This window comes from Salvia hispanica, chromosome 4, assembly GCF_029641045.1.
Source record: "Salvia hispanica isolate PSC_SH4W2 chromosome 4, Shi_PSC_v1, whole genome shotgun sequence".
NCBI classification, from domain to species: Eukaryota; Viridiplantae; Streptophyta; class Magnoliopsida; order Lamiales; family Lamiaceae; genus Salvia; species Salvia hispanica.
In genome coordinates this window covers 35,186,678-35,330,856 of record NC_142695.1, presented here as the reverse complement: position 1 = coordinate 35,330,856, position 144,179 = coordinate 35,186,678, and the positions used below count along the sequence as shown (strand labels likewise).

The 144,179-nt window shown below is 36.6% G+C and overlaps 11 protein-coding genes and 2 pseudogenes across 17 annotated transcripts; 5 read left to right on the top strand and 8 right to left on the bottom strand.

Annotated features, from left to right (window-relative positions):
• Positions 1-25,536: 25,536 nt before the first annotated feature.
• LOC125191620 (uncharacterized) lies at positions 25,537-26,029 on the top strand. Its single transcript, XM_048089012.2, has one exon. It carries the CDS (start codon positions 25,592-25,594, stop codon positions 25,961-25,963), a length of 372 nt encoding a protein of 123 aa, XP_047944969.1. The 5' UTR covers positions 25,537-25,591; the 3' UTR covers positions 25,964-26,029.
• A 9,467-nt stretch (positions 26,030-35,496) lies between these two features.
• EMB3141 (Pentatricopeptide repeat (PPR-like) superfamily protein) lies at positions 35,497-37,967 on the bottom strand. Its single transcript, XM_048090181.2, has one exon. The coding sequence runs from the start codon at positions 37,796-37,798 to the stop codon at positions 35,693-35,695; it is 2,106 nt and encodes a 701-aa protein (XP_047946138.1). The 5' UTR covers positions 37,799-37,967; the 3' UTR covers positions 35,497-35,692.
• Positions 37,968-38,700: 733 nt separating this feature from the next.
• On the bottom strand, positions 38,701-42,868 carry LOC125192916 (UPF0235 protein At5g63440). Its single transcript, XM_089070019.1, has 7 exons — positions 42,703-42,868; positions 41,151-41,265; positions 40,560-40,713; positions 40,190-40,286; positions 39,367-39,455; positions 39,219-39,287; positions 38,701-39,056 (listed from the first exon to the last, which is right to left on the bottom strand). The coding sequence occupies exons 1-7, from the start codon at positions 42,815-42,817 to the stop codon at positions 38,997-38,999; spliced, it is 699 nt and encodes a 232-aa protein (XP_088926145.1). The 5' UTR covers positions 42,818-42,868; the 3' UTR covers positions 38,701-38,996.
• Positions 42,869-46,964: 4,096 nt separating this feature from the next.
• Positions 46,965-49,516, bottom strand: LOC125192115 (elongation factor 1-delta-like). The gene is made up of 8 exons (XM_048089570.2): positions 49,378-49,516; positions 49,185-49,293; positions 48,654-48,770; positions 48,482-48,572; positions 48,167-48,293; positions 47,909-48,022; positions 47,576-47,737; positions 46,965-47,153 (listed from the first exon to the last, which is right to left on the bottom strand). Coding segments are annotated over exons 2-8 (699 nt in total). The 5' UTR covers positions 49,271-49,293; positions 49,378-49,516; the 3' UTR covers positions 46,965-47,151.
• A 21,250-nt stretch (positions 49,517-70,766) lies between these two features.
• On the top strand, positions 70,767-72,994 carry LOC125195690 (acetolactate synthase 2, chloroplastic-like). Its single transcript, XM_048093850.2, has one exon. It carries the CDS (start codon positions 70,801-70,803, stop codon positions 72,760-72,762), a length of 1,962 nt encoding a protein of 653 aa, XP_047949807.1. The 5' UTR covers positions 70,767-70,800; the 3' UTR covers positions 72,763-72,994.
• A 9,733-nt stretch (positions 72,995-82,727) lies between these two features.
• LOC125193655 (4-coumarate--CoA ligase-like 9) lies at positions 82,728-87,546 on the top strand. Of its 2 annotated transcripts, none has more exons than XR_016137524.1 (7): positions 82,728-83,685; positions 84,063-84,240; positions 86,430-86,619; positions 86,706-86,851; positions 86,930-86,992; positions 87,072-87,174; positions 87,258-87,546. XR_016137524.1 is itself a non-coding variant. In XM_048091492.2 (7 exons), exons 1-7 carry the CDS (start codon positions 82,841-82,843, stop codon positions 87,369-87,371), a joined length of 1,644 nt encoding a protein of 547 aa, XP_047947449.2. In that variant the 5' UTR covers positions 82,732-82,840; the 3' UTR covers positions 87,372-87,546. The 2 variants fall into 2 exon arrangements, 1 of the variants encoding a protein (XP_047947449.2); XM_048091492.2 differs by having other exon boundaries at positions 82,732-83,685; positions 86,930-86,997.
• Positions 87,547-87,664: 118 nt separating this feature from the next.
• On the top strand, positions 87,665-101,593 carry LOC148928537 (transcription factor GTE10-like; annotated as a pseudogene).
• LOC125195045 (uncharacterized) lies at positions 90,156-92,519 on the top strand (annotated as a pseudogene).
• Positions 101,594-101,786: 193 nt separating the features above from the next.
• Positions 101,787-106,467, bottom strand: LOC125197541 (uncharacterized). Of its 3 annotated transcripts, XM_048096304.2 has the most exons (7): positions 105,728-106,467; positions 105,401-105,550; positions 105,024-105,119; positions 103,949-104,074; positions 102,974-103,111; positions 102,540-102,884; positions 101,787-102,110 (listed from the first exon to the last, which is right to left on the bottom strand). In XM_048096304.2, exons 1-7 carry the CDS (start codon positions 106,463-106,465, stop codon positions 101,853-101,855), a joined length of 1,851 nt encoding a protein of 616 aa, XP_047952261.1. In that variant the 5' UTR covers positions 106,466-106,467; the 3' UTR covers positions 101,787-101,852. The 3 variants fall into 3 exon arrangements, with proteins under 3 accessions (XP_047952261.1, XP_047952262.1, XP_047952263.1); XM_048096305.2 differs by lacking the exon at positions 105,024-105,119 and having other exon boundaries at positions 105,728-106,465; XM_048096306.2 differs by lacking the exons at positions 103,949-104,074; positions 105,024-105,119 and having other exon boundaries at positions 105,728-106,465.
• A 153-nt stretch (positions 106,468-106,620) lies between these two features.
• Positions 106,621-109,872, bottom strand: LOC125197542 (uncharacterized). Of its 3 annotated transcripts, none has more exons than XM_048096307.2 (5): positions 109,459-109,869; positions 107,991-108,891; positions 107,773-107,886; positions 107,357-107,514; positions 106,621-106,992 (listed from the first exon to the last, which is right to left on the bottom strand). In XM_048096307.2, exons 1-5 carry the CDS (start codon positions 109,588-109,590, stop codon positions 106,714-106,716), a joined length of 1,584 nt encoding a protein of 527 aa, XP_047952264.1. In that variant the 5' UTR covers positions 109,591-109,869; the 3' UTR covers positions 106,621-106,713. The 3 variants fall into 3 exon arrangements, with proteins under 3 accessions (XP_047952264.1, XP_047952266.1, XP_047952265.1); XM_048096309.2 differs by having other exon boundaries at positions 106,644-106,992; positions 108,096-108,891; positions 109,459-109,872; XM_048096308.2 differs by having other exon boundaries at positions 106,644-106,992; positions 107,773-107,883; positions 109,459-109,871.
• Positions 109,873-110,596: 724 nt separating this feature from the next.
• Positions 110,597-112,244, bottom strand: LOC125192475 (GDSL esterase/lipase At3g48460-like). The gene is made up of 2 exons (XM_048090061.2): positions 111,594-112,244; positions 110,597-111,197 (listed from the first exon to the last, which is right to left on the bottom strand). The coding sequence occupies exons 1-2, from the start codon at positions 112,242-112,244 to the stop codon at positions 110,688-110,690; spliced, it is 1,161 nt and encodes a 386-aa protein (XP_047946018.1). The 3' UTR covers positions 110,597-110,687.
• Positions 112,245-120,372: 8,128 nt separating this feature from the next.
• On the bottom strand, positions 120,373-124,181 carry LOC125192481 (Polyketide synthase, enoylreductase family protein). 2 transcript variants are annotated; one of them, XM_048090069.2, is made up of 10 exons: positions 123,865-124,181; positions 123,504-123,635; positions 122,908-123,051; positions 122,574-122,676; positions 122,133-122,232; positions 121,791-121,867; positions 121,632-121,710; positions 121,317-121,435; positions 121,030-121,152; positions 120,373-120,779 (listed from the first exon to the last, which is right to left on the bottom strand). In XM_048090069.2, exons 1-9 carry the CDS (start codon positions 124,166-124,168, stop codon positions 121,059-121,061), a joined length of 1,152 nt encoding a protein of 383 aa, XP_047946026.2. In that variant the 5' UTR covers positions 124,169-124,181; the 3' UTR covers positions 120,373-120,779; positions 121,030-121,058. The 2 variants fall into 2 exon arrangements, with proteins under 2 accessions (XP_047946026.2, XP_047946025.2); XM_048090068.2 differs by lacking the exon at positions 120,373-120,779 and having other exon boundaries at positions 120,869-121,152.
• A 13,189-nt stretch (positions 124,182-137,370) lies between these two features.
• Positions 137,371-142,350, bottom strand: LOC125196090 (zinc finger CCCH domain-containing protein 43-like). The gene is made up of 6 exons (XM_048094457.2): positions 141,627-142,350; positions 141,480-141,545; positions 140,954-141,073; positions 140,290-140,562; positions 137,904-138,179; positions 137,371-137,763 (listed from the first exon to the last, which is right to left on the bottom strand). Exons 1-6 carry the CDS (start codon positions 142,146-142,148, stop codon positions 137,617-137,619), a joined length of 1,404 nt encoding a protein of 467 aa, XP_047950414.1. The 5' UTR covers positions 142,149-142,350; the 3' UTR covers positions 137,371-137,616.
• Positions 142,351-144,179: the final 1,829 nt, after the last annotated feature.

The window sequence follows — 144,179 nt, the reverse complement described above, 5'->3', positions numbered from 1 at the left end:
ATCAATGGATCGTAAGTTTGAGGTTATGAATCTGAGTTTAGTTATGGTGTTTGAGTTCATCTGATTTTTGTTAATGATTGGTGAAGAAGAAAACGTCAAAATCAACTTTAGTTTGAACCACTTTACTTTTAAGTTACTTTTGCTTTTGTTCCCTACTTTTCAGTTGTACTGTCCAGACCTGTCAGAGAGCCACCCAGCCACCAGATATACCTTGTTGTCTAGATTTCCTCTTTTAGTAACTGTCTACTTTTCATATGCCTCTGAGACACCTTGTCCCCTATTTTCACGAACACCATCACATGCCTGTTTTTTTCACGCCTACTAGTCAGTAGAGTACCACCTTTATTTCTTGCCTAGGTAAAATCTCAACCCAAGCGTGGTAGTTAACCAAAAACACCCAGGAAAGTCACCGCAGTTATCTAAACGTGTCCATCCTTGTGGGATTCGACCCTTACCTCCACTATACTAATCAGTAGAAGTGGGTTGAGGAAACTTGTTTGAAGCCAGATCCCGGTTTTCGTACCAACGACTCAGCTGGGTCGGGAATCTCTTCCTGATCAGTTAGATACACTCCAAATTACATACGAAAACCGAATATAAAGAATAGACCAGGAGGCACTTTCAAAAATGGCGCCGTTGCCGGGGATGGATGGCGTTCATACCTGTTATTGTGTGTGATCTTTTTGGTGTACATACTGTTTATAATTTTCCTTTTCTTTTTGTTTTCAGTTTATGAGAAGTGGCTCGGCTCCTGGCCAGTGGAGACCAAGGATACTTCCCCGAGGAACAATACTCGTTACCACTCGTTCTGGCCTGTCGACAGCACTGTCTGACCTAGGCACGAGCAGCGACGAGGAGAAAGACGATCTAGAGTACCAACTCCAAGAGCTCCCACCCCAACCAGTAAGAACACTAGTGAGGATGGCTGACCAAGGTGAGGACGATCCCGAGCTCGCAACACTTACCGCACACGCCGACGGAGATCCCCCACAAGCCATAGTGGTCACCCAGGCCAGACCGCCTGTGATGTGAAACCCCACGTGATTGCAATCCTACCGACGTACTGTGGGAAGAGTTACGAAGAACCATACGAATTCTTAAATGAGTTCTGCAAAATCTGTAAGGCGCAGAGGCGGCCAGCGGGAGCAAGCGAGGACGATTATAGACTGAAGGCCCTACCTTTCGTCCTAAAGGGAGAGGCCAACACTTGGTTCATGCGCCTGCCAGCCGACTCTATCAATACATGGGCCGATTTCAAGTCAGTTTTCCTAGCCGAGTTTTTCCCGTCTTCAAAGACAAGTGCATTGAAGAGGAAAATATCGTGCATAAGGCAAGAATATGATGAAACCCTGAGCGAGTACTGGGAAGTACATGAGTCTTCTGGAGTCATACCCCAACCATCGCATGAAAGAGATAGAGGTGCACCACACTTTCTATGAGGGGATGAACAAGGAAACCAAGGATCTGGCGAACTCATCATCTGGAGACGATTTTACCCAGTTGAGAGTCAGTGAAGCCAAAAAGGTGTTACGCAAGCTGTTGAATGCGAAGAAGACGTACGACAACGCGAGGGATGGATACAGCAGAGAAAGGGTAGCAAGTGCTTCGGCTACTAACCAGGAGGAGCGGATGGATTTGAAGATGGAGGAAATAAAGAAGGAATTTCTGACTGCAATCAATCAGAACACTCCACCACCTTCTCCGACTAGAGGCAAAGAGGCCCCAGAACTACCATATGATCAGTCGGACAACTCATTGGATTCCGGGAAGGTAGAGGGATGCACCGTGGAGGGACCACCAAAATTTTCGATGGGGAGATGGAAATCAGAATCAGAACCAAAATCAGGCTCCAAATCAACCCAACCCCCACCCGAACCAAAATCCCAACCGTGGCCCAACAAACCCTGACTACCAGTTTAACTGGGTAGGAAGAAATCAGCATCCTCAGAACCAAAACCCTCAAAACCAGAACCCGAACCCTGCCTATGTGCCACCCCATCAGCGAAACAACCAGAACCAAAACCAGAACCAATTTAACCAGGGTCTCAACACAACACCCACAACCAAAACCAAAATCAGTACCAGCACAACCACGACCAGTACAACCCTCCTGCCCAGTATAACCAGTACCCACACAACCAAAACCAACAGAACTTCTCGGGCTACCAGTCAAACATACCACCCCAGTATAACCAGCACCAGGGCTCGAACCAATTCCATCACCCAAACAGGTCGAGGAGGTCCATGGAGGACATGATGGGAGAGATGCTTGCCTCGCAGCAAAGCATTAAAAACAACTTGCAGTCCAGTAATGAAACAATGCAGGGAATGCAAAGTGCTCAGAAGGAGCATAGGGCAAATATGGATATGATGAACATGCAGTTGGCCCAGCTCGCTAACTCGGTGGGCGAAATGAAAGGGAACTCAGGGAAACTCCCATCTACAGTCCATGTACCTGAAAAGGCAAATGTGAGTAAGATTACACTGCGGTCCGAAACAGCCTATAATGGACCTCAACTCAAGAACCCTATTGGGGAATCTAGTAAGGAAAGGATGCTGAGTGACACCATCTTAGCGGAAGAACTCAAGAGGCCTCTGCCTCAGATGGAGGATCCGTTCTCTCTAAACGAGAAGCCTACTGCGGAAGGAAAGGAGGGAGAAACACAACCTGGAAATGAGCAACCGGAAGGAGCAATGCCCACATCGGAACCTCAAACCCAGGAGGCACCAAGGGAAAGTCCACAAGGACTAACTGGAGAGGCTAAAGGAGAAGAACCGTTTCCATATCGGTTTGTGACGAAGAGGAAGAAGGAAAACCCTGTGGATATCATGTCGATCTTTGGAAAGCTGGATGTCACCATACCATTCCTCCAAGCCGTGAGACTGCCCCCTCTGGGGAAGTTTATAAAGGAGTTTATAGCCGGAAAGGCCCAGGAGGATGCAAAAATCATGGTGGAAGGAATAGCGTCAGCCATTGTACAGGAGAAACTACCACCCAAGAGAGCCGACCCAGGTATGTTTACTTTACCAATAACAATTGGAGATGTGAAAATCGAGCATGCAATGTGTGATTTAGGAGCATCTATCAATGTTATGCCGTTATCCATTTATAATCGGTTAAAAGGGTAAAATTGTCAAATACTAGGGTGTTGATCCAACTGGCTGATAGGTCATGTATAAATCCTGAGGGTGTGTTAGAAAATATGTTGGTCAGGATACAAAACTTTACTTATCCCGCTGATTTTTATGTCATAAAAATGAGTGAACCAGAAGCTAGGGAGTCTAGCGGGATATTGTTAGGAAGACCATTTTTAAGAACGGCTAAGACCATTGTGGATATGGCTGAGGGGACAATCTGCATTGACTTTAATGGTGAAAAATTTGTCTTTGACATCAATGAAGCCATGAAAAAATCAATAGATTCAGAAAATCTATGTTATGTTGATGTAATTGACCCCTTAGTCCAAGAATTTCTTGAGACCGAATTATTGCAGGAAAAACTCCAAGCCTTGGATGTGTATGCCCAGGCTGATGTGGAAGCAGCTGCATGGTGTGATCTGATCAGTTGCCGAGGGTTGACTGACGAGGAGATCGAAGAAGCAATTACGGAATTTTGTCAGAAGTCAGAACTGGCATGATCCGTAGGGGCCGTGCTACCGGCCAGTATGGAGGAAAAATCAGATGCTGAACAAGAGCAAGAGGAGGATTCAAAGAAGAACCCTCTACCCACAGACACACTACCCCCGCAAGTGGAGTTGAAAAAGTTGCCAGCGAACCTTAAGTATGCCTACCTTGGGGAGGAAGACTCGTTCCCTGTAATCATCAATAGCGGGCTGACTGAAGAGCAAGAGGCAAGACTACTAACTGTGCTGAGAAAAAACAAGAAGGCTATTGGATGGACCACATTAGGTATAAGCCCGGACATCTGCATGCACCACATTAGGCTGGAGGATGGAGCCAAGGCACATAGAGATTCTCAAAGAAAGGTGAACCCAAACATGCGGGAAGAGATACTGAAGGAAATCTTGAAGTTACTCTCACTGGGCATTATATACTCGGTACCAGATAGTGAATGGGTTAGCCCAATCCATATGGTCCCCAAGAAGTCAGGGATCCAGGTAATTAAGAATGAGAGGAATGAGCTAGTGCCCACCAGACTAGTTACTGGTTGGCGAATGTGCATAGATTACCGAAAGCTGAATGCTGCAACCAGGAAGGACCACTTCCCCCTGCCATTCATCGATCAAATGCTGGAGCGACTGGCTGGGAGGAAGTACTTCTGCTTTTTGGATGGCTACAGTGGATACTTTCAAATTTATGTGAACCCGGAGGACTAGGATAAGACCACGTTCACGTGCCCATTTGGAACCTATGCGTATAGGCGTATGCCATTTGGCCTATGCAACGCCCCCGGTACTTTCCAACGGTGCATGATGAGCATATTCTCGGACTTGATTGAAGATTGTATAGAGATCTTTATGGATGATTTCACTGTCTATGGAGACTCTTTCGACTCGTGCTTGCAACATTTGGATGTGGTACTAGAAAGGTGCCAAACAAAGAGTCTGGTTTTAAATTTTGAGAAATGTCACTTTATGGTTACAGAAGGAATTGTCTTAGGACACGTGGTGTCAGAAAAGGGGATCCAGGTGGATCAAGCTAAAGTGGATGTCATATCCAAACTACCCTTCCCTACTGATCAGAAAGGAATAAGAGGTTTTCTTGGCCATGCTGGATTCTATCGGAGATTTATCAAGGATTTCGCCAAGATTTCCCAACCCCTTACCAGACTTCTCCAGAACGAGGTGGAGTTTGTTTTCGACGAACATTGCAAGGCTGCTTTCAACCTCCTTAAGGAAAAATTGATTTCTGCACCGATTATTCAGGCTCCTAACTGGGATCACCCCTTCGAGGTGATGTGCGATGCTAGCGACTACGCAGTGGGGGCGGTACTGAGTCAAAAGATCGATGGGAAAAGGTACGTGATATTCTATGCATCTAAGACCTTGAATCAAGCCCAACGGAATTATGACACCACCGAGAAGGAGATGTTGGCGGTTGTCTATTCATTCGAAAAGTTCAGGAAGTACCTACTGGGATCCAGAGTCATCGTCTATACTGATCATGCGGCGATTAAGTATCTCATTGCGAAGAAGGAGTCAAAACCCCGACTGATCAGATGGGTGCTGCTTTTACAAGAATTCGATTGGGAGGTAGAAGACAAAAAGGGGGTTGAAAACAAAGTGGCGGACCACTTGAGCAGAATAATACAAGAAGGGAACAGTGAGGATGTGAGAGATCGATTCCCGGAAGAACATTTGTGTGAAGTGATTTTCTCCGCAAGGAAGATCGATTGGGAAGAAGTGATGAGACTTACTGGGCAGGACGTAACAACCAAGGGCAAGGAGAAAGTAGGACAGGAACCCTAGTATGCAGTCTTGGCCAACTACCTAGTAACGGGAGAGCTACCAAATGTGCCAAACGTGACAAAGACTCAGAGGATGAAGATCAAGAGCGAAGCAAAGTATTATTTCTGGGACGACCCATACTTGTGGAAGGCAGGAACCGACCAGGTCACTAGGAGATGTGTTCCTGACTGGGAGCAACGGGATGTACCAACACACTGCCACTCCTTGGCATGTGGAGGACATTTCGGGCCAAGGAAGACTGCCAGAAAGGTGCTAGATAGCGGATTCTACTGGCCAACCCTGAATAGAGATGCATACGAGTTCTGCAAGGGCGGTGCCTGTTGCCAACTGACCGGTGGGATCTCCGCTAGGGACGAAATGCCGCAAGTTCCAGTAATTGTTTGTGAGGTGTTCGACATCTGGGGTATGGACTTCATGGGTCCTTTTCCCTCATCTTATGGGAACTCCTACATCCTGGTGGCAGTTGACTACGTATCAAAGTGGATAGAAGCCAAAGCCACAAGCACTTGTGAATCTAAAGAAGTCACCAAGTTTCTCAAGAGTCATATATTCAGCCGATTTAGGGTACCAAGGGCAATCATCTCCGATCAAGGGACTCACTTCTGCAACCGAACGGTCGAAGCATTGATGAAGAAGTACGGAGTTCATCACCGCCTATCCAGTCCTTACCACCCTCAAGCCAACGGCCAAGCAGAGATCTCAAACAGGGAAATAAAGAGCATTTTAGAGAAGACAGTCAACCCCTCCAGAAAAGATTGGAGCACAAGGTTGGAGGATGCTCTGTGGGCATATCGCACAGCCTACAAAACTCATATTGGGATGTCCCCCTATCGCATCGTCTTTGGGAAGATGTGTCACTTGCCAGTAGGAATTGAACACCGAGCATACTGGGCAGTTCAGCAGGTTAACGTGGATGCTAAGGCCTGTGAAGAGGAAAGGAAGCTACAATTACAAGAGCTGGAAGAACTCAGATTGGAGTCGTTCGACTCAGCCATGTGGTACAAGGAGAAAACAAAGATGTGGCACGACAAAAATCTGAGAACCAAGAATCTCCAAGTTAGTCAGAAAGTACTACTCTTCCAGTCAAGATTAAAGCTAATGTCTGGGAAACTCAAGTCCAAATGGGCAGGACCTTACATTATCACTGCACTACGTGCTAATGGAGCAGTCAAGATTTCAGGGAGTATCCCTAACTCTGAACCTTTTGTCGTTAATGGACATAGATTAAAAATATATAGGGAAAATGAAGAGATGTGTGTAGTGGAAGAAATTCCACTACACTTTAATAGCGTCTAAATGACCAGTAGAAAAGGGGTTTAGAGTTCCACCTGGTCAATGCAATATGATTTGCGCTTATTGACCATGTAAAACTTTAAATACCCTTAGTAATGATGTAAATATTGTGAATAACTAGTAATTTAACTTAAGTTAAGAAAGAAAAACCCCAAAAAGATTTTTCGGATCTTAAATATTAATTTGGAATTCGTACTGACCACGAGGATATCACTTGGGTGAAACTCTGAATTATATTAAAGAGTCATTTATTTGCTTTATTTCTATTTCTAGCTAATTGAAAAGGGGGAGATGAGTAAAATTTGAATTTTGGTGCGTGTTGCAGCTCTACAGGCGAGTGCAGAGACTGGGAAGGTGCGTGGACCAGGGACGTGACAGGAGACGTCCAATCAGATGCGAGAACTCCCAACCGCCTTCCACACGAAGCGTCACAACCTGGCAACCGCCTACCACCGGTCAAGACCCTCAACTACCCACCCCTCTATAAAACACCCAACCGCCTACTCCCCTTCACTTTACAAACCCTTACCTGCATTCTCTCACCCACAACCGCCATCCCACTCCGAAAACTACCACCCACTACGAAAACCACCGTGAACCACTACCGGAAAAAGAGAACCACCACCGGTACAGCCATGGCAAAGAGAAAGGCAACCAACAACCCAGCATCTACCACCGGCGAAGTCCCGTCAGAAGTCCGAACGGCAGACGAATCGCAGCCGTCAAGTCCACAACGATCACAACCAACGCCGACGACACAAATCCCGGCAATGGTTCCCTTAGACGCACTAGCAGCGTATCTAAGGCAGCATGACCCCAACAAGGATTGGACAGCGACCCTGGCGGATTTAGCCTGACCGGAGGAATGCCGGCGATACCAAACCCTACCCCAACAGCAACCACAGTAACCCCACCCACCACCACCCCAAAAACCTCACATCCGACATCCGAAAAGACCTCCCCAACAGTAACTGCACAAGCAGAACCGCTCGACGTTAGCCCTCTTTCCGCCTATCAAGATCCCAACTGGGGAGAAACAGAGGAAAAGGAGAGTGGAGGGAGAGCAAGCGAGAGCGAGAAGGGTGAAGCAGAAGAGATAACGGCCACTGAAGCCACAACCGATGAAGCAGAGCGGGAGGAGATAGACCTGAACGAAATGGCCAGAAAGCAAGGGTTGATGACGGATGATGAATTCCAAGCGGTTTTGGGCAAGGGAGATAGGATCGTGGTAAACCCTGAAGGGGTGACTGAGGTACTGGACCTCGCATCCCAGGCAGTAGGGAGGGGGGAAACAACCACGGAAGCAGAAGAGTCGGAAGGCGTAGTCCACCAATCAGTGGAGGAGAGGACAGACGAACAACCGGAAAAGGCTGAACAACCTGAGGAGGAGAGGCAAGAACCAGACACACATCAAGAGGAAGCCTCAGTGGTAACTAAACCCAAGCCAGTAAAGAGGAGGCTAGTGTTAAAAAACGACCCCAAGGCAGAGAGGCAGAAACCCCAAAGAGTGTCACAGAGATGCTTAGGAAAGTGGAAGTCCAACAAGGCAGGAGCAAACACAGCAGCAGATGCAATGGAGGTTTCGAGCGAAGACGAGAAGACTACTCCTACAAAACCTGGGGAGGAGCCCACGAAAGCTAGCCAGAAGGACACCCAAATGGCAAAAGGGGCAGTATCATCAACGCCAACTGACCAGAAGGAGAATACTGACAAGGTGGCTGAGGGTCTGGACCTCGCATCAGAGTCAGTAGGTCGGGAGGAGGCGACAAAAAGTGATACTAGTACTCGTGCGGTGACCGAGCCTACCACCCAGGAGGATGTTTCAACAAAAGCCGACGAAGAAGCAGAGGCAATGGAAATCGAAGAAGCTAAGTACATCCAGGAAAGGAAAAGAAAGGGGAAAGCCCCTGTCAAGAAGAAACAAGCCGTGAAGAAACAGCGCACTGCCAATGCCAGCATAGTGATCAGAGAGCCGGAAGAGAGAGGGAGAGTAAGCGACATCGACTACACTTCTAGCGAGGAGTCTGACTCGGAGAGTGATATCTCTCTAGAGGGAGAAGAATACCATGAGCAGCAGCTCCCCGACAACCACCTTGAACTAGTCCACCCTCCGGTAGAAAGGATCGTGTACCGACGGTGGAGGGTAGAGTTCACTAATGAGCTTATGGAGGACATGAAGCACTACGACACCAAAAAGCTTCAAGACGCATTTGACGACAAGGAAGACAGTAGCAAACAGGTCACATGCGAAAAGGTACTCCACATACCCTCTTTGGATGAGTTATCTGTTCGTGATTCCTTCCTAGCCAGTATGGAAGCATTGGGTTTTGAATGGCTGTTAGAGAATAGGGACCCGGAGATATCTGTGAGATTAGCAAAGGAGTTCTTCACCACGTTTAGGTTCCAAGTCACTACGGACCTAGACGAGGTGTCAATTTCCTTTAGAATATTCGGAGGAGAACTGTCCATGAGTTTGATAGAGTGGACTGTGCGACTGGGTATGTGTAGCCTGGAGAAGGCTATAGGACCAGACTGGAGAAGCCGTGAGAGGGGGGTAGCGAGGAGACACATAGAATTTGAGCCCCAGGAAGCCTGGGAGGAGCTAACCCACCCCGATGCTGGCCAGTTCGCCTCCACTAAATCCAGATCCACCCAATTCAACAATTCCATGCTGAGATTGGTGCAACTCTACTTAGGCTATAACTTGCTGGGGCAGAGTAATTCAGCTGCCAGAACGTCCATGACCGAATTGTACTTGGTATGGTGCGCTAATCGTGGAAGAAAACTGCATTTAGGATTTTGGACAGCCTACCAATGCCACCTGATAGCCACCTACCCAGCCAGAAACTTGTCCCTCTGCCATATACTAGGAGCTTTCGTCCGCAACAACATCATCATCACAGAGGCAGAAGACCTATCTCCGATGTACATGGTCGACGCTCCTGGCCTGTTCGATATACCCTTCTTCGTCCGCACCAACTTGGTATACTACAGAGAAGGAGTACCCCAGTTCTACCCAATGGGAGAAGCCCCTGGGGGAAGGGCACAACAAGGCCAGGAGGGGCAAGCTGGGCAGATCGACCAAGCGCAAAGGCTGAGGCAAGAAAATCTGGAGAGGGCAGTAACTGAGCTGGCTGAGGAGAATAGACAATCACGGGCAGAGATGGCGAAGCTGACAACCCTAATGGAGAGCATCCTAAAGGAATTGGCAAGAGGAAAGGCAAGCACTGGAGCTGGAACAAGCGGACATGGAGGACAGGAAGAAGAAACCACCGAACCTGAGGAAAAAGAAGGTGATGAACAAGAGGAGGAAGATGACAACCAACCGGAACCCACTGAAGAAGAACCAAAGGACCCACCTGCACAGACCCCTGCGCCAAGGAGGAGCAGGAGAAACATCTGATCGACCCCCCCCCCCAAACTGACCAGTTAGTTTTCTTTTTAATTTTAAGTTTTCTTTTAGTTCTGTTTTCTTACTTTTGTTAAATAGGTAGAATTATGTGTATTAATTGTAAGCAAACCCCATTCATAACACTTAGCCTATTTAATAGTCTAAGTGTGAGAAGTAAAGGGTTTGCTACTTCGGTGCATGTTTTTTTTTATGTTTTTGTGTTCTGTCATAAGCATGTTAACTCACACTAGCCTACTGCATAGTCTAAGTGTGAGAAGTTTATATGTTTATATAACATGTTGGTAAAATATTCTGCTTTGTTTTATAAATCTAGGTATATATCTGAAACTCTCCCACTTAGCCTATTGCATAGTCTAAGTGTGAGAAGTTTTTAGATATAATATGTGTTTGTTGTAAATGTATGTGTGTCATACTAGCCATTCCCAATTTTCACTTCACAGCTCATATCTGGGGCAGACACTTGTGAAGTGAGAGGGGGGAGCAAATGGCCAGTATGACATGTATATATATGTTATTTGAGTCAGTGCATGTTAACTTTTTTTAGGGTTTGTTTAGGTCTAGGAATTATGTGTTATGTTTTTTTTTATGAATGGGCTTAAAACTCAACTGCCTCGAACTGACGGTGAGGAGAATTGAGGGAGATAAGGCATACCGGAAAACAGAAACCACCCCCTCCAGTAACCCCTAGTCAGTATAGATGATGCAAGTATGAAGGAAAAACCCATCCCTTAGGTCAGACACGAAAGCCCTCTTAAAAGGTGAGTTAGAAGCCCCAAAGTGGAACTGCTTTCCACTAAACACTGAAAAAAAAGAAGAGAGGCTACCACATGATGTCTAGGGCAAGGTGACCGCGTGTAGCAAACCCTGGAGGCAGTAGGAAACCACCCCGTAAAAAAAAAAAAAAAAAAAAAAAAAACCCTACCCTTAGAACCCCATTTTCTAGCCTGATCTATACCCCGAAATAAACCATCAGCCACTGGAACTGTGTGCGTGCAAGGCATAAGGCAAGGAGGAAACTGCCCAGGAGGAAACCAGCTGAAGAAAAGAAAGACAAAGAAAGAAGGAGAAAAGCGATCTGAAAAATTCCAGATCCAAAAAAATAGAAGAAGGTATAAGGGTGGCAAAGCCACAGGAAGAAAACCGAAGAAAATGGTCGCATACTTGACCACAAAAAGAGAAAGGAAGAAGAAGGAATAAGGGTGGCGAAGCCACGAGGAAGCTACTGACCAGTTGGAAGCCAATGTCAGAAATTGTCCAGCCAAAGAAGAAGCCTTCGCCAAAAGCCCGAATGAACACAGTTCTCCCTCATCAAATAAGTAGTTAGTTTTTGAACCCTAGAGCCTTAGGGACAACTGCCCCAAACATTACAAACCAATAGCCCCGTTACAAGGCTTAAAGACCTTTAGCAGCTACACGTGAGATCTGAGTCCGAAACATCTGTGGTTTAGCATTGAGAGAAAACAGTCCTAACATCCCTTGTGAGGAATGAGTGACTGAGTGAACCCAGTGTTTGGCCTAGGATTGGGTGATCCTGACAAGCAGATATACTGACTGGGGAAGAAAAGGGGGGCGGTGGAAGTTCAAGGCTGCTTAAGGCCGGATTGCACCTGGTCTCGAGGGAAGGGGTGGTTGAAAATATAGCCTATTCTATATGTTTAAGTTAACTATATGTTTTATGTGTTTGTGTAGTTTTCTTTTCCTTTGTGTCAGAGTCTTGAGTCTAGTTAGGTAGAGTCGGTCAGGGGGAGTAACCAGGCTCGAATTCGACTTATTTCTTTTTGTTTGTCTTCACGCTTGAGGACAAGCATGTGGTAAGTGTGAGCAGTTTGATAAGTCGTATTCTAAGCCTTAGTTACTGGTCAGTATGTCGTGAATTGCATGTATTATCTGCAAAACAGTTGCTCAAGTGTGCAGGATTAAATGATCCCAGTCAGTAGGAGACGATTCAGGTGACGCAAGTGAAAAGGGCGCTAGAAGAGTGCAATACTGACCAAGATGCATGCCAGAGAAAAGGCTCGAGATGGAGAAGAAGGATAGCTGGGATATCATTAACAAGGGCATAAAAGTCAAAACTTGAAGGAAGTCTACCCTAAAAGCAAGGGCAAGCCTCCCTATAAAAGAAGCCACTTGGAGAGAGAGAAGGAGTTCGGCCTTTGGTTCTCGGTTCTCAAATACACTTAGTAGAATTCTCTCTAGAAGATCAGTCCTTCAGCATTGTCCAACCTCTCATTCCTCGCCACAACTATGGTCACTTGACGTCCAAGAGTCTGCCGGAGAAGTCATCGATCCACCGTTCCAGCCAGTTGTCGTAGTAGTATAGCAGTATCATCACCCGGAGTGGCCAAACAATCGTTATTTTGCTTTCTAGTTTAATCTTTACTTGTTTTCGTCGTTGGTTTTGTTGCAAACACTCATCGCTGTTGCCTTTTGAAGTACTTTGCGAAGTTCCAACTTTTTAATTATGAAGTTTCTATTTCGTATGTCGCTTTGGTTCGAGTTTGCTTCATTCTGCTTAGGAAAGTTAGATCTAGTTGTTGCTTTTAATTTCTAAGTGTTTTCTTATCTGGAGTTGTCGATCTGAAGTTGTAGTTATGTTCTAGTCTAATCTTCGTGCTTGAGTCTTCGTGTTGCATTATAATCACCGTCTTGCATGTTAGTCAGTAGAAGTAAAATTGCAGTTTCACGTTTATTTTGAGTTTGAGCATTTTAATCAATGGATCGTAAGTTTGAGGTTATGAATCTGAGTTTAGTTATGGTGTTTGAGTTCATCTGATTTTGTTAATGCTTGGTGAAGAAGAAAACGTCAAAATCAACTTTAGTTTAAACCACTTTACTTTTAAGTTACTTTTGCTTTTGTTCCCTACTTTTCAGTTGTACTGTCCAGACCTGTCAGAAAGCCACCCAGCCACCAGATATACCTTGTTGTCTAGATTTCCTCTTTTAGTAACTGTCTACTTTTCATATGCCTCTGAGACACCTTGTCCCCTATTTTCACGAACACCATCACATGCCTGTTTTTTTCACGCCTACTAGTCAGTAGAGTACCACCTTTATTTCTTGCCTAGGTAAAATCTCAACCCAAGCGTGGTAGCTAACCAAAAACACCCAGGAAAGTCACCGCAGTTATCTAAACGTGTCCATCCTTGTGGGATTCGACCCTTACCTCCACTATACTAATCAGTAGAAGTGGGTTGAGGAAACTTGTTTGAAGCCAGGTCCCGGTTGTCGTACCAACGACTCAGCTGGGTCGGGAATCTCTTCCTGATCAGTTGGATACACTCCAAATTACATACGAAAACTGAATATAAAGAACAGACCAGGAGGCACTTTCAATCGGGTTTGAGTGCTAGGGGATGTGACAAAGACATCGTGGTATGTCACGTTAAGGTCGATTGTCGGACATCCTTCGCTCGAAGAGTAGTTTGGTGGCAGAAACTTTGGTTCTCTTCGGCATTCCACTTCCCACCGCTTCTGCCCCGCCGGTGTACTTTGGGCTCTTATGGATAAGCTTCCAAATGTTGTAGTACTTGAAGTGCTTATTCCCATCAGAGAAAAACTCCCCGTTGGCTTTTGCCACTAGGTCCATCTCGTTGTGACCGCTTGGCCACATCCGGACTACGTTTGTCCACTTGCCATTCTACTTCGTCATCTCCTTCTGCACCCGACCCTAATGCTTCCATAGCTTCACGTAGCTACGCTCAAACGTCTCTCTTGGTCGACCAGCGTTGTATTTTTAGGCAATCCGCTTCTAGAACACTTTGCCGCTCTGCTGGTTGCCGATGACAAGATCCTCGGAGACGTAGACGAAGTTCCTGGCTAGCCACAATGTCTCCTCCGGGCTATACTTCTTCGGCTCCTCATCATCAACTACCGCAGCCTTGCCCCTCCCTGCGACAGGCTCCATATCACTAATGTCGAATTCATCAGTGCTAACCGACGATGACAATTCCATGGGCCCATGGTGGACCCCACTCCCAGACTAGGCGCAACATTTCCGTGCGGCGTTGCCGGTAGGTACCAGTTGTTGGCGTTGACGAACTTGTTCAACTCGCGTTCGTCGCTGTTAAACCAATCCATACGAAGAACAAATATTGAAATAATTTAGAGGATAGAAATGAGAAAGATTCGAAACTATTTAAAAAATGTAGGGGGTTTGGGTCCAGCCAGAAGGCCCTCCAACGTCGGGCCGGGACGCAACGGGTCACGGCTCCGGTGGCTCCAACGCTGAGCTAGGCCGGAATTGGCAGCGGCCCAGGCCGCATATTTCGCCCCTCCAACGCACCGGGCTGCAGGCCGTGTAAGAATATTTATATTCTTATGTGACCTATGTATCAATTGGTTTAATATTAAAGTTTAAGTTCATAATATTAAATTAAAAGAGGTTCTAAAATTAAAGACGATACGGTGATGGATCGGTTTTTGATTAAAGAATTAGAATCGGGTGTATTGATAACCCTCCTCTCTTACCTTATTATTTAATAATATATGAAATAAATATATATGTATATATTTATGTGTGTGCCGTCTGTTTACCTTAAAGGAAATAAGTGGCGGTTGAATTGGATATAATAAAAAGAAGTTTAATAACTACCATGTAGTTATAAAACTTGAACAGACGCGTCAATTCATGAACAGCCATATATTTCCTATATAAAGGGGTAATTGCATTCACAATAAAAAAAGAGGGAACCGAGACTTGTATGAGTATGTGTTCTCACGCATGCAAAATAATAGTAGTAACTCATGTAAGGTGTATATATACATTTGTGAGAATACATGTTTAAAGTAGTTGCATGTTATAAGAATCTCACGGCAATTACATGTATGTGATTAAGGCATTCACATACACACATGTATATATAAGGTTACTCTCGGTCCATATATATATATATCTATATTATATCTAAGGTTATTGATTCTTTATCCATCAAAAGAATTAAATTAAAGACTAAAGGCCAAAGAGGGGATAACATCAATTATGGAGAATCCAATCAACGTAATGACAAACATTAAATGGTGGATTTCAACCTCTACATCAAATGAAGAAAGCATGGATGGAGGTTGGTGATTTTATCTCCACTTATAGTATAAATGCTATGGTTGAATTGATTCAAATCTAGAATTAGATTTCATTATAGAAATCATTAAAGTATTGAGAAATGGCTTACAGTTGGTATCAGAGTCAACCTAGATTTGGTTAATTCACCATTTATGTGATTTCAAAATCAAAATTTGAATGGTCTTGGATTTTTCGATTTTGGTTAATATGCTTCCGCTTATGTGTTGGGTAATTGTTTTATGAAATGTTAAAACAATATAAGGTTATTCTACCCATTAAAGATTTCAATGTATAAATAATATATAACTTGTTTATCACCAAAGTGGTCTTGTTATATTGCATTTATTTATTGAAAATGATAAGTGTTAATTAATTGATCATGATTATAGAGATGCTGTAAATGACATAAGAGTTTGATTGATCAATTATTTTATTATCTATATACTGGGAGATCACCCAAAGGTGGATCATTGTATATAGTTAATAAATACGAAGTGGATTAATCATTTATTCATGTGTCATTTAGCATGTACACCCAAAGACAACATGCTTATTTGATATATGTTTAGTTTGATTAATTGTTAAAGCTATATTTAGCATCGCTGAAAGTACATGTGCTTAAGTATTACCCAAAGGTTAGTTGAATGCATGTTATTTAAATTTTTATTACTGTTTATGAATCTGTGTTAAAGAACTCAAACATGTATAGATAAGCATGTATAAATGTTGCAGCTTTATAAAATTTGTATGCATATGCTTACTCTGTCATTAAATTAATGGGCAAAATTATAGAGAATGGTCTGAATAGATCCGGCTTAAGCTGGGTGTAAATATATTAGACCATGTCATACTAACGGAAGAGGAATCCTCAACCATTATAGATGTCACTCTGTAACTAAAAATCTCAATATGAGACTTGGGAGTGATCAAATAGGTTGAGCCTTATGAAAATGACGATGGCAGAAAATTTGAGGTCATCTTTGCCCATGACAGAAAAAAGCAAGGGAATTTATTAAGAAAATTATAGAGTGTTAACGATCGGGTTTGGCTAATAAGTCAAATGTAGAAGCATAATGAATGAGCTTACTACAAAGTAGTTTGACTAGTTTCAGCCGATTCACGATCATGTGACAAACATGTCTAACTTGACGGACAGTAAAGTTAACGACCTTAAGAAAGGAGGTTCATGAGCAATTGTCGGCCAAAATTTATCATAAACTTCCTACATGTTGAATTTAGCCGGTTCCAGGTGAATTAAACACCATTAAAGATAAATGGGACAATTAAAGAATTAAAAGCTATGTTGGTATAAAAGGAAGGGAAATTAAAGAAGATAAATTATCAAGTTGCGAATCTCATAGGTCTTGGAAGTGTAGGCACCAGTAAAGGAAAACTAAGTAAGTAGGACAAAAGGAAGGATAAATATTTTCTGAAAGGTCCGGAAAAGCATATCCATAAGGAAAGAAGTGTTTCATTTGCAAGCAAATAGAACACTTCAAGAAAGATTGTCATAAAAGAAAGGCTTGGTTCGATAAGAAAGTTGAACATAACAGTTTTGTTTACTTTAAAATTAAATCTTATCGAAGAGCCTAATAATACTTAGTGGCCAGTTTTTGGTGCTACAATCCATATTCTCATGTTACATGGATTTAGTTCGATACAATCTACAAAAGGATTTGAACAATAATTGTTCATAAGAAACATGATAAAGGCATGGAACGAAGGCATTGAGACTTATAGATTGATCGTAGACATCAGATGTCATGTAAATCTTAACGGTTATCTCTATATGCCTGAGTGTGCTATAAATATTGTTTCTATAAGTGGATTGGATAACTTAAGTTTTAATATTAAGATTGGATATGGTGTATCCACATCGTACCGAAATGATTACTATTATGGTAATGGTACATTATTTGATTCACTGAATAGATACAATCTTGATGCAAAATTTTCTGAATCCTTATTTAATATTGAGAGTCGAGGCGTTAAAACGTTTTTCGTCAAGTAAAAGTTTGGCATTCTTGTGGCATATAAGAGTAGGTCATATTTCAAAAGAAATGATTATGAGGTTGGTAAAGTATGAAAGTCTTCCTCAAAAATTGGAAATTAGTGTCCTAAATATGTGTGTAGATTGCATTAAAGTGAAGCAAACTAAACACGTTATAAAGAAATCAGCCACGAGAAGCACTCATCTTATTAAGTTAATACATACTGATATACTCGGTCCTTTTGATATTCCTTCTTGGGTTGGTGAGAAATACTTTATCATCTTTATTGACGATTACTCACATTATGAAATAAGTATCTATTGCATAAAAGATTTAAGCCAGTGAATGTCCTAAAAATATTCATTGACGAGGTGGATGGCAGTTAGATAGAAAAGTTAAAGTTGTGAGATCGGATAAAGTTGTTGAGTTTTTATAATAGATATTATCCATGTCCATTTGTAAAGTTTCTCAAAGTAGAGGCATTTGTGCATGGTATGCAATGCTTAATACTCCGTTACAGGATGGTGTAAAAGAAATGTGGAATCGTACATTAATGAAAAATGGTTAGAAGTATGTTAAGTTGTTATACTTTACCCTTTTCATTGTGGATTTATACTTTAAAGAATACGATGTATATGCTTAATTAGGTTCCCAGTAAGACAGTTCCTAAAACTTCTTTAGAACTGTGGACGGTAAGGAAACCTAGCTTAAGGCATATTCGTATTTGGGGTTGTCGAGCATAAGTAATGTTATACCACTTGAAAAGATTTTGATTTAAGGATTGTCAGTGAATTTTTTATTGGCTATCCGGAAAAATCAAAGGGGTATACACTTTGTTGATCTAACCATAGTACGAGAATGTTTTAAACGGGAAATTCTAGGTTCATTGAAAATGGTGAAGATTAGTGGGAGTGGTTAAAGGTGGATGTTCATGAAGTCTACAATAAGGTTCATCCACATGTTGTTACACTTAAGGATGTTGTTCCTAATGTATCACAATCAAAAAGACACAATAGAACAACATGATGATGTGTAAAACCCACTAACCGAAAATGAAGTAGATGAACCTGTCACAATTCTAGAAGAGAATAGTGAACCACAATAAATGTTGAAACGATCAGTAAGGAAATGAAAATATGTCGTTTCAAATTACAGTGGTTTACACTATTAAAACTGATGTGACATAAGTCGTGATAAATATTTACTCATTTCAACGAGCCATGAAAAGTGACTATTCTATAAGAATTATTGGCTCATTATGACCACGAGCTTCACCAAATGGATGTAAAAACTACTTTTTTGAATGGAGAAATGGTAGAGAAAGTATATATGGACCAACCTAAGATTCTTGACCACATAACAAGAAAAATTAGTATGTAAGCTGAGTAAGTCATATATAGACTAAAATAAGCTTCCTGGGAATGGTATTTTAAAGTCTAATGGTACCATTGTGTCATATGATTTTGTAGAGATCATTATTGATCGATTATCTATGTAAAAACCAGTGGGAGAAAGTTTATGAATTGAGTCTTATATGTTGATGATATTTTGCTTGTTGCAAATGACATGGGTATGTTACATGATGTTAATAAATAGTATCTCCTTTAAGGATTGCTCCAATTCAGAAGAGAGACAAGTTCGGTAAAATGAAATGTCCTAAAAGTGAATTGGAGCATAAGATTTTTGAAACGAAAGATATGAGTGAGACATAAGTATGTGATCGAAATAGAAATATTTTGAGCTAGATCACAAGGATTGTTAAAGTTGTCTCATAAAGGATATATCTATAAAAATTTTAGAGAGATATAGAATGGAAAATTGCTCTATAAGGATAGTTCCAATTAAGAAAGGAGATAATGTCTTAAAATTGAATTGGAGCATAAGGAAATGAAAAGAATTCCATATGCATCAGTGGTTGGGAGTTTGAACTATGTTCAAACATGTAGACGACCAAATATTACATTTATTGTTGGGTCGATATCAAAGTAATCCCAGAATAGATCACAGGAAAGTTGCAAAGAAAGTCCTCAGGTACTTGCAAGGCACCAAAGAGCACATGCTTATGTAAAGGGGATCCGATGACATAGAAGTCATTGGATATTCAGATTCAGGCTATGCCGGATGCGTCAATGGTAGAAAATTGACGTGTGGCTATTTGTTCCTTTAAGTCGTGGGAGCAATATTATGGAAAAGTGGAACATAGTTTGTCATTGCTATTTCCACTATGAAAGTTGAATTTTGGCATGCTTTGAGGCCAAAGTTCATGAAAAGTGATTGCGAAATTTAATCTCGGGACTTGGAACTTTTAACATTATAGCTAAGCCGTTGAGATTTTGTTGTGATAATTTCGCATAAATCTTCTTCTAAAGAAATTATAAGTACTTGAAAGGTGATATGCATGACGTTGAAGTATTTGTCGGTAAAGGAAGAAGTACAGAAACATAAAGTGTCTGTTGAGCATATTAGGACAAATATAATTGGAGCGGATCCGTTAAATGAAGGATATCACCCAAAATGTTTATTGGCCATGAAAAACATATGGGTATTATAGAGGAAGCCTTGCTATACAAAATTACAAATTATATTGTGCTCATAAGGTGTAAGACACTTGGAATTCAATTAAAGTTGTGTTTCTGTTTATTAAATATGTTATCATTATAGTATGTATACATTATGGTTTTAGATAACATATGAAAAATTGAGAATAAAGGATCATCTCAATGAAATGACAATATAAAGTTAGAATTAGTTTGTGATACATGGAAGGGATCATGTCGCTTAATGATGTGTGACCGCCATGATTCGATTAGTTCTAATTTTATATGGTATTTAAAGGATTTATGAACTTGATATAAAAGTGCGCATTATAGTAATTAAACCATCAAGACGATACAAAGGTCAAGTGGGAGAATGTAAGAATATTTATATTCTTATGTGACCTATGTATCAATTGGTTTAATATTAAAGTTTAAGTTCATAATATTAAATTAAAAGAGGTTCTAAAATTAAAGACGATACCATGATGGATCGGTTTTTGATTAAAGAATTAGAATCGGGTGTATTGATAACCCTCCTCTCTTACCTTATTATTTAATAATATATGAAATAAATATATGTGTATATATTTATGTGTGTGCCGTCTGTTTACCTTAAAGGAAATAAGTGGCGGTTGAATTGGACATAATAAAAAGAAGTTTAATAACTACCATGTAGTTATAAAACTTGAACAGACGCGTCAATTCATGAACAGCCATATATTTCCTATATAAAGGGGTAATTGCATTCACAATAAAAAAAGAGGGAACCGAGACTTGTATGAGTATGTGTTCTCATGCATGCAAAATAATAGTAATAACTCATGTAAGGTGTATATATACATTTGTGAGAATACATGTTTAAAGTAGTTGCATGTTATAAGAATCTCACGGCAATTACATGTATGTGATTAAGGCATTCACGTACACACATGTATATATAAGGTTACTCTCGGTCCATATATATATATATATATATATATATATATATATATATATCTATATTATATCTAAGGTTATTGATTCTTTATCCATCAAAAGAATCAAACTAAAGACTAAAGGTCAAAGAGGGGATAACATCAATTATGGAGAATCCAATCAACGTAATGACAAACATCAAATGGTGGATTTCAACCTCTACATCAAATGAAGAAAGCATGGATGGAGGTTAGTGATTTTATCTCCACTTATAGTATAAATGCTATGGTTGAATTGATTCAAATCTAAAATTAGATTTCATTATAGAAATCATTAAAATATTGAGAAATGGCTTACAGGCCGAGGCTAAGGTGCGGTCCGGCCCGCAGCGTCAACGATGCTCTTAGTTTCACAGGGTATGAGAAGAATTAGTCAATCCTGCGCATATAGTTTGTACCATTGTTATCAATGTGTTTGCTGCTAACTTACAATAATAAATTCTAGTAATTTGTTTGTTTTCCTACTTAATATGATAAATTGTTGATTTTTCTCAAAATGAAGTCTGAATTCTTCAAGTTGGATTGTGACGCAAGCTTAATTCTTCATCTTTAAATATAAACATGTAATAAACCTACTATGTTTGTTTCCGCATAGTGACATGGTTGTCTGAGATTATGTAACAGAAATGCAGGGGATTTTCTTGAAATTTAAGCATTATTGATTGCAGCAAATTTAATCATCATTGTTTTTGGAAAGGAGAAAATGAAGGATCAAAGTGCTATACCTAATCTTCTAAATAGAAAGGCTCCAGAATCATGACATACAGCCCTAACACAAGAATGATGGTCCATTTAGTGTCTGAGATATTGCTACTAAAAGATAGGGTAATAAATTGCTACTACTATTAAATAGAGATTTTGTTATTTTTGATACAACCTGCCAAGATTTAAAACTTCCTATCAAGATTTGAACTCGGATAAAAACACAAGTGTAGTCCATTTTTTAATTATTTTTCAATGCAACTTTACCAAACATATTTATGAAAACAAACACTAAAACAGAGTTCTACCCAACTAAAGACTAACAGTGGTTAGCATGCAAGAAATACTTGAGAGATTTTCATTTTTTTTCGATAGCTTTTTTGCACAGCTTAACCAGGAAAATGATAGCAATGCTGAATGATAAATACACAAAAAGCTAACAAGATAATAACGAAAATTATATAGAACTAGCTTAATAACAAGATTCAAGGTAACATGTATATTAATACATGGAGTATTAAACTAAGAACTTAGAATAATAGCAAAATACTTCTACTACCTAGAGTTTCGAGCATATCCAAAATACTTGAACAAAAGAGTGTAAATATAAATATTGTTTTAGGGACTCTTCACTGGATAACAAAATGAACAATGATGATCTTCACGGATGGTGGGTTGAGCTTCGGACATTGGGTAGCTGGACTCTGAGTGGTGGCCGAGCAAAGAACGTGGCGTTATCAACGAGAACTCGGAGTGGTGGCCTAACAAATTACCATCCGTGACAATGAGGACGTTAGTCCTTAAGGGGGTCAATTGTTACGGACCCAATGTTCCACATTGATCGTAAGAGCAACTAGTGTGGGGTTTATAGACGAAATGGACTATCTCCTAACACGCTAGTCTTTTGAGATGAGCGTAGCACCCCTACCAGATTAATGAAATTTCCTTTTTGGCCTCATTACACATGTTTCCTTCCCAAGGATTGCCCAAGCAGGCAATAGAAATCACATTTCTCGTGCGAATTTATCAATTATCGACCAAGAACCAACATTACAAAAAAAAAAAGTTTTTTGAGGACATAAAAATCGAGATACAAAAACTTGTTTTAGAATATTTTTAAAAAAACAACGATTTAGGCCGCCAAAGAAAACATTTCTAAATTAAGGATAAATTAACTTAATTTTCAATTATTATTGTTTTGTTGTTGTTGTAGTACTAGCAAACAACCTACAAAGGGATGAAAAAACCTAGTCTATAAACAAGCTTATAAGTTCAAAATGAATCGCCTATAAGGCGATACTAAAACCCGTTAAAGATCAGTGAATAAGTCAAAATAAAATACGGTAAAAACACACATTTAATTAATACCCCGTTAAGGATAAAAGAATAAGTTATAATAAAATACGATAAAAATACACATTTAATTAATACCCCTTCGAAAAAAGTTAATAACCTTTTTTCGCCTTTTGCCTTTCTTTCTCTTAAATAAAATAGTTCAAAAAGTGGAAACTTCACTGGATGGCACGTGCTGGATATATTTTGAACAGACAATATACAAATGTATTGGAAAAAAGAAAAGAAAAAGAAAAAAGAGGAAATACTTGATAATGATGGGCCTAAAGGGTGCTCCCACGTGCCGATCTGGGCTTTATATGAAAGGTTAAGACAAGAGGGCCGACACGATAAGGCCCACAACCACTCATTAAAGCGAAGGCCCCAAGACGCACACTGCACGTGGATCTCTAATTATTGGCGTTCCACTTCTCTCTCTATTACAACAAAATCTTCTTTGCAATTATTATATCTTAGGAACCATGTGATTTATGAATAACTACTTACTTTACCAAAGTTAGGTTTCTTCTATTCAAAGTTGTTTTTCAGTAGTATCTTTAATTTCTCTCCGTGTGCGGATAAAAATACGATTAGAATGGGATTTACTTTTTTTTCCCTTTCTTTCATTGATTAATACGGTTCTCATTCGTCCAATTTTAAGTAGAACATTTCTTATTCAGTATAGAATTTTTTATAATGTTGTTTTATGGGTTAAATACAGAGAGAACAAAATAGAAAGAGTAATGTTCACGTGACATTTAAAATGGGACATTCTATAAAAGTAAATGTGTCACTTAAAATAAGACAGACATATTATTAAATTATTACAAAGTTTCTTTGAATAAAAAACATGGAAACAATCTATATCAAATTTGATTGCTCAAATACGAGCTGATTTTCCATTATTATAAATTGATGAAATGGTAGCTTATCCGATAGTTGCTTACTCTTAGAATTTGTAAAATGTTTTCGCGTTCTTCAAGTGTAAACATTTTATAAAAGTATGGTGTGATATAATTTGGTCTAACAGTAGGATGTTAGAATTTGAAAGTTCTTTTTAGAAAAATATTTATTGAGGAATGACATGTATTTGTTTCGGATCGTGGGAATTACATGCATTTAAATTGCAACTGTATCTTATAGTAGTAATAAACAATTTATTTATGAATAAGTTGTTAAAATGATTATTTGTCTAGGAGTAGTACTACTAGGTTTTCTTTATCAAATTAAACTCAATAAATGTGTTAATTGATTTGATTAAAGAGTTCAATTCGGATTTTCGATTCCAAGTCCATATAGTAGCTTATATAACTTGCGCGTGAACAAAATTAACGTTAAAATTGATCAAATTATGAACTATCAGTGTTGTACATAATTAAAATGGTGAAGAATATGCATTTGACAAAATAATGCAATATGCATATATTATGGTGAAATGAGTGTTAATTACACCGATCATGCCGACTATATAGAGTATATAATTTGTTGTTTGTGACCAAAGCAATATCGAACTATTGTTATATTTTAATTTATGTTTTTCATTTTTGTAAAATACGGTTTCTTTCCTATTAACCAACTAATTTGTGAGTTCAATAGAGAATATTCTGTACAAGGTGATGCATAAACTTTGATATGATGACTGTACTCAATTTTGTTTGAATATGTATATTCAAATCTTTGAATACTGTACTCCCATTTGTACAAGAAGATGCTAGCTAGAGGTAATCATATAGTGGCATTTTCCCATTTTTACTATGTATGCATAATGCATGCTTAATAATGTAAAAGCAAAATTACAATTTTCGTCCTGTTTAACTTGATACCCAGTCAAATCCCAATAAGACTGTTTAATTAAGTGTGAAACTACTAGTAACGAGTATGGATGCTTTTATTATACTACTAGTATTCGAGGTCAAATAATACTCTATAACAATCCTATAATATAAGTACTCCATATTTTGTGTCTCAGAGCTAGCTCAAGTGACAATGATGAGACACTTGCAATCTCTTGCCCATAGAAAAATGACGGAATGAAAGAAATGACAAAAAAAACAGGAAAACAATGGGATAAAATAAATGACAAACTCACCCGTCTAAAAATAAGCTAGAGCTAATGACAATTAAGATAGTAGTAATAAAAAACGCACCAACAATATAGAAATTTGGAATCTGTGTAAGAAACCATGATCCTGTGGGATTGATTCAGTGATGATGTCCACCCAAATTCTACATTAGTATGATATTGTCTGTTTCAGAATAAGTTTTAGGGTTTACGGTTTGTTTATAGGACACTTTCCAAAAGGTTGCATATTAATAGAGTTGCGATAATTCTTATATAAGTATAACTTGCAACTATTCCCTAACGTGGAATGTGGTTTGTATCCTAACAAATTCTAGACAATACTAATCAAACTCAACTCTCGGGGAAAGAAAAAAACTAATGCTCCTTATATAATGAAACAAAAACCCCAGTTTTCTTATATGATGAAACGAAATTCTAGAACAAGCATCTCATAATAATTAACCTACAGTCCAAACTCAACTAAAACACACACCCACACACATTATCACAAATCAATCACACATATACAAATCCATAGGATCATTCAATAATGTCTAAAAAAATAGTAAAATTAAAAAATAAAAATCATGGTAGTCCTCCTCATGATGAGCCTAACATACATTGTTGGTCCCCCCCAGTCCTTTTGCATGGGGAAAGAAAGTAGGGTATCTTCTATTGGCAACTCACAATTTTTTGTTATATTAGTACAATATACAACCCCATTTTTTCCCCTAACCCTAACTAACTGATATTTCTCTCTCTCTCTCTCTCTCTCTCTCTCTCTCTCTCTCTAATGATCAATGGAACAAGATCATCAAGAAATGCAGCTACTCTCCTACTCCAGCACCCCACAATATCCTCTTCCATGGCCGAGCCAAAGCCCCTCAGTGGACCTCCAGCTGTCGATAAGCGTGGGGGGGCCCTCGGTGGAGGCACTGAAGAGGGAGGCAGCGGAGCAGATTAGGCTGGCGGGCATGGAGAAGGCGTACGCGGAGCACGTGATGGAGATGAGTCGGAGGGAGATGGAGGTGGCGCAGACGGAGTTTATGAGGGCGCGGAGTCTGTGGGAGAGGGCGAGGGAGGAGGTCCAGAGGGCCCACAAGTTGAGAGAGAGAGCAGCAGCCATGGAGATCACATGTCTCTCCTGCAGGCACAAGTTTAGGCCTAATTGATCTCTCTCTTCATTTTCATACTACTACTAATAAATAACAATATATTTCCTCTTTTATTTACCAAAATATGTATATATCGGGTTTTTATCCATGCAAAACTAGATCTAAATAGAAAAACGCAGAACAAAATAATATAGAGGGTATTTTAGGTCATTTTAATAAAGAATGACTTAAAATGATCCAACAATGACATCAAACACAGATTTTATAAAATGATTTAAAAATGAATAGTAATGACATTCTGTGTTTTTGGATAGTTATTGACCATCAGATCGCCTAATCTTAAGGCCACGATTTGGGCTCATTTCTGGATTTAGATGTATTCTTGTTTGGATCAAAATCCTATATATATCTATCTATCTTGTAGTGTCAAATATTGGGATTGGGAGGGTTCATGATGAATTCAAATGATTAAGATATATGGGTTTGATTTACATATTTCACCAGGTAAAGCTATGATTTTTCCTTCTTCAAACTATGATTCTTCCTTCTTCAAATTCCTAATAGGTCTTTTCTTCTTTTGCCTTTATTTTATGCATGAAAATCTGGATTTTATGTAGGCAGTACTGATTAATCTTGTAGATGAAAAACCTAGCTTATAGTACAAATGTTGGATCCGAATTTTGCTTAATCAATTAATTTAATTTCACTGAGTGCGATTTCAAGTAAGGTGACTGTTACAGCTTAATTCCATCAAACAAATTTGTCATCACTAGGATTTGATGGCGGATATTCAAAAGAAATTGTGTGGTTCTAGGGCCTCATCCCCAGAAATTGAGAGTATAAATGAATATTGAGAGTTGGGATGCATTATATAAATTTCATGAAGAATCTTACCATGATTAAAAAAAAATTATTATTCAAATGAATAATCACCTCAGATTTGTGCAGGATATCATATAATGTAGTCTTTGAGGTCATATCACATCCCAAAACAAAATACTACTAGTAGATTAGTATATTTTATTTCGAACCCTTGTTGGAATTAATTAAGATCATTACCAAAATTTAGAACGCAATCTATACATGGACTACACTACACCATTCTCTGAAAGAAACATATTATTATACGAAAAAACCAACTACAAAATTTAATATACTGAATCAAGGGTTTTGGGATATTCTAAACTTCCAATTTATCTTAATAAATAGTGGATTAACCTATATCTTTTAACCTAGAGCGAACTAGATTAAAAATCAAATGTTATTTGTAAAATATTTACTGACTACAAATTGAGTATTACGTAGTAAACAAATGTGGTGTGTACAAAGTCTTAAAAGTTCTAGTGATAACAACATATAGATATGTGATGGTCATAGTCAATTTTTCAGAGATACATTCGAAAAAGGCAAATAAATCAGCACAAAAAGTAAACACCAATTTAATTTACAAAAAGACAGCATAGCTGTACACAATTGCTATGCATTCAGCTTTTTTATTCACCCAAAAACCAAACATGAAACACCCACTATTCATGTCTGCGATCCTACACTGAATAAGAAGACGACGTTTATGTGATAAAATGATAAATTTTACTAAAACCATCTACCATATCTATCCGACTTTCTTTCCATCTATATACTCATATCATTTGATGACATAATGACATGATCCATGTTTCTCTAAATCTTCTTTCTTACATAGCTACCTAGTTACAAACAAATTAATACTACTACTCATTTATATTTGGCTTCAATGTTAATGTATAGCTGAAGTTGATTGTTGATTTTGTGTTTTTATGGTTGGTCAACGCGTGAGCAGATTTCATAACTTCAAGACTTTTGAATTCACTTGATCCTAATAGTACTTCATTTATTGTGTTCAGATCAGCTATACTTTAGTTCCAGGTTAATTGAATATGCATGCTAATCGAAGAATTGTTATTTTTATCAGGTTATAAAATTTTATTCATAGTCCTAAAAATTGAGTCCTTTATATATTTTCATCCCAATGAATTTTTCGAAAAGTTAAAAAAGGTCACTCGGGCTGAAAGTTCCATTTGCAAGATCCCAGATGTGAGCCTTTCAATGCCTAAAATATTCTACCGTAAGAAGATATTCGAACTTGCACTACGTACCAAAAACTTAAGTTCCATTTATATAGAAACGAAATTACTTGCATTGATTTTTTTATTTTATTTTTTGAAAAGTAACTGCACATAGGACGCAAAAGAGAGTGTTCAAAGTGTTGGTAGTATATTTACAGACGTATTGTATTGCATTAAAAATACCAGCAGGACTTTATACTTATATGGAAATAATTATAACTCACTTTTGTTCTGATTTGTTTAAAAAGATCTTCAATTTCAATCATTTGTAATTTGAATTTAATTTACTTTTTATATAACATAAAATTGTTAACAAAGATGCATTTATCTACTTTATTTTTCCGTTAACACATGAATTTATCATTAAAATGAGATACCTAAGTCAAGAAGACTGTGAGATTTGTCCTAAACTGAGCCAGCAACTGCACAGAATGACTAACTTAGACCTTAGCTCTATCAATCGTAGTAATTTATTTCAACATTTACTCTTCAATAGTAACACAATCTATATAACTTACTAAGAAAAGTTGCACACCCAAACAAAAAGTCACACCCTTCTAGTGAAAACAGGTGCCTTGGGAATTTAACTCATGACAAAGATTTCAGATGTTTACATATTTGGATGTATTCCTATTGTTTTTACTGCCTCTGATCAAGGAATAGTTAGTGTACATGACCATATATACACAGTAAATTTCCAAAAAACAGAAAAAGGAAAAGTAGCAGAAATAAGTTTCAAGAGTGATATTGATTCATTAATTTCAACTATTTTAGAAGATGTGCAGAAAGCATCATGGCAGAGATCACTTTTGAAGGTGAGTATGAAAGTTTCATCTTTTTGTGGGACTCAAACACTGACAATCTGGAAATGGCTTTGCACTGGCAATTTTATACATATTTCAACAGTAATGGAGTGGGTTGCTTTTATCATTGCCCACAAATAAGTGTACATACCATAAAGTGATTCATTATTCACTCCAAATCTTCAATTATTATTGCTCTTGTCTTGTTCCTGCTGGCCGGCTTCATGTGGGATGTTGCTACTACTTCCCTCAAGTCCCCATCGCGCCCATGTCCGTTCTAAACGCATACAAGTCTCGTCTCCCACCTCTGATTTTAGTGCAAGGCACAAAGACTGGGAAAATACATTTGCTTGACAGAAGTAGAAGAGAAAACAACATAAAACCTCAAAGAACACAAACCGGGCCCTTGAGACAGGTCTCATCAACGCATGAAACAACATAACGAACATAAATGTCGTGGAGAAACCCAATACAATTAGTCCCAATTCATTTAGTCCCACCTGCTTGTCTTCAAATATAATATCGTATGCCACTTTACTGAAATTTTTTCCTAAACATAAAACCGACAAAAAACAAACAAACATGAAAATAGCATGTTAGCTTGAATTGGCAAACTTAGCTTCTTCTCTTGATAAATCATAAGAGTCGAGTTGGTTCTAATTGTCATGTTATGTAACACATTATCCACCTTGAACTTATAGTGAGCCTGTGCTAATCACAGGTTATCACAGATACTGCATGTATGTATATACTAAGACGTTTATTTTTGGCATACAACATTGATAGATGTAAAAATTTAGGCTAATCTACCACATATTTTGATGGAGTGAATATTTTTTAAGTTGTTGGATAGTGTAACTCATGAAAATACTTAATCATATGTATTGTGATTCAATCTATCAGTCAAAGTAGACACCTAACTAAGACTTCAGTTGATGTAAAGGAGAGATTTATCCGAGTTGGTGAAAATTGGTCAGTGGAAGGGCTACCTCATGTTTCTATTTCATCAATGGCTGCATACAAGGCCTTTTTTTAACCTCTAACTATATATGTTTATGCTAGCTAGCCAGAAAAGGTTCATGGTGGTCCAAGTATCCAACACTAGTTGACAAGCATATGTATTTGACAGAGGTGTGCATTATACAATAAGACTAAGCACTAAATATCATGTTGCATCTTAAGTATATTCTACGCGAAATGTGATGTCTAAAAGACAGAAAAACGAGTTCAAGATAGAAATTCTGTGGTAGGCTATTATTTTAATTTTTATGAAAGATCAAGAAATGCGTAAGAGTATAGTGATAATAGACAATCGACCATATTACACAAGATATTGATGTGATGAGAGAATATAGATCTATGCCTAATTGCACATGCAACTTGTACTAATGCTGTGGTCACCATCCTATTGCTTTTCATCATATTTCAATCACCTTTCTCAACTGGAAAATTTCAATCCACAGAACTATGGTATAATTTTCACCAAAACACATGCCACTCATCGAAAAAAAGTTTTGATCAAGTTACCTGGTGCTATCTCTTTGAGCAGTTTACATCACATTGACTTTTGGTGAGAGCCAATATCAAATCGACCAGCCTGCAAGAATGACCTTTGAAACGAGAGGATGCCAACTGCACCGATGAAATCATGATCATCTGTTAACTGTAGTTGTAGCAGAATATTCATAAATACGACTATGATGTATCATAAAAGGAATCAGCATTGACACTTCATGACCAAGATAGTGATTGGTGCAAGTGATGCTTATTAAATTGAAATGGGAATTCTTACTTTTGTGACCATGATTGTGACAAACTGATAATGATGCATACTAAAATGATTAGCAATTTTTACTCTGCGACCCTGACCATTGGCTCACTTGAAAGCACATGATCTTTATCTCTCATAGTGGAAAGTTAAGCTTCAGTTGCTAGTCTTGAAAGGTGATCATAGGCCAAAGTTAATGTGTTTAGAGCTACAACATACTACTTCAGACATGTGGAAGCTTAAACTATGCAAAGAATGATTCGAGTTCCTCTCCCTCGTTAGAAGAACATGCTGGCAGTTTTCTACATTTTCGAAATCTAACTGAGATTATAATCTCAGCCACCTAGGCCATAAAAACACTAGTGATGCACCTTGACAAGATTACTGTATATATCTGGAATTTCCATCAGACCTGAAAGCCTGCAGGGTTGCAGCATCCTAATAAACCTCATAAACAGCAGCTTAAATGAGAAAAATAAGATTATTTAGTCAACCTTGTAGAAATCGAGGATTTTCATGCATATAATATAAGAAAGACCCTGCATCTACATGCTTCTCTACTGATACAGAGGAGGATGGTAGCAAGTTAGTATGTCTTAGCTGTGAAAGAAAATGGTTAAGTTCTGTTCAATCATGCATCAGAAAGGACTTCAAGCCAGAAAAGGTTGCCTGGGAAGCTCTCACCTCATCTCCCAACAACGGCACATTTGTTCATTCCATACATGACATAATTACGAAAAAAGAGATACACAAACAAGTCTAGGATCATTGAAACAATGAGTGGCAACTTTACAAGGCAAGACCTTGTTTCTTGCTTCAACCCTAGCATTAAGTATTTATTTCTGCTCAGTAACAATCAAACTCAGAAGAGGGTATACATGCATAAAAATATATTATAATCTGAATGTGGTGGAACTGACCAGTGGCTACCCACAATTGACTCCTTTATAAGTTAAAGCAATGTATATCATCTTTCTATCAGAGTGCCTACATAAGTGACATTGTCAAGATTGTAGAAATTGTAGAAACAAATAGATGCAAGAAAAGTAGCCAGCATATTAGGTTATTATTTCTTGTAAGAGTATGAGTATACATTTGTGACATATAATGGTATAAAAGCTTATAATTGAGAGAAACAGTACAGTGTAACATTAAACTGAAATTGTCTCTGCAAGAACTTTCCACTCTACTTGTAGGTTCTGTGATCTCACTGACGAAGAACAAGTACGTTAGGAATTGACTGGACATTGATCAACTGATTACAACAGCCAAACCAGATAGTAAAGGACAATATGAACTGGCTTGTCTGTAATTCAAAGTAAGAGCATTGATAACATAAATGCATTGAGTCAGAAATAAAGGAATTTCCAAAATAATTCCACACATATCATATTTGTTAGCAAAATTGGTGTCCTCACACACATCATGATATCTCTTCAATCTTCCTTCAAGGTTTTATGCTAGAAGATAACAAACTAAAAGAGTTAAAAGAGAATGCTAAAATTAAATATATCAAAATCCGTAAAAGATGAAAAGAGATGTGACAATTAGATTAGAAAGGCCATAAATATATAGATTTATGGATATTGTAACATTTAGGATCTTATTATGCACATTATAATAGCTTTAGTTGCAATCGTTGACTAAACATAATCAAGACCTCCCCTTTCAACTCAAAATAAAAACTACTATACTAATTAGTTGCAACCATTGCATGATACGCGTCATGAACCCATGTGTGCAAGCATTTATATAATCAGCTTTTAACCACTATTCTTTTCAAGGAAATACTCATCAGTAGATTATGTTCACACAAGCATTCATATAATCAGTCTTTATGCACTATTCTTTTCAAGGGCACGCTCATCAAGAGAATAAATACAGACCTTCTACACTATATTATTGCGAAACGGATAAAAGGTACCAACATTTGACAAACGATGTTTCATTTTCTGAGTGAACTAGCAAATGACTCAAAAACTTCTAAAATGAGAGCACAATAAAAAAATACATTATAATTAAAATATCAAGGAAAGATTGTTCTTTATCAAGTAAAGTTAAACGTAAAGTAGCCCAAAGGTCCAGAATAGGGTTAGCAAATGAATATCTTGGAACAAAAAAGTGCCAAAAGATAATTTTATAGTAATATAGAATTTTTGAGGCGAAAAGCAAAGCATATTTAAAGGAGAAAGTTTGCATGGTACTCCATATTATGTACAACGAGAACCATTCAGACTTTCAAAGAGCATTTATACAAATTATAATGGACTTCTCCCCAGAATGAAGACCAGCCTAACCCTCTACCAAAATTCACAGAGCTTCTGCACATAAATGGTTCAGTTTTATACTAACATGCAAATGACCAGTAACCCAACAGTCAGATTGCCTTCAAACACAATCAAGATTGCCTTCAAATGACCATGCACATATATAGTCACCTTAGGATGATAGGAAAGTCAGAAACGATAGATCTCCATACTTAAGTCAGCTAGATAATCAACTTACTACTCTATATACGTATCAATCCCTTAGGGAATCACGAGTCATCAAAATCTTCTATTAGTGACTACATGTATCATCACTACTTCAGGTTCAGTTCTCCATAAAAGGATGATAGGACGAGAAACAGAGTAATGGGGATGCAGAATATGAATAATTGAAAAACAATACTCAATCACGGAATTAGGAAGCTAAATCATGAAAATGCAGCAGCAATATATAATTCTCCACAGATATAAGCACCACAGATTGAAGAAGGTAGAGCACAAATGAGAGTAATGAAAGGATGAAAGACACAATAAATGTGGATGCAGCATATGAATCTTTTGAAATTATGAAGCTACATCACGCAACAACAATATTATCAATCCTCCACAGCATAATGCAGCACGGATTGAAGAAGCTAAATCTCAAATGCGAGATATAAGGATGAAAGACACAAAGTAATGCATGTGCGCGATATGATTTTTTAGAAACAATACATCCTTATCCCAATTAACTACTGCATATATCAAATCTCAAATCACGACTGCATATGCTTCAATTAATGTAACTTGGGTAGTCTCCGTCGGACATATATCAAATCTCAAATTACGACTGCACATGCTTCAATTATATGTACATCGGGTAGTCTCCGTCGTTGGGTCCGACGGAGACTACCCAAGCCCCAAAGTACATATAATTAAGTACATGCAATTCCGATGAACAAGCATACAACGGGAAAAAATCGGTAAAGAAATCAAACTTAATACGTGCATTTACAAAGGCAAAACAGGTAAATGATGATTTCGATGACAACCACACACCTGATGCGAAAATCATTTACAATTCCGCAGTCTAGTGAAATTCGAATGCAGGGGTTGACGATTCAGCCATCTGGTGCTTCAAATCAACGAGAAACAAGGGTAAAAATGGGAGAACAGATTGTTTTCAAGAGTACTGAGATAAGGGGAAATCCTTAAACCTGCTCCCACTAGAGCTACACCAACCTCCACGTTAGTTAACGCTGAGAGCCTGAAACCATAAGGTGTTTTACCGGGTACACAAAGTTGGTTTTCATAGCTACCAAACAGGGGAACGTGGTGGTGAACAGTGCCTTTTCACCTTTTCAGGGACTTTCAGCCCTACCATTCAAGCCCTATGTATATTAGAACAATACTCCATGTAACATTGATAAATTTTGGGTCGATTTCCAAAACAAATATTCAGGCTATGTAGTAAGAGCTTTCCTTCAACTTTACTGATACAACATAGTAAGGCAGGTATCCACTTCATCCTGAAGCTGAAAGCCTAACAATCAAATGTATAATACGAAAATAAGCACTTTCATTCTGCTATTTGCTGAAGAAGTTTCAACTCTCAGCCTCTAACCAGGACTTCAGAAAACTGAAATGGAAAGTACTTTTCCCTAAGTTGCTCGCATCAGAAGTGCACGGAGATAAAATAAGAGGAATGCAATAATGAACTCCAGGAAACTTCTCACCTGTCAGTCTATTCAGCTTCAAGTGCGGAATAACAATGATTATTCTTCTCTGCCTGCTGCCCCTATTTTTAATTAATTGATTTTGTTATGATTTTAATGATGCAGCCTAATCCTGCTAGTAATGAAGTTGATCTTTGTGAAAAAGTAAAACTATTTGGCTAACTGATTCCCTGCTGATCTTCCTCTTCCTAAACTAAGGCTTGCCAACATTTTGCTCCTAAATGAATGTGATCAGGTTAGGGTTACCAATCTTATTTTTTATCTGCGGATAATCCGTTTTAACTAAATAAATAACTTGCAGTGTAATTGAGACAAATAACAAAAATAAGGCTCTAGTATGACTTCTGAAAAAAAAAGGCTTGAACACATGAACCAAAAGACACTGTGCCAACAACATTGAGATACAAACTAGTGATGAAACTACATGCTACTAATAGACACAAAATACCAGGAAAATAAGAAATTCAACTGTAACAGTTGAAATGAAATCATGCTGAAGTGGCTGAGTTTTGGATTGTGTATAAATGGTATGATTGATCACATAGGTTTAAATTAAACTGTTTAATACAGTGATACATTGATTCATCTTATTGTAAGATACGGACTTTAATACAGTTACCACGAGGTGTTGAAGCATAACTTGCGATCTTTTCATGGGAAAACGATAAACTATATCATCATTTACAAGAAGATTCAGCATATGCTGGGGTAAATTGTTTAAAATGAAGGAATCATATGTACATTGAGATTAGAAAATATAGAAACAAGTATCAGGAAGGTGGAAACAAGAAAAGAGATATCAACAACAAGGAAGGGGAGCATAAAAGTAAATCCTTGCTAATGAAGTGAAGGATTTGATCCAGGAGTATAAACTGGGATTCACAATATTGTCAAAACCCAGTTACACTCATAGTTTGGTCCATCAAAAAGTCTCAGAGAAAGGAATCATGCAACTCAAAGCAAAATATAGTTTTCCTGAAGCTTACAGACAATATAATTTCAGTTTCTATAGCAATATGAAAAGTAACTCAAGAGATGGCTGACATTCTTTGGAAGAAAGAATGCTAGGTAAGGCCTACATTGTTGAATAAAAAATTATTCCTATGTTCTGATATAAAACTACAATTATTACCAGTAATCACCACAAGAACAATGGCCTTCTTTAAAATGATGAAATCTACTACCATCTCTGAAGGCTATTTCTCGTTTGTAGACAGTGGAGATCAATTTGATTGCATTGTGGCAGTCGTTACATATCCTATGACTCTGGACAAGTTGCAGAGGAGTTGAGCTGGGAGTGCTAATAAGCCCAAATGAAATAGCCAATTTCTCACTGTGATGAAGTAGCATGGATTCTTCACGTTTATCTACGTCAGGAAGCAAATTATTTCCGTGAGGTACATATCCATGTTTCGAGAGTTGCAGCTTCATATTATCCAAATTATCATATATCTCCTTTGTCTGAGGATGAGACTTATCTCCAGTGGAGAAAACATACTGCTGCTTCTTTATCTCGATCCAAGTACAAACAGGTACCATTCTTAGACCTTTTCTCCTCAAGGTCCGGAGGACTGCAGCTGCTTCATCTAATTTCCCTGAACTGCTATAGATATTCAATAGCACGACATAATTAGATAGTTTCTCAGGTCCCATTCCGTAAAGTTGCTCAGCTGCATATTTTCCAAGTTCAAAATTTTTATGGACCCTGCAAGCTGTGAGCAATGCAGCCCACATATTGATCGTGGGCTTAAATGTAGCATCTCTAATCAGAGCAAAAGCTTCATCCAGGAGCCCTTCTCGGCCTAATAGCTCAACCATACATGCATAGTGCATTGCACGAGGCTTCACCTTATAATCCCTACTCATAGATTCAAATATTTCCCATCCACAATCAGACAATCCTGAATGACAACAGGCAGACAGAACAGCCAAAAAAGTGATATGATTGGGGACCATTCCTTGGTCAACCATCCGCTCAAACAAATCAACTGCCTCAGCTCCACGGCCATGATTACCATATCCAGATATCAAGGCATTCCACGACACAACATTCTTACGGGGCATCCTATCAAAAACATTCCGAGCATCTTCCAACCTACCCCATTTGCTATAGAAATCAACAAGTGCAGTATTAGCTACCACATCAGATCCAAAACCATTTCGAATCAGGCCAGCATGGGCTTGCTTCGCATGCTGCAACGAGGCCAACCTAGTACAAACTCGTATAATCATTGAATAGGTGAAATGGTCCATCTTGACGCCAGAATCCTGCATATCATAATACATGCCCAGTGCTTCTTCACTATACCCATGGAGTGCATAGCCAGCAATGATAGTGTTCCATGCTACAGTAGTTTTCTCCGGCATCAATTCAAAAACCAACCTCGCATCCTCAATGCTACCACATTTGCTATACATATCAATCAAGGCACACGACACAAAGACATCTCCAGTCATCCCCATCTTCAGAGCACAAGAATGCAGCTGCTGACCCGGAGATATGAGTTCCAAGCCAGCTGATGCTCGAACCATCGTGGACAATGTCCTAGAACAAAGATCTGAAATGTCCTCACACATAGTCAAAAACAACCTGAAAGCATCAAAAAAATCACCCGAGTCCACAAGGCCCCCTATTATGGTATTCCAAGAAACTGAATTTCTGTCCGGCATATCCTCAAACAGTTGGCGCGCATCAATCATCATCCCACATTTCACATGCATGAGCAGCACCCTATTCATCATATACAAATCCAAATCCACCTCGCAGTTCCGCATATGATTGAATACCCTCTTCACTCCTCGAATCGATCTCAATGCAATGCAAGCACCCACCAGCGCGTCGTAAGTATCAAAGCTAACATCAACGTCGCCATCACATTCCACAATCTCAAACATTTCTAGAGCCTCATTATACCTTTTGCACAAAACCAATTTCTCAATCTGGCCACAGACCCCTAAAGTCGAATTGGATTTCTCCAATTTCCTCTCCTCCAAAAATCCAGTTTTGTTCAGATTCCGTTCCTCCTTTCGACGAGGTTTCGGCGTCGGGCGAGGCCTTAATCCCTGATCTAACAAAGAACACCTAAACTTGGCAATGGGGGGTCTGCACCGTCTCCCACCGAGTGAAAATTCGTCTGAAAATCTGAATTTTTGTTTGAAACCAGTGGGGTTTATCAGAGAGCATGCGAATTTGTAAGTGCTCTGGATTTGATCCAGCGGCAAGGAGATGTCCATAGGTGGTGAAGAAATCGAGAGAATGCAACAAATCGAAATGAGATATGAAGAATTGAAGATGCAATCTGGGTTGTTAATCAAGTGAGCGTTCAGCTTCGAGTTGTCCGCCAATTAGCATAAGAATACAAACTAAATTTTAATCACACAAAACAAATCACGGTGTATAACTATAAGTTGATAGGAAAAAAAAATCAATTGAATAGCTGGTATTTATAGTTGAGCTATAATTTTTAAATGAAGAGTTTAATGGTAGTTGTTGAACTACAGAGCTAATTAAAATCATGAGTTTGGCTAGCTGGTAACCGATTTATTATTTCATTCCAACTAATTTTCCAGGATAATTATTACTCTCGGTCCCAACTAAGTTGAGACATAACTTTTGGGCACGGAGATTAAAAAATTGTGTTCAAAAGTGGAGAGATGAATAAAGTAGAAAATATAAAGACAAAGAAAGTAGATAGTAGAATAAAGTAAGACTGATTGGATGTTTTGTTTTTTTTTTTTGTTAAAAAAAAATGACTCAACTTAGTTGGGACGTTCCAAAGAGGAATACGACTCAATTTATTTGAGGCGGGGGAGTACTACTATACTCTTAAATTCATTTTTGCTTCTAGCTTTTACAATTGAGATAATTATTACTCCAGTTCAATTATATTGACTTGCAACATATATAACCATTTGTTTCCAGTGTCAAATGTTTCAAGGATTAACCATATGCCTTGTGGATTAAAGGATAATTGTTAATCTAGATTAATATTTAGTATTTACACTATATAACCATTTATTTCCAGTGTCAAATCAGATTTCTAATAAGAACGTCCGTGTTTTCAGTGATGAAGAGTAAAAGAAACACGGAATGCACAATGGCTGTACAATTTATTCGAATACTACTAGCAATAGTGTTTATTTTGAAAGGTTCACAATTTAATCGAATAATACAAATAATTAGGGATAATGGTATTTTCAGTTTGTAGGAGAAATCATATTTGGAACTTCTGGACGAATGTATAGAATTCCTAGTTCTCTGTTATCAGATTGGGGCATGTCTAAAACTCTTGGGTTTGAAACAACATATTCCTCAAATTACAAACACATGTTACATGACAAGAGAGAGAAACATGTGCAGTTGAAGAAGTCTACTAAAACGTGCAGAAGTAGCCAAGCCATTGAGTCGAAACGTTTTCCTCAAATGCGTATCTCATGGTTGTGCTGCTTCGAGAAGCTTCTCGTAGACCTGTCTAGCTGTCATATCTTCTACCTGGTTCAGAAAAATGCAGAGTTCAAACTTAAAGCAGAGCGCATGAATATCTACTTCTTCTTACTCGGCCTTGTACGTAAGCTACTTCTACTTTTTCACTCAAGACCAAATGTTAAAGATACAAAACTCTTAAAAAAAATCAAATGCTGGTCTCCAACGTACCACCAGGAGCTTTGATTTGTTATTCCACCCTCGTTGAAGTGTCATCTGGCTTAATTTTAGACCCAGCACCTGTCTCGAAGCTTACCAGATCAGTTGCAGTTTTAACTTACAAACTGAAGCAGTTCCAGTAAAATATCATTTTCTGTACCTTCCCCATGAATTCCAAAAGCTCATTGTTAGCTTCTCCTCGGGCAGCAACTGCAGCTACAGAAACTCGGACGTCATCAGCGTTCACTCCTGGAAAATAAAGGAGCAGCATTATAAGCGTCAAATACATTCTTTTCTAAAAAAAAATCTAAAGGTTCCAACATATAAATAAAATTTCAAAAGCATCTATGACAGGTACATTAGCCATCAAACAATCAGTCGGGGAGTAGTAAAAATCCTATTTTTGCAGATTACAAGACCCAAGTTGGGTACTTTCGAATTGTCAAGGGCACCACTACAATAACTTAATGAAGAATCTAGAAGATAGTAAGATACCTATTACCTAGTGATATATATGCATAATCATGTCTTTTAAATCACCAATATACTTCTTTCAGTGTTAGAATGTATTGGGTTCATTAATTAACTGTAGATATATACCATACAAGATTTAAATAGTAGATTTAGTGTAATATGATTATATTTCCGAAATGATATCACAAAAGTATTCCTAACACAATCATTAGTATTTCAGAAAACTACTTGTAAAGGTAGTAACTTGCAGAGAATAGTTAAGATGTGTATAACTAGGGCATCTAAAAGCAGCAGCACCAAAAGCTATTCACCATGTTAAGAGTTTTAACATCGTGCCAAATATACCTTTCTTCTCATTTTCAGACTACACACATGACCAATAAATATTTAGTCTTAAGCATGTTCATTCCTGTAAAAAAGCTATCACGTTATTGTTGGTAAGGATTTTTAGGCTAAATGCAACACAGATGTGATCAAATGCATTATTAGGAAATGGACCATTGCCTTACTTGTGATTGCAGAACGTTGTGCACGGTCTTCCACTTCTATGGCTACTTGCACAAGACCCCCTTCTAATTGGGATATGCAAGGTGGAACAGGAGCATCCTAGAACATACAGGAAATATCAAATTACAATCTACTAGAACAATGATCTGAATTATCTGATGGAAGAGTAAGTTTCAAGGATCAGCAGGAAGAGAAAAAACGCATGCAACTAGTTTTAAAAAGAATGAAAATTGACAAAGACTTGAGCATTGTCACAAAACTGCAAGTCAGAAAATCTGAGACTGCATGAATCCTTGTTGCATATCTGGCTGACGCATTAATTATAAGAGACTTTACCGAATATGACAGTTTTATGAATTCAATTCGTCTTGCCTGTGGATTAGTTTCAGCAGCAATTGTACTGAGTGCACCATCAACTACATAAATGTACGAAGCAGACTCCAGGTCTTCTTCTGCACGATAGCAAACAAAAAGCTCACAGCCCACACAATTCATTCGATACTGCCTCTCCACTTTCCCTTCGCCACTGGATTAAAAAGCACCACCATAAATAATAACATTGTCAATTCGGATCAATTTATACTACCACGCAAAAGCCACAAAATGATTAACAATCTAGATTATCTTCAATTGCTAACAGATTGATTAAACGATCATTACCTATAAAGATATACAATACCTTATACTATTAGATAAAGCTACAAACAGCAATAAGAAACATGGTTAATGCACATGTACACAGGCTACAAGAACACTCTTACAGGCTACAAGAACACTCTTACAGGCTACAAAGAACGCTCTTACTTAAAAGTGTCATTTTTCCTTTATTTTAAAGTTCTAAATTGATGTTAAGTTACTTTAGTATTTCCCATGCGGTATAGGGAAGAACCACGATACAGTGATCATGCATCAGATAACACTATAATATATTTGTATGGTAGAGAAAATCCAACAGAAACTTGCCGCTTCAAGAGGATCTTTCCTGCTTCGCTAGTATTCAGCCTTGCCAGATGCTTCTTCTTGTCCAAAACATATGCATTGTCCGTTTTTCTTTTGGGCATTTTCTGCAATTGTGTATCTAAAAAATACTACTTCAGTATATAGACACTAACATTTCATCATATTTCAACTGAGGAAAAATTAAGTAGGAAGAACAAATGTTAGATATATAAATTATAACATTAAAAGAAACTATGAGATATCAAAATCCCAAAGATATGAGAGCAAGTTAGTTTAAGTTCGAGTCTTCACAGTAAATTAGTAAATTACTCAAGCACTTGAAAGTAATAAAATACATATATACAAAGATGAAGATAGCACAGACTGAAGGTTAGGCTTAAATTCTCAAAGATTGGAACTTAAGAGGAGGAACGGTGAGCTGAAGACAACGACTTGGGCCGAGATGCGCTAGATGCCATACATGAAACAGAGATAGGCCAAGACATACTCGATCAAGAGGTGCAGCCAGACCAATCAAGAGGTAACATAGCGGACAAGATGGGGCGAGCCATGAAGCAATAGGGCGAGATGCACCCCCGCTTCAGGCAAATTATAGGATTTAGTTAGTCCTTCTATTCCATTAATTATTGTAATGGGTGGTACTTTAAAGAGTCGAACAATATTATAAGCTCCTTTCAAGGTTTTCTACAGTTATTTCTGAGATCACAAAAAGAGAGTTGGAACCAACAGGGTTGTCAGATAATTATAAGTGTCTATTTAACTTATCTTGATTACTATGAAAGGTTAAGCAAAACCCTAACTACCTCTCTACTCTCTAGAGTATCTCACATATCTGTTACCTTTCTCACATCTTCATTCTTCTACATCATTTTACAACATCTTGTTCATTTCTCAGGAGTGAGAACTGAGAAGACACTCGAAGTTTTCATATTCGTGTGATATCATAACAGGTGAAAGAAATTTGTTAATTTATTCTTTCATGAAACTCCAAAACTTGTAACTTTGGGAAATAGGGGAAGGGCAATGTTTGGAACCACTAATCTATCCTCTAACTACTATCTATTATCAGTAGTGCAAGGTATAGTATCTTGGTCAGTGTTTGCTTGTTCCAAATCTTGTTGATCATAAGGAGAATATTACTATGCTTCTATTGAATGCGAGCTTACTCTAACCAAGGGTCATCATCCCGAATTGGCTTGACGATTTTTATTGTGTGCGTCATATAGAGCAAAATTCCTGAAATCAATATTATTAAGCAATTCCAAATGAAAATTTGTGAGAAAGGTTTAAGCAAGTAGTGAATTTGTGGTTGCAAATTACATTCGTAAGTACTTAATAACTAATCAACCTAAAGAATTAAAATATCAGTTCGAGGCAATTGCAAAGCTAAGTGAAGAAAGAGCGAACAAGATGAATAGTTAGAATGTGGAAGGTCATTGTGTTTCTACAAAGCATTGATCAACTCAGGAAGATATACAGAAACAACAAAGCAACTAATTAGCTAGCCCCTCTGAAAAAGGAATAAATGGATGAAATTGGGAAGGGGGTAAAGTACCGGTGATGAGAACATGGGAGCCGCAAGGCTTGCAGTAGTAAACGAAGAGATCGGAGTCAGGGCCTTCCGGCAAAGCGTCCTCGCTCGAATACGTGTGCGTCGTTCGCTTCGGCATCTCTCTATATCTCTACTGCCTCTGCTGAAAGAGAGATGATAGCAAAATGCGAAATCAAAGTGTTCCCCATTTAAGAGAAATATAGCAACTTACAATGAGAGTTAATTTTGCAAGAGAGATCTTTTACTTTTGCACGTAAATATATCTCATCTTTATTTTATATCATTTTTAGTATTTATAAATCACATTTTTTTGTACCTGAAGCAATTTTCTTCCCAAAATGTTATTTAAACAAATATATTTTCTCATTTATGTCATAGAGAATATTTTGGACATACATAAAATTAGTACCAAAAGTGGTATTATAATATCTTCTCTCATTCTCCTCACTCTTTATATTATTATTATTAATCAATATTAATATTATTATTTTGATGTTATATATTAATATTTAATTTATTTTTAATATAATTCAAATATACTTAAAAATAATTATAGTTATAATTATATTTAATTATTATAATGATATTATTGTTATAATACTAAAAACTGATAGTAATTAATAATAATTATAGTATAACTATATAAATTATGAATCACAAAATATTATGTAATAATAATAATAATAATAATAATAATAATAATAATAATAATAATAATAATAATAATAATAATAATAATTATTATTATTATTATTATTATTATTATTTCACATTAAATTAGTAACTAATCAATATAGCCTTAAAATGTTGAATATTTTTAGTTAGGTGTTTCAACCTTAAAATGAGTATAAAATAATTTAATAAAAAATATTCAATTAATTTAATTACTTTCAATAATTAATTTAATTAGATATTTTGTTTTTTATTTATATTATGAATGCAATTAGATGTTGTATAAAACACTAAAAGGAAAGAAGAAAAAGAAGAGAAAAGAAAAAGAAGGAAGAAAAAACATAAACTTAAGGAGAAAAAAGAAAAAAGAAAGGAAGATAAAATTAGGGGTGGGTCGATACGATATATCGTATCGAAAACGTTGTATCGTGTATCGTATCGAAAATATCGATATGAAAGAATTTCATATCGTTATCGTATCGAAAGTTTCGATATATCGAACTTTCGATATAAAAAAATTCCATATCGTTATCGTATCGATATTTCGATATATCGTTAAATATCGATATATATTGAAAATTTCGATATATATCGATATATATCGAAAATAAAATATCGATATATATCGAAAATATCGATATATCGAAAATTTTCGATATATATCGTATTTTCGATATAAAACGATATATCGCGATATAAGGAAATTCATATCGTTATCGTATCGAAAACTTACGATATCGTATCGTATCGAAAATTACGATATATCGAAAATTCGATAATTTTTCGATATTTTTCAATACGATACGAGCGATATATCATTTTTTCGGTATTTTTCCCCAGCCCTAGATAAAATACTAAAAAAAATGAAGAAAAAAGAAAGAAGAAGAAACTAAAGAAGAAAAAGAGAAATAAGAAAAGAAGAAAAAATAATCACATATTTGGTATATTTAATTGAAATTTCCAAAAATATCCTTCACTAAAAAAAATCATATGTTTGGTACCTAGGGTTATTTTTGTCACAGGGTACCAAAAACGATACAAAATAAAGATCAGGTACCATTTTTGTGCAAAAGTGAAAGATCAGATACCATTTATGTACTCTTTTGTAAATGATTATTAAGAGAAATGATATGCTACTCCTACTTATAGATTATAGCTCAATGACCTCTTTTGTAAATGATTATTAAGAGAAAAGATATGCTACTCCTACTATATAGATTATAGCTCATGTCATTGTCAAGTGCACACCCCGTGCCTGAAATGTTTTTCGGGTATTCGAATACCTATTACGGGTATTCGAACCCAACGAATCGGGTCAAATATCTTAACTCTTTATATATAAATGATTAATAAAAAGAATGAAATAGTGATTTATACGAGATATTTGATGTGTTAATGGAGAGAGAAATATATTTTATATATTAATGTAAGAGTGATTTTTTTTCCAAAGAATGAAGAGATACTGATCCCTAAAATCACGAATTTTAGTCAAAAATTGGTATTTTTAATGAACTTTAAATTTAGTTTTATAAAAATCATTAACTTGGTCCTTGTAGTAGATTTATTAAGAAATCTGTATTTTCCTCAATTTATGGAAAATTCACTACAAGAGATAAGTTTATTATTTTTGCAACTAAATTTAAAGTTAAATCAAATTAGGTTTAAAGTAGTTAATTTTATTGAGTCTCCTATTTGAAATATTTACCACACACACTAAATACATGAATGAATATAATCAGATAGTAGAATTTACCATATGCTAAAACACACAAACTATTTGATTGCACATATTTTCCATAATACAAAATTTCAGTATGAAATGAATTCAGTTAAAAATAAGAATTTTTATGTGAGAAATGATAAATAATAAAATAATGTTATAAACTTTACCCTAATTTTATATTTTCATGGATTTAAAATTTAGAGTGAACTGCACCAAATATCTCTAATTTTTGCACTTCTTGCACCAATGACCTCTAACAAAAAAAAATTAGCACCAGAGGGATCTAACAAAATATATAATCACAAACGAGATTTTGTAAGTCATTTTTCGGACGAAAAATCCCAAATGGCTTGAAGGGCAATTTAGTCTGATGACCGCAAAACCTGCACACCTACTCTGCATACCTGCAGAGTTTTGTCAAATCATACAGGATTATATTTGGTGCAGATTTCCTATGATGAGTTTTTGTGAAGTACTACCTCCATCCCCCAAATTTTGACACAGTTTACCATTTCGGTCCGTCCCTGAAAATCTGACACGTTTCACTTTTACCATTTTTGATAGTGGACCTTATATTCTACTAACTCATTCATACTCACATTTTATTATAAAACTAATATTTTAATAGTAGAACCCACATCTTACTAATTTTTTCAACTCACTTTCCATTACATTTCTTAAAACTTGTGTCGGATCAAAGTATATCAAAATTTGGGGAACGGAGGTAGTCATATTCATCTCTATCTATTCATTTAATTTTACTCATTTCTTCCTCTTTTGTTAATAGTCTGCTTCTACCGTCGTCTCATTTTTCGTCATACACTTAAGTTACATAAATACACTAGTAAAGATTTTTTATAGGGCTAATAATTAGTAAGCCCATGGGATGGGACTCAGTTAATTATAAATAATTAATAAGATCACTAGCTGTATTCCTAATTCTTTAGCGCGTATTTCCCAATCATAACAAAAATTATCAGCATTTTTTCGGATTGAGTGCGAGTGCGACATTGTTAGTATCATAACTTTTATTAGTCTTCAATATGTATTTAAAGTTAGTCTTGAATCTTGATGGCTGAACTAATTTCTTGGCCGTGTGGGCCTCTCAAAACGGAAAAGGGAACAACTAAATTCTTACGGTGACTCAAAAACATCGATTTGGCAGTTCAAACCTTTTAGGATTAGCAAAACCTCACATGTCAAAAGGAGTGCCCCATGGTCATTTGTTTAGAAAAGTAGAGTGAAATGGAGGGAAGAGAAGTGTTTCAATTTTGGCAAAATAACAATGCAAGTACTACTCCCTTAAGTGGCGTGTTGAACAACTTAAGAGGTGAAGGGTTACTGCATTGTTTCGAGAGAGAGAAGACACTTTAAGTCATATCATCCGTAGATGTGTCAGTCACACGGAGAATGTTGCAGGTTGCATTGTTTCAAGAGAGAGAAGACATTTAAGTCATATCATCTATAGATGTGTCAGTCACACAGAGCATGTTGCATGCAGGGCGCCGTCATCATTGTGGGTAATTTGACAAGAATGTCCTTTATGGTGTTAAAAAACCTCTTTTGTGATTGTATATTTTGTTAAGCTCCTTGATGCAAGAAGTCCAAAAATTAGGGATATTTAGTGCAGTTCACTCTAAAATTTAATCTTACAAAATCATGAACTTAAACGTTGTAACAAATCTTACATGATTAAGTCCATGATATTTGTGAAACAAAACTTTTAATTTACGAGATATAATATTTTTAGTGAGATAAACTAAAAAAAAAGTCTACTCAAATTAATTGATTACTATTTACTAACTTTAATTAAATCTAAAGGGGTTTGTATTGTAGCCGTGATTTTGATATGAAAACGGATCAGCTATAATTTTAAAAAAAACTATATATAATATAAGCCCAAGCAAAGTCGACATTTCGTCACAAGGCTACTATTTCGCCACACAACAATTTACGTTTCGGAGAGTCGTTCAAAAGGAACCAAATATAACAGAGTAAATAAGCTTCATTGCTGTGATACCATGTCCGCCCAGCTATATAATCATGAACCAGGAACTTTCTGCAAAAAAAAAAAATGTTTCCCCTTGGTCACTTAGCTATACTACTATATACATAAAATATCCAGTAGAAGAGCAATTTGCAAGAAGCATTTAATTTTCAACCGATGAGACAAATTGTCTATCGTATGAATGTGTCACGGTGCTTGAAAACACAAGATACTGTACAAATTTCCAACAAATCTCAAAGAAATAGGATGACAACGTGAATTTATACAACCCCTACATTGTACACATGAATTTATACATTTTTATAGGATTTGTTAAACACACGCAATAGCCGTCCCTGAATCCATCAACCTCACTCAGCATATGATTTTAGAAAGATATCTTTTACTTACATCCAAGCAACTTAACTTATGGGCTAGGCCAAGAACATTCACAGAGAAAAGAGATGCACATCTTTGCAATAGAAGATACTTACAAATTTTGTTGAAGGCCACAATGTCAACACTCTGGACGTATTCATTGATCGGCTCTGCAGTGAGATAGTCCTCAATGAGGCTGTCAACTGATACCAAGTCATCCACAATGGTTATCATAATTTGCAGTTTCTTGATTCCATATCCAACAGGGACAAGCTTAGCTGTAAAGTCACAATGCATAAATTATCAATTTTGAAAATGTGATCATATACATACCCAACAGGAACAAGCTTAGCTATAGAATCACAAAATACATTATATTCAATCCAAAATGTAGTGTTAGCAAGCATAATGTGACCAGTTAGTTATTTCCCAGAGGTAAGATTGCTTACATGCTCCCCAAAGGAGACCCTCCTGCTGCACACTTCTAACTTTTTCTTCGAGAACTTTCATGTCAGTCTCATCGTCCCATGGTTTAATATCCAATACAACCGATGACTTCCCGACTGAGGAATAACAAACAAGATAGGGTTACATTTTATGCAAGATCAATAAATGTAACATCAACTTTTGAAAGCAATTTGAATGCTTTTTAATGACGTTAAATACACAAGAATCCAATTCCTTGTGAAGTGGAAAGAGGAACTAACCAACTTTCTTCTTTCCAGCAGCCTTTGCAGCAGCAGCACGCTCTTCAGAAGCCTTCTTCTCTTCTTCAGTCTCCTCACCAAATAAGTCCACATCATCATCATCGTCATCGTCATCAGCAGCAACAGCCTGAATCCACACATTACGCAAAATTAAAGATAATCAAATCTACATTGTACACCAAATTCAAGATCGACTATATTAACTCTGTGTCATATACGTCACTCAGTAAGTATACAAATCAACATTCAAGAAAATCTTCATCATTACAATTGTAAAAATATAATAAATCTGTAACCATATCCACCAAATCTTGCCTTAGTGTCTGTTGCAGGGGGAGTTGCAATGGCATCACTGACAGGAGCTGATCCCTCAATAGTCACACCACTTCCCTCACCAGAAACACCACTACAACACAATCACAATCATATATATTAACAATCTAACAGTTTAAGCTCGTGAGAATCATAATTGAAGAAAAGGACATACGAAATCCTCAACAGCGCATCAATGTGGTTGAACCACCGTGACAGATTGACATAGTCCGAAGACGGAGGTTTGGCTATAGCAGCATAGACAGTCAAATCATCCTTTGAAGCTTGGTACCTGAAACAAATCATAAACACTTCAAAACGACAGCATCAACATGCATTTTCAAACTGAATCTCAACTTGCAACACAGATGCAGCTAAAAGACTATTGCTTTTATCGCCAACCACCAATTACAATGCGACGTCAGTATACCCTAACCTAAACCAACAGTAATAAACATGTAAGTGTAAATGTTTCGATTTGTTTCGTCTCTTAATCTTAGGTAGAGCAAAAATACTCATAAAAAAAAACTGATGCTTTGTTACTGACTCAACAATAGCATAGTGATCAAGTTTCGGATGGAAATTTAGAATTAAATCATTGTGTTATAAACTTATAATGCCCAAAATTTTAACAAATAGCAGCGTCGCATTTGCAATCAATAGAATTCTAAAATTCGCAGAGGGGAAGGACTTAAGCTAAACTAACCCAGTAATGTAACTGCGGGAAAGAAGGTACTCATCAAGCTTCTTAAGGCCGGCGGCGGAACTGAGGTCGGAGAAACTGACGGCCATTGCTTAATGACGATTTGGATGATCTGCATCGAACAAAGAGCACCGAGTAAAACTAGATAAACCAGATCCGACTGCCATATTCGGGATATTCAGAGAGAGAAACTTACAGAAGATGGGCAGCGTGAGCGGATTAGGCAATGAGGAAGAAGTATGAAGCTTGGGTTTCTAGGGTTTTAAAAATGATTGTGGCTGGGTTTATTGCTATTTGACCCTTTTACTATACCAGTTTTAGATATCTGTCCCATTTGCGTGAGCAGCCAAATTGAAAATTGTTTAAGTTTGGTTTTATACCATCAATTAACCCAAAAAAAGAGCCTCATTTCTCAGTAGTTTAAAAATCAGACAATAAGCTAATTGGCGAAGCTATTGATTTACGATTCAATTGATCAGACCGATTCAACCGCTTGTTAGACTGAAATATTGTAGCTAGTGTGTGTATATATAAAATCAAAATATATTAGATAAATATATCCAAATTTAAATGTAATTATATTTATATTATATAAAAATTTAATGTTTTAATAAAATGTAACTATAATATAATTAAATTAATATATACTTAATATTAAAATATATACATATAACTAAAGGTGAGTGTTAGGGTCCCACAACTTCTTAAAATAACACCATACCACCATTCCTAACCAATCATTTGTACACGTGGACGAATAATAAGCTGTCACATGGCAAAAAAAATCTGAAAAATACGGCCAGCAATATGTTGTACACTATACAACAATTTTTCTCGACCAGCAATATTCAACACGCTATACAGCATCTATAGATTGATGTGTAGCATTTATAATATTGTTGTGTAGCGTTTATAATATTGCTGTATATGTGGTGTCACAGTGTCACTTTAAGAGGTGTTGTCATTTTAACATAAACCTATAACTAAATATATAATTTGACAAGATTACAATTTAGTACTATATAATAAATATAATTATATATAGAATATTGGAACAAATTAATTAGTGTTTTATAAAAGTATATATAATTAAATCTTACAATATTAAAATTTTAGCGATATATAAAAGACTAAAAATAAATCATCAGGTAATATAGATAAATTTGTTATTGATATTTTTATATTTTATATATAAATTAAATTAATTATATTGTAAGAATGTACTACTCCATTGTTAAACACGGACAATTACTAAAATATTAGTATATAATATAAAGGGATATTGTCATCTAATATCACGAAACTTTCAAAAAGTTGGGTTTTTCTCACGAACTTTAAAATTGACAAATAATATCACGAATTTTACCTTCGGTTTATTTTTTCCCACGAATGAAAAAATTCATATTATTTTAATAGATTGAAGAACAATTTTGGAGGGTGTGCTTCAAGAAAAACTATTTTCAAAGAGTGAAAAACTTGAAGCTCTCAAAATTGTTATTGAGAAATTACGAAAACAAATCCGTATCATAATATTATTTGTGGAAATTTTTTCATTCGTGGGAAAAAACAAACCAGAGGTAAAGTTCGTGATATTATTTGCCAATTTTTAAAGTTTGAGGGAAAAACCCAATTTTTTGAAAGTTTCGTGATATTAGATGCCAATATCCCTAATATAAAATATTAAAATCAGATAATTATTGTAAGAATGTGCTAATAAACATAAATAATTAGTTAATTTGATAAAAATTGATATCTATATAGATATATTTTAAATTCTACAAGTGTCAAGCAGGATCTCGTGGTGGAGTGGCCCTCAAGGGGTACAGAGATCGAACCTACTCAGAAGCAATATTTTTGTAAATATTGGACAAACTGGGCCAACCGGCTGGTGGTTTCTGGCTGGTAAAGCATGAATCGGTCCAAATCAAGCATCGGTTCACGGCCGAACCGGGTGGTCTGGTCCGTTTTTAAAACATTGTCAATTCTCAATTATTCCAAATTTTCACTATTTGATACACATTTGATTTTTCTCAAAGCTCGCTAAACTAAACTCAGCCTGCAAGAAAGCCCGAGGAACTATGTTGCCTCTCACCTGTTAACTCTTTCAAGAAAAATTGGAGGTTTTATTCTGACTTCATAATATACGCTAGAAAAAAAAATTGCTTTCCATAAAAAGCCCTCATCTTCTTAGCAACACTACTTGCTTCTCTTCTCTCTAGTTGTGAGAGTTTGAGAAAATCCTTATGTTTTGGATGAAAGCAGCAAACGGCACCGGACGAACAACGCGAGGTTTGGATTCTATCTAAATTCAGCTTTGTTGGACATCAATTTTCATCCTAGAGGTTTGATGTGAAGCTTCTTGTGCTGGTTTGTTTAAACTACTATAACACCATACATATTTTAGAAGTCGAGCAACCAAAAAGTGTTCAACCGCTAGGTGTCAGCCTATCCATAGAGTTTTATTTGAATTTGAATATTTTTCCATGACACTAATGAGTCAATTAATATCAAAGTTAAAATGATTTCCATGTTGAGTTACCTACATTTGATTCAGCCTTTTGGACATATAAATATGGAGTAATGCTAATCAAATTATTTGATATAAACTCGTCCAAATTCATAGAAAAATATAAGTTCCCCCATGATATGGATCACAACTTTAAAGCTCAACATGAGTATTTCTACCATGATGGGTGAACACCTTAAATGGACAACATACTACTCAGTAGTATTTTGAGAGAAAAGCAAGTGCATAGTTTTGAGGGCACTATCATCCCAGTGGAGTTCTTGTACAAGGTAGAGGCAACTATCAAAGAGGATATAAGCCATCTAACAAGGTCTTCGCATCATAGAAAACCCGGACTGCAATTATTAGCAATTTGCGTAGGGGTGGCAAATCGTGCGTGTTGGGTCGTTATCGTGTCAACCTGTTAAACACTCAACCTAATAAGGACAAACACGAACACGGTCTGTTAAGAAAATCTTAAACACGAATATGAACATGACCTGCTATCTCAAACCCGAACACGATACGAACCTGACACGAATGCCTTAATGACAGAACCACCTCGGGTTAACACGACACGATAACAACACTTTCATAAGATGACATAATAACGACACTATAACAACACAGCCTGATAACACGGTTAAACCTGATAGCGACACGATAAGAATTTGATTGAAAAAATAAATTCTGATTTTCAGATTACACAATTTGATCTAAACCATAATATCAATAATTTCATAGAAACAAAATCCCACAAAAAATATATCATTTTTTCTTCCAAATTTATTGGTCATTGCAGCAAACAGCAAACTCCAGCAGGATCTTCACATCTGCATACACATAATTTAAGTAAGAAACAATTAAATTGATGCATTGTATATGGCTTGTACAAATTTAGCAAGTATAAAGTCTAAACTATGAAGCTTTCAAGAAGTAGCAAAAGTCGTGGATGTGGAGGCTATTGAACTTCCGATTTGAGCTTCGTCATCGACATTTAAAAGTCTTCAACTATGTCATTTGTTGGTATTTCAGTTTTGATGACTTCGAAAGAAAAAAAAATAGAATTAATGAAATGATTATAATAATAAGTTTAGCATGAATTATGCAAATTACTTTTTTTTTCCAAACAACCAATCTCTAGTGCATATAATCGCCTCTACCGTGTCCAGCTTGATTTAACTACGGTATAAATCAGAATTCTTCCACCAACACTAAACACAGATCAGAAGCAACTATAGCTATCAGAATGCTCAAAATATTGCGAGTCATGCAAGCAACTTGAGGATACTTGAATTGTGATCCTTTACAATAATTAAGAATACCAAGATTGGATTTTGAAAGAGCGGGTTTAGTGTTTTCACACACGTGAGTGCAGGGTCATGTAATCAACTGATCAGGGAAAGATCCCAAAACCTAGTCGTGTTGCTGGCACAAGGACCTAAAAAACATGTTATCAACAATATACCTCAACCAACTTCTACTGGTTAGTATAGTGGAGTAAGGGCCGAATCCAACAGAGACGGATGATTTCGAAATGCTATTGAGGTGATAGTTTGGAAGGGGTTGAGATCTACCTAGACACAAAACTTAAAAGGGAACTATACTATTTTGACTAATAAGACTAGTTCATGTTTGTAATAAGTTTGAGTACGTGAAAAATGGGTTTTGTAAAACTGGAGTGCATGTGAAAAGTGAAAGTTTACTAAAAATGGACAAACAACAACTGCCACGAATATTCCAACCAACTGGCTGATGAACTGCCAAATCCGCAGAGAAAAGCAAAGGACAAAAGGTCAAGTAGCTGAAAAGTGTAAAGTGGTCCACAAATCAAATCTATGTGTTATCTTCTTCAACAAGTATGCAACAATTGCAGGTGAACGAAAACTCCATGAGTAACATCTTGAATCAACACTTTGCACAGATTAAGATCTAAAATTAAGAACTAAATCGAGAAGATTAAAAACGGAAATCCTAGATTATGCAGACTGCCTAACATGCAAGGTGACGAAAACTATGCGATTGCAATTTTCACGCATTTCACTTTGAAATAAACGATCGAACACTTAGAAGTATTACTCAATAAAACCAGATCTATCCCATCCAAAAGAATCCATGCTCAAACAGTTGAAAATTTACGTCTAAATTACTAGATCTAGCTAATCTAGACAAGAAGTAAACATTTGCAACCAAAAGATAAACGAAAAGTAAATTCCAACTTCTTAAATATCAGATCCAAAACAAAGTATGTAGAAATCCAAGAAGCAACAACGATAACAGAAGATCCCAAATAAAACATGTAAAAACTAGAGTTAAACTATGACAGTGAATAAAGATTGTTTGGCACCGAAGTTCGGTACGATATACCGAAATTTCGATACGATAAAGGTATACATATCATCCATACCGAAATTTTGGTATACCGAAATCCGGTATACCGAAACTTTCGATACGGTAATGATATGAAATTCTTTAATTTTGATATTTTCGATTCGATAACGATACAAAATTTTCGGAACAATATACCGTATCGACCCAATCCTAATTATCTTTCTATTAAATTAGGACTTTGAAAATATGTATTTCATGGTTCTCTGTTATATATCTCTCTCTATTAAATTAGGACTTTGAAAGTATGCATTTCATGCTTCTTTGTTATCTCTCTCAATTAAATTAGGACTAGGAAAATATGCATTTCATGCTTCTTTACTCTATTATCTCTGTCTATTATTAGGACTAGGGAAATATGTAAACGAAACCCTAAACTCAAACTATTTGTGAAGATGAAAACAATGTAACAGTAAAAATTATCACGATGCACTGATAATATTTTTCGATGATGTTTACTACTGCTGCTACATAGCTTATATAGTAGGCAATGGAATCATCTAGACAAAATGAGTTTTGCATATGTTAACTATTGCGACTAGGAAAATCTGTATCTCCAGAAATATGTTAACTATTGCGACTATTTGTAATGAATCTCCACATTCATATTATATTCATTTTGCAAGTCCTTCTCTTGGTCGTTAGATACTGTCCCCTATTATTTGTTGGCGTTGCTCCCCTTCTATTGTGATCGTAACACATACGTATTTATTGATAGGCGTTACAGAGGGGACGCTTGTTTTCGTACTGAATATGCTTGGACCGGCTGACATGCAACAAAGAGAGCTTGATGACATGCAGGATCAACTGGATGAATTGCTTATGGACCCCGTGCACGTTAGATTCCTATTTTACATACCCGTGATCCAGAACTTATTCGATCAAAGCAATCATACTGCTATGTGGGTCTGCTATTTGCTGATAACTGGGATTCGAGAGATTGCTTACGTGGATTTGAAACCTATTCATAACAATCCTGCAACCCTCCAGATCATATTGAATGCAGCTCACAACATTTCAACAATGCAGAAGATGATGGATGCGACATTGGTCAGAACCAAACCTAGGAATAAAGCTCTTCCCTCTAGACATCACGATCCCCCATTTTCTACCTTAAATTAGGATCCCTTAGTACCAAAACCGATTGAAGATATGAGTCGAAATATGACAAACAACCGCAATCAAATAAAACAAACAAATTCTCTTTCACTAGTTCAAACTGATGGGAAGCGGGTTCATATAACTTCTTATAAAATAAATCCACAAACTAAAGCTTGTAACGTGGATCAAAGTCTACAACAATAGTCAAGATCATGCTGAAATTCGACCAATATTTCTCAAATTTTGGTAGCATCTTTTCTGCCATTTTCCTGATCGACTATTTATACTCTACCTCAATGAATTATAGCATATGACAACCGGGCGAAAATATAAATTTGTTGTAGGATTCTTACTTCCAGAAAACAAGTTAGAGACATCATAAAACAAGCTCAAGAAAACACAAATCTTCTTAATTTGATTCCATTCTGTTAAAGAAGGACAAAACTTGTAGTTGGGATCACAAAGTTCCAGATTCATGAAAAGTTTTCCAATAATATAATGCATTATCAAGCATAAAAAATGTTGAATTCCACCTAGTAACCACGTCTTGCCTCAAACCTCTCTTACTCTCCAAACCTACTTTACTCACACATTCCAAAAGCTTTTGTTTTCTCATTTGTGAACTTCACACATACTTGACACGGTCACGAATCTTAATAATAGACTGCGAAATGCCATATGAAATAAGGCGATAAAGTATAAACCGCCTTTCTACAGTTAGAATAGAAACCAAAGGGTAAATGCCCGATATGTAACCCTCCCGAAGCAGAATCCTATTATTGTCCAATCTCTCCTTAAACAACCATATATCATTTCTTATAGAAGTGCGGATACGCTTAACAAACCGACTTTGTTTTGAAGAGTCAAGAGGGAAAAAAAGGTTCGGTCTTCCTTAATATCCTATACATATAGTAAGAGTCCATTTCCATTTATTGAAGAAATAGAAAATTTTGGAAGAATTTTAGGGTGGAATAAATTTTCAATCATCTGAATTCCTTTCTTTTCGAAGTCCAAAGACGGGAATCAATGAAATATCTCTTGGATTGAAAGTGTATGATTCCTATCATAGATTACTCCATTGGAATCCAACAGGATTTCATATTCATTTTATTTTAAATAATTCAAAATACGTTGCAGAACGATCTATAAAACAAGCAGGTTTGATTCCTGAACTCAATTTAGCAGTACTTCTAAAGTCCACTTCTTCACCACACTACAAGTGAAAGGGAAAATGTAAAGACTACCATTAAATCAGCCCAAGTGAGACTTACTATATCCAGTGCATTATGCCCCATAATCTCTATAAATACGAAGGAATTATTCTTAGCAATAATAGTGGAATTAATGTCGTAGAGTCAAAAATGGGTTCTACCGAACACTATTGAGAAACCAATCCAATAAATCGATTACAATTTCGAGTTTTTTGGGATTTAGTTTAGGTGATACCGGAAAATTCTCCACTTCTGCCTCTCATAGGAGTCTGGGTCGTGTTTCAGTCCTAGTGTGGCTGATCAACCTCTCGGACCAGCTACTTATCATCGTCTTGGTAAGCTATTGCCTCACCAATTAGCTAATAAGACGTAATCCCCTCCTCGGGTGGATTCCACCTTTTGCTCCTTAGCCTACGCGGTATTAGCAGCCATTTCCAGCTATTGTTCCCCTCACAAGGGCAGGTTCCTACGCGTTACTCACCCATCTGCCACTAGAAACACCACTTCCTATCCGACTTGCATATGTTAAGCATACCGCCAGCGTTCATCCTGAGCCAGATTCTGTTACTTGAACGAAACTGGATCTTGTGGAATCATATTGAATATTTGACGATATATTCCGTACCTTTCTAAAAAATCGATCCTTGTTTACCATCCACACACTATCTAGGCAAATCAAATTCTCTCTTGATACGTTCCTCAAAAAATCTGATTCATGCTGATTCTTCCCCCAATTAACGAAGAGATCTTGGCGAAATTGGCACATATGAAATTGAGCACAATTTTGCAAAGAACACTTCTTTCTCAAGAGGAGATGGGAAAATGCCATCCAAACCAACTTGGACAACCAAATTGATTATATGTGCACAACAATGAATATGAAAGAATTCACCCTTACTAAGAAGTGAATTATTCAAATTCATTTGCGTGATCAAGTAGTCAATTGAGCAATCATTCGCCGGAGCATTGTCCAATGACAAAGAAAATACTTTGTTCTCAATCCCCTATCACATAGCATAGAAAATAACTTGTTACACAGTGTTATGCCAGTATGGGGTGATGACATCAAACTGAAATTCAATACCAACTTTTGTAAGACCCAATCGTCATCAATAAAGTGACATGTTAGTGAAATATAACCAGCATTAGTAATGTAATTCCAACAATCAAAGGTCAAACAGTGTCTACCGAGTATCTTACTTAATCTATACTTAATCACATCCTTTTCTCTTTCATTCATTTTTAAGACATCAGTCTTCAGCATGTTATCCCATTTGATGTACTGAAAACAAGTCACGATGTGTCCATACTCCACAAATTGAAGTGGCAAATCGTGAACAACAATGGAATTACACCACAACAAACGGAAATGCATAGGGTCAAACTTTGATACTCCCCGAGACAAAAAATCACGCCAACATCCTTTGTTTTTCTTTCTAGGACAACTATCCAAATGATGACGCAAGTTTCTGATGGGGTTAGGAGCCCCTTGCACAGCGGAAGACTTGTACAAAACAAATAAATCAGGCGTAGGATCTATTTGACCGATTATGTGATTAATCAATTCACATGTTAAACAGATAATTGCATGCTAGAACGCAAATAATTCATGCTCATAGAAAATAAATCCTAAACATGATTTCTACGGTTTAGAGTTACCGATTTGATTCTCCAAAGAATCATCGATTGCTCGCGCCTTCTCCACGATGATCTTCGATACTAGACCACGGATCTTCTCTCTGGTTCCCGAACTGTATCTCGATATCAGGGTGGGCTGATCTTATCAAAATACCAGGACTCGAATAAAGAAGACATAAGAAATCCTTCTCCAATTAGGAGAGAAATTCGAACTCCTCTAGGTAGAGGGGGACGAAAATTGTGAGTAATAATAATAATGATTTCTGTCTCCTTTATTCTCCTATTTATATTAAGTTTCTTTTGGGCCCAGACAGGGATCTATGGAAGGTTTTGGATAAGGGCTCCCCCAATTAGCTTTTTACTAATTAAATTGAACCCACAATTTAATACAAGCTTATATTGGAATATTACGAGCAACCACTACAGAAGTAATATTGAACTCTCCCCATCTAAATCTGAAATTACAAGTAATCCGGGTTTCCACTTTGTTTATTATTTATTTCCCGCGCTTAAGATAGAAATGTCCATTAATTAATTAATGTCTGCTATGGACTTAATTAATTAATATCTTATTAATTCCAAGAGTGGACTTAGCAAGAAATATTTATTTATTATTCATAGAGTAATAAAACTCCAAATGGCCAGTTTTCCGAATAATAAAACCTTGTTCGAGCTCCTCTTGAGGACATTATCAAACAAGACTCACCTCGCGCACGTTTCAACATAATAGCAATCCTAGCACCGCTAGATATTAATCACCACTACCCAATACATCAGGATTATTGGGTTGCGAAAAACCCGCACCATTTGATAAGTCAAAGTAGTGCATAATCAATACCGTATGCTCAATGCTAACATATGTAGATTAAGAAATAGTATTTTATCAAGACCTAATCTTTCAGTAGATAGCATAAAGACACGTCTTGCTGTTAGATCCGTTTAGTGCTATACCACACCAATGTCATCTTATTTCAGTAAGGCTTAGAAATATGCAGACTGACATTGCAACCTTTCACGCTAGGTAGCCAAAGCCTATCTAGGTTGTGAAATTCTTCTTTTTCTTTTGCAAAACATTGCATAGATCTGACCGTGTTACCTTAAAGTGGACGACGCCCACAACCGGTCTACTAAGCAAAAGACTTAGACTTTGTTTACTTCTTATGCATTTAAATGTTTGTAAAACATCTTATAAATGCACAAGCAAACACAATGTAATAATAATAGTGATTCTATTCGTACGAGACTGCTCGAATAATACTGAATCGGGTTAAAAGTGGATTGTAGAGTTTTACGTATACAAGCAAGATTCTATTCGCGCGAAACTTGCTCGAAACATGCTTTTCTGATACCAAACCTAACAGTTTCCTGTTCCAAATTTACATGAAACTCGGTAATATTTATGGTCACAATATAAAATTGACATGTCTTTGTACCACTACCATCCAACTCAACATTAAAATGATTCCATGCATCTGACTTATCTTTTTTGTGTAGTTGGTGGCTTAGGGGCATTCAAAATTAAGGTTCTTCGTAATCTCCACCTCGTCATCGTTTGACATTTGTGGCGCATGACTTGCCGATGTTGGAGAGCCTCCACAATCTTTGGAGCTGCTCCCAGGTCCAAGGTTTATTGACATAATTATTAATTCGTCCCTACATTTAATCAAAAGACATAATATTAATTAACAGAGTTAAATACGGTTGCTCATTAATTTCAATTGTCATCTACATTTACTGCACAAGTTATTGGTGCATCTATATCACATTTCAATTAACACCTGACTTGTAACGACCCACAAATTTATGATATTATTATTATTAAAATTTTTATTAAACTTAGCTTCATTATGATCAACTCTAAATTAGTGTAGTTAGGATATAATAAACATCCCCTCTCGTATCGAATAATCGACCGTCGTGCTGGTTAGGAATCAGCACAAGGCATACATGAGAAGTTACAAGGTAAAAGAATAAATTCAAATAAAAGTTTATAATGTCCGGTACACATGCGGGGAGTTCAAAATCTAATCTATTACAATGGAGTGACATGCAAATCACGGACAGCTATCTCACACAGTCGCGCCGCAACTCGAGGGAGCTTGATACGTCCACACGATTGTAAAATGCTATTCAATGAGAAATCCCTGCATGAAGAAAATAGGTTAGAAGGAAGAGAAATCATTATTAACGTATTGTAGAGAAAAAAGCTGAAATAAGAGAATTTCAAGGGACTAGAGAGAGAAATGAGATCAAAAGTAGATATTATAAAATCTTTGAGAATTTTCAAAGGCTGCAACCGGAGATGTGTAATAAATGCACATGATCAAAATCTACGGTGGCAACTATACTCATTCCTTCACAGCATTAAATGCAAATCTTTATTTAAGATTTTGCAAATAAAAGAAAGATACACCTCCACTCACAAGAATTTATTTACGTATCAAATATCTGTCATAACATAATCACTATAGGATTTTTGATAAGAAAGCCTACTGATATGCAATTATGAAACTAGTAAACCTATCCAACTTCTCCCCTTTATCACACATATATATATACCTCAAACTTTCCATTTACAGCCACCCATCACTATCATACCCCAAACATTTTCCACATAGCAACAACTTTCAGGAGACATAAGGAATAACAGTAGGTGTTCCAGATCAGCCAAGTCGTACCAACACTTTCTGGTCGTACCAACACTTTCTGCTTCCTACCTACTAAGGTAATCTCCAAACCTTTTTACCTTCTTTAATGCACATACATTCACACTTGAAACCTAGGACTATAATAGATGCATTAGTCAACACCAGGATCCACATGACTCCTTATAACAAATATTTAGAACCTCAGACTAATGGAACAGAAGGACTAAGAGTCTTAAAACAACTAACTAAAGCATAAACTGGAACTCATCTCTAGGAAGTGATCTGCCAAATCTCCTCTAGCAAGCTTCGACACTCCGTCGCTGATAATGACACCTTCACACAAAAATCCCTCACTAAAGTCGAAATGTTTACGAATTTATATAGTCAAATACCATAAATACCCGATTTTTTAAGCGAAGAAAAAAATAAAAAAAAAATCTAGATAAGATAAGGGAAAGAACTCTTTCTGCTGGAGGACGGCGAACGGTGTAGGTAGGCGTAGGGCCGAGAGGGGCAGCGATGGCGTAGATTATGGCCGAGCCACCACCGGTGCATGCACCGTGGCGGCGGCGGAAATCCCGAGAGAGGAGATCTGGGGTTGTGGCGACGGTGGCAAATCGGGGAGGAGGGGGAAGATCCGGAGGCAGCGGCGGACGGCGGTGCTGGCGGGCGTGATGGTGGCTCGGCGCGCGCGCAGCGACAGCAGCGGCGATGGTGGTGTGAGCGTGGTCGAGAGAAAGAGAGAAGAAACGAGAGTGAGAGGGCCGCCGCCGGCGACGGCGGCGGACAGCGATGCTAAAAATGGTGGTGGTGACGGCGGAAGTGAGAAGAAGAGGGAGCCGCTCATTGTGTGAGGAGAATTAGGGATTTAGTGGTGAAGGAGGTTAGGTGTGATTGTTTATATGTGGGTCTTTTCTTTTATTTATTTGGACTATAGAATAATAAAACACCCCAACCCATCCCACAGAATAAGTTAAGTTCTAGTAAAGTGATTAGAAGGCCATTTTCGAAAATTTATTTAATTAGGCTCCAGTTTTTCTTAAAAGAGATCTTGGCCTACCTTTGGAGATAACTCTTTTCGGAAGAAATATTAACCTTTCATCAGCCTATGTTAAGTTTTAATTAATATTTTGTTGCATATTAACTAATTAGTGTAGTTCCCTCTTCTAGCGAAAGGAGAAAAAAAAAAGAGACAGAGAGAGAAATTTGAATTTAATATCAGTAAACTAACATGTACTGAATTGATGCATTTGTGGAATTTAAAAGAAGGAATAAATAGTGTTAAGTGCATCCTTAGATTGCTACATCTTTTTATTTGAAATTTAAAATAGCCCAGCATTTATTTTCTTCTTTCGTAAAAAAAAAGGGGGGGAACTTACAAGGAGTATAACACCGAGTAGCAAGGAGTTAACACCTAAAAATCTTGAAGACGTACAAGGTGAACTTTTCTATCCTACATACTAATGTGGATAAAAATAAAGTTATTTTCAAATGATTGTGAAAACTCGAACTCATGTTCGTTGCTCTTTTTTTTCAAATAATATTGTCTTGCCATAAATGTTTTGTATAATGCCTATCTGTTGTTTATTTTGGCGTGAGGCCAAGTGATTTGTGAATCGAATTCGGGTCCAAGTAAGGGTGGTGTCCCTACTCGGACTAGTGTACACAGGAGACCTATGGCCAGAGGGCAGGTCTGGTGACCGAGGAAGGTAGCCACCTTCCCGGCACAAGAATGTTGATGTGACCGTGAGAGAACACCATCTCTACGGCACAAGATGATCAGATATGGCTAAGTACAGGAAAAGGGCCCAAATGTGAATATTTTTAGTAAGCTCGGATCTTTTCAATAAAACCCCGAGTGTTACTGTGATAATGGTTTGACAGTAATTTTTAAATGTATATGTGTATATTTCGGCAATGTGTTCACTGAGTACTTTTGTACTCAGCCCTGCATGTATTTCTAAATGTGCAGGTTGAGCAGTGGCAGGGTGAAGTGAGTGCTGTTGATCCACCAAGAATAAACTCTCGGAGGTTCATGTCTCCAAACATGGAACCGAGTTCTTTTGCTTCCGCGGTGCCTTTTTAAAGGCAACGTTTCTCCTATCTAAGACTCTGATATATTCTATTTTGTTTAAGACCTCGTTAATTTGAATAGAACAATCGCTCGAGTCTGCACGTTGTGTTAAGTACCGTTTCCTCCATTTCATATTGGATATTAAATCGTCAACTGTCTTTTACTTTTGTTATTTCCCCCACTTCTTTCCCCCTCTTCTTCTATCCCCCCCTTAATCACGGTCCCCCAAGCTAGATCATCCTTAATCAGCTACGGACGTGACATGACTAATCTTTCATTCAACTACTAGTCCAATTTTGAATATCAAATTTTTTATCTCATTGCTTTTTTTGCAGCAAACGAAGTTCCTAGTGAACTTTCTACACAAAATAGGAGTATCCTTCTAGTAACATTCTCATTGTATGAATATAGTTGTACTTGACATAAAAAAACATAAAAAATCTCATATATGAAAGGTAAAACCACAAATAGACAAAATATAAGTATAATTCATAATCATATTGAACAGTAGTAAAATTTCATTTTTATTAGCATATGACACAACAAATCGTGGCAAAGAACAAAAGTACTAGTTAATAAAGGAACCAAATTTCGTGTAAAAAGACAAAAGTTGCTCACAAGATGGAAGATAGAGTTTCTAATTAACTACTGTAATGGAATCTTGATTCATACATAAGCACAGAGCCCACTAAAATAAAGCATCATTTAAGGACAAAATTAAGTGAAAAACGAGAGAAAGTTATATCTGGAGAAATCAGATCAGCCCGTGTTTCAGAACAGACGGAAACCAAAGGAGTCACTAAAATATGAGAAGTGATGAACAAACTCCAAAGACTGACGACTAGAGATGGTGGACAGAAAGCAAACGACGATGAATTAACTCCAAGACCAGAACGGTGAAGAGCTGAGTGGCGAAGTCACGCAGTTAAATGAGTGATTAAATATTTAAATGAGATATGCGAGTCAATTTACTCCCTCCGTCCGGCATTAGGAGTCCTGGTTGAGTTGGGTGCGAGTTTTAAGAAATGTTTGAGTGTGTAAAAATTGGAGTGTATGATAATGGAATGTGGGACCCATTTGCATTATTATTTGCTTTATTCTTTGGATGTGTTTTTACTAGTGATTTTTTGTATTTTATTTTATAATATTTTTATTTCACTTTTTATGGAAATGTCTAACCGGGAATTAATGTCGGACGGATGAAAATGGTCTACCGGAACTCCTAATGCCGGACGGATGGAGTAATAAGTATTGAAAATAATAAGAATTAATACTATTATAATATTATTTCTTAATGGGTAACACCACATGAAATTTTCGTGTTCTTAACGGGTCGACCCGATAAGCACACGAACTCATTAAGCTTTAACCCAAAACCATTAATTTCGTGTGGATTCGTGTCGTGCCAAAAATTGCCAACCATAATTTTGTGTTTGATCTCTCTCACGTTATAAGGTACTCCCTCCGCCCCGCTTAAGATGACACGTTTTCCTTTTTAGTTTGTCCCAACTAAGATGACACATTTCCCTTTTTGGTAACTTTCTCTCTCCAATTAATACACTCAACCATTTTTTCTCACTCCTATTAAAATATCCATCTTTCTTTATCTCTCTACTTTAATACTTACACTCACATTCTCTCTCTCCAATTAAACACTTTAACCAATAACTCCTAAAACCCCGTGCCGGCTAAGCAATGTGTCATCTTAGCCGGGACGGAGGGAGTATTATTTTTCATATGTACTATGTTCTCTTCAGGATTCTGAATTTGTTGGAACATATACTATTAATGGCGAATGCGACTACAAGCAAATTGATACGCTCGGATTTTGCACTATTTTAGGGCCCTTAATTTGTCTATTTTTAGTGTCTAAATCGCAATTCATGTCCATATTTCACATATTTTATCTATTTTGGTATTTTGACATGTTTTGTGAGAATTGTGCATATTTGAGATAAAAAGATAGGAAAAAGTCGAAGATAGAATTCTGGCGCGTTCAAGACGTCCTGCAACCGCTGGGACGTGTGCAGCGACCGCTTGAGAGAATCCGTAGCCACTGGACTAATTTGTAGCGACCGCTGCAGGACATGCAGCAACCGCTACCCAAATCCGCAGAGGCTTCGGACAACGCACAACGACCGCTGGCCAAAGCGCAACGGCCCGCTGCAAAAAGGCGGTGCACGAATTTAATTAAATTTTCTCCAGATTTTACAAAGATTAGCCAATCTTTTCCTTTCATCCATAGGATTCGACTTACTCCCTATATATACTCCCTTAAACCTCTTCATTCACACACACCTTTTACACTCTTTGCCTCACAATTCTAGAGCAAAAATATATGAGAGTTCATCACTGTGCAAGAGGTTGAAGACGGAGTCAAGTGAAGATCAAGGCTACAGGATTCTACCTTTGGGTTTTATCACTTTAGTACTTATGTTTACATTGTTTTCCCTTCAAACTAAATTCATAGGATTCTAGGGATGCGTTAGTAACTCTTTTTGGTTTATACAAATTCCGTTTTCTATTTAATATCCGTTTTGTTTATACTTCGTTTCTTCCTTAAGTTGTTCCGTAATACTGCATGTTTGAGTGACACATTCGATGCTGATCTGCTATTACTTGCTACATAATCGTGAGAGGAGGTTGACTAGTTAGATCCACTTAATAGACACTACAATTAGATTCCCTTAAAACGGCACTGTTAATTGAGAGCGAGGACTTTTCAAGGGTCTTAGGAGCTTCTAGGAGTTACGAATCTAGGATTGAGAACCTTAGTGTTAGTAATCTACGCTTGTACCGCACGGGCAGAACTTATGTAACTCGTCCTATCGAAGTATAAACTGTGCTAGGCAGTGGCGGACGCAGAAATAAATTTTGGTAGGGGCTTCACTAAAATTTTTCATACGCGATCGTCCATGAAAAATAGTGTCACTTTGCTATTTTGGGATGTCCACTAATCTCATTTTTAAAAATGGAAAGTTTCATTCTCATACTTTAACCATTATTCTCTCTTTCTCTTTTACTTTATCTATTTTTTTCTTTCTCTCTTACTTTATTAGTTTCTCACTAAGACTCTGTGTCACTCACAAATGAGACTATTTTTTATGGACGAATAAAGTGTTATATATATTATAAAAAATCAAAATAATAGAAAAAATTAATGCATAAATATATGATATATAAAATTAATCTAGTTGTGTTTATTTTCCGAAAGCAATAAATATCTACATAAAAATGCATAATTATCTAATACTCCCCCCGTCCACAAAAAATAGAGCAATTTGTTTTGCGTATGACACGGGTTCTAATGTAGAATTGGTAAAGTAAGAGAGAAGAGAGAAGGAGAAAAACTAAGTGAGAAATAGTGTTAGTGGAATGATGTGTAGGGTTATTATTTGTTGAAAACTTTCCATAAATGAATGTGCTCTATATTTTGTGCACGACCAAAAATGGTAATTGTGCTCTATTTTTTTTGAACGGAGAGAGTACAATGTGATTTTGTGAACTACTCCCTCCATTTTCTAAAGATAAAATTCTTTCTTTTTTAGTTTATTTTCTAAAAGTAAAAGTTCTCAATTTTAGAAAATAGACTACATAATTCATCAATATTAATTTTATTACTTTTTCTTTTTTTTTTATTTATTAATTTTGTATTAAAATTTTCTAAAATCTTACCTTTAGAAAAGGATGGAATATGACAAAATGAAAAAACTGACCTCACCTCGCCGATTGAAGTTATAATTCTCATTTGAATAACAAGTGTTAGTGTCTAATTAGGAAACAATTTAAAAATTGTTTTAATAATTTTAGAATGTATATATAGTTACACTTTTCAATTTCATACTAGTAGTAAACGTGCCACCTAGGGAGTAGGGATTGACCAAGACAACTATTATTATTATATCAGTAAAGTTCAAAATTGATCCTGAATATATGGTCATTTTACATTTTTGGTTCTAAACATTATCTTTTGGATTTTTTGGTCCTGCACATATGAGAATTTGATCATTTTGGTCCTCCGTCAACATTTCTGTTAAAAACTAACGGTCAACGACCGAATTTGACCAAATTAAACTTTTAATTCTAATTTTTTTACTCCCTAATTAATTCTCTAATTATTTTTACACTTCAATTTCATCTTCTTCCTTCCTCTCATCTTTCATCTTCTTCCTTCATCTCCTCTCATCTTTCATCTTCTTCCTTCCTCTTCCTCTCAAACTCTAGTTATTTAAATTCCGTCAATTCCGTGAACCGCCATTCTAGATCCGACGAAGAGATCGGTGTAGGCGACCTGTACGCCGTCGACGATGAGGCCGATGGAGGCCCGATCCGTGGAGACGTGGACGTCGCGGAATTTGCCGATGAGGACGGCGTAGTCAGAGAGGAGGGTGTCGAAGAAGGGGGCGGAGAGGTTTTTGAGATCGGCGAAGGTGTGGCGTGTGGGGACGACGTGGTAGCGGAGGGTGCTGACATAGGCGGCGACGGCAGCCATGTCGACGAGGGCGGCGAGGAGCTCGTAATTGAGGGTGTGTTTCAGCTTTACCCCTTTAACATGACTGAATGGGGTTAGATTATTAGAGAGAGAGAGAGAGAGAGTGTGAGGATGAGGGAGATGACCATGGATTTTTTTGCTGTGCAATCTCAGTCGTTCCCTCTTTCTTCTCTAGATGGGTGATATCACTTAATTCCTGGATCTAAGTTTTTCCTTATCGTATTTCACTTTTTTTAGTTCCAAATTTGGATCTTTCCTTTAAAAAACCCATCTTTTGGGGATTTTTTTTTTCAATTGGTAGTTCGATTTGGTGTTGAAGATCTTGGCCTATCGATATTTTCTGCAATTTTACCTTTTTTTTATGTTTGCGTTCTGTTCAAATGAGTAATATCACCTTTTGATTTTTGGATGATGTTAAGTGGAAGGAAGAAGATGGAATTGAAGTGTAAAAATAATTAGGGAATTGATTAGGGAGTAAAAAATTTGAATTAAAAGTTTAATTTGGTCAAAATCGTGATTAAATCCGTTGACCGTTAGTTTTTAACGGAAATGTTGACGGAAGACCAAAATGATTAAATTTCCAAGTGTGCAGAACCAAAAAATCCAAAAGATAATGTTTTGGACCAAAAACGTAAAATGGTCATATGTTCAGGACCAATTTTGGCCTTTACTCTTATTATATTCATTAAAATTCATCTTCTTCCTCATCCCAACTTCATGCGGCGGCAGCCATTGCCGAAATTTTCTCTGTGAATTTATTTTTCAGCCCCTCCTCCCATTAAATCTCTTTCACATTAAACCCCAAAGATATTAAGTTGGGAAGGCTGAATATACGTTTCTAAAGAGTTTGAAAATTTTTATTATAGAAATTTATTAAAAATAAATGGTTTGGGAGGGGCTTAAGCCCCTCACCTCCTCCACCTGTGTCCGCCACTGGTGCTAGGGTATTGCAGTAGGAATTTGTATAACCATAGTTGTGAATGCACATCCCTGGAATTCTCTTATCTCATTTATTCGACCTCTAGTTTGTGCTGCATTCATCCGCTTTCTGTTTTCAATTTAATTGTTTTCAAAAAATTTTATGGTTCTCCAAATAGTAAAAGAAGCTTAGTAGAAGGTAGCCAATTGGTGATCTTATTCCCCGTGTTCGACAACCCGGTACTAGATCTACCCTGTATACTTGCATGTATATTTAGTGCTAATAAATAGTGCATCACATATGCAAATATTGATCGATGGTGAAGATTTGAAGCAGGACAATAATGACGTGGTCATTACCATATCCGACATACTTGTGGAAGCAAAATTTGATGAGACAACTTATTCGGGTAAAGCACACATGTGTGGACAATCTTATTCGGCCGCGGGTAAACAATAGGGTAAGATGAATCCACGCAAACTTTTCGACGATGTGGGAAACACCTCTGATCGCGAATTTACGAATGGTAAAGGAACAATTAGATTAACAAATGCTACTTCTTGTGCTTCATATAACCCGAATGCATGATGGCGTCGTCCGTACGAATGGAATCTATTTCTAACATGCCACGTGCCATATGTGATATTAGGATATCCATTTGAATAATAAGTCACCCGTGACATGCTATTTTCATTTATACATATGTGTGTAGTGTGGATTTTGTAAGATGTGAACTCATATTTGAATATAAGACGTCAGTTGGCATAAAAAGTCGCAATCGCAACATGCTTTCAACCTTATTTTCTTAAAAAAAAAAATTCATTTTGGTTAAATTGATTGATGAAATGCGAGTTATTTTCTTTTTGAGTTTCTTTTTCATTGGTACGACAGAATAGAATTTGGTATATACATTGTTAGATTGTTTTGTTTGAGTGTTTAGATTCTATATTGATTGTTGTTCTGAAAGTATTTTATTGTCTCACAAGGAGTTGTTGGACAGCGGAGTGTGTAATGTAGTGATTGTATCAACCCCAAACAAGACTCACTATGAAATCTTGATGGATATTATTAATTATAAGCCACCCCAAATCCCAACATGTTTTGGTGGAGAAGCCTCTCTGCACCATGGTTGCACATTGCAAACAGGTAGTAAACCACTTACTACAGTATTTTTTTTCACGATTGTGCCTTGTGTTAACGAAATAATTGAGCATCGAGGGGTAGTGAGAGAAATTATATTTAATCTATGATGTGCTAGCATACAATATCCTTCAGTGGTCTATTATGTTGTTTGATGCAAATGAATATGACAATGGTACGTGGCTAGACAAGTCTTTCTGTACATTATTCTCTCTCTAAACGAGTGAAGGAAATAAAATGACTCTATTACTATGAAATGTACATTATTTTCTCTCTAAATGAGTGAAGGAAATAAAATGACTCTATTACTATGAACTATGAAATGAAGAGAGTATAAATTTTAAATTTGATCTAAATAGTTGGAGTAAAACTACTTTTTTATGTAACGTATACTCAACAAAAGTGGATTTGAGTTTGGTGTCAATCAGTGTTTTAAAAACCAGTTCAGACCAGACGGTCGGACCGGTCAGCCGCGAACCGACGCCTTATCTGGTCCGATTTAGACGATAAAACCGTTCCACTATCGGGCCGTTTTAAACCGCTCAAACCGCCCGATTCAACCGAAAACCGATGACCAGTTAAACCAGTTTAAAGCTTTTAACTTTTATTTTAAACATTGTAATTGGCAATTGTGCTTTATTTATAGAAGTTCCAAGCTATGAATCAACCTTTACTCATCGATGTGGGATACAACATTTCTATTCCTGCTGTACTAATTTATTAAGTACTACTACAAAATATTCGCTCCTTTAGTTAAGATGTATTTTTAAATTTTTATTCTTTTTAAATTAAAATCTGCCATCCGTTTAACCAACATGTTTTTACTCTTTACTTTTCAAATTTTTTATTGAATAAATAAGTTGAGGACTTGAGGTTTTGATAACAAATTTTATATAGTAAAAATATACAACTAGTACAGTGGTATAATATTTAGAAAAAGTTTTGTTCTAGCATCTTTTCGGTGGAGAAAGTTATATAGATTGTAGGATTATTGATATTTTATGTTACGAATGCTCAAAACAATGCATTATAATTGTTAATTTTGTTTATTACTGATATTATTTTAATTATTTGCACAATATATTATTTAATTAACTATATAAGTGTGTTGCTACAGTATTCCTGTCTGACCAGTGGTTCAACCGGTCGGACCAGTTGAACCGTGAACCAATAGCTACATCGGTTCGTTCACCAGTCCGATTTTTAAAACATTGGTGTCAATGATTGGAAATGGTTCAAGGCAGCACGGTAATTCTCCATCTATATGAATAGTACATTTATACTAGTCCAAATTAATTTATGAGAACAAAAATCTACAACGTTTTAGATCGACACTAGTATGCAAGTTGAGGTTGATTAGTAGCAGCAGCCAGAAATTATGTAGTTGAAAGCCATCAGCAAGGTTATTTGCGTCATTTCAGATACTCTCCGCACTTTTAATAAGACTTGCCTTCATATCTGTTCCTCCCCAGAATTTGAAGTTTAACCCTACACCGTCGACAATGGCGGCCGCCGCTTCCACCTCCGCCTCCCCAGCAATCACCAACAACACCTCTCTCCTAACCAAACCAAAGCTCATCGCACGATTCACTCTTCCATCCCCCCATCCCTCCGCCCCCTCCCCCCTCCGCCGCCGCCACCTTCAAATCTCAAACGTCCTATTTTCCCCCAAAACCAACACCCAACCTCAGGATCCCCCCTTCCCCTCCCGATTCGCCCCCGACGAGCCGCGCAAGGGCAGCGACGTCCTCGTCGAGGCCCTGGAGCGCGAGGGCGTCACCGACGTCTTCGCCTATCCCGGCGGCGCCTCCATGGAGATCCACCAGGCCCTCACGCGCTCTGACATCATCCGCAACGTCCTCCCCCGCCACGAGCAGGGCGGCGTCTTCGCCGCAGAGGGCTACGCCCGCGCCTCCGGCGTCCCCGGCGTCTGCATCGCCACCTCCGGCCCCGGCGCCACCAATCTCGTCTCTGGCCTCGCCGACGCCCTCCTCGACAGCGTCCCGATGGTCGCCATCACCGGCCAAGTCCCCCGCCGCATGATTGGCACCGATGCTTTCCAGGAAACCCCAATTGTGGAGGTAACTAGGTCAATTACGAAGCACAATTATCTCGTATTGGATGTTGATGATATTCCTAGAATTGTGAAAGAGGCCTTCTTTATAGCCCGATCCGGTAGGCCCGGCCCTGTTCTGATTGATGTTCCTAAAGATATTCAGCAGCAGATGGTTGTTCCGAATTGGAATCAGCCTATGCGATTGAGTGGTTATTTGTCTAGATTGCCTAAACCCCCTTGCCAGATGTTGTTGGAACAAATTGTTAGGTTAGTATCCGAATCGAAGAAGCCGGTGCTTTATGTAGGAGGGGGTTGTTTGAATTCGAGTGAGGAGCTGAGGAAATTCGTCGAGCTTACTGGAATTCCGGTTGCGAGCACCTTGATGGGGCTCGGTTCGTATCCTGGTTCGGATGAGGATTTCGCCTTGCAAATGCTGGGGATGCACGGCACTGTGTACGCTAATTATTCAGTGGACAAGAGTGATTTGTTGCTTGCGTTTGGGGTTAGGTTTGACGACCGTGTGACTGGTAAGCTCGAGGCGTTTGCTAGTCGGGCTAAGATTGTTCACATTGATATTGACTCGGCTGAGATTGGGAAGAATAAGCAGCCTCATGTGTCGATCTGTGCTGATATCAAGCTGGCTCTTGAGGGGTTGAATTCGATACTTGAGGATAAAGTGCACGGTGGTGGTGTTAGCCTCGACTTTTCAGCGTGGAGGGATGAGTTGAAGGAGCAAAGGATCAAATACCCCTTGAGTTTTAAGACGTTTGGAGATGCAATCCCCCCTCAATACGCAATTCAGATGCTCGACGAGTTGACAGGGGGAAATGCTATCATTAGCACGGGCGTGGGGCAGCACCAAATGTGGGCTGCGCAGTTCTACAAGTACAATAGGCCGAGGCAGTGGCTGACCTCAGCTGGTCTTGGCGCGATGGGATTTGGTCTTCCTGCAGCCATTGGAGCTGCTGTTGCGAGGCCTGATGCTGTCGTGGTGGACATTGATGGCGATGGGAGTTTCATGATGAATGTCCAAGAGCTGGCCACGATAAGAGTGGAGAACCTTCCGATCAAGATAATGCTGTTGAATAACCAGCACCTGGGCATGGTGGTGCAATGGGAGGACCGTTTCTATAAGGCCAACCGCGCCCACACTTATCTGGGAAACCCTTCGGATGAGTCGCAGATATTCCCCAACATGCTCAAGTTCGCAGAGGCCTGCGACATACCAGCAGCCCGGGTGACTAGGAAGGAAGATCTGAGGGCAGCATTGCAGAAGATGCTGGACACCCCCGGCCCGTACTTGTTGGATGTGATTGTCCCGCATCAAGAGCACGTGCTGCCTATGATTCCGAGTGGCGGTGCTTTTAAAGATGTGATCACTGAAGGCGACGGAAGAACTAAATATTGAGGTAGATGAGGTTATGCTTTGTAGCAGAGCTTATAAAGAGTATCAAGCAGGAAGAGGTATTGCTTGTTTCTGTTGTCAGTGTAATGGTAGCTGTGTGATGGTAGCTGTGTGATGATAATGTACTTTTGATCTAGGGTGTAATAACTAATAATGTTATCTATGTATGTAAGATTTTAGTGCATGGATTGATTGTTTTTATGTATGGTGAAATGCATCAAAAGTTTAGTTATCATACTCCTCTACATTATGTTTTAAGTAGCCTTTTAAGATGCTACTAATTCGGTGAAAAATGCATTTGATTGTTAGTATTAGACGGAACTGTGAAAATTAAAATTGGACCAATTCGTATTGTTTGGCATCAGAAGCTATCACACTTGAATGTATTTTTTTCTAGATTAATATAGGGGACCAATTTTGAGTTTTATACATTTTAAATTTTATTGAGTGTTACGTCTTTCCTCTTTTAAGTAGTGCTCAGTTTCGAAATTATCAATATAGTTCTCTTTTTTCTTGTATCTCTCGTTTTTCTGTTTTACAAATGAATCATGCATTAATTCATTATAAATTTGTTAATTAAATATTTGTAATTCAGAATCTAGTTATACAGTTTTCGTACTATTTTATTAACTACATACCTAAGCTAGTTAAATCTTAAGCCTAAAAAAACATTTATAGTGTAAAAAACATTTGCTATCTATCTATAAATATATAAAAGAGGAGTTTTAGAAATAATTACATAAATGTCATTGATAATATAAAAAGATTTTTCTAATATACTTACTATATTATTAAATTTAAATATTGTATTATTTAATCTAAATGAAATATTGATACGACTCTTTATTTTTTTCATGATTAGCTACCTTCTAATGACATTCATTGCCACTTACTCAATTATCCACTAACCTATTAACTTTGAGATTCCATTAACCTGTTTGGCAACAAATTCAGGATAATTATCCTGAAAAGCTTCAATGAGCTCCCATCTGTTGAAGCCGGGAGAGTTGTTGAGGTCATTGACTTGAACAATGGTGGAAACCCTCCATGTCTGAAATCCAAATTTCTCACACTCTTCTCCATGAACCGAACCCTCCACCTCAAGAATCTTCTTCTCTTCTCTTCATCTTCGTCGTAGCCGCTGTAGCAGACGGGGTGGCCCTCTTTGCTGTGGCCGTCCATGAACACAGCCTTTTCAAATTCTTCTTCCTATTGTTTATGTTATTCTCCTTGCAGGTCTTTATGGTGGAAGTGATTTATGTTTTGAAGTGTCGAGCTTAATTATGTGATTTTTTTCCCTTTTCTTCATGTACTATTGTGAAGTGTCGAATGTATAATTTTTTCATGTATATGAATATTAGGTTGGTGACAGCTCTTATTCATTTGTCTTTCCTGGACGTGGTATCGGTGGTAGCAACTACACGGGAAGTAGGCGATGCGGGAATACTATTAGGTCATGTTTGGTTGGCGGGAAAGTAAAGTTGACAAGGAAAATGATTCCTAGGAAAATGAATCCCAGGAATATGATTCCTAGTAACTTTACTTTTCTGTGTTTGGAAAATATCAAGATTTTAATTATATTTAATTTAAACACCAAATTAAAAATATACTTATTATTTTTTTATTTATAGAAAAGAATAATATTGTAAAAATTTTAATAAATTATTAATTATAAATAATAATTATTATATTATTATATTTATTATTACGATGGATAGTTTAAATATGGATTATCCATCATAAAATATAATAATATAATTATAATTATAGTTACATAGAATAGAATATTATACTCATTTATTATAATAATAAATATAATATTTACGGCTATTATAATTGAATAAATTTTATAAATTAAAATTGCACTATGACTTTATTGATTAATTATTAATTTATAAAATATAATATTTATTATTTATTATTTAATTTATATAATTATATTTAAATTATTAATTACTATTATGAATTATTATAAAATATAGTTATAATTAGGGTAATTTTAATTATAGTTATTTATTATAGTGAAATTAAGGTATGGTTTATAATTTTAAATTATTTTTAAAACATTGTAATTAATAATAATAATAATAATAATAATAATAATAAAACTATACTATATTGCTTAAATATGTAAGAATCCTAAAACTGGGAAAAAGAATACCTAAGAAAAGTTAGGATTCAGAATCCTGGAAAGTTGTACTAACTTTCCTTGTTTTCGGATTCTAATTACTTTCCCAATTAGATTAAAAAACGAAACAAAATTCAAAATTTAAGGAATCAGATTACTTTCCCAGATAGAATCCTGGCAACCAAACATGGCCTTAGGGTATGCAACCAGTTTTTTTTTTCCGGCTAAATGCATGCATATTGATATCGGTTGTATATTCCATGCTATTTTGTTGTATTTATACATTATTTTTATTGGCATGTGTTTGTGATTGATCTTTTGTAGTATAGATCTGAAAGTGATTTAATGATATGTGATTTTTGTGCAATTTTTAGTTTATAAACTTATTTGGTTTTATGAGTTTAGAACTTGAAATAATAATATTGTTTCTCATTCGGTATATGTGTTAGTATTTTTTTTTCTTTGTTTGATTTTATATTTTTTAATAATTGCTTTTTATTTTATATATTTATGATTTCAGATTTCATACAATGATATTTTTATGAATTTATAAAATCATTTTATAGTATTGATACTTAACCCTAAATAAAATTCAATAGGTTGTACAACGCACGAGGTTGATACTAGTTCATATTAAAAACCAAATTTGTGTACGACCGACATCAGCTCTGCATGCACAAGTATGGTATGCATGGTGTCAGTGGTGGCTCCAGAATTGAAAAATAGGTGGCATGGATTAACGCTAATATTAAGGTTTCTTCTTTCGGTGTTACAAACCCACGCTGGAAAAGCTAATACCAAGAGTAATATGCATCATACTTCGATAGACTCCGTCCATTACCAAACAATAGTCTTCTTTTTTGCATTTTACTTCGTTCCACAAAATTAGTCCACCTCTATGTTTGGCAAGTTTTTTGCTTTTATAAGGTGAACCACATTCTCCATTAACAATATTTCAACAAATTTTACTTTATATCTTCCTCCTATTTTTATCAAATTAGCATTAAAATCTCTGTCATCCCCAAAGTTCTTATTTATAAGGCATTGATTTTTATAATACTCCAAAATATTTTTTATTGTAAACTTAATGACTCAACTATGAAGAAACGGAGGGAGTAGTAAACCAAAACAACTCAGTTCAAAGTACCAGAAGCCTAAAGTCAACGCTAAACTAACAACCAATCATACAAGGGCACAAAGACCTCAAAGGAAGTACACAAAACACGCAACAAACTCATACCACAAGCAAGTCTGCACAACAAAGCACAAAACAACTAGTCGAATGCAAGAAGAAGGTTACCTCCTCAATGATCTTTGATTGCATTCTTGGTTCTAAGCTTGTAGCCCAACCATCTTCTAATCTTGACCTCGTACATTTTCCCTGATATAAAGGGAAATTTTGGACACCACCCTTTGATCCACGAACCTACCCTCCAAAGTAGTAACCTTTTCTCCATTTCCCAATTTGGGACCGTCTTCTCAAAGACAACTTTGTTCCTAAGCCACCAAATGGACCATGCTATCACGTAGAAGAGAGAGGGCCATAGCTTTCTATCAAACTTGAAGAAAGGTGCGCTCATCCAACTATGAAAGCACGAAATTGGGTCCTTGGGCATGCAAACGGATAGATTTCAAAAACTGCAACCAAAATACCAAAGGATATCTGAGCACCTACTTCCGAAAAAGGCATGATCGATAGTCTCTGGTTCCTCTTTGCAAAAAGCACATAGATTATGTTCAACTCCAGGGATCCCAAAATGGAACAATTTGTCTTTTGTATTGAGTCGCTCCTAAAAGATAAACTACACCAAGAGTTGCGCACGTGGTGGGGCAACTTTACGCCACGCCAAAGTTTCATGGAAAAATTGATTGTTGTCATTTCCCATCATACGAGCAATCTGCAAACAAAAATAAGAAACAGAAAAGACCTTAGATTTATTGAAGATCCAAACTCTTTTATCGCGTTCGCTCTCATTCAAGGACATATGATCCATGGCTAAGTAAAGACTTCCGATCAAATCTTCCTCCCAAACAAACAAGTTTCTTCTCCAAGTAAACTTCCACACTAAGGGGCCGTTTGGTAGCTATGTTTCGCCTAGATAAGAGATTAATCTGGGTTTATTTGTGTGTTTGGTAGTTATGTTACCAAACATAGTAGCCCGTGTTTTATTTCCGGCCCGCACAAAGCCCACTGAAAATCTTATGTTTTAGTCATATTTGTAACTACCCAAAATCTTATGTTATTTATCATGGAAGCCTAGTTAAGTTAGCAAAATACAATTTTACCCATCAAAATTTCTAACCCATCAATTTTACTTAGTTGTTGTATTGAAGGACGTCATTTTCCTATTAAATCATATTAAGAATTTTGTTGATGTCAATTTGTTGTTCTAATTATATTACTTTGTTATTTTATTTACATTATATTATATTATAATATTCTCATTATATTACTTTATGTTCTCGTTATATTACTTTACATTAAATCGTATTATATTCTCATTATATTACTTTATTTACATTATATTATATTATACTTATAATTACGTAATACTTGAAGGCAATTGCTTTTGTTTTGAACATAAATATACGATGTTGTTCAATCCACAAACGCTTTAAACTTCAAAAAAATTGAACATATAAAATTTGGTACTTGATAAAATATTTTCATATAGAATTTGTCCAAAATAATAATTGATTATTCATAAAATTTGTCCAAAATTATTAATGCTCACAAAAATAGAATACCAAAATAAATATAAGTTTTTTGATATAAAGATGCTAATTTTTGTAAGGAGTTTAGCTTGAAAAGATGTTAATTTTAAACAAAACGATTTTATAGGAATAATTAGGGTAAAATGATGATAGTTTAGTAATTAACTTAAACTAATGAGGATAATTTTGACAATCATAATTTTAATCCTTACTTGTGACTTATTGTACCAAACACTACAATAAGATAACTCACAATTATCTTAATCTACCAAACATCCAATATATGTAAATTAACTAATCGAAACTATGATTACTATCATAATGGTATCATGTCTAGTCGAAACATGACATAGCTACCAAACGAACCCTAAATGGTTATTTCTCAAGTGTCCATATCTCCAATGAGACGATGTTGATGTGTAGAGATCGAGAACAGTCTCGGGAACATCCTCTTAAGTATATCTCCCCCAGTCCACTTATCAAGCCAAAACTTTGTAGAAGCCCCATTGCCAACCTTGATTCGTATCCTTTTCTTAGCCACTTCTTACACTTTACTGTCAAAAGTAGAGAAGTCCAGAATTTGATCCCATAACCTTACGGTATTAGGTGACATCTAACTTCGGTAAGTATTCATATTTTAAGAACACTAAAAAAATTTCATTACGAGTCGAAGCAAATACTATGAATCTTTCACTATATTACAAGCATACAAGTAAAACAGTTTAGTGCATGATCATATACCAATAGTCCAATACATCGAATTTTAATATTAGTAAATTCATTTGATATATACACCCTCATACCACTGAAAAATAATCTTATATTACTATTTCTCTCGTATTCAAAAAAAAATAATTTTATTGTAAAATAAAATTTTTCTTCATATTTTATCAATTTTTTTCTTCCATCTCATTTACTTATTCCCCTCTCTCTCTTATTTTTTCTCTTTCTCACATTTTATATTTACTTTTTTCTCATCTCTACATTAAAATTCATATAATTCATAAAGAAAACTATTTTTATGGATGAACTGAATATTTAATAATTACATTATGCAGACGTATATGATTTGGAAAGGGTCATTTTTTTAGTATATTAAATTATGCAATCTCCACTGATCTATTTGATTATATTCATTAGTTTACTCTCTATTTTGTACTACTGTATATGCTGAGAAAACTGGGTAAATTTTCTCTCAAATAGTGAAATGAACCGATTCAGTAATTTTAGAGTTAACCCAATGGGGTCTACCTCGATAAAATTACTTCCCCAAATAAATTCTCTGGAAAAACTGGTGGGGACACTGTCCTCTCTTAATTACCAGACTCCAAACAGAATTTATCAGTCGGTGTACAAAACACTACTACAAAACCCGCAAATAATATTGAATACAATATCACAGCAGAAAAGCAAACCCAGAAATAAATGCGGAACAAAATAAATAATAATGAAAGAACACACCCAAAACTTTGATAACGGAGTTCAGCCAAATTGCCTACGTCTCCGATTATATTAAACGGAGAAGAGAGTACAATATTTGAGGCACATAACAAATGGGGGGGGGGGGAGGAGTTCCTTTTATAGGCAACTTACCCCCTTCCCCCCCAAGTTTCATATTTGACAAAAGTCAAATATTGTAGACAATATTCAACAAATCTCCACCTTGGCAAAATTTCAAATCCCACCGGACACAAATCTTCTCCATCCAAACAAACCGACTCGCGGTGCTTTCATATTGGCACAGTCAAGCGCCAGCTCCAAAGGTTCTTGATTGGCTCTGATTGCTGCGAAGGTTCTTGGGGTGGAACCTCTTCATCATCTGACTCTTCTTCTTCTTCCGTAGGAGAGTCATTTGTGGTGTTCGTAGTCGGGATCACAACTGCATCTTCGAACTCCACCTGCTGCGAAGTATCACTACTATTTGGATTTACCTTATTCAACATGGAAGATTCATCAAAGGTAACATTCCTACTTACAATTGTCTTCTTAGACTCCAAACACCATAACCGATATCCTTTAACACCAACACTGAAACCCATAAACAAAGCCTTCTTAGCACGTGGATCCAATTTTGATTCAGTGACATGATAATATGCAACAGAACCAAAAATGCGCAAAGAATCATAATCAGTTGCAAGTTTACCGGACCATACTTGTAAAGGAGTCTTGCCATCAATGGCAGAACATGGAAAACGATTGACAATGTGTTGAGCGTATGTGAGGGCCTCAGCCCAAAATTTTCTGTCTAGCCCAACATTAGACAACATACAACGAACTTTCTCCACTAGTGTTCGATTCATACGCTCTGTCACTACATTCTGATGTGGTGTATTTCTCACTGTGAAGTGCCGAACTATGCCACACTCCTGGCATACATCTTGGAAAGGATCACCCTTGTATTCTCCACCGTTATCTGACTGGAGAACCTTGATCTTCCTCCCCATCTGATTTTCAACTTGAGCTTTCCATTTTAGAAAAAATCCCAACGACTTCATATTTGCTCTTCATAGTGTACACCCAAACTCTTCTGGAAAAATCATCAACAAAAGTGACAAAATAGTGTCTACCTCCAAGTGACGGAGTCTTGGCAGGTCCCCACACATCAGAGTGCACGTAATCCAGAGTTCCCTTGGTATTATGGATTGCAGTGCCAAATTTCACTCTTCATTGTTTCCCCAGAACACAATGCTCGCAAAACTCTAATTTGCAAGACTTCGTACCTTTCAGCAATCCTTGCTTGGCGAGAATTTGCAATGATCTCTCACCAGCATGTCTCAATCGCAAATGCCAAAGCTTCGTCGCTTCTGCATCCTTCTTGTTACTCGAAGTTGCGGTTGCTACTGTCCCAACAACTGTACTACCTTGGTAGTAATACAAATTGTTCTTCCTCACGCCTTTCAACATCACCAATGCTCCTGAAGTTGCTTTAAGAATTCCATCTCGCATCATCACAACTAGGCCTTTAGATTCTAAGGCCCCCAAAGAGATGAGATTCTTCTTCAACTGGGGCACGTACCGCACATCCTTCAAAATTCTGGTGGATCCATCCTGATTTTGCAGCTTGATTGAGCCTATCCCGACTGTCTTACATGGACTGTCATTTCCCATATAAACAAGTCCGCCATTGAGTTCTTCGAAATCAAAGAACCACTCGTTTATGGGACACATATGATAGGTGCAACCTGAATCCAATATCCACTCGTCTGGATGCGATGTTGTAGGTGAAACAGTAAAAGAACAATCCGACTCCGCATCATTTTTGCATTCAGCAACATTTGCATCCTGCGAAGCCTTTTCTTTCTTCTTCAACTTTGGGCAGTCTTTCTTCCAATGTCCTTTCTCATAACAGAAAGCACACTCATCTTTGGCAGCTCGTCTTTTCGATTTGGACCTTCCTCTTCTCTCCTTTGATCGGCCTTGTTGACGACCCCTTGCCACTAATGCTTCATCTGTAACTGCTTTACCTTTCATTTTATCTGCCTTTCGCAATTCATGACTATACAAAGCAGAACATACAGTATCCAAAGACACATTCTCTTTACCATGGAGTAATGTGGTCTCCAGATGTTCAAATTCATCAGGAAGAGACGACAACACATCAATGCTAGATCCTCATCCTCAAATTTCACATCTAAATTTAGCAGGTCTGCTACTAATTGATTAAACAATGTAATGTGTTCATTCATAGTGGTACCTGGCCGGTATTCAAAACGGAACAACCTTTTCTTCATAAGGAGCTTATTCTGACCACTCTTCTTCAGAAATTTGTCCTCCAGTGTCTTCCACAATCTATGTGCAGAAGTCTCATTCTTGACAGCATACCTCTGCTCCCTGGACAGACACGACCGAATTGTTCCACAAGCTAACCGATTTATGGTACTCCAATCTTTATAATCTATATAATCTGGTTTCTTTATTTCAATGGCAATGTCAAGACCCTGTTGGAAAAGAGAGTCTAGAACCTCTCTCTGCCACATACCAAAATGGCCAGTACCATCAAATATCTCCACCGTCAATTTCATATTTGACAGTGGAAACCTTGACCACGATGACGAAGAACTAGCCTTGACTTCTTGATCATTACCCGCCATTACAGACTCAAAATAAAGTATTCAATATTACAGACAAAGAGAACCAAGGACGAACCTTGGCTCTAATACCACTTGTTGAGAAAACCGGGCAAATTTTCTCTCAAATAGTGAAATGAACCGATTCAGTAATTTTAGTGTAAACCCAATGGGGTCTACCTCGATAAAATTACTTCCCCAAATAAATTCTCTGGAAAGACTGGTGGGGACACTGTCCTCTCTTAATTACCAAATTCCAAACATAATTTATTAGTCGGTGTACCAAACACTACAACAAAACCCGCAAATAATATTGAATAAAATATCACAGCAGAAAAGCAAACCCAGAAATAAATGCTGAACAAAATAAATAATTAAGAAAGAACACACCCGAAACTTTGATAACAGAATTCGGCCAAATTGTTTATGTCTCTGAGCACCCTCAGCAGAGCCCGTCATATTAAACGGAGAAGAGAATACAATATGTGAGGTACATAACAAATGAGGGGGGGAGTTCCTTTTATAGGCAACTTACCCCCCAAGTTTCATTTCCCCACCGATGTGGGATTGGAAATATTTGCCAAAAGTCAAATATTGTAGAAACAGCATACTCAATAATTACTCAATACTCCCCTCATCTCTATTTCATGTGACACATTTCTTTTTCACGTGTTTTGAGAAAATCATACTAATAAATAGTTAAAGTCAAAAGAAAGTAAAGTAAGACAAAAAATAATGTAGAGGATAGTCTCATCTATATTATTTTCTCTCTTATTTTAGTTTCCCCTTTATTTTAACTATTTATTATATGATTTTCTCTAAACACGTGCGAAAAGAAAATGTGTCGCATGAAATAGGACATAGGGAGTATATAAAAATAGGTCTCACATTACACTATCTTTTTCTACCACTTTCCATTGTAATATTTATTAAAATTCGTGTCAATCTCAAATGGAACTTATAATTGTGGACGGTATAATATTTTTTTGTTAAGAAAAATGACTGGCTCATGATAAATATCCCAAAAGAAAAAATGATTTGCGGGACAGAGGGAGTAAAAGAGTGATGGATGAAATGGAAACACTTATTTAATGGCGGATGGATATATTGACATGAATAAATATTGTGGTAAGCTGTCACAATTCCCACCCGATTGTCACCATCTCAATCCATGGCTGAAACAACCTCCATCAACCCCCAAAATGGCTTCTGCCCTCAAACCAGAACATACCACAGTCTCCGCCCCGCCGTCCCTCTGCCTCCCCCGTCTCAGCCCCTCTCCATCTTCCAATACGCCCTCTCCCTCCTCCACTCCTCCTCCTCCGCCCTCTCCACCACCCCTTTCCTCATCGAGGCCGCCACCGCCCGCCACCTCACCTACTCCGCCTTCCTCCGCCACGTGTCCTCCCTCTCCGCCTCCCTCAAACCCCTCCTCTCCCAAAACGACGTCGCCTTCATCCTCTCCCCTCCCTCCCTCCACATCCCCGTTCTCTACTTCTCCCTCCTCTCCCTCGGCGCCGTCGTCTCCCCTTCCAACCCCCTCTCCTCCCCCTCCGACCTCTCCCACCAAATCTCCCTCTCCCGCCCCGCCATCATCTTCGCCACCGCCGACTCCACCAACAAACTACCCCAAATTGATGTTCCCATTATCATCCTTGACTCGCCCTTGTTCCTCTCCATGCTCCAATGCGAATCAGCGTCGCATTCGAGCTTAGTCGCGGCCGCGGTGGTGGATCAGTCTGCTGCGGCTGCGATCCTCTACTCCTCCGGGACCACGGGGAGGGTGAAGGGAGTCGTGCTGACTCACCGGAATCTGATCGCGCTGGTGGCAGGGATGTATCACAACAAGTTGGGTGAAGATGAGGTGGAAAGTGCTCCTCACCCGGTGTCGATTCTGACGGTGCCGCTGTTTCATGTGTTTGGATTTTTCATGCTGATCAGGGCGGCGGCGCTGGGGGAGAGCGTGGTGCTCATGGAGAGATTCGATTTCGTCAAAATGCTGGAAGCGGTGGAAAGGTACAGATAAAAATCTACGGATTCTATTTTAAAATCAATTGGTGATAGAAAAAAGTGTCATTGACATTTCAATTCTGACTTAAATAGTGATTTCAATTTTATTTCTAATTCTTTAAATCAATGATATTCCAAATAATTATATTATACTCCCTCATTCCTACTAGAATAATAAAAGACATATTTTGTCAATTCGGTTACATTTCACTTATATAACCAACTTATTTCAAGTCACGTTTTATTATGAAAAACTACACTAATATATAAAAATAAAATTCATAGGGAATAACTTATTTAATCCATTTTTCTTTACATTTTTTAAATTCTGTGCATACATCAAATGTTACTATGGAGTTTTTTTTAATTCCAATTGTGAACAGGTATAAGGTAACTTATATGCCGGTGACACCGCCGCTGGTGGTGGCGATGGCCAAGTCGGATTTGGTGGATGGATTTGACGTGAGCTCCCTGCAGGCTTTGGGCTGCGGAGGAGCGCCGCTCGGGAAGGAAGTTTCCGAGCGCTTTCGACAGAAATTTCCCCACGTCGAAATTTTACAGGTACACAATATGTCATTGTTTAATGTTTATAATGAAAATTTGTGAAATCCACTCAAAAATGGCAAGGGAATAGGGACTGGAGATCATTTTTTTCATTGGAATCAATTAATTCATTTATTACAAATAGAGGTATGGTCGGTGGACCATCCAACTGCCAACATCACCTCAAATATAAATGCTACTAGACGTACCAATATTGACATTAGTATTAATCATGCAATATTCATTCACACTACTCTATTCTATTATCCTAGATTATGGTAAATTTGAAGAATGTAGTATATGCTAAATTTTACTCCAATCTACTACTCATGTCCCAAAAAATAGACAAATTTTATCATTTTAGGTCATCCTCCAAAATCAGACAAAGTCTAGGTATAGAAAGTTTTTCAACAAACAATAGTCCTACACATCATTTAACACTCATTTCACTACCTTTTTTTTTCTCTCTCCTACTTTTTCTCAGCTTTCTCTTACTTTACCATAATCTGCTAACACTCATTCCACTGTCTTAATTTAGTTTCTACTCGAATTACTTAGTATACACTGCCGTCGCTCTCATGAAAGATAGCTAGATGCATCGATGGATTAAAAATTGAACATAGATCTGAACTTCAACAAAATGTTAGGTACAACTACAAGCCCACACGGTTTATTTATTGTTTAATTATTTAAATGCAATGCTAACTAGATGGAGTTGTTTTGTTGTCATTTTGTGTATTTAATTGACTCTTGTTTCATTGTTAGTAGCACGTGAAAGCCTTCGCTAGAATGCCTTTTAGATTTTGCCTTTTAGAGCAGATGAATGGGGACACTTCCGTAATGTGTCAATCAAAGTTTGGATTGTAGATATATAAACCTTCTCTAACAAGCACCGATCAGTCAAATGTTAAAAAGTTAGATGGTTAAGATATTTATTACCTATCATTATTTATGACACATTTATTTTGAACACGTATAGTTTAGGATAGTTCTAAAATGGAGTAGATTGGAGTGAATTATTTACAGTTATGTGAATAGTAAATTGATGTACCTTAATGTAAACTATGCCATGCTCTATATATAGGAAAATCTAAAATAATGATATATTCTGTGACATGAATAATTGAAAGGTGTGAACATGTCTGAAATAAAATAAAGTCACAATACTATGTCATGCTCTATATATAGGAGAATCTAAAATAATGATATATTCTGTGACATGAATAACTGAAAGGTGTGAACATGTCTGAAATAAAAAAGTGACAATACTTTATGCGAGGACAACCGTAGGTGAGAAATGTGTGGGGAGTCTGGACCACACCTAGTTTGGTACGATAAAATTGGAATTGAGTTTGAGTTGGAATTATAATTTTATGGAATTGAATTTTAAGGAATTATACCAATTTCATTGCAAATTCTTTATATGCTAGTAAAATGTAGTACTAGTAAGTATGAAATTTATTACTCCATAATTGTAAATTCCTTAGGTATAAAAAAATCAACCAAAATTTGACATCGACTTTTAATTGAATTATAGTACTATTTTTCAAAATTTATTTATGTACATTATGTATAGCACATTGTTTTTTAATATTGTCCATATGAGTGCATATAAAATTGGACATTTTCCGAACACACACATAATACATATACACTATACACACAATACACACATTGAACATAAACACGCACACTATACACACTTTGCACATACACATTGCAATATTGCATGCACACACAATACGTACATAACACGTACACAACACATGTGTATTGTGTATGTAGTGTGTGTATTATGTTTGTGGTGTGTGTATTATGTGTGTTTGTAGTGTGTGTTTAAAGGGTATGTAATTTTACAAGTATTTGGAATTCCAAATCCATACGTTAGCTACGCAATTCAAATTATAGAATTGAGAGTACCTGGAATTAGAATTCAATTTCAAATATTTTTGCAATACTAAACATTGAATTTAAAATTGAAGGCTTCTATTTCTAATCCACACTATCAATTCAACATTACTAAATGGACTAAGGCTATCTATCTAATTTTTTAGAGTAATACTCCATATATTTGAACCATTTAATATTAATACTCGGTGAAATTGATTAGGCATTTAGATGATTGCTAATACTTGTAGACTTGTAGCTTAGTGTGTTTTGCTAGAATTTAAGGTGTGGCTTGCTAGTTCATAATGCTATTTGCACAGGGCTATGGTTTGACAGAGAGCACAGGAGGGGCGACACGAACAATGGGGCCGGACGAGGCGAAAAGACATGGATCAGCAGGACGACTATCGGAGAACATGGAAGCTAAGATTGTTGATCCTGAGACTGGAGAGGCCTTGGCTCCAACACAACGTGGAGAACTATGGCTACGAGGACCGTCCATTATGAAAGGTTGTAGCATAGTTGTTCATCATATATGTATGCTTAACTAATGAAATAGTACTAACAATTAAATTGTTGAATGTTGATAATTACAGGTTATGCAGGGGATGATGCAGCAACAGCTGCAGCCTTAGATTCACAAGGGTGGCTAAGGACCGGGGATCTCTGCTACTTCGACCAAGATGGTTTTCTTTTCATCGTTGATCGGCTTAAGGAATTGATCAAATACAAGGCGTATCAAGTGATCATCTTGGCCTTTCTCATGGATCAAGACTACGGATTTTGGTTGATATCTCACTTCTTGTCTTACCTATTGCAGGTTCCTCCTGCGGAGTTGGAACATCTGCTTCAATCAATTCCTGAAATTGCCGATGCAGCTGTGGTGCCGTACGCATTCTCACCTTTGTTTCTATGCAGTTTATGAAATGTGAAATTTATTTTCGTTGGCATTGCATACATAGGTATCCCGATGAAGAAGCGGGTGAGATTCCGATGGCCTACGTGGTGAGAAAAGCGGGCAGCAATGTGAGTGCAGCTGAAATTATGGATTACATTGGGAAGCAGGTACTCGTAAAACTTCGTTTTATTGTTTAAATACTACTGTCCATCATTTAAAGAGTCATTTTGCGATTATTTGTGGATTGCAGGTGGCTCCTTATAAGAAAATACGACGTCTTGCTTTTATAGACTCCATCCCAAAATCTCCGGCTGGGAAGATTCTCCGGAGAGACCTTCAGAGACATGCTTTATCAAAGTTGTGATTATCTGCCTCTATTTCTAGTAGGACCATTTTCTTGATGATTGTCATTTATGGCTGCAATTGCATCAAAAATATTTTGATCTGCTTAGATAATTTATAGTATTGTTTAAAAACTTAAAAATTACTATTATTAGTATTTTTCATGAAATTTTAAATATGACAAATATTACCATCAATTTTATAAATATAAAAAGTTTTAGTAGTAGTGTTTTCATGCAATTTTAAGTTGAAAAAATACTCCCTCCGTCTGCAAATAGGAGCTTATTTCTTATCGGTCTATACGAGTTTTAAGAAATGCTAAGAAAAGTGGGTGGAAGTGAAATGTATTGGTGGATTGTGGGGCCTCTTTACCTTTTATGGTAATTATGAACCGAGTCTCCTATTCGCAGACGGATCAAACTGAAAAAATGAGACTCTTTTTCACGGCCAAAGGGAGTTTCATCAATTTTAATTGGTCATTCTATTACCTAAACTGGCTTATTTGAATTGTGAAAAATGACGTCCTATGAGTGCGAGAGTTTCTTTGTTCTTCCTTTTTCTTTGTTCTTCTGCGTGTGTCAAAACTGAAGTTAATTTCACAACCTATTCTCCAGCTTGCTTTAATATAGGCCAATCTTCAATATACGTGCTATGACCATAACCACGAAAGCTGGAAAAAACTCAGACCTTCCTAAGGAGTTTCCTTACAAAACTAAACTCAAATGACAATCAAAGATAACATGTGATGCTTCATACTCTACAACACTACTCTATTGTACTCATTCCATCTCATAAAAATAGTAATTTTTAGTATGCCACGAGCAGAATTAGTTAAGTACAGTATGAAAGAAATAAAAAAAAAATAATTGAAGTATTGCTAGTGGAGAATGTGACCCATCTAATTAGAAATTAAAAAAAAGTTTACTTAACTTGAAATTTACTACTCCCTCCGTCCCAGATTAAAAGTCACTTTTTGCCATAAAAGTCCGTCCCAGTTTAAGAGTCACTTTTAGAATTTTCCATATTTGGTCATACAATTTTACCCGATTCTTCATCAAAATTACATAAAAATGCCATTATCTACATTAAAATACCAAAACAAAAATCAAAAGTCAAAAGGGACTCACCTTCAACCAACTCCACCATCTCACTTCATTTATTACACACTCTACCATCTCATTTCATTTATTACACACTCCACCACCTCACTTCATTTATTACACACTTCAACTATTTCTTAAAATCCGAGCCATAACAATAAGTGACTTCAAATATAGGACGGAGGGAGTATTATTTTCTCCAAAAAAATCGGCTAACTTAGTGGAAATTCTCTATAATATGAATATTTTAACTTTTAGTTAGTACTCTTATATAGTACTCCCTCCATTCCATAGTAATAGAGTCATTTTGTTATTTTGGTACGTTCCATAGTAATAGAGTCGTTTATCTTTTTAGTAAAAGTCAATACATTTTTTCACACCTACTTTACTCTCTCTTACTTTTTTCTCTCTTCATCTCTCTACCTTTTTCACTTTCCACTTTATTCTTTATTTACTTAACTCACCTAACACAATTTTTCTTAATCTTCATGCCAAAAAGAAACGTCTCCTATATTATGGAACGGAGGGAGTAATATTTTCTCCGGCTATGACAACTTTTCCAAATTGTAATACGTTGTTTCAACAATATCATATTAAAGATGGTTGTTACAATATTATATTCAAGATTTGTGCATTTATTTTTAAATTTTTTTTGAATTATAAAATGTAATTGAACGTAACTTTAATTTAAATTTGAAAATAAGATGGGAATGCAGATTAAAAAAACGGAAATAGGTTTAAGGGTAATAAAGTCATTTTATCCACTAACTACAATTAATATTTTACCTCCTCTGTCCAAGAAGCGACACGAAAATTTATGCAACTTTACTTTATGTGTAAAATGGAGAGAATAAAGCAGCGAGAAATGTGTTTCCAAGGGTTTTTCCGGTGGTTTTGTGACCGAGTATCGACATTTGGTTGAGACAGTTGCTGAATCAGAAGGTTTTGGGTACTCAGGCCTGCAGGCAGGGGCGGAGGGAGGGTGGGGCCAGGGGGGCCCATGGTGTCCCCACTAATTCTTAAAAAACCTATGGATATTTTAGTAATTTCACTATAATTGTAATTTATATTATATAATATTAGATATAGGTTTCAGAATCGTCGTTCCTCTTAATTTATATATATAAATATTAGTGATAGGTTTACCATTCCTCTTAATTTATATATATATATATATATATATATATATATATATATATATATATATATAATATTAGTGATAGGTTTCAACAAATTTATACGAATCGTTCCTCTTAATTTCTCCTTCAGCAGTACCAATTCTGAAATTGATTATCTAGAATTAGGTATATTTCAAAACTCAAATGTAATTTAATTGATTTTTCTACGTGGTTGTATTTTTGTTTGGTTGCAATAATAATTTAAAGGGGGAGAAAGAAGATAGGTATGTAATTCAATGCTATGGTTGTTCTGTTGTTGGAATTGTTTAACCCCAATTCTTTATTTGATGTGTATGTGTTAATAGTTTTATACTATTTGATTTGTGAATGTGAGTCCCAATGTTATTTCTAAATTATTGTTTGTAATGACAACTTTTTAGATGTGACCAGATAGTATATTTTGATTACTCTTTATTCTTTTAGTTGTAAAGTATAAGATGAACTTTATATTATGTTTTGTGTAATTGTTTATATTTTTGTGTAATGATTTATATTCTTTTACTAATTATTGTTGACTATTTTTGCATATATATGGATCGTTATTTCAAGAAACTTTCTTCCGTTGATTCTTCATCAGCTGAACCTTCACTTCTTCAACCTCAAGAATCATCCAATGAAAATAAAAATAAGGTTGATTTAGAGAATCTCCCAAGTGATCCAGGAGAACGACCTGATATAATGAGTTATCCACCAAATTTAATAGAACAAGTTCGCAGAGCTTACTTACTTAAAGGTCCGTGTCAACCACGTAATCATGATTTTCGTCCTATAGTAGATGGAAATCGAAAACGTAAATTTGTCTCACATTGGTTTGATGAATTTAAGGATTGGTTGGAATATAGTGTTACGAAGGAAGCAACTTTTTGTTTATATTGCTATCTTTTTTCAAGACTCCACGGAAATGGACAAGACGCTTTTGTATCAGGGGGATTTACGGTCTGGCGCAAGAAAGAAAGATTAAGAGATCATGTTGGAAACCATAAAAGTGCTCATAACAGGTGTAGATTAGCATGTGAGGATTTGATGAATCAAGCCCAACACATTGAGGTCTCTTTAGCAAAATAGTCAACACAGTCTAAGCTTGATTACCGCCTGCGATTAAATGCCCCAATTATTTCTCTTCGTTATCTTATAATGCAAGGATTGCCTTTCTGCGGTCATGATGAGTCAGAAGAATCATTAAATCAAGGTAATTTTCTTGAGTTCTTGAAAGTTATTTCTTCTTGCAATGAAGAGATAGCTAGTGTTGTGCTAAAAAATGCTCCGGAAAATCTCAAATTTACATCACCAGATATTCAGAGAGATATTATAAATGCATTTGTTGTTGAGACAACAAAAGCTATTGTACATGATATGGGAAATGAATTTTTCTCTATATTAGTCGATGAGTGTCGAGATGTATCTGTCAAAGAGCAAATGGGTGTTGTAGTACGATATGTGGACAAGTATGGATGTGTTATAGAACGTTTTCTTGGTGTTGTTCATGTTAGTGATACAGCTGCAACCTCACTTGAGAAAGCACTTGATTATTTGTTATCTACTTATGATTTAAGTATATCTAGTTTGAGAGGTCAAGGATATGATGGCGCAAGCAACATGAGAGGAGAATTCAATGGATTGAAGAGTTTGATACTCAAGAGAAATTCCAGTGCTTATTATGTACATTGCTTCGCTCATCAGCTTCAGCTCACAATTGTTGTTGTTGCTAAAAAACATAAAATTGTCGGGTCTTTTTATAATTCTATCTCTCGTTTGTGTAATACTGTTGGAGGTTCTTGTAAGCGCAGAGATATACTTCGGGAGAAACAAAGAGACAATATTATTAAAGAGATTGCAAGTGATGAAATAAGCACGGGGAGAGGACTAAATCAAGAAATGTCATTGAAGCGACCTGGAGATACTTGTTGGAGTTCACATTACTGTACTCTTGTCAGCTGGATACATTTATATTCTTCTATTGTTGATGTTCTTGAGTATGTTGGGGAGGATGGTCATGATGATTCAATAAGGGCTGAAGCTGATGATGTGTTAGAAATTATAAATAGTTTTGAGTTTGTCTTTGTGTTACATCTTATGAAGCAAATCTTGGGAATTACACATGAACTCTCTCAAGTGCTACAAAAGAAAGATCAAGACATTGTTAATGCGATGAATCTTGTCAAGGTAGCAAAATCACGTCTGCAAATAATGAGGGAAAAAGATTGGGATATATTGCTTGCTGATGTTTCTAGGTTTTATAGCAAATATGATCTGGATGTGCTTGACATGGAAGATGAGTTTGTAGCTCGAAAAAAAGGAAGACGTAGAGTTGAAAAAATGAAGAATCTCCACTATTATCGAGTTGAGCTCTTTTGTTCTGTTATTGACTTGCAAGCTCAAGAGTTGAATCAACGTTTTAATGAAGTCAACACAGACTTAGTTTTATGCATGTCGTGTTTTGATCCTAGGGATTCATTTTCTGCATTTGATTTGGAGAAGCTGCTTCGTCTTGCACGGTATTATCCTTCTGAATTTTCTGAAGTTGCTTTGTTTGAGCTTGAAAATCAACTTGAGAACTTTATTTTTGATGTGCGCATAGATGAAAAGTTTTCACAAATATCAGGAATCAGTGGTCTTGCTCAAAAGATGGTTTCTACAAGGAAACATGAAGTTTTTCCAATGGTTTATTTATTAGTTAAGTTGTCATTGATTTTACCAGTTGTCACTGCATCAGTAGAAAGCGTCTTTTCAGCAATGAAGATCATCAAGACTTCTCTACGTAATAGCATGGGAGACCAACTATTGAATGATTGCTTAGTTCCTTACATCGAAAAGGATGTGTTTGTTAAAGTTACCAATGAAACTATTATGCAGCGATTTCAGAAGATGAAGAATAGAAGACAAATGTTATGATGTGATTGAATTTAAATTTTACATTTTGAACCTTATAATTTAATTATTTAATTTTTTTTTGAAGTTTAATTTTGGACCCCCCACTATGAAATCTCTGGCTCCGCCACTGCCTGCAGGAGACTTGTGTCCCGAATGGGAAGTGCATTGGCTTGAATGTCGATGGTTATGGTAGGTCTGTTGTGCCAATTCGAACACTGTCACTTCTGAAGATGTCTTATTCGGAGAGAAGGGATTTAGAAGTTAAGGACTGGGCTTGAACAAGTACGGAAGCTTAACAAGAAGATAGCTTCTTTTAGCTTGGATAGAGTGGTGCATCCACAAGCTACTGATGTCCATAGCCATCAAATTGGAGCAAAGAGACTTGCTACCGCAGAAGTCCTGCATGTGTTCGCTAATGCCAAGGCTATGATACCAGGAAAGAAAAAAGGTCATTCTGGAACTAAAGGTGCCCCTTTGGCAGCTAGAAAGGCGGAGTCGGTGAAGCAGGGTCATCCATAAAATGCTAATTTTGTTGTATTGATGAAACAATGTGAGACGTTGTTAAGTCGTTTGATGGTGCAGCCTCATGCCTGGATTTTCAACAATCCAGTTTTGATGTTGTAGCTCATAAAGTCCCAGATTATTATGCTGTTATTAAGCATCCAATGGATTTAGGGAAACCAAAAAATGGAACAAGAAAAATGGATAAAATGATAGATGATGGATTAGTGTTATGATTTAGGTGAAGAACAAGAAAGAAATCTCAAAGGCACTTTCACATACAAACACCTAATGGCTACACAAACTAGCAACACAAGAACTAGCAAGCATACCTTTACAATCAACCTTAGCCCGGCAAAAGATCGAATGCAACCCGAAGGAATTTGATAAGTCTTCAAAAGATGAAGAAGGTGAGCTCTCAAATATGGAGAAATAGTCTCTTACAAATATTCAAAAGCTGCTTGAAAAGAACCCTAGCAAGAGTATTTATACTAGGAGTTGAAAAGAAGCAAAACAAGACAAGTCTTGGTCAAAAAGTCATATTTCGGGCAAAACACCCGACCGGGTGTTTCCCACGGCTCATTTCACACGCCCGGGTGAAGTCTCTGGACAAAAACTTATTTCTCGGCAAAAAACCCGACCGGGTGTTTTTGGGTTGGCAAAAAACACCCGCCCGCGTGTTTCTTTCTGCATTGTGCGGCTTTCTTAAAACGATCATAACTCTCTCATCCGAACTCCGTTTGGGGCGTGTGAGGTACTCACGCGAAGCTCTTTTGACGATGAAGACAATGTTGGTCCTAGAAGAGCATTTGGACACCATCTTGATAGGAAAATTCTGGTTTGAGTCAGATCTCCGAATCCGGCTTGGCTCCTTGCCATATCTCCACCTTCTTTTCGGACCCCAATCAACCCATGGCCCTCGATGCCGTTGCATCCTATGATTGTGAATCCCCGGATTTACATCATCCTCTCCTTTTTTGTGAAAGGATTTGTCCTCAAATCCGGTTCTTCGATTCTTCCCTAGGACACCCGGATTCACATCACCCCCTCCTTCTTTTGAAGGATTTGTCCTCAAATCCCAATCAAGTACACCTACAAAATCGAGCTAGTCCAAATCAAATATCATAGTATCGTGCAAGAGGTTGATTTCACTTCGGAACCCAAAAGACATTTCACTAACCAGGAGATGGTTCTCACAATCATAATCAACGGACCAACTTGCACCATCACATTCAAAATCGAATTTAGCAATGAGAACAAAGGACACATCCATCTTAAGATCATTTTCTTGAAGCTTACAAGGAATCATACCACGCAAAGAATCAAGGTTGTCAACATGATGCTCACTTAATTGCTCCAACACTTTGAAGATTTGATCATTATTATGAGAAGAATGTGACAAAAAAATATTATGCCTAGCATGTAGGGTATGCTCAACACAAGACATGTGAACCTTGTAAAACACCACATGAATCTTGTAAAACATAACATCAATTAACATAAGGAACTTATCAAAATAAGCCTCTCACAATTGCTCTAACGATTTCAAGACATAGGCACACACATGGGAACAATGCATTATTATGACTTTAATCACAACACAACCCACAAAAGACATGTGAGTGGTAAAGTCCTTTACAAAACAACCATTAAACATCCCAATCTCGTTGAAGGGTCTAACCATTTTGTAATGGAAATAAAGCAAGTACCAAGTTCTAAAATCATCAACAATTTCAATTATCTTGGTCCTACTATTCTCATCCACATATTTATGAAACTCAAAATTATGAACAAGTGAACACTTAGACATCTTATTCACATGTGTCACTCTTGAATTTACAAAATCATGTTTTTTGTACAAGATAGGCTCAACATGGTTCAAAGCAATTTTCCAAAGCAAATTATTGTCCAACACATCAATCTTATCTAAGCACTTCAAAGAAACATCACAAGGAAGCAAGGATAGTGTACTTGAACCTTGGGCAATGAGTGATTCATCTTGACATTTCTTCCATGAGCTTATTACCGGTAAGAAGTTACTCGGTACATCCACAACTCGGGGTTCACATTCTAATCCTCCCAATTCTTGTCTCGTAAAGTCATCAAAGAGAAAAGACAAGTCATAAGAGTTAGTGAAATAAGTGTCATTCTCCTCACCAAGGGAAAAAAGGATAGGGTGATTTAGAGCCCTCCCAAGGTTGATCTTAGAATCTAACAAGCAACTTTTTTTCCTCACATGCTTGTAGTTTTTCTCTCTTGGTTTCTTTGATTCACACTCACCCCTACCACTCTCTCTTGGCTTTTGCATCTCACATTTTAGCCTTTTCTCACACTCTATATTTTCTTTTCTCTCTTGCTCATTCCCAAAGTACTCATTTACTTTAGCAATTTCATTTGGCTTCGTTTCAATGCTCAAGACTTGAAGGGCTTTTAATGGCTCACACTCGTTTTCGGCTTCCACTATGCTAGACACGCCATCATTAAAAGTTGGGTGTGCATCTTCTTCATGTACGGCTGTGGAAGACTCTTCTTCATCATCATCGGCAACAAAATCCACCCTATGTTTGACATGCTCTTTAACAACGTGGTTAACATCGCCACACTTATTTTGAATCAAGCTCTTTGAAGGAGTGAAGTTGGATTACAACCACGACGAAACTTTCGTGTGATAGCTAGGATGAGATAGGTCCACCTTCTTTGGTGGGATGCTTCTTCGGCTTGTGTCTCCACCACCATGTCGAGGGTTTGAGCTCATCCTTGCGTTACTTGAGACTTCCTCCCCCATTAACCACTCATGCACCTTATGACGATCATGATCCCTAATCCACCTAGAGTGAGACTCTCCATGGAACTTTGGAGCTCGTGTTAGAGTTTGTATACTAGAAATTACGTTTCGAGTGATTGAATACTGTAAAACTCTTATTTTATTTTCCAATAAATAAAATAGATTATTTTTTGTCATAATGTTGTTATGTTTTACATTTAATGGATGTTAATGCATGTTTAAATGTATAAGTTAACTTAAGTCGTTGTTTTAGTAGACCGGTTGTGGGCGTCGTCCACTTTAAGGTAATACGGTCAGTTCTAAACAAAGAAAAAGATGAATTTCACAACCTAGTTGGAATTTGACTATCCAACGAGAAAGGTTGCAATGTCAGTCCGCATATTTCTAAGCCTTACTGAAATAAGATGACATTGGTGTGGTATAGCACTGAACGGATCTAACAGCAAGACTTGCCTTAGGCTATCTACTGAAAGACGAGGTCTTGATAAATATTTATTTCTTAATCAATGTAGGTTAGCATTGAGCATACGGTATTGATTATGCACTGCTTTGACTTATCAAATGGTGCGGGTTTTTCGTAACCCAATTATCCTGATATATTGGGTAGTGGTGATCAATATCTAGCGGTGCTAGGATTGCTATTATATTGAATCGTGCGAGAGCTGAGTCTCGTTTGATAATGTCCTCAAGAGGAGCGCGAAACAAGGTTTTATTATTCGGAACCTAGCTAGGTGGAGTGTGATTACTCTATGAATAATAAATAAACGTTTCATGCTAAGTCCACTCTTGGAATTAATAAGAAGTTAATTAATTAAGTCAATAGCAGACATTAATTAATTAATGGAAATTTTAATCTTAAGCGCAGGAAATGAAAGTTAAACGGAAACCCGGATTACTTGTAATTTCGGATTTGGATGGGGAGAGTTCAATATTACTTCTGTAGTGGCTGCTCGTAATATTCCAATTATAACTTATATTAAATTGTGGGTTCAATTTAATTAGTAAAAAGTAAATTGGATGAGCTCATATCCAAAACCTTCCATAGATCCCTGTCTGGGCCCAAAAAGAACTTAATATAAATAGGAGAATAAAGGAGACATAAATAACACAATTTTATCATTAAAATTTTTGAAAATTTCAGCCCCTAAGCTGAAGGAATTTTCGAATTCCTCTCCTATTCCAAAAAGGATTTCTTCTGTCTTCTTTATCTAAGTCCTAGTATTCTAGTAAGATCAGCCCACACTGATATTGGGATACAGTTCGGGAACCAGAGAGAAGATTTGTGGTCTAGTACTCAAAGCATCACGTGGAGAAGGCGCGAGCAATCTTCAATTCTTTGGAGAATTATTTAGGTATTTTTCTGCTCCGTAGAAAAGCATGTTTTAGGTTTCAATATTCTTAAAGCATGATTAATTCAAGTTATGAGCATGATACATGTGATAATTACGCGAATAGGTTTTGTCTAAATAATCTGCTAAATAGATCTGATTATTATGTGATTGTTATTTATGCGCCCGCTTCCGCTGCCAGTTCCATCAGCTCGTTCCCTTCTATTCCCTTTATCAAGTCCATCATCATGATACCTTGACTTGTAGTCACTCCTACCATGTCTCTCTCGGTCACTAGGTGCCATGGAATGGTTATGTCTAACTCTATCTCTAAGGTGACTTATATCCTCATGATACGCCGTAAATCCTCCTTGCATAGCATTCACAATACCCCGCACCTCGTGCATCTCCTTCATGATTGAGGAGAACATCTCTTTGATAGTACCATCGGATGATGAGACGACTTTCTTTATAGGCGAGTTAAGCCTAGAGTTCACCATTTCAAGTACCTACAAAACAAATTGGACAAGACTAGGGACACGTCCCTTTTTGTTAGTAAGACAAACAACACACACACCCGAGAATGGAGAATTTAGTGATGAGCTCACTTCCCATATTGTAAAATCCCCTTTCTCCAAACTTACACCCAATGTCACTCGAACGGCTTAGAAATTTTGGAGGCTAGGATACTCTCCTTCACTTGCTCTCAAAGATGTTAATCCACAAGGGTAGCACAAATCACAAACAAGCTATGCAACTAGGCAAGTACTCCCTCCGTTCCATAGTAATGGAGGCAAAACTTTTTAGCACGGAGATTAAGAAAAATTGTGTTAGGTGAATCAAATAAAAATAGAGAATAAAGTGGAAAGTGAAAAAGGTAGAGAGATGAAGATAGAAAAAAGTAAGAGAGAGTAAAGTAGATGTGGAAAAATGTGTTGACTTTTACTAAAAAGGGAAATGACTCTATTACTATGGAACGGACGGAAATGGAAAACGCCCCTATTACTATGGAACGGAGGGAGTAGTTACTAGTTCTAGAAGCCACGAGATATAGTGAAAGCAAGATACTAGGCCAATGGGACAATTCAACAAACACTTTGTGTGCACAATTTCAACCAACAACAATAGACCAAACAATTGATGAAATTTCGGCCTAGAACTTTCCGACAATCAAATTGACATACCCAAGAACACATATATCAATTTATAGCTAAAACCCATGGATAGAACTTGAGATCTCTCTCTTTTTTTTTTTTGACAAATATCTAACAATTTTCACCCTTTGAGGAATATATCTTCTTTTTTTTTCTTACAAGAACAAGAACCAATGGCTCTGATACCAAATAATGTGAATCTTCTAGATTGAAGACTCATGAATTTGCCCCGAACTTATTCTTGTAAATAAACCCAACAAATAAACAAGATAAACCAATAAATGGAACAAGAAAAATGGATAAAATGATAGATGATGGATTATGTTATGATTTAGGTGAAGAACAAGAAATAAATCCCAAAGGCACTTTCACATACAAACACCTAATGGCTCCACAAACTACCAACACAAGAACTAGCAAGCATACCTTTACAATCAATCTTAGCCCGGCAAAAGATCGAATGCAACCCGAAGGAATTTGATAAGTCTTCAAAAGATGAAGAAGGTGAGCTCTCAAATATGGAGAAATAGTCTCTTACAAATATTCAAAAGCTGCTTGAAAAGAACCCTAGCAAGAGTATTTATACTAGGAGTTGAAAAGAAGCAAAACAAGACAAGTCTTGGTCAAAAAGTCATATTTCGGGCAAAACACCCGACCGGGTGTTTCCCACGGCTCATTTCACCCGCCCGGGTGAAGTCTCTGAACAAAAACTTATTTCTCGGCAAAAAACCCGACCGGGTGTTTTTGGGTTGGCAAAAAACACTCGTCCGCGTGTTTCTTTCTGCATTGTGCGGCTTTCTTAAAACGATCATAACTATCTCATCCGAACTCCGTTTGGGGCGTGTGAGGTACTCACGGAAGCTCTTTTGACGATGAAGACAATGGTGGTCTTAGAAGAGTATTTGGACACCATCTTGATAGGCAAATTCTGGTTTGAGTCAGACCTCCGAATCCGGCTTGGCTCATTGCCATATCTCCACCTTCTTTTCGGAGCCCAATCAACCCATGGCCCTCGATGCTGTTGCATCCTATGATTGTGAATCCTCGGATTCACATCACAGAAGGAATCTGGGTTTAGAGATTCATCTCACCTGCCTTGCGAAGGTATTTTCTTTTCAGACGAAGTCACACCCTGACATTAGTTCTTGCCTTGTCGTGTTTGACATCTTGTTGTATTACCCTTGAAAAACTAATCAGGTCATGAGCGAGCTGATGAGGATGTTGATATTGGTGGAAATGATCTGCCTCCTATCTCCAGATTGACAAGGATGCTGCCGAAAGGAATAGGAACTGCAGTGGCTCAAGAAGTTCCAGTAGTGAATCAGGCTCCTCATCTACTGGTCTGTGTTGTTACTAATTTTCATGCATTACTTTCTTGTTTATTATCCTTTTGTTATTCCCGAGCTTCATCATGTGAAAGGTCAATGTATGACTCCCTACATGTCGCAGGCTTATGTTAGTATATTTCCCCCTAACTTAGGCTTTTGGTTTCAGATCAACATTATTTACTTTGAGTTTAAAACTTCTATGATGGCTTCATGTGTGGAAAAATATTCTCTCTTGGATCAGTTATTGATGTTGAACCACCGGAACTTCTTTGTTAAGTTGAGTCTAATTTCAAGATTCCCATATTCACAGATATGAAAAACATGAAGTTATGCAAACTAGTTCTTCGTATTTATTTGTTATTATGATTTTCAGACCTAAGTTTGAAATCAAAATACCAACATAAACTTAATAAGTTAATTACTATAAATTTGTCATTTCCGTTTTGCAGGTTTGGAAAATTCTTCAGCCTGCGAAGCAGATGGTGCCAATATCTCAATTCCTGCAAGAGTGAGTATATGCCCTTTTTCGATTGAGCACTTCTTGAATTTTGATCATTAGTATGTGATTCTAAGTACCTTCTTCGTTTACTTTCAGGAATCTACAAATATTCAAGAAGAGCCCAGGCAAAAAGACTTGCATGGTCAAAATGATGGAGGTTAGATCTTAGAAGGCTCAGATGATTTTTCTGTTTTGCATTCTGAGTTTTTAATATGTTCTTGTATATGCAGATGTATTGGATGGAAATGCTGAGCAGTTTCCAGTGTCATCCGATGAGCCTTATTATCGTCAAGAGGGTAAGCAGCGATAACTAATGAAGAGTGCGAGCTATTAAGCGCAGCATAATCTCACCAACAAGCTGTAACATTTTAGGGGAGAGTGCTCCGCCAGATAGGCAAGTCTCCCCTGAAAAGCTGTACCGTGCAGCTTTATTGAGGAGCCGGTTCGCTGATATTATAATTAAAGCTCAAGAGAATACAACAGAAAAGGTATGCAACTTTGACTTGGCTAGTCAATTTCTATCTTGTTTGGTTGTTATTTATACTGACAATGGCATGCTCTACTATTAATCGTGATATCTTATTATTTTCAGGGAACAGATTGTGAGAGGCTGAAGCTGGAGGAGGAGGAGCTTGAAAGACGAAGAAGAGAAGGTTTTAGTTCAATGGAATTAGTTCATATTTATCCAATTACATTATACTAGGAAGCATCACCCTCTCTCTTCATATTTTGATCAGAGAAAGCACGACTCAAAGCAGAGGCCAAAGCTGCGGAAGAGGCTAGGAGAAAGGACAAAGCAGAAGTTGCAGCTGAAGCCAGAAGGCAAACAGAACTTGAGAGAGAAGCTGCACGCCAAGCTCTGCAGCAGGTAGAATAAGAGTTTCCTTTGTAATGGCTCGGAACATACGTACTTGAGTCATCCTATTGGCCACTTTAACATGCTCTGCGTTCCTGACAGATGGAGAAGACCATCCATATTAATGAAAATAGCCAGTTCATGGAGGACCTGGAGATGTTTAGAGCCGGTCCAGACAAGCCCAGACAATTCTCAAAATGGTCTTGCTAGTTTCAAATTCCCAGCAAATAGTAATCCACTAGAGAAACTTGGGTTGTACATGAAAAACGATGATGAGGAGGAAGAAGAAGTTCAACCTGAAAGCATTGAGCATACAGAGGAAGGAGAGATTGATTGATGGATTAAAGCCACTATTTAGGAGTAAATTGGAAGTTATCCTGATATGTTTGATCGGAGGACTTAATATGGTACGGAACTTGATGGTTCAAGGAAAACCATTACGCTCTTTGGTGGGAAGAATCGGAATGTGGATCGGGTTGCATGGTGGTTACCCTGGTAAGATTTGATGCCCACTTTTTCTGTGTCTCTGGTATCGAATGCAAGGCATTTTTTCATGTATTCTTATTTCTTTTTCCTTATTATTGTCATTTTCCAGTTTGTAGTTTTAGGGAGAAATACAATAGCAAGAATGTATGTAAATACTATTTTCCAGTTTTCTGTTTTATTTTTTTGTCACATATCTTTTAGCTGTAATCAGTTGAAAGGGACTACTAATCCTATTTTATGGGCATTATCTTTTAACAAAGGAATTGGCAACTACAAAGTGTTTACACTAATTGATTTCACTATCTTAGGTTATCCATCTTTAACAATAGCCTATGAAATGAAGGAGAGAAATAAATTGTAAAAAAAGTATTCATAATCCAAATTCTTGCGAGGCTATCTGGGTACAGAAATAATTAATCAAGATACCCCAGTACACAACAATAAACCACCCAAACCAATTCTGATCCGCTCTCTATACATTTCAAACAATATTTCCTCATTATTCTGAAGATCAAGGTACTCATCCATGTCAAATTTGGACACACAAATATTGCCAGTTTTTGTTGGATATACCTCTTCTCTTTTATCCATGGGAGAACTATGAACAAGGCCTGGGCTCCAACTACCATGACTGCTCATGGAATAGCTACTTGCATCGTGCAATTGGCCCGAGTCCTGAATCAAACCCCGATTTTCATCAGAATCTACGATAATTTCTACCATGGTGCCGAGAAGATGTGATGCCATATAAAAAAGGGATATATGCTCCAAATCAATCAGAGTTTCAATTGTATATTATGACATGTAACAAGAGAGGCATGTCTTAAATTTTCACGATAGTGTATCGTGCAATGCAAATAACCAACTGGTACTGCTAATATCCGATTCGAAGGGATCGTTTATGTATCTGAGAACATTGCAGTGACAGCTTCCACACCGCTCACGTTTAATTAGTCAGCTAATGGAGCAGAGTTGTACAATTTTATGTAGATTGAAGTTTAAATGTCAGATGAAAACTGGTTCAATTCAAACCTTCTTAGAATACAAGATGCAGAATACCCGTAGAATATGGAGTAATATAAGAAATGAGAGTAATAAGCTAACCTTTTCGAGGTCCCTCTGTACAGATCGTGGGGTCATAGGAGTTTGTACCTTGGTCTTCCCACCTGGTGAACCATCATGGCTCGTCTCCCACTGCAACCAGGGCAAAATAACACCATCCATTTCACCAGGGCGAGAAGTAGGTCTTGCTGGTGTCCTACAAGTTTCAGCCTCTCCTATCCTAAATTCTCTTCCCTTCACCATACCTCCTAAAGTTGAGCTTCCATCGCTTCTTTCCCCATCAAATGATGATAAATCCGTATCTTCAATATTGGAGATGAAGTCCTCAAAGTACCTTTCTGCATCCTCAATCAGTCTTTCTGACATTCTACTTCTATCACTGCTTCTCTTTAGAACAACAAACCAAAAAAGTCAGTGATATGAGATTATACTGTATTTTATCGCTTCTAGGTTGACATTAAAACTTTGATTAAAACCTTTCTGGCTTGTGGCAGCTTCTCTGTCACAGCTGAAGCTCTTGAATTAGGAAGGTCTTCATAAGTTTCACAGACCTCTACACCACATTGCTCCTCAAGCAACATTTCAGTAAGAAGATTCATTTTCCGCTTTTCCATCTACAATGTACAAAAGAAGATTCCATATCACAAGACTGACAGAAAAATATCCATGCATACTCCCCTAACATAGTATTCTTCAACACATGACCACTAGCCCATTGAAACATATTATGCTCATTAAATTGGGTTAAATCAGGAAACTGCTCATTATATAGTTTGTTTTCTTATAAAATTTATTTTGCATATATGATTGATCTTATGAAACTAGATGCTACTAATCAACCAACCAGGCTAACAGTAATGGTGCCCAAATTCGACTTCACTATGGAAACAGAATAACTCGCGCCTTGTGGGCAGAACTGCAATTCATGAATTCATCATAGTTTGTGCCAACGCAACACAAAATGAAAATATTAAAGAATATGAGAGGTTTGAACTTCTAAAATAACAATAAATAAAAATATAATGGTTTTATATATATTATCATGTCACTATCAGGCTATTACTAGTTAAAGGTGTATTCTGTACCTATTAATCCATTTCTTGTTTAACTAGTTGACACAAAATTTGACAAGATGATACTTGATCATTTTTTATTGTGTCAGACACAAACACAATAAGCGTTAATAATAACATTTATTTCAATGCCAGGTCAACAATAACCAGATCTTGCAGGCCGTGCTGCAACAAGCAAGTCACATAATAAACTACCAATTTGATATTATGAAACCACATATGGAGAAGTATATTACTTAATAAATAAATACTAATGCCCCAGTCAACACACTAGATTAAAATTGATGGTAACCAGAGACAGCTGATGCCTAGTCCCATGTTTTAGAAGAAGCAGTAGAAACCAATAATCTAACAAAGACAACTAAAGCAGAATAGCACCTGCTCCAATTTGTGAGCATATTTCTCTTTGATAATGAAGGAATCCTGAAGAGTCTTGGAATTTCCAGATAGAGAGCAGTCATTAGGCTCATTACTAACTACAACTGTCTGATTTCTTCCCATTGCCTGTGCAGAGACCAAATAGTTCAATAGATAAAACAACGCCGGGTACTAAAACTAGAAAGAATAAAGTATGAGAAAACTAATTTGTTTTAATCAACTTGATTTAGTTCAGTTCGGATTTCTTGAACATCAGATCTTAGTTCTTTCCGCATTGCTTCATATAATTCACCGTTTGCAACTTCCTCAGATGGATGGTCAGCCTTTGCACAGAAGAATGAATAAAAGATAATGAATTTCTACAGACTAATACTAGTTTCAGTTTTCTCTTAGACACCGATGTGGGACAGTTATATGTTATATTTTTAGTTTCAATTGCCAACATCCTCCCTAGTTTCAATTGCCAACACCCTCCCTCAAACCCTTCAAGGTGAACCTTGGAGGGGTTGGACTTTTTCTAATCGATTGGACAATTGGCCCAATTTTTTCAAGGTGAACCTTGGAGGGGTTGGACTTTTTCTAATCGATTGGACAATTGGCCCAATTTTTTTGGATCGGTCATTTTTAAGTCCAGATATACTGCTGGATCAGTCATTTTTTTTGGGTTGGACTTTTTCTAATCGATTGGACAATTGGCCCAATTTTTTTGGATCGGTCATTTTTAAGTCCAGATATACTGCTGGATCAGTCATTTTTTTTTGGTTTCGACCCAGATATACTGCTGGGTCAGTTAAATTTGACCCACAGTCGGCGACCCACTCTGATACCATGATAGAAATCCATGGGTTCCATCCTAAAACCAATTGGTGATAGGAGGAGGGCCCATGAGATTTATATACTAGTTTCAGTTTTCTCTTGACACCGATGTGGGACAGTTATATGTTATATTTTTAGTTTCAATTGCCAACAAGTATGACATAATTTATACCACACAAAAGCTGGGATTGGAGAGAGAGAGAGAGAAACAGACAGACAGACTGTGTGTGAGTGTGTGAAAAAAAAAGTGTAAATTAACCTTCTTTTTAGCATGAACTCGAATTATCTTCTCAAATCCATTTCTCCCAAAATGAGTATCGTTTGATTCATCATCAGTTAAGGCAGAAGACTGGCTCTGAGAAGTTCAGATGTAAAGTCATCACAGAGTTTTTGAATTTATTATATCATAGCCCAATACTTTTTTTTGAGAATATAGCCTAGTAACTAAACGCACACTCACTGAGGCTTAAACCATCTCTACCTTGTGTAGTTGTTCCTTTAACAAATATGTAATGGTGTGGACATTGGCATTTAAAATTTCTAAAAATATGCAAAATGCCATCAAGATTATAACTTGTATCATATATGAAAAACAATAACAAAATGCTATTACTGGGCAAGAAAGACAGATCTTACTGAGTAACCGTCATGTATCAGGGAGAGGTCTATCTGACTTGTAGATCTTCCTAGCCGGTGGTAGCTTGAAGACGTGGTTTTCGATGCCAGCGGTAAGCGAGTATTCCCACCATTAGGAACTATCATAGTAGCACGATTGCTCGAATCACTCTGTAAATCAATGCATGCGGCAGTTAATCCTTTCACCTTCAGCTCCCATCAAATATATCATTAAACACTAATAGTATTTTACAAAACTAGAAACATTCAATGATCTTAATGAATCAGACGTCAACATTTTTTACTTTCACATGCCAAAAAAGTCACTAAAGAAGAAAGCAGCCACACCTCGGAATCGCTAATATGATACCTCGCCACCGACAACGACCTCCGCCGCCGCGTCCCCGCATCGTCCTTATCCGCTGCAGGAGCAGCATTCCCACGGTTCCTAGCCACCGACACAGACCTCCTCCGCCGCGAACTCCCGTCGGACGAGGCAGCAATGTTAGGCCCCGACGCAGCGGAGCTAATCGAAACAGCGTCCCCTCGGCTCCTCGACACAGACCTCCCCCTTCTCCTCGACGACGCCGTATCGCTCGCCCACCGCCCAATCTCCCCAAATCGCCCCCCTCCGTCGCTCTCAGTCTTGGACGAGGAGGAGAAGAAGTCGAGCGCGAGATCGTCCAAGCTGATCTCGGGGAACGGCGCCGTGGCGGTGCCTCTCGTGGTGTTGACGAATTCCCCCCTGGGCACGTTTTTGATGTAGTCCGGGTCCGGCGCGGTGGGGCGGCTGAGGCTGCGGGAGCGGCGGAGAGAGCGGTGAGCGGAATCCTCGCCGATTGAAGCTCGCTTGGTGGTTGATTTGAAAGCCGATGTCGCCATGTTTGTCAGGTAAGTATGTGGAGTAGCTTTAGCGTGGAAATGGATATTATTTGAATTAGGTGAGGAGTTTAACGTTGCTACATAGCTGAGAAGACTCTGGCAAAGTGGTTTTATGATGAGAGAGACAGTAAATGTGAGGAAGGAAAGGATTGGCGGATTGATCCAAAATTGAGGAAATGTTTGAAATTGAAAATCTGGTAACATTAACTCATCCCATCGATTTAATGATTTCAATTTCATTTTATAATAATTCATTGATCTTATTTTGTTTGAATGATTGAGCGAATTTCATTGCACCATATTGCAACGTACAGTTGGTTCATAAAATAAAATAAAAAAATACGTCTTCACTCTTCAGCTTGTAAGGATGAGACTGAATATATCACTTGGCTAAAATAATAGTGCTAGTATTAAAAATGGTCCAATAGTAGTAGTAGGAAATCGCAATTTAATTAATCAGATCCATGAGTAACAATGACTCTGAAAACGGCATTTGCAATATTCTCTTCAACTTGAAACCTGCATTTGTCTCCAGGCTTAATGCTGTTTCGCTTGCAGAATTCAGTCCAGTTAGCAGTCAATGCTCCGCCACCAACATATTCACGGTACACAACTGGCCATAGCCCTCCAACCGAGCCTCTCAGATATATAATCATCGGAGCTTTCATTCTCTGGGGTTTAATCATTCTCAATCTCCTTGTTCGAGCTAATACAATCTTTACTGGCACCTCCTACATCAAACACAGCAGAGAGTTAATTGAATATGCCAAACATAAATTTAGATTCATAATATAACAGAGATGATCTGTTAATTAACACTTCTAAATACTCATCTAATATCTATGTGCCATTTGGCATGGTTTTCAGCAACCCAACATAAGGGGCTCATTTAAGAATATGGAGTAGTATGCAGATTGCAAATGAAGAAATATTGATAAGACCAGTATGTGCATCTTTTACTATCTTCTATCAATCATATTTAGCAGCAAACTGGGGAGAAGCCATGAGGCCAAGTCATCGATGATTTCACATGGGATATGATTAGCAATCTGCAATCAATCAAAAAAAAAAGAAAGGGTAACAAAAACAAAGTACCAGGTATGGTTGGCTTTCTATCTGAGCTGAAAATGGACAGATTGAAATCGGATTGGTAGTATCCAATTGGCCTGTTTCATATGGCAGATCAGGTTCAACTTTTACTATCGGTGGAATAATCATCTGGGGTTGGTTCCACATAGCAGATGGTTCCTCTCCTGCATCTCATGAAAAAACGTACAGACAGTTAATGAGTTTGACATAGATGTGTTCTTCAAAACTTGCTTCAAAGCACCCACATAGAACATATATGCAAATATATAAACAACACAACTAAGTTCAAAATGAAACACAATTTAGTCCTTAATAGCATGCAGTCCTATATACCATTATTAAACCATCAAATGCAACTTAAGACATCTCTTCATAAAATAAGACAGACTTCATTTCTCTAGAAAGTGATCCGGAGGACAAACCTAATGGATCTTTGACATTTGAACTGGGGTTGGAAAATATGCTTTTTACCTCCCTTTCGACAATCTTAGTACTCCCCGTCGAAGGATATACGCTAATGGATTCCAGTTTGTCTACTGCAAAAGATATCACTGGTTAATGAAAAACATAATAAGACATTAGTTGCATATTAAGATGTTAAAAAACAGAATGATCTGAGTCACAGCACAAGTTTCCGTACCATCTTGGAAACTACAAACATTATCCGAAACGCACTTCTTCATTTCACTTTTATCAGAAGGATTCTCATAGAACTTGGTTGTTAAACCATCACCAGAATGCCTACCTGCCTCATGTGAAAGAGGAGCCACTTGAGTGTCATCCATATCCATTTTCTTTCTAATCTCATCTGCAATTTCTCTCTTGGTCACAACCACTTGAGCATCCTCTGCAGTTGTCTTAGTCTTCTCCACCTCATCACCTCCTGCTGGGTTGGTCAGTTTCAGAACCCGATTACAAGAAATGGATAATTCTGGGCCTGATGCATTATCTAAGTTGGCATAATGCTGTTCAGTTTCAGCAAGAGGGTCTAACATTGTGATTGCACCTCCCTCACACTTGCTTGCATCAGATGTTCTGTTTTCTATCTCAAAGCTCAAGTCATATAAGGAAATCCTATGTTCTTCATGATACCAATCATTTTTGTTAATCATACAGATTGGATCAACATTGTCCTCAGGTATGGGAACAAGTTTTGAGACCCCCAAGCCATCATTTTCAACCTCAATCTTCGGTTTGCAGTTCCGAAATTCATCTCTAGGGGCCAGGATAAATTCATCTTCTGAAGCTATTCCATGATCTCTCCTACGCTTTTTGCTCCGTCTGTCAAAGTTTGTTCTCTCACGACCACTTGTTCCAAAAATTCGAACAGTAAAATGGCTTCCCTCTATGTACTGAAATGTCACTAATTCTCCTACTTTGAGTCCATGGTCTACAAAAAACTTTTCCCAGCCCCTTTCAAATGCAAGAGAACCATTAACGAGAGACATCGTTACAGACCATCTCTGCCCACTTACATCCTCAATTTGAGTTTCCTGAGTAGTCAAGTGCTTCATTAATCTTGCAGACCCCGGAGGCAAGCACTGCAAAAGTGTTGGAAATTTTATTGTTCATTTCAACAAAAAGCTAACATTCAAAAGATAATATATGGGCAGTACAAAAAGGGAAGCTAGTGTAAAACAACAGAATACACCTAAAAAAAAGTCAAAACCTCCAAATTAATTTACACCAAAGAATTTGCCCGGTGAAAATGGCCCTCAAAATTAAGTTTTTGGAGTTCTATATTGGTTTATGGAATTTTACATGCCCGCCCATTTTTTTTTTGGTGTCATCCTTGCTATTTACAAGGGTTTTGGTGTGAATAAAGCATAAAAAATGACAAGATCCACAGCTGATTGAATTATTCATAACGTTAATATTTTACAATCCTATCAAATTCATTAAAATTACTTATAGAGCTGATAAAAGAGTCGAGACTGCAATCAAGGGCGGAATATTTAAACATAATGATCTGACACAGAGCACAAACCCTAACATTAAAAAATATCACAAAATTACCAGAAAACAAAAACAGAGTAAGAAGGAGAAGGAAGATAGTAGTAAGTGAGAGAGAGAGAGAGAGAGAGAGAGAGGGGTTTTGGTCTTAGTACCAAAAAATGAGAGCAGTTGTTGCCGAACATGATCTTGAAGAATCGATCGACAGGCAAAAATCCTCCGAGCGCTCCGTGAGATCTCTCGCATTTTAAGAGGCAGTCAACACATGCTATGCCTCTTGAAACCATCTTCTTCTAAAACTGGTCTGTTAAATTGTTAACTAACCTAAGCTAAGCCAAGCCACTACTACTACTACCACCCAACCAACATCCTACTTTTCGCACAGTTGAATTCTTACGTAAAACAAAATTCTCACCGTTTTCCGAGCTGTCAGCGCTGTGATTGAATTGAATTGCAGGGAAGAAGATGGTGGTGAAATTGAGGAGTAAACGGTGAAGGTAAAAGTTAATTTTGTGCTTCTTTTATCATTTTGGGTGGAAATCAAACCATCTAAATTTGGTAACATCATTTATTATTATAGGTTAAATCTTTGATAGTACATACTAGTATAAAGGGGCTCATATCCAACTAGACATGCACATTAATGAAGTTATTTTAGTAGATGTTCATTAGACTATTTTTATGAGAAATTGCATAATCTTTAAATATGGAAATTAGTAGTACTACTTTTTGCCTCTTGTTCAAAATATATGCACAATCGGCATAATTTCATTTTTATTTTCATTTTAAGCTACCGATTATATTATATGCATTAAAAGTAATTATGGTCATACTTTTGTTGTGTGGAGTTTTCAATAATATATTCCATAAGTACATAAATATATAAGAAAAAGAAAATTATACTCACAAAATAATATTGGCCTCCTATATACTCATAATATATTGCATAATACTAATATCTTCTATGTACTCATTATCTTTTGGTGGCATTGACAAATATAATCATACAACACTTTATTAGTATTGATCTATGTAAATAATTGAAATATTTGCACGAAACAAAAGTGTTACCATAATTTTATTATTTTTTTAATGCATATAAATGTATTAATCCTTATATAGTAGCTTAATATGAAAATAAAAATCAAATTATGCCTATATTATTAAGTATGTACAAAAATTATGAATAAGAGCCAAAAAAATAATGGTAATTTCTATATTTAAAGATTATGCAATATTCCATTAAAAAATAAAATTGAAGGTAGAATAAAAATGGTAGAATTGGATCAGATCTTCAAAGATCTTGATATAAGAGATCGCATACAACAAACAGTTTCAAGTTTCAACAAAGCCAAATATGCAGAAAAAAACTTATCAAGCAAGTTCAATTGGATTGAATTTTTTTGGTGATCAAATAGTGAAAGGGAGGGTTGCAATAGGTTCCATTGAGAAAAGAATCAGCCATGAGCTTGTACACAGCCTCGGTGAAGTGAGCTCCATCCCAGTTGATGTACTTTGCAGGTTGATCGCACGAGGCGGCGGCGGAGGAGGAGCCGCACGTGTTGAAGACGTCGAAGTTGTAGGCGCCGCCGCCATAGCCGCAGCAGGCCTTGTACCGCTCTTCGAATCCGTGTTTTGCTGCATTCTTCAGTAGCGCGAGGTGCGCGTTGTAGTAGTCTGCGTAGAGGATGACTGACTCAGGGTTCTGTTTCCTCAAGGTGCTTAGTTGGCCTTGGAGGGCCGCGTTGTGCGTGGATGCGTGGCGGTTCGCGCTGGCGACGCAGCCCGCGGCGTCTCTGTCGTCGGCGGAGGAGAGTGAGAAGGAATATGTTATGCACCCGATTGGTGGAAGTCCTTGCACTACTATGTACTTTGCTCCCTTCTTCATTATTTCCTGACAAAATATAAACAATTTTACTAATCTGAATTTACCGACCTCGGTAATTACACACATATTACTAATGAAAATTGTGTTACCAACGGAATTTACTATTGAATGCCCATAGGCCAAAGCTAAAAGAATTACGGACGTGTAAACTACCAATGCAAAATATTTCACACTACAAAAAAATTCGGATTACTGACAGATGGCAATCCCTCAGTAATTACAGACAGATTACCGATGGAAACTGTGTTACCCACGGAATGCCCATAGTCCAAAGCTAAAAACATTAATGACATATAAATTATCGACGAAAATTTTCCATCGGTAACACTGTTTATCAACGGAAAAATAGGAATTACCGACAGAAATTTCCCTCGGTAAAGTTGATGTTATTGGTAGTGTTACCTGTAAGAAGCCAATGACGCTATTTATGGAAAGAACTTGGATAGTTTTTCTAGAGAGAGAAGATCCAAGGATACTAGTGTAATCATTGGCTCCAATTTCGCCAACCCAAATCAAGGCATCACCTAGGGCAGCCTTGCACTCTCTAGGGGTAGTATGGGAATCCTTGCACCCTTCACTTTCCAAGATCTTGTTGAACCAAACAAGTTGAGTTTGGAGGGACTGAGGTACGAGGTTGAATGTGATGTTGTTCTTCAAGAAGAAGCCGTGCCTGATTGCGGTGGCACCGCCCACGGCAAAGTTGACGCCGTGAGAGCGGTCGGCCTTAGGGTTGCGATAGGGGGGCACGAAGGGCAGGGATTGGGCTTGGGCCACAAAGTCAAGGACGATGCGGCCGTCCGAGTATCTATTGGTGGGGTGGTGGAAGAAGGTGACTCCGTAAGGAGGATTTGAGACATGGTTGAAGGCTGTGGGGCCGGTGGAGGTCTTGGTGTTTCCGGTGTCAGTGTAGGAGTCGCCGAAGGCGTAGATTCTCTTGAAAGGGGAAGGGGAGGAGGATGCTTGGGAGTAGGATGAGAGGAGGATAAAAATAAGGGTGATGATGAGGCTCATTTGACATGTGAAATTTGTGAACAAGATTTTGGAAGTAGACATTTTTTGGGGGGAGAGGGACAGTTTGAGATGATGTATTATAGGAGTATCTTGATTTCTTATACTATTATATAAGGAAAGAAGAAATGTTAGCTGCATGTACAAATGCCACAAATTGCATGTTGAGTGTTTCATGAAAGAGGGACATTTAGAAAGTTGAAGGGAGTTGTGTAATTAAAGAAGTTCTAGGTCACGGTTGATGTGTGTGCATTGTGTATGTTTTTTCAATTTTTAACTTATCATACAGGGATCCCATGTCTATATTTCATTAATCAATAAGCATCGATTAGTTCATTTCTCATTTTCAGTTAATTGTTTGTTTGTGTCTATGTTTGTTTTGTTTGCTGTATCGCATTTTGAACACTACAAAAAAACTTGTCAATTTCTAGAGTATATTTCCACTACTAAATGCCTCGATTTCGTTACTAATACTACTATTACTAAGCAAATCGACACTATTGTACTAATATCGTTAGTTTAGTCACTGCCAAAATGTTTGTATCGGATTCAGTCCGCTGCTAAATATTGACATCGGAATACAATCAAAAACCGATTGAAATTTAGTAAGAAATCAAACCAACATACTCCCTCCGTCCCCGAATAAGAGTTACTAATTTCCATTTTGGTCCGTCCCCAATTAAGAGTAGCATTTCACTTTTACCATAAATGGTAAGTAGGTCCCACATTCTATTAACTCATTTCACTCACATTTTATTATAAAATCAATATAAAAAAGTGGGTCTCACATTCCACTAACTTTTTCAATCAACTTTTCTGTACATTTCTTAAAACTCGTGCCCGATCAAAGTGCTACTTCTAATGGGAGACGAAGGGAGTACTTTATTAGTAGTACTATATAGCGCCCGACCTAACTACACAATCAATAGACACTTGGAAAATCCAAATTAAACTTGTTACAACCCCTAAAAAAAGAAATTATGGTTATGAAATCAAAATTAATGTATAGCCACATATCAAATCAAATCTCTTTTTTTTTACCGGAAGCGTAGCTAGAATTTAAAGTAGATCTAAAATAATCATCTATGGAGTGAGTCATCATCATATATAGATCTCACAAGAAAGTGTCGAAGATAACTATGACCATATTAATTTTCTTTCGATTCTGTGAATAATTAGAATATGTAGCAGTATAATATATCGAAGAAACTATATATACAAGAAAAAAAAGTATTTGTACGAAATATATAGCCGAATAATCTCTAAATAAAATCCATTGATCTAAAAAATTATAGTACTATAAGTCGTGTGCAGAGAGTTTTGAAATTGTGCATCAATTTAACTAAACAAATAATGAGCGGACAAATTGAATTAGAAATGAACTGTCCCAGCTATACAATTGCATAAGAAGATAAGAGCACTGTGGGACTTGCATTTATTAGTTAGTGAAACCACTTCAACGGTTTACCCCTCTCTCTGTCTCTCGAATTTTATATGTGATCTTCCATCTCTTTTGGACATATAATTATAACTAATGTGTATCTAGAATGCTGCTACTCCGGCATTTCATTTTCTGCAAAATATCGTTTTAAAAAAAATAATAATAAATACTTAGAGTGGAGCGGGATGATTATTTAATTGAATTTAAACTAAAATGATAAATTGGGATTATGGTGGAGCAAATGAGCTGCAAAGACAAAGCTACTGAAGATACTTAAAGAATTGTATCAGAGCACATAACAAATCCACGAATTCTATGAGTTTAGCTATCCATGGACAAATTGCGTAAATCAAATAAGTAGAAAGATATGGTAAACAATAGACTCGCTTAACACAAATAAATATATAGATATGTAAAACAGTAGAATGCTCAAAGAGTCATACATCAAGTTTCGAGGTTCCTTATATAGATGGGAAGAGTTCCAGCTTAATTAAACCAAGACTTGTTTAGAATAAATAAGTCGAATGATATGGTAAAACAATAGATTTGTGTGTTTTATGACCTTGTGGAATGCTCCAAGAGATGAAAATCAAGTTTTGGGTCAGATCCGTGCTCCACGTCGTTCCAGTGTTTCGTTGGTTTCGCAGGTTGCGAATAAACATGTCCTAAGGTATTCTCTGGACTTGGGTGCATTCTAGTGGGTCATTGGATTAGTGGACGTGCGAAGTTAGCGGGTCACTAGCAAGTCTACGGACTCTCGGATGCATTCCAATGGGTCGCTAGGTTGGCAGGCGTGCGAAATCAGCGAGTCGCTGACTTGACTCGGCTACTCCAAAATGTCTCCATGCGAACCTAACAGATCGCTAGGTTGTACTTGTTCGTTGTTTAAACTCTAACTCTGCACCTTGTATTCAAAAACCAATTTTTACCTCATTTGCTATAAAAACTCACAGAATGGTCAAATTACCAATTTATAGGATGGTAGTACATAAATATTAACCTTACATGCAATAAGCTATCAATTCATACCAATTATAATCCTAAAAATATGCAAAATCTGTGCGGATCAGATGTTGTCAAGAACATCTAAAACTCAATGTTGATTCGCATTTGAATCAATATATATCATTACCCACATCATTTTTCCTTCCAAAATATCATTTTGTTAAGAAACATCATTCATAAAAAACAAAACACAAATTTTCAGTTCGATATAATATATCGTCACTGTTGAATTCCAACATCATTTTTCTTTCATTACAATATGATTTTATTAAGAAACATAGTATTATAAATCACAGAAAAATAATACTATCAATTTTTAGCTTTTCATATAATATCATGCAACGGATTTTGTTTGGATTCTCATAAAATAATGTTTTTTTAAATAAATAATTGAAATTAATAAAGTTATGTCAAATTTTAAAATTTAAGTTAAGTTTCACTACTACCACCACTACTACTACAGATGAGATTTCAGTATCCATAAAACAAATTGCTTGATTGAAGAAATACTTGAGTAAGTTTGTTGAGAAAACCCAGGCTCTAGGGGGGAATTGGAAGCATATGTATTTAAACTAATAAATTACACTAGTATTACTCCCTCTGTCTCATGTTACTTGAGTCATTTCTTTTTTGCACTCGTTTTAGAAAAATAATAATAAATAGTTAAAGTGGAGAGAAAGAAAAGTAAGAGAGAGAATAATGTAGAGAAGAGTCTTAACTATAGTATTCTCTTTTTTACTTTATTTTTTCTCCACTTTAACTGTTTATTATTATTTTTTTAAAACGAGTGCGAAAAAGAAGTGACTCAAGTAACGTGAGACGGAGGGAGTATTATTTTTTTAAATTGATTGTTACTTATATACAATTATAAAAAAAGTAAAAATGATTTATTAAAGAACTATTTTTCGATTATTATTATAATGACATGATTAGTAGTGCACTACAAAAAAAAGGCTATTTACCGAGCACCCACTACAAGAAAAAAGAGGTCTAAGGACGCTTTTTTGGTTAATTAAGGACACTTTTTTGTGTTATTAAATATATCACCGATGCTTTAAAAAGTGTCCTTATTGTGAGCGTGCAAAAACTAATTAAGGACGCTTATAGCTAGCGTCGGTGAATTAATTTTTGGGACGCTTTTGACATGCATCAAAAAGCAGGAATTAGTGACGGAATACCCGTCAGTAAATCTATATATCCGCAGTAACTGATTAATGACAGATTTCTGATGGATTAGCTCAGATGTAAAAAACTACTTAGTTACTAAACCTCAAATTTTATTATAACGAAATATTCCGTCACTAATATTAATCCATTTTGTAAAAATTTATTACTGACGAAAATCCGTCACTAATATTTATCCATTTTCGAAAAAAAATCTCAAATTTTATTTACTAATTTATAAATTTATTGATTAACAATTAAGAAACATTCACTGATACAATATTTGATTAGTTGAAACACTCTTCTCCCTCGCGATAAGTAAATTACAACTTCATTAAGAGTAAATCGAGATTGGAAGGACATTATGCACCTTCTTTGCTTGATAAAATCTCTACCAACTCTCTCCATACTTCCAATTATCATTGAGCAAAGCTTGTGCATAGATCTGAAAATCTGATATTCATGTATCAAACAACTCCTACTTAGTTATATTACACTATAACATTAACCAAAACAGAGTACCTCGCTGACTTCATCTTCAGAATTCATGTATCAGAATTCCTTGTGCTGTAAATTAAGCGAAACTTAAAAATGTAAATTAAGAATGTAAACTGAGCCATGACATATAATTCATTAGGAATGTGAATTAAAAAACCTTCAGGAAAGAATGCTATAGAACAATAAAGAAAGGGCAGACTTATTTAGAAAGAGAGATAATAACATGGTATTGGAGATTACCTTTCATGTGAAATTATAAAATATTCAGAGGAAACCGGAACAATATTTCCTTGTTTTGAAGATCATGCATACTGCAAGGTGATCATACCATTTCAAATCAAAGACTAGAATACAAATATGATTATGATAGTCAAACCAATTTCGTATTTGCATACAACCACAAAGAATGGAATTGCTTATACTACTAGAGTCACATTAGTTTCTACGATTCAATTTGTTGCAAATTAGGAAATGAATCTTACCGAGTACAACAAATATCATACCTTTGCTAGTTTTTATAAGTCATGAGTTTCAATCATTCCTGCTTCTCGGTTCCTTAGGATGCAGGCTCCACTAAACCCTATTAATACATTCTTAGTCAGGCTTTAAAGATTCCCCTTTTCTTTTCATTTTCTCAAAATTCCATGGACGAGGTCATAACTTCCCTGAATTCTGCATTACCTTGAAAAGAACCAACAGCAAGAATCAACTGCATAATAAAGAGACCATGCACTGTACATATATTAAGAACATTGCAAATTGTTAATTTGTATACTTGGAGACATCTTCCAAGTACCTACATATTTCTGGGCAGCCATAAAAGCGGTAAAAGTTACCTCAATTTACACAAACACAATCAAAAGTACCTACAGAAAAGACTGATGGTTAGAAGCTTAGAAGCATGAAAGTGAAGGTACAAATCATGAAAGTGAAGGTGCAAAATATTAGAGTCATGAAAGTGAAGGTGCAAAAGTTTCCTTTACTATAACACCAGTATTAGGGAGCATGAATTTCATGAATTGCCTAGCATCATCACATATCTGGAGGAAAGGAATAAACTTTTGTATCAGATTCTTATAAAACAACTACAATTAAAACGCTACACAGTTCCTACAAGATATAATGCTGACTCAAATCCAAAAATCAATCCTTATTCTCTTGAGTCACAATAGCAGCCCTTATACTGTTATTCTTAACACTCAATATCAAGGCAGAAAGTGGATCAGTGTTGAACACTCCTCCTCCACATTTTCATCTGCAAAACTTGTCCAAGGTAAACCAAAAAAGTTACCAACTGCCAAAAAAGTTTTAAAAAAATTAAAAAAAAAACAGCTGAAACCATGTCATAAAGGATTGCAACTTACGAGAGCATCTTCTTCCATTGGAAGACTGTAAAAGAAAATAAATTACAAAAGTATTAAAAAATAGTTGCAACAAAAAATTCGATGATCTAGAAAGCTTTTCAATTAGACATTATAGTTAATTTATTGAAACTAAACATCGAGATAAAATTGGATATTTTCAACTGCCACTAAAATTTTTTAAAATGTAGGACAAATCCTGAGAGGATTCAAATTCATGAACAAAGCTCCAAATTACAGGATGCAGCCGGATTAGAACTCTAACAACAATTCAACAAATTATTCTAAAAATCAATATGTGCAAAAAGGAAATCGAAACAAACAGAGAAAATCCCCTACGGAAATCCTAAATCAACCAAGTTAGCATATATCATACAAAAAGTTTGACTAGTATTTCAAATTAGTACATTCTGTTAAAAAACCACTACCACCGTTACTTTTATCTTGTTTTTTATGCTGTTCTTTCCAAAATTATTTCTTACAGATATTATTTCTTCAAATAATACCTCGTGCATTGTCATATAGGCATCTTATCACACAACAAATATGCAAATAATTGCAGTTAATCTATATAAATAATTTTCAATGAGTTTTTCATCCTCCCTAAGTGAACGCATGCACAAACAATTCCACCCTATCTTTGATAACGTATATAAGCCATATATTATACTATATATTTCAGTGAATGATTCATCTCCTTCTAGCTGAACCATGTAATTTTTTCTATTTCCTTTATCCTATTCTTAATTGGTTTTAGCCTCTTTTTTTTCACAGACAAACACACATAGATTCAATCTCTTTCTCCAAAAGAAATAGTAAAATAAAAATGAATGTGTTGTTGCAACTATAGTAGCTAGTTTTTGGATGACTTGCAGCACCGAAATGACCTTCTTCCACCCCAATTTCGTTATGCAAACTCCTCATAAAGATACTTATATGTATAAATCATATTTTTAGATGATAATTTTAGAATGAATAAGATGAAAAATAAGATAAAGAAATCGTATTAATGGTTTTTAACGGAATGTACTAATTTTAAGTACTAATTAAACTTTATGTATGACATACGATAACTTAAATCTTTTTGTGTTAATTTGAAACATTGATGAAACATTTTGTATTAATGATATAATTACCACACAATTTTATCATTTTATGCCCGTTCGATTTATTTTAAAATAAGGCCATTTTTTAGCAAAAATTACTCATTTATATTTTTAAAATAAGACCTTTATTGATTTAAAGGCATATGTGCCGCATGCTCAAACCATGACCTGGAACCAGTGGCAGATCTAGGGGGAAGGAGGGGGCGGCCGCCCCCTCCGCGCGACTATTTTCCCCTTATCGGGACATAAAATTACCATGTTCGCCCCTTCCGTTTGCCTACAGCATCGCCCGGAACAACGAAAAAAATAGTCATATCCGCACTAAATCAAGCTACTACTATATATTCCGCCCCCTCCGTTTTCGGATCCTAGATCCGCCACTGCCCGGAACGCTCAAGAGCTAAAGCACAACGTTGTGGCTTGAGCACACTAGTGTTACACGTTGTTGTGTGTTTGACCATGTTTGGCGGGTCATTCGTTATGTCATTCATATTTTGCGTCACACGACATTATAAAAAAATGTTTTAAAAAATAAAGTATTATAAAATAAATACCAATTTGCCTAATGGATACTAAATAAACCAACAACAATTCCCTTTCTCTTCTTTTAATATTTTTCTTCTATAAATACAATTCCATTACTCCAATATGATCGATTTCGATATGATCTAGCTGGAAAATTTTGGGCACGTTTCGATCCTCTTGATTATGTTATTTGTTAGTATTTCAATTATAATTATTTAATTCAATATACCTTTTTTTAGTTATTTTAATGAAATTAGTAATTTTCATTTATTCGTAAATCAATCGAAGTGTATTATAAAAGCCATGTGAAGTAGCTTAGGGGTGTGAGACTGAGTAATACTCATAAGAAGTAAGTGCTCAACTTCTTAGCATTCATCGTTGTAACTTGTGAATGCCCTTACATTATTCACTTTTAGTGATATTCTCTAATACTGCTCCTAATTACTAACACTACATTTAGAGATGAGATTCATTCTCCTCTCGTAATCATTCAACAACTTTTATTAAAACTTGTACTATTCCATTAGTTGTTTAAAACCTTAGGCTCCAGGGAGCCAGATCTCTTAACTTGCAATGTTTTTTTGGCCTTTCACTTCCATGATATTATGATTATTGGCTTCATGGTAATGATGTTTCAAGTGCCCTTCCCGTGCGTATATAAGGTATGAAGATGTCATAGAGAGCACACGATTACAAAGCATTTCTCTCTCCTCTCTCATTTGTTACATTGTATCATCTTAGCTTGTGTTTTATGAACGTTGTATTGTTCTAAATTGGATATCAAATTCATTGGAATATATAAGTTTGAGATATTTCTACTCGATAGGAGGAAACATTTAATCTTTGGAAACGACAAGCCAAATTGTGAGCACTGGTCGAGGCATACCTTGTTTTTGTAGAGAGATGGTTACCTTGACTTTTAACTCAAATACAATAGTTTGTTTCTTTTTACTTGTAACCTTTTTTAATTACTGTTCGTTTACGTCTCTACTTTTGTCCTGTAACTGCAATGCAGATTCAAACACAAATTGAATAAACGAAATCTAAGAGCAGAAAACACAACGCACAAAGGATTACGTGGTTCGGCTGTAAAGCCTACATCCACGGAGAAGATGAGCCCTCTTTATTCACTGACTCTGAAGATGGAATTTACATAGGAAGAATACAATCAATTCACACTCAAATTATCACAATTTCTCAAGAACTCTCTATTCTCGGATGATCTTGAAGAACACGATAATCTCACAGAGTGTGTAAAATCAACTCTAATCTGATTAACTAACTCAAGGAGTTAAATCAGAGATGTATATATACTCTCCATAGCTTACGGTTTCAGCCCAAACTGATCAAGTGAGCTGATTCTTCTTCAACACCTTAAACCCCCTTTCTCTTCCTTATTTGCAAACCCGTCCCTCAACTTAGTAAGTTGTTCAGTTGCTCCCAACACTCCCAACATGTCCAGTTGACAACAAGGGTATGCCTGTGTATAGCAACAATATATCTAATTCTAACAAATATCACAATAGTAGATATTGTACTCGTGCTAAAATAAAATCATGTCAACAGTAGTTGAAGAAGCCGTGGATTATATTTTGAGCAAAGAAACATTACAATCTTTGCATTAGTTAACCTTTGTTTGGGAGTACTCAAATCTATTAATATTTAGAAATTCAAGTCCATAGACTCATTCATTGGCCGGCCAGCCTTATGTTTCTACTCAATATACTCACTGAAGGCAGATCACAAATAATCAACTGAACTAGAACTTGATCACTTGTTTGGGTTGGCTTCCTAGCTTTCCAAGGGCCTTGTCCAGAGCAGTAGGAAATTGATCGAAAGGTGTCAGCTCCAAGCTGTCGCGCCACACAGGTCACAGTGTAAGTACGCGTTTTCACAAATAAAAGAACTAGACAGGGTTCCAATAACAAATAGCTCGAAAAATGCAGTAGTTAGTTGAGGTGACTTTTAGAAGAGAAGGAAATGGTGATGTAAGAGACAAAATAACGTATAATCATACTCGTATTTCAGTTCACCGCTGCGGGTCAGGCTTAGAAGGTAATCTATCATCTCCCTGCACTCTTTTGATTTATCAGAACCCATCCATTTCTGTAACCAGAATCCTGTCAAGGATAAATCCTGTAAAAAATGGTTAAAATGTCGTTATTATGTGCACAATGAAAGGTTAAGTTGCATCTTAAAGTAAGTCGTGGCATAAGTAGATATCACATGATGATCCATCAAATAGATACGTAATTTGCTCCATAAGAGGTGAACCACATCAGATAAGTGTAGGGAGTATATTAAAGCTACACTTACAATCTTGGATATGTACCTTAAAAATCAAAGATCCTGTGGAGACGGTTATTGGTTTCTTAGACATTCCTCCGTATGTGACCATTATTCCACCTTGTCTAGAAACAAGAATACTCGCTTTGAAAAAAAGAAAATATGACAACAAACAATTCTCTGGTAAAGCACAAGAAAGTCTCACTTCAGGGATTTAAGGACCAGGGAAGCAGAATTTCCACCAACACAGTTAAATCCTAATGCGGGTTCTGGTATATCAGCCTAGGAAGAGTAAAATGCAAACTCATTACTCCAGGAAAGAGTGAGAAATGATTAAACGCAAAATCAATGATGTCAAGTAAAAACCAAATATGATAACAATAATAAATCTCAAACTATGTAGGCACACCATTCATTCAAACAGTATAGTAGTTTGCCAATAAGACCAGAAGGCTCCAACAACCAAACTGGTGCCCAAAGAACAAGCATGAAAATTGAATCTAAAACAAAATTCATTGTATTAACATATAGAGTTTAAAAGTAATACCAGAAGATCTTTGACATTTCTAACTGCCAGCTGATCCTCAGTGAACACTTCACTAGCACCAAGTTTTTTTAGTTTCTCTTTTACTTCATCAGATCCTGGCCTGGTATTGCAGATTTCATAACGTCAGATAACAAAAAACTTTTATTCTTGATGCAAGTTCACTTGGGATATTTGGTACTGCATCGAAAAAGTCCACTGACGTTTAAAACTCTCCATTTAGGTGTTAAGCAAACTACTAGGTGGCAGGCATAGGCAGTATATGCCTTGAATAGTAATTAGTGAGGATACCAACACGAAATGGCAGATTTCCAATGTAAAAGATTCAGGACAAAAGAACAATTGAGCAACAGCTCCCATACTATGCTAGCATATGAAATTTAGGCAGCAATACCCTGCTGCATGCAAACGAAGAAATGCTAATTCACACAAACAAATGCTCACCTGTCACGTATGATGTTAATAGACCGAATGCCTCGAAGTTGTGCAAGTTGAATGACACACTGCCCCACTATGCTTGTAGCCCCATTTTGAACAACAGAGTCCCCTATTCCAACCAAGAACATTAGGGAAAAGACGGAAAATATAATTAAAAAATTAAATTAATACATAAACATTCTCTAAATAGTAGATATATACGATAATCCAATATTTTATTGGCTTCAAGAGTTAAATTTGATCAATTAAATATTCACTTGTATCTATCAACCATATATGTAGTGTATCATGGGATACATAATCCAAAAAAATTAAGAGAACATTATTTATGTATCAGTACCTGGTTTCAGATCCACAAAGTCCTCAAGCATTCTCAGGGCAGTCAAAGGATTCACAGTTATAGTGGCAGCATACTCCATACGAGTGCGTTTATCGATCTTGTGCCAGACATTCTGCTTGTTGACAACAAACGTCTGCCATGTACCTGACCAGAAATAGCTGTCACGGATAATGTAGAGCACAGACACCAAACTTCAACTAGCATCTTACCAACCCAGACTTGAAATCCTCTTTCAATTGGTAGTAAACTAGCAATAGGTGGTTAAGGAAATACCTCTCACAATTACATGAATATAATCCCTATTTCCTTTTGAGTATTTCAACTATTCAACACACCACCAAAGAAGTAACACAGCGATCCAAGTGTCTAGTATCTCGTTTCTTGCATATGCAGATAAAAGGATAAAACCCTACCTAGAAACAATTCTTTCAAAAAATTTCAAAGGTGAAACTACCACATATTTGCAAATTGAGTAAACAATAGTTGTGCAATTTTGAGCTTATTTGATCGTCTAATCCTTTAGTTAATCAATCACATATACATATATTATCAATCTATCCATCGCTCAAAGTCTCTTGAAATGAGTAGCCGCTCACCTGAAAACGGCGGAGAAGGGATTACCCAGTCTCCTGGACGAAGTTCCTTCACCGCAGAACCGATAGAATGTACCTCTCCTACCCCTTCATATCCTCCTACAGCAGGAACAGCTGGCCTCACCGGATACACTCCTACTCAGAATCCAATTGCACAAACATTACACAATAAAATGAACTCCAATTACAGAAAAATAGGCAAACTGCATTCAAACGTATATAGAAATCAAACCGACAACTTCAAAATTGACCACAAGGAGAATAAATTCAGCTAACTACTAAAAACACTATACAAAAAATCGGTGCAGTACAGTACAATTCTCCAAAGCAGTAATCAGAATTAACAGAAATGAGAGGAGAGAACCTTGGATTCGATTGATATCGGAGGGGTTGATGGGGACGGCGAGCATCCTGACGCAGACATCTTCATCCTTCATCGGAACCGGCGGCAGTTCTCTGATTTTGCACACGGCGTCGGGATCGCCCTGCTCGTCATACACCACAGCCTTGGACGGTGGAGACGTGGCGGAGGAGAATGCTCGGATAACTCTATTAGAGAGGCGGAGTAGCCTCGATGGCAGCGGGGGCAACGATGCTCCGCCGTGGCGGTGGAAAGCAGCGCTCATGGTAAGTAGCCTCACAGTCGCCATTCCGTTTATCGTTTTCATTTTTGAAAATTTGTGCATTTTATATTAGTAATAATCTCCTTTATCTATTGTTAACAGTCCCATTTGAGTTTGAATAAAAAAACAAACAAAACTCATTTTTATATATTAGTTTTATAGAAAATATTAATTTATATATTAGTTTTATAAGAAATACGAGTGAATTAAGTTAGTACTTAAAATATGAGGTCTGATTATCATTTATAGTAAAAGTGAATCGAAATTTTTAATAGCATACGGACTAAAATAATAAATTGGCTAATAACATAGTGAGTATATTTTCCTAAAAATATTTTAAATTATCGTTCATTTCTATAAAATGTACGGAGTCATCTGAGGGAACTAAGAAAAAAGTTCTCATTTTTGCCTTTTGCTATAATTTTTACATCTTATAGTAATTATCAATAATTTAAAATAATTAAAATTCTCATTTTAGCCTTTTGTTATAATTTTTACATCTTCTAGTAATTATCAATAATTTAAAGTACTTAAAATTCTCATTTTTGCCTTTTGCTGCAACTTACATCTAGTAAGTAATTATCAATAATTTAAAATATTTCTATCTAATAAACCATTAACCTACTAATATAAGGTACCCCACCTACTTTGTCCAAATCCACAAAAATGTAGAGATCCCAATTTCACTTATTTAGAGTGGGCTAAATTTCACTTATTTAGAGTGGGCTAAACAAAGTACGTATACTACAAAAATAGTACTAGTAGAGTTTAATTGTTATGACCAAAGGCTTTTTGAATACTACTAGTATACTATTCCCTCCGTCCTAATAAATATGCAACATTTGGTTTCTGGCATAAGATTTTATGTAGTGTTGTTTTATGAGTTAATGAAAAGAGAGTAAAGTAAGAGAGAAGAAAAAGTAGAGATAGAATTGTTTCCATTTTAGGAAACATTGCATTTTTAATGGAACAATCAAAAAAAGAAAACGTTGTATTTCTAATAGGACGGAGGGAGTATATTTTAAATATGACCAAAGGCTTTTTGAATACCACTAGTATAATTTATATGGAATATACTACTATTTGAAAAAAAGCGATTACTTTGATCTTTTAAGACAATTTATATGTTCACAACCTAAATTAATTCACATTGTTCTAGTTAAAAATATGATACGTGAATTATAGATGAAATACTGATATTTGTAGTCTTATTTTGTGGGAAACTTTAGACACTTAGATAATTTTGTATAGATTCACTTAAAAATTCATAGACATATAGTATATGAAATGGTTTTATTTTGTGGGACTAGAATATCTAGACACAAGATAATTTTTTATAGATTTACTTAAAAAATCATAGACATAAACCCCTTCGTCCCGCTTAAGATGACACGTTTTCCTTTTTAGTTTGTCCCAACTAAGATGATACATTTCCTTTTTTGGAAACTTTCTCTCTCCAATTAATATACTCAACCACTTTTTTCTTATTCCTATTAAAACATTTATCTTTCTTTATCTCTCTACTTTAATACTTACACTTACTTTTTCTCTCTCCAATTAAACACTTTTAATCAATCACTTCTAAAATCCCGTGCCGACTAAAAAATGTTCATCTTAGCCGGGATGGAGGGTAATATGAAATGGTTTTATTTTGTTGGACTAGAAACTTTAGACACTAGATTATGAAATACTGATATTTGTAGCTTTATTTTGTGGGACTAAAAAAGTTAGACTAGATAATTTTGTATAGATTCACTTACAAATTCATAGACATGTATTGATATATTCGTCGAGTTACTTTCTAAAAAATTTTCCCAATTACTTCCTCCGTCTCCATTAAGAGTCACACTTTTCCATTTTGGTCCGTCCCCAATTAAGAGTCACATTTCATTTTTACCATAAATAGTAAGTAGGTCTCACGTTCCACTAACTCAATTCACTCACATTTTATTATAAAATCAATATAAAAAAATGGGTCTCACATTCCACTAACTTTTTCAACCAACTTTTCTTTACATTTTTTAAAACCCGTGTCCGGTCAAAGAGTGACTCCTAATAGGGGACGGAGGGAGTATAATGTTTAGATAAAGAGTAAATGTCAAAATTGATTCTGAACATATGTCTATTTTACGATTTTCGTCCTAAATATTATTTTTTGAATTTTTTGGTTTTGTACATTTCAAATCTTATCACAATTGGTCTTCCGTTATCAGTTCCATTAATTTTATAACGGTCAATGAGTTTAGCCCAATTTTAACAGACTTAAGCTCTTAAATGATATTTAACTGACTAATTATATCCTTAATTATTTTAGTACATCAGGATGCTTGGAATTCGAGCTTGGGCATCCTCCCCTTCACCGGCCTACTCGGAATGTGGAATTTGGGGAAAACCCCCAACCCCATCAATCTCTCCAGCTCCTCATGCCCTAATCCATCTAAAACCCTAACACCCCACCCGAACCCGGCGGCGGCCATGGCCACCGCGTGCCCCACGTCGTGATTGCAGTACCTAAACGCCCTCTTCCCGTACTTCCACGCTGTCCCGCCAAAATACCGACGCGAACCCGATCAAGAATGAATTTTTCGGCAGCAGGGAGAAAAATTCATGAGGGATTAGAGCCCTGAGCTCAAGCGCGTGCTCCTTGCAGGTGGGGAGACGACGTAAGCCTCGGTGGGGTGCAAACTGCCGCTGCTTGGGTTGACGCGGAGCGACCAAGTGGAGTATCCGGTGGTTTTCCAGGCGGAGAGGGCGAGGGAGTTGTGGACGAATTCGGAGATGGTGGATTGGGAGAGGGGTTTTGGGGGCGGGAGGGAATTGGAGAGGGGAGGTGAATTGTGATAATTTAACTTTTTAATATTATTTAATTTATATGTTAAATGATAATCGGGAGTTTTGAGGGTATTTAGGGAAATGATTATTTAAAATAGATATTTAAACAAATTAAAAATATATAATTTAAATGTGAGTGAGTGGGAGGTTAGCGTTTGAATTAAAATATATACTCCAATATTTTAGCATATATGACTAGATTTTGTTTCTTTTAATACTTGGTTTGTGGTAATTATAGGAATGCTTCCACGTATACTGAAAAATATAGTTCCTACCATTTAAATGTAAGTGAGTGGATGTAATTTAAACGAATTAAAAATATATAACTTAAACGTGAGTGAGTGTGAGGTTAGCAAAATGTGTAAATTAAAATATATACTCCAATATTTTAGCATATAAATGAATTTTGTTTGGATTTTGTTGGGAGAGAAAGAACCGAAGGGATGATTTTTCTCCGGCAAACCGGCGATAAGGGGTGTTGAGGAAGGTCCAGTGTTCTCAGCCTAGAGCCACTGATGGCGAATCATTTGATTTGTGAAATGGCTGTCGCCTTAGCACTTCGCAGCATGCATTTTAAGCCTATGATATTTTGGTTTCTACTTTTATAGTACTATAATTTTGAAGTACTAGTTTCTTTGCAGTGACATGGTTGATAACATCTATTTTTATTATTGTCATTTGGAATTCTGTGTGTTTCATAACAACGATGTCATGGTCCATGACTCCATTTAATTTGTGAAATGAACGCAGTGACGTGTTTAATTTCAATTGTAGTTGTTTTGTAATTTTAAAGCTAATACTATGTATTTAATTTGATTTGTACTCCTTCCGTCCTAAGGTATTAGACCAACTTTCCTTTTTGGGATGTCCCAACATATTAGACTCATTTCCTTTTTTAGCAAAAAACATCTATCTTATTTTATTCTCCACCTACTTTTTTCTCTCTTCTCTCTCTTACTTTTTCCCTCTCTCATACTTTACTCTCTCCACTTTAATTATTTAAATATCACTTCCTTAAATCATGTGCCCAAAAGAAGTGAGTCTAATACTTCGGGACGGAGGGAGTATTTAGTTTACTAAGTGAGTAGAGATCTCTTTTTCTATTTGATGATCCTTGCATCCTTGAATTTCAACAATATTTTCTAACATGTTTTTTTAATCATTTTTGTGATTAATTATTTCAAGTCTATTAATATCTTTTAATATTTATTTGTATATATTTTTAATTCTCAATTTTATTACTCATTTTATTCATTGTTATTATATACACAACGATTAGGTGGGCCAGAAAACAACATATGCTAGCTTTGGTGGTTTTGCAGCATCTCGGTTGCCACAGAGAAGGTTTTAGAAATGATTACAAATTTAAAACAATGAAATTTACGGAATAAATACATTGTTAATGTTTGAATATTATATTTTGTATTAATAATTTCAAGTTTATTACTTTGTTTCAATATTAATTTGTAAATAATTTTAATTCTCATATAACTTACATTTTACTCATTTTGTTCATTGTTATTATTTGCTACGATTTTTTGTTTATGATTTTCATACATAATGATATTGTTTATAATTGTGTTTCAATCATATAAAAATTATCAATCTTTTGAAAATCTCTTAGTCCGTGCATAGCACGGGAGTAATACTAGTTCATTAAAATAATTAAGTATATAATTAGTGAGTTAAAAATCACAATTAAGAGCTTAAGTTGGTCAAAATTGGGTTAAACCCGTTGACCGTCATAAAATTAACGGAATTGTTAACGGAGGACCAATTGTGATCCAATTTGAAATATATAGGACCAAAAAATTCAAAAGATAATGTTTAGGACCAAAATCATAAAATAGGCATATGGACCAGTTTTGGCCTTTACTCTTAAATAAGAAGTGGAGTATTAGGCAAAAAAATTGTACTGTGAATTAAAATATTTATTCTTTTTTCTACCCTTATACAGTATATACTTTTAAACTAATTATCTTCTATGGAATTGTTGATCTTTAATAAATAAAATATGATCAAATAAGCTTTATTTTTCGACACCACAAAAGCCAAGCCTGTGATCTTGATTCGACTCCTTTGATAGAGATGGATCAACTAACGATGCAATCGTGCAACCGAAGGAAGAGGACGGAAAATAATGCGATCAATTGATAACATAAATAGAGTTGCTTATGTTTATAAGTTATGATAATAAAGATTAAGAAGAGATAAATAAGTACTTTAGCTAAATTGGGATGAAAAGTTACTGCTATTTTTATACAACACTTTAGTTTAGTAATCTTTTAAAAGTTAACATGTCACTTGCATCTTCTACTAATTACTCCTAGTATTTTTTAGTGTAGTCAGTCAACTATTTTAAAGTCCGAGGAACTCCTTTTCTTTAATACTTTCTCTATTCCATTATAGTTAAGTCATTTTTTTATTTTGAGAAGTTCTTTTATAGTTAAATCATTTTTATTTATAGTAAAAAAAAATTCTTACTTAGTCTATCTTATTATGAGGGAACGGAGAGAGTACTAACCATCCTTATATGATGGATAAGAATGGTTAAGTGATAGAATGAAGAATTGTTAAGTAGGTTGGTTCATTCTAGCCCGGCTCAAAACCCAATCAACTTGAGGTCCGATTAATCCAGCCCACAATTATACTAGGATAGGTATTCTTTTATCTATTTTGACCCCTGTTAAGCTCAAGTCTATTCCACTTAGCAAGTTAGTTGTATTTTGTTGTGATGAAATTAGTTATTTTTTTATGGTGTGTATTTTACTTTATTTTTGTGCAATTTAAAATTTTGGTATTTTTTGCCTTAACATATGACTGAATTCATTAATGTGAATTACAATTTTTATTCTTAACCAAGAACTCTTTAATATTGTCTTAACATAATGAATTGCTTTATTGATTTGTTTAGCTTTGCAATTAACGACGCAACGACATTAGCGTCCTAAATTTATTGATTTGTTTAACTGTGCAATTAATTTTGTGTAATACCCGATTTATTTATCAAATTATTTTGGATGTTGGAAGTGTATTACCTTTAATCACCAACAAACCATTAACTATTAATGATACCATTTTATAGCAATTTGTTACATAACATTCAATAAATGTTATAGATTTATAAAATAACTTATTATTAAAAATATCCAATATCGTTACGAAGATAGTTAAAATTTTCGGAGTCCCATTACAATAAAAGGTTCTATAGAGAAGTACTATTAATCACTTAGATATATTTATTTAATGTGCCTTCGATTATAGATATAGTACTCCTCTATTTAATGTTCCCCAACTTAAACTATTAAAAACACATTTATTTATTATGTCCATAATTCAGAGACACATGTACTGATGCGTCTTGAAACAATTAGAAACGCATCTATTAAATGCGTCTCTAATTTAAGGACACTTATTTTTGCGTCTTAAATTTTGATTATTTTAAAAAAATTCCTAACGCAAACAATTGCGTCCTTAATTTTGTATCCTTATATAATATATTTGTTGTAATGACAGTTACCAAGCACAGTTAAATGTGCTCAGAAAATAGCGAGCACCTTCAACTATGCTCGGCAACATACCGAGCACAATTGAAGGTGCTCGGCAATATCAGAAACGAGAGTGTTAACTCCGAGCAATTTCGGAGCAGGTCAACGTGCTCGGCCTTGCAATCAATCAACAATGGCAAGCACCATATATGTGCTCGGAGAATGGCGAGCACAAAAGATGTGCTCGGGATATATTAAAATAAGTAGAAATTATTCATGGATATAAACATTTTCCACTTAGTTAACTACAACAAGAATTTAAAACACGTCAATATTACATATCAATATTACGAAGCAATGCAATATCTCGTAAAATTTGCATTCCTTCACCATAAATGTGTATGAAAATATAAAAATTTATTTTAAACATATAATATCAATATTTTTAAGCACTGCCGAGCACCACATGTGTGCACGGAAAATGCCGAGTACCATATATGTGCTCGGAAATATACAAAAAAAATAATCAATAATTATTCAACAACAAGAAGAATATAAAACTTTATAAATATTACATATAAATATTTTGAAGTAATAAAATATCTCGAAAAATTTGCATATGGATCCTTCACCATAAATGAGTATGAAAATATTAAAATTTATTTTAAACATATAATATGCTAGTATTATATTTTTATGAAATGCCGAGCACCACAATAAGTGCTCGGAAAATGCCGAGTACCATATATGTGCTCGGAAATAAAAAATCAATAATTATTCAACAACAAGATGAATATAAAACATTATAAATATTACATATCAATATTTTGATGTAAGAAAATATATCGAAAAATTTGCATATGGATCCTTCACCATAAATGAGTATGAAAATATTAAAATTTATTTTAAACATATAATATGCTAGTATTATACTTTTAAGAAATGCCGAGCACCACATATGTGCTCGGAAAATGCTGAGTACCATATATGTGCTCGGAAATAAAAAAAAATGAATAATTATTCAACAACAAGACGAATATAAAACATTATAATATTACATATCAATATTTTGAAGTAAGAAAATATCTCGGAAAATTTGCATATGGATCCTTCACCATAAATATCTATGAAAATATTAAATTTTATTTTAAACATATAATATGCTAGTATTATATTTTTAAGAAACGCCGAGCACCACTTATGTGCTCGGAAAATGCCGAGTACCATATATGAAGGAACTGGCACCTGAAGCGTGCATTCATTATAATCACATAAAAATCGGATCTATTTAGCAAATTATTTAGACAAAATCTATTCGCGTAATTCTTACTTGTATCATGCTCATAACTTGAATTAATCATGCTTTAAGTGCAATTGAAACCTAAAACATGCTTTTCTACGGAGCAGAAATAATACCTTATTAATTCTTCAAATAATTGATGATGGCTAGTGACTTCTCCACGTGATGCTTTGAATATTAGACCACAGATCTTCTCTCTGGTTCCCGAACTGTACTCCAATATCAGTGTGGGCTGATCTCACCGAATACTAGGACTTAAATAAAAGAGACAGAAAAACTACTCCACGGAGGAGAAGGAAATTCGACCAGCTCAATATGAGGGGGGCAAAATTTTCGAAAATTTTAAGAATAAAATTGTGATTATTTTGTCTCCTTTATTCTCCTATTTATATTAAGTTCCTTTTGGGCCCAGACAGGGATCTATGGAAGGTTTTGGATATGGGCTCATCCAATTTACTTTTTACTAATTAAATTGAACCCACAATTTAATATAAGCTTAATTGGAATATTACGAGCAGCCACTATAGAAGTAATATTGAACTCTCCCCATCCAAATCCGAAATTATAAGTAATCCGGGTTTCCGTTTTATCTTTCATTTCCCGCGCTTAAGATTAAAATATCCATTAATTAATTAATGTCTCCTATGGACTTAATTAATTAATATCTTATTAATTCCAAGAGTGGACTTAGCATGAAACGCTTATTTATTATTCATAGAGTAATTAAACTCCAACTAGCTAGGTTCCGAATAATAAAGTCTTGTTTCGCGCTCCTCTTGGGGACATTATCAAACGAGACTCACCTCGCGCACGATTCAATATAATAGCAATCCTAGCACCGCTAGATATTAATCACCACTACCCAATATATCAGGTTTATTGGGTTACGAAAAACCCGCACCATTTGATAAGTCAAAGTAATGCATAATCAATACCGTATGCTCAATGCTAACCTACATTGATTAAGAAACAAATATTTATCAAGACCTCGTCTTTCAGTAGATAGTAGGGGTGGCGGAACGGGTTACCCGCGGGTATCCGTACCCGATTCTAGCCAAATTGTTGTCCCGATACCCGCCCCACGACATACCGGGATTACCCGATACCCGTGTCGGGTATCCCGTACCCGACATTGCGGGTACCCGTACCCGACCCGAAATCCTAATAAAAAATTTGAAAACCATAACAACCGTCAATGTTCCCTAATTTACTTTATTAATATCGATGGTAAACATTGAATAGATTGAGAATAAAAGTTAGGGAACACTCTATAGCTAGTTCGGTGAGTTTTCAATTGTATGTTCTTTGGAATATATAAATGTTTCAAAAGAACTCTTAGATAAAGTACTTCCATTGTTCCACATTAATAGAGGCATTTCATTTTCTCACTCATTTTGGAAAAATAATAATAGAAATACTATTCTCTACATTATTATCTCTCTTACTTTATTTTTCCTCCATTCTAACTATATATTTTTAATTTTTTAAAATGAGTGCTTATAAGGCTATTATTATTTAACTATTTACTTTTTTTTTCTCCACTTTAACTATTTGAAACACGTCTATTAATATGGAACAGAGGGAGTATTAAAAGATGGAATATGACTAATACTAATAATAACGGGTATAATCGGGACTAACGGGTATACCCGCGCGGGTAGTGGGTATACCCGCTACCCGTAAAACTCTAAAACGCATTACCCGATCCCGCCCCGTTTCCCGTTATCGTCGGGTAGTGGGTACCCAATACCCGGCGGGTAGCGGGTCGAGATGGGAATTACCCATTACCCGCTACCCATTTTGCCACCCCTAGTAGATAGCCTAAGGACAAGTCTTGCTGTTAGATCCGTTCAGTGCTATACCACACCAATGTCATTTTATTTCAGTAAGGCTTAGAAATATGCGGACCGACATTGCAACCTTTCACGATGGATAGTCTAATTCCATCTAGGTTGTGAAATTCTTCTTTTTCTTTGTTTAGGACTGACCGTGTTACCTTAAAGTGGGCGCCGCCCACAACCGGTCTACTAAAACAAAGACTTAGACTTTGTTAAGTTAACTCATACATTTAAACATGCAATTAACATCCATTAAATGTAAAACATAACAACATTACGACAAAAATAATCTGTTTTATTCCTTGGAAAATAAAATAAGAGTTTTACAGTATTCAATCACTCGAAACGTGATTTCTAGTATACAAACTCTAACAATGTACTCGGAAATATACAAAAAAAAATTTAATAATTATTCAACAACAGAAATGATTTAAAACATTGTAAATGTGTCAAATATAGGAAATTGCTTATGAACTTTATGTAGCAGGACGTTGAGTTGCTAACTATCAAACAAAACTCATTCGGGTATGCACTTCCTCCAATTCTAAATGTGTTTTTCTCATTTTATACAGAGTGTTTTTCATTTCATACAGAGCTAATGCACCTTTAGGTCTTGGATACAGAGCTAGTCCCCATTTCATGTCTCGAACTAGCCAAGAAGCTCTTGAACCAACATTTTTGCATATGCCAAGATCTCTTCTAGAAGCTAGCTTTTCCTCTCCATTTCTCAAACCATTGTGCTCTGATCCCTGATGAGGCTCGTTTCATGCATGTGTTCTATAGTAAAACTGCACTTAAATCAGTGAACTAACGATCCTTTTTTAGCCAGGTGTGTGTAAATTTCGCCACAAACCGAAGATCGCACAATTCAAGAAGGTGAAAGCAAAAGTCGAGGAAAGGAGGAGAAAAAGGGCGGCATTGAGCCGATCAAATCAAATATCTACCGGAGCCAGCCAGATTATGCACTGAAGAGAAGATTAAGAAACTTCACTCAAGGGTGTGAAGGGCAGGGACGTCATTTCAGGAAGGTGGTACCGTAGGGATCAGAGCCCTACGTTTCCCTATATAAAGAAGCCCAACACACCAAGAAAAGGGAGTTCCCCCAATTTCATTTCTGCATTGTAGTTTAGAGGGGGTTCTCATCCATCTTCTTAGAGTAAGTAGGATTTCAGTTCTCTCCCAGGGTTGAAATCAAAGTCTCCTTTCAATTCATTGCTCTCGATTTGCTGCACACAATTGGTTCCGTCTAGTTAGCTGGTAGTTTGCTGTTTACTGTTCGTTTTCCTGCACATTTCCATTTCCGTTATGTAATCCACTCCGAGAAGGGGTGATGAAACAATTTACTGCTTTGTTAGCTTAGTTCCTGTTTTTCCTTTGTTGTAATCGACTATTTGATGTTCTTTTTTAGTTTAATCAGAATTTCCGTTTTCATTTCTTAGCTTCATGTTTTGTTTACTGTCTTATGTTTTAGATCTGTTTCGCTTTTGTGTTTTATGTTGAGTCTTAGCTTAGATTTGATGTTTCATGTTTGAGTCGTCTTGCTCTGTTTAGATCTAGGTGTTTATTTTCCGTTTCTGCATGAAAATGTCATAGTTCTTGTTTTTACGTTGTCGTAGTTTAGATCGTAGGAGTAATTTAAGTTTTATGTGTTTTCTGACGTTTCGTCTTCTTTAGCTTTTCAGATCTGTTAGTTGCTCTGTTTTTCTCTGCTGATTTGTTGAAGAAGATGATTTTGTTAAAGTTATTTTATTTTTTCGTACATTTTGCAGGGGACTGACAATCCCGTTTATTCTGTTTGTCCTTTTATAGTAATGTTTGTTCAGTTGATTAAATAGGTTAGCTTAGTTAGTTGTTCAGTTTAGTCTTTCTTTCCAAACCCAGTAGTTAAACTTAACCCACCCCAAAGTAAAGCGTGGCAGCAACCAAGCCCCAAGCCGTGTCGCACAAACAAATGTCCAACGCCTCATCTCTGTGTTATCAATCCTTACTTCCCTATACTAGTTAGTAGTATTAGTGGGTTAAGGTTTTTGTTCGATCGCCCTCCTTTTAGCTCTCCCCTTCTTCTCACTCTAGTCGGAGTCACTCAGCTTGATCAGCTTGAGCTTTGACCGTATCACTCACCAGCATCATGCAGGTAAACAGGCAGAAATAGGCTGGCCAGATTAGGCCGATTGCCCAACTTGAGCAGTTCGCAACGATACATACCTACGCTTTAAAGAGAACGAAGAGTGCGTACGAAAAGAGAGTCAACCAATCCCTCTTCCCTTGCTTGTTCAGGTTGCCACATGTGTTGAAATCGGGTTGCCCGAGCTAGTTCTTCTGACTTTTCTATTGTCAGGTATAGTCTAAACTGATTTTCAGTTTAATTTCTTTTCCTTTTTCTATCTTCTGGTGGAAATTTTCTTGATTTTGATGATAAGTTTGTGTCAAATCATATGTTTCTCCAAGTTGATGATGCATGGAGATAATAGGTGATTGTTGTCTTCATCCGTTTAGTATGTCATCTTTGTTTGCATTCAATTCCAGCAGGAATATGTACCTTTTTTCATATCTATGTTAATGTTTTGTCTATTGTGTAGATTTCTTAAGGAGCATCGATATGACACTCTACTCCACCCTCCGATGATTCTCTAATACATGGTATTTTAGAGATGTTGGACTAGGATTCTCACTGGATAATCTAAAGTGAAAACATACAACAATGAATAACATTGAAGAGTGAGGCAATTAACTGAAGATGTACCTATGGAGGATGAATGGGGCCGCAAACTCATACAACTTGCAGATTGGATAACTGCGAGCGGATTCAAATTAGCTTAATGGTGTAGGAGGAATAGTATGATAAAGCAATTGTAAAACTATTTTATTTAATTTTATTTTATTTGAATTTTGTTTTCTTCATTTATTCATTAAATTATTTTGCTTTTTTATTAATTTTTAAATAAATAAATAATAAATTTAAAAAACAAACAAATTAACCTGTTCCGAGCACTTATATGTGCTTGGATATGTTTCAAGCTATCAGCTCGAAAATTCCGAGCATATGTGCATGCAATCGGAATTTCCGAGCACATGGAGGTACTCGCGAATTTTCGAGCACATAGAGGTACTCGCGAATTTCCGAGCACACGCAAATTTGGCCCTGTATTCCGAGCACAACAAGGTGCTTGGAATGATCGAGTTGACCAGTTTGGCGAGCACTTGAATTGCTCGGAAAGTGCTCGGTATTTCCCAATTCTCCGAGCACTTTTGGCCCTATACCGAGCACCAATGTGCTCGGTAAACTCTGTTTATTTTGTAGTGGTGGTAAATACGACTGAGTTATGTCGTTATTATTAAGCCTTTTTCCAAACGTATTCATTCAATTCAATGGATATAAATCAAACAAAATTAGCTAAAAATGATAGAAATGATCAAATGTCTTGAGATATTCCAAAATTCTATACAATTTTAACAACCGAAAGATTAACATACTATTTTCATTTATCTCAATCAATTGAAAATAATCCCATCTAAGTTGCTGGGAACGCGACATTGAAGTTCCCCCTTTTCAGTTCGTATTGTATCGCACGGATGGGGATCCTTTGTCGTGCAATTTTGCATAGCACTCTGCTGTTTTTAATATAACAATAAAATAATACAGAATATGTATTTATTTTATTTCATTTATTTAATATTTTTAATCCTGTGTGATGCTGTAGAAAAATGCACAGCCGAGGATCCCCACCCCAAATTTAAATCATCCCACATATCCGGGCTATAAAGTAAATTAGGGGACAAAACGAAATCTTACTTTCAACTTTCAGCAACTTTTTTTTCTGATTTTGAATTCAGGCCAAACCATCTTTAATTAAATATGCAAGTGTTGTTGGTCACAACAAAACTGTAGTATTTAGGTACTAACAGAGTCAAGCACAAGTTGCATGTCCAAAGTTTAAACTCTGCTTAACTTCAAACGGGCAATTAAATAAGACCTTACAAAAACACTTGAGAGTTTTCTAAGTTAGGCTCAGCTCAAGCTTCTAAGCTTATAAATCAGCTTTCATTTCCTCTCCCCAGCATTACACCCGGCTGATCAAAGGGGGTCGGCAAGATGGCATAGTTTGATGGGTGATCGTATTTACAACCTGGTCCGTACTTGCATATGCCGTAGCGGTGATAGTGCGTGCAGATGGGCTGATCCTGCATTGTCAAAAATTACAATCAAAACTCAAGAGTATTCGTCCAGATTCCATTCAACAAAGAACGTTTACGGACATTGTAAAGGCAACATATCTATGAGTGTGTACGCATGCATTGAGAAATAAAATAAACAATCTTACAGGTCTAAGTGGCAAGCCTTTGTCGCTGAGCGTGTATGTGTTTGGTTTTCCCTTGAACCCACGATTTTTGGGATGATTAAATTTGCAATTTGACCTGAATTTGCAGTCGCCAGTTTTTAGGAAGAAACTGCATTCTGGTTCACCAGGACGTTCTGGATATTCCTCGATTAGAATATCAGGCTGACGATGCATGGGGAAGTTTATCTCAGCTGGTAGATTGTTCATGGCAAAGGCTGGGGGTGTTGGTAGGCCCTCAGATGCGGAGTAGGTTGCCGCCTCAAACAAGTCAAAAAGGAAAAGGAGGCAGATAAGACAACAGAGCTAAAGAGGCTATATTCAAGATATGCCATTAAACTTCAAATTAAACCACCACAACACAATACAATCACAACATATGAAAACTATCAGTCGGCCAATGATCCTTATTTTCCTTCAAAGCAGAGATTAGGAGAGACAACACATAGTATGACCTAATATTATATGATGTTACATGCATGGCAATTGATAAAATCACTGGAAAACATTTTATCTAACAAACGGCCCTCTGTTTTACACTGACAAATACTACTACTTCAATATTTCACCTAATTGTGAAGTAAACTCTTCACGTACGATCATTTTCACATCTTCCAGAATAGAAATTTTCACTGAAATCCAGGTGACAGAAAAAGAAATTAAAATAAAGAAAGCTGACATGGTGCTTATATTTCAAACTCATACATCAACCTTGGAATGGGCATGAGCTCAGCAATTAAGGAGGACGTGAAAGACAACTAGACTATAAAGACTTCACCAATAAGAACTTCAGAGAATTCTAATCCACACGAGAACTGTATCTCCACCAAATTGTACTCCCTTCGTTCCATAGCAGTGGAGTCATTTTGCCATTTTGGTACTTTCCACAGTAGTGGAGTCATGTCTCTTTTTAGTTAAAGTCAACACATTTCTTCTCACTTACTTTACTCTCTCATACTTTATTCTCTCTTCATCTCTCTACCTTACTTTATTCTTCCTTTCCTTAAACTCACTTAACACAATTTTTCTTAAATTGCGTGCCGAAAAGAAACACCTCCACTACCGTGGAACGGAGGGAGTATATAATAAGAGCAGTTTTGTAGGGTAGATAACTCATTTGGAGTTATATGACCAAAACTGACCTAAAATGTGTCCTTATCATGTTTTGTTTATTATCTTTCCTACGAAACTGCTCCTAAACATATTATTCCTTTGTTTTTCCCTATTTTACTCCTATTTCCAGAGACTCTAGGAAGAATCACTTGTGAGCTAATTTGGCTGAGTATATCAACTATATTCTACTAACCTAACTGTGTACTTGACATTGTTGTTTTACGTCAAGAAATATTGCATACAGTTATAGATCAACGGTAAACCAAAATCACGAAACCTATGGACATCGATTCTGGACTTCTAGTTATTTGTTTACTAAGTCTACTTTCCAGTGGACTGTCAGGTTATTTAATAATTTCACTTTGAGCACATTATGTTACTTTTGTACACTTAATTCTTAAAACATACTCCAACCAAAAAGTGCATACTCTTATGGGACCGAGGGAGTACTAAATTGAGACAAACCATGAAACTAACTAAGCAAACCAGATCAAGTCAAACTGAAACTCTCGTTTCCATGTTTAGCAATATGATTTCAAGATTCCATGAATAGCATAGCTTGGACTTTTTTTCTTGACAATCTCTACTCTGCTCAATACAGCAACAAGGCCCTTTTAAGAGTTAAGTGAAGCTACTCTTTTGAGAGCGTTAAGTCTAAGACATGAAATAAGTACAAATATAGATCAACTATCATATGCATAATAGGCGAGGAAAGCAACATAATAAATTCATAACTTTTACACAAATTATAGCTTACAAAAAGGGCATCAGAAAAGTTTGGACATTTGGAACTTAACTCCTTACTGTATCCCCTAACCGTTCTCCTATAAATTTGATTGGACGATAAGGAAGAATACCCTATTTACTAGAACTAGGTAGCATCGGGGAAAATCAAATTGAGGTGGTGGAATCTATCCGACTCCCACCTATGACCTACCTCGAATGTTTCCAGCAATTTAACCAAAGATCAACAATAATATTTCATGCGTGACTTCGACTATCCAAGCAAACAGGCTTTTTTTAGAAATCAATGGGGTCTGTTAAGAACCATGTAACACTTGATTAATGAAAATAAGGATCAATTACTGAGTTTAAAGAATACGTTCTGACACACAGAAACAGAGAGTTTTACACTTCATAACAACAAAAGTACTAGGTGGACATCATCATATCATAAAACAGTATCTGCAAAATGTTAAAGAAAATAGAAGCGTATACCAGAATACCAAACCATACAGTAACATGATAAGCAAAATACCTGATACCCGTTCCATTCTTGGTTTGAAGTAGGAGCACCTTGGGAAGGTGGAAACATGGCGGGTACGAATGGAGAAGTATCATTAAATGATCTCGGTGAAGACCATGAAGTCGGAGATGATGAGGAAACAAACTGTGATGGAAAAGAACCCCCATTTACATATCCAGAAGTGGAATCACCACCAACAGTGACTGGTTCAGGATGATGAAATCTGCAATTCAATCCGTACTTGCAAGAACCGGTGCGCATGTAGTAGGGACACTCTTTTTCTCCCTGTGATGAAGATTATTATTACAATCAGACAGAGTTGAGCCAAAAGAAACTAGTCGAACTTTGTTTTTTATATTCTTTAAAAGTTCTCCATAGCATCACGACCAGATGTGACAGTCAATTTCGTTTCCAAGTTTAGCTAATTGGAATTAGTAGCTAGCTGAATTGCAATTCCAAATTTTAAAGTTCCTATTGTTTTGAAACTCAACATTCACAACTTTAAATAGCTGCATTCCCTATTGATTCTGAACATACGTTTGGAGCCGATCAAATGCTACTAATTCCTTTAATTCGGGAGTAACGAATTTACAACATAAATCAAACCAAAGCCTAGATCAAGGGAACAAATCAAAATATACATGAAGAGAACTTAAAATTCTGCAGAAGAGCATACAATTCGAATTGGCAACCCTAAGAAGTTGCACTCTGGCATTGGGCCTGCAGACCTTCTGTCTGAACCATGAGAGTATTTACAGTCCTTTCCATATTTGCACCCCGCTGATGTCAGATAATACTGCATTACACACAAGTTATATAACAAAATGAAAGGAAAAACTCAACCTGTATGTGAAGTGGAAGAAAATAGTTTATGTATCAGAAGAATATTATGTCTCGTGCATCAAGAAAGGATATAGGTAGAGATAGAGCATGGCTAAGAGAAAAAATACTGTTCGATTATAAGTAAACCAAACCTGATGCAGAATATTATTCGAAGAAGAGCTTTTACTTGGTAGCAAGATGAAACAATTTAACTATTAAGACTCACACTATTTCTAGTGTCCAATTAGCAAGAAGTTATCAGGAGTGATATTAGTGAAATAAAATTTACATGCAAGAATTGAGATCACATCCCCTTGTTAAGAAAATACTATATGGACGTTTCTCACAAAAGGATGAAGAAAAAGAAAAACATTAATAACCTTGCATTCAGTCTGCCCTCCCCTCTCTGAGTTCTCTTCCCTGTAATTTGTTCTCTCCTTAACATTCTGCAAAAAGCAAACATTATATGCGATTCAAACTAGTGACAATAAACATTATTTGGCATATTTTAGTCTACGCAAATAGACCTGATTCTTTCTCCTAGGAGGGTGATTATACTTGCAATTCAACCCAAATTTACATGATCCAAATTTCATGTAATAGGAGCAATCCTCTGCATCAGGTCTCATGGGATAGTTAACCCTCCTAGTGCTATTGTTCTGATTAAATTTCCCCAATTTCGACGCTCCATCACTATAATTAATAGCTTCACTACCCTCCTTATCCTCATCCCCTTCATCAATCTCATTTTCATCTTCAAGGCTCTCCGAATCCTTTTGAGTTCCCACGTCATCCCATATCTCCTCATCTATGCTCTCGATGTGGGCCTGCCGGATAGTAAGCTCGCACAAGTCTCTCTCAATAGCATTTCGAAATTCCGTCTCTTCATCGAGGGTCACTACCGACGTCGGCGTATCACTCCCTTCACCAGGGGCATTTTCGGGCTGGTGGATCGCGGGTTTGATCGGAGGCGTGTCTTGGAGCAAAAACCCTAACCCTACCTTCTCGATTGGGGGTTTTTCAGAGGTTGGTGATGATGATTCAGCCATGGTGGCCCCTCAGCATGTCAAGCCCAAATTAAACCCTAGATCAAAATGGGCGTCGCACCAGTTTTACTGCTGGATTGCTCGAAAAAGTAAAAGAACGGAGTGGATTGTGTGATCCTCCCTGGGTATTTACTGTCTGGGGAGCTGAATGGAAGAGACACGATATGCCACTTTTTTCTCTCTCTACACACATAGGCTATGCCTTTCGCATTGTACTTTAACTGGAAAATAATCTTTTTAATTTTTACACTTTTCTGGGTTTATGGATGTAATAAAAATACACTAAAATAAAGCATATCCAAATTAGAGGATTATGAATTTATTATGATTACTTTATGTATTCCTCTTTTTCACAAATAAAAATAGGCATGTGTGGTGTGTATATTTTTAGAACTATATAATTTCTCCGTTCTATTTAATTTCAGCACATATTTTAGTAAATATAATGAAAATATAATGAAAAGTAAGTTAAATAAGTCAGAGAATATGAATTTCGCTTATATACTCATTATTTTCTTAAAAATAGACCATACTTGTCATTTTGGATGTTCCTTAAAAATAAACTAATTTCATTTACGAAATTTTTTTACTCTCTATTAAAGTAGATCTCATTCTTCACTAATAATATTTCAATCACTTTTTCTTTCTGTTTATCTTTTACTTTACCAATTGTGTATTGAAACTCATATCATTTTAAATATTGTCTGTTTTTTAGGAACAGTGAAATTATATATTAGGTTTATAATAAAATGTAAGTAAAATAAGTTGATGGATTGTGAGACCTATTTACTATTTATGGTAAAAAAAATGAAATATGACTCTTAATAAGGAATAAATGAAAATGATAAAATAGGACTTTTAATAGGAGACTGGAAGTCTGTAATACTTTGAAAAATAGGTTTCTTCAAATTTTGTTAAGAAACCTGTAAAAAATTCTTTGAGAAAAATCCTTAATTGCGCTCTTCCTATTATCAGAAAGGTTGTGTGTTATTTATTCAATGTTAGAAAAATTTGTCAGATTTATTACTCTATATATTTTCGTCCGTTCTCCACCGTCCACGATTTGCGTCAGGAATACATTTGTGTTTGCATCAAATTAGAGCATCTCCAATGGTCAGCTAGCGACCGTCTAGCTGATTCGTCGCGCTAGCCGAACCATTGCAATCGGCGAGGGCGATTTCGGCGAGCGGATCGGCGTGGGCTAGCCGATCGCTCGTCGCTTGCCGAAGCGCTGGCCGATCGGCTAGCCGCCATTGTGGAGGCCCGATCGGCCAGCACTGATTTTCGATTTTTTTTTTTTAAAATCATATATAAACGCGATTTTCGTTTCATTTTCATTTGCACCACTTGTTTTAACGAGTTTTCTCTCTCTCTAACTTTCTGTACAAGAGCATCATCGAGCGATTGATCACAACAACGAGTCCAGTCCAGCGACGAGTGGATCTCAGACTCCCACGGTACCTGTGAGATCTGGATGGGGGCAGATGGGCCCGGGGTTTAACATCCCTTGGAATCAGATGATGGGGATGATGGCTGGTACGCCGGGGGGGGGGGGGCGATGGGGGGGGAACCGGGGGGTATGCCGTGGGGGATGCCGGGCGGCAGGCAGGGGAGTGGCGGGCAGTCAGCGCCCAGGTGGGGGGGTACGCCTCAGCTGCAGCAGCAGATGATGCTGCAGCAGATGATGGGGATGATGTGGCAGGGGGGGATGCTGGGGGGGATGCCGCACGGTATGCATCCCGGGATGCCGGAGGGGTGCAGGGGTCACCGGGAGGGGACGCGGTATATCGGCCCTCGCTTGATTTTTTGACGGCTTCGTCTCACACGTCGACCCCGGAGGAGACGCAGTTCTCTGGCGATGACCTTCTGTCATTGCATGATATGGGGATCGATCTCGGGGACGATGATACTCCCGTTCCAGCGACGCCGGCCGCGCCGAAGAAGAAGACGAGGGGGAGGGGGAAGGGCAAGGCGGTCGGCGAGTCATCGCAGCCCGCTGCCACTGGCCGGAGGAAGTGGACGGAGGATGAGTAC

Excerpts from the sequence above, each read along its gene's own strand:
- LOC125191620 (XM_048089012.2), top strand. The coding sequence starts at position 25,592 with ATGGAACAAGATCATCAAGAAATGCAGCTACTCTCCTACTCCAGCACC.
- EMB3141 (XM_048090181.2), bottom strand. The coding sequence starts at position 37,798 with ATGGACATCTCCTTGCCGCTGGATCAAATCCAGAGCACTTACAAATTC.
- LOC125192916 (XM_089070019.1), bottom strand. The coding sequence starts at position 42,817 with ATGCCGAAGCGAACGACGCACACGTATTCGAGCGAGGACGCTTTGCCG. Across the intron at positions 41,266-42,702 it reads CTCCCATGTTCTCATCACCG|ATACACAATTGCAGAAAATG; the intron begins GTACTTTACCCC and ends AGTATTTTTTAG. Across the intron at positions 40,287-40,559 it reads CTGCTGAAACTAATCCACAG|GATGCTCCTGTTCCACCTTG; the intron begins GCAAGACGAATT and ends TGTATGTTCTAG.
- LOC125192115 (XM_048089570.2), bottom strand. The coding sequence starts at position 49,270 with ATGGCCGTCAGTTTCTCCGACCTCAGTTCCGCCGCCGGCCTTAAGAAG. Across the intron at positions 48,771-49,184 it reads TCCCGCAGTTACATTACTGG|GTACCAAGCTTCAAAGGATG; the intron begins GTTAGTTTAGCT and ends GATTTGTTTCAG. Across the intron at positions 47,738-47,908 it reads GGGTCTCCTTTGGGGAGCAT|CTAAGCTTGTCCCTGTTGGA; the intron begins GTAAGCAATCTT and ends GTGACTTTACAG.
- LOC125195690 (XM_048093850.2), top strand. The coding sequence starts at position 70,801 with ATGGCGGCCGCCGCTTCCACCTCCGCCTCCCCAGCAATCACCAACAAC.
- LOC125193655 (XM_048091492.2), top strand. The coding sequence starts at position 82,841 with ATGGCTGAAACAACCTCCATCAACCCCCAAAATGGCTTCTGCCCTCAA. Across the intron at positions 84,241-86,429 it reads CCCACGTCGAAATTTTACAG|GGCTATGGTTTGACAGAGAG; the intron begins GTACACAATATG and ends CTATTTGCACAG. Across the intron at positions 87,175-87,257 it reads TGGATTACATTGGGAAGCAG|GTGGCTCCTTATAAGAAAAT; the intron begins GTACTCGTAAAA and ends TGTGGATTGCAG.
- LOC125197541 (XM_048096304.2), bottom strand. The coding sequence starts at position 106,465 with ATGTTACCAGATTTTCAATTTCAAACATTTCCTCAATTTTGGATCAAT. Across the intron at positions 105,551-105,727 it reads ATCATATTAGCGATTCCGAG|AGTGATTCGAGCAATCGTGC; the intron begins GTGTGGCTGCTT and ends ATTGATTTACAG. Across the intron at positions 105,120-105,400 it reads TGATACATGACGGTTACTCA|AGCCAGTCTTCTGCCTTAAC; the intron begins GTAAGATCTGTC and ends TGAACTTCTCAG.
- LOC125197542 (XM_048096307.2), bottom strand. The coding sequence starts at position 109,590 with ATGGTTTCAAGAGGCATAGCATGTGTTGACTGCCTCTTAAAATGCGAG. Across the intron at positions 108,892-109,458 it reads ACAACTGCTCTCATTTTTTG|TGCTTGCCTCCGGGGTCTGC; the intron begins GTACTAAGACCA and ends ACACTTTTGCAG. Across the intron at positions 107,887-107,990 it reads TGTTTGTAGTTTCCAAGATG|TAGACAAACTGGAATCCATT; the intron begins GTACGGAAACTT and ends TATCTTTTGCAG.
- LOC125192475 (XM_048090061.2), bottom strand. The coding sequence starts at position 112,244 with ATGTCTACTTCCAAAATCTTGTTCACAAATTTCACATGTCAAATGAGC. Across the intron at positions 111,198-111,593 it reads GCGTCATTGGCTTCTTACAG|GAAATAATGAAGAAGGGAGC; the intron begins GTAACACTACCA and ends ATATTTTGTCAG.
- LOC125192481 (XM_048090069.2), bottom strand. The coding sequence starts at position 124,168 with ATGAAAACGATAAACGGAATGGCGACTGTGAGGCTACTTACCATGAGC. Across the intron at positions 123,636-123,864 it reads CGATATCAATCGAATCCAAG|GAGTGTATCCGGTGAGGCCA; the intron begins GTTCTCTCCTCT and ends GATTCTGAGTAG. Across the intron at positions 123,052-123,503 it reads CCCTTCTCCGCCGTTTTCAG|GTACATGGCAGACGTTTGTT; the intron begins GTGAGCGGCTAC and ends ATTTCTGGTCAG.
- LOC125196090 (XM_048094457.2), bottom strand. The coding sequence starts at position 142,148 with ATGGCTGAATCATCATCACCAACCTCTGAAAAACCCCCAATCGAGAAG. Across the intron at positions 140,563-140,953 it reads TAGGGTTGCCAATTCGAATT|GGAGAAAAAGAGTGTCCCTA; the intron begins GTATGCTCTTCT and ends TCTTCATCACAG. Across the intron at positions 137,764-137,903 it reads AAGGCTTGCCACTTAGACCT|GATCAGCCCATCTGCACGCA; the intron begins GTAAGATTGTTT and ends TTGACAATGCAG.